This window comes from Mangifera indica, chromosome 16, assembly GCF_011075055.1.
Source record: "Mangifera indica cultivar Alphonso chromosome 16, CATAS_Mindica_2.1, whole genome shotgun sequence".
Classification (NCBI taxonomy): Eukaryota; Viridiplantae; Streptophyta; class Magnoliopsida; order Sapindales; family Anacardiaceae; genus Mangifera; species Mangifera indica.
In genome coordinates, this window is record NC_058152.1 from 2,293,238 (window position 1) to 2,436,273 (window position 143,036).

At 33.0% G+C, this 143,036-nt stretch overlaps 11 protein-coding genes, 1 long non-coding RNA gene and 2 pseudogenes across 21 annotated transcripts; 8 read left to right on the forward strand and 6 right to left on the reverse strand.

The window, feature by feature from the left end:
• The first annotated feature begins 3,189 nt into the window (after nt 1–3,189).
• Nucleotides 3,190–8,035, forward strand: LOC123199188 (upstream activation factor subunit spp27-like). 2 transcript variants are annotated; one of them, XM_044614078.1, is made up of 7 exons: nt 3,190–3,780; nt 5,526–5,640; nt 5,745–5,919; nt 6,344–6,400; nt 6,723–6,892; nt 7,665–7,797; nt 7,917–8,035. In XM_044614078.1, the coding sequence occupies exons 1-6, from the start codon at nt 3,449–3,451 to the stop codon at nt 7,782–7,784; spliced, it is 969 nt and encodes a 322-aa protein (XP_044470013.1). In that variant the 5' UTR covers nt 3,190–3,448; the 3' UTR covers nt 7,785–7,797; nt 7,917–8,035. The 2 variants fall into 2 exon arrangements, with proteins under 2 accessions (XP_044470013.1, XP_044470012.1); XM_044614077.1 differs by having other exon boundaries at nt 3,191–3,780; nt 7,665–8,035.
• Nucleotides 8,036–10,550: 2,515 nt separating this feature from the next.
• LOC123199554 (transcription factor HHO5-like) lies at nt 10,551–12,607 on the forward strand. The gene is made up of 5 exons (XM_044614587.1): nt 10,551–10,752; nt 10,851–10,934; nt 11,088–11,378; nt 12,210–12,286; nt 12,374–12,607. The coding sequence occupies exons 1-5, from the start codon at nt 10,551–10,553 to the stop codon at nt 12,524–12,526; spliced, it is 807 nt and encodes a 268-aa protein (XP_044470522.1). The 3' UTR covers nt 12,527–12,607.
• A 7,637-nt stretch (nt 12,608–20,244) lies between these two features.
• On the reverse strand, nt 20,245–22,386 carry LOC123199190 (LOB domain-containing protein 36-like). The gene is made up of 3 exons (XM_044614079.1): nt 22,280–22,386; nt 22,141–22,184; nt 20,245–21,142 (listed from the first exon to the last, which is right to left on the reverse strand). Exon 3 carries the CDS (start codon nt 21,129–21,131, stop codon nt 20,346–20,348), a length of 786 nt encoding a protein of 261 aa, XP_044470014.1. The 5' UTR covers nt 21,132–21,142; nt 22,141–22,184; nt 22,280–22,386; the 3' UTR covers nt 20,245–20,345.
• Nucleotides 22,387–24,589: 2,203 nt separating this feature from the next.
• On the reverse strand, nt 24,590–27,485 carry LOC123199191 (LOB domain-containing protein 36-like). The gene is made up of 3 exons (XM_044614080.1): nt 27,268–27,485; nt 25,658–26,627; nt 24,590–24,920 (listed from the first exon to the last, which is right to left on the reverse strand). The coding sequence occupies exon 2, from the start codon at nt 26,615–26,617 to the stop codon at nt 25,703–25,705; it is 915 nt and encodes a 304-aa protein (XP_044470015.1). The 5' UTR covers nt 26,618–26,627; nt 27,268–27,485; the 3' UTR covers nt 24,590–24,920; nt 25,658–25,702.
• Nucleotides 27,486–31,546: 4,061 nt separating this feature from the next.
• LOC123199192 lies at nt 31,547–34,453 on the forward strand (annotated as a pseudogene).
• Nucleotides 34,454–35,208: 755 nt separating this feature from the next.
• On the forward strand, nt 35,209–40,509 carry LOC123199193. Its single transcript, XR_006498225.1, has 7 exons — nt 35,209–35,618; nt 36,029–36,637; nt 36,829–36,888; nt 36,963–37,088; nt 37,741–38,110; nt 38,228–40,095; nt 40,198–40,509. It is a non-coding gene; the product is annotated as an uncharacterized LOC123199193 (long non-coding RNA).
• Nucleotides 40,510–43,166: 2,657 nt separating this feature from the next.
• LOC123199034 (peroxidase 10-like) lies at nt 43,167–45,296 on the forward strand. Its single transcript, XM_044613829.1, has 4 exons — nt 43,167–43,416; nt 43,504–43,695; nt 43,792–43,954; nt 44,647–45,296. The coding sequence occupies exons 1-4, from the start codon at nt 43,201–43,203 to the stop codon at nt 45,054–45,056; spliced, it is 981 nt and encodes a 326-aa protein (XP_044469764.1). The 5' UTR covers nt 43,167–43,200; the 3' UTR covers nt 45,057–45,296.
• A 1,482-nt stretch (nt 45,297–46,778) lies between these two features.
• Nucleotides 46,779–50,516, reverse strand: LOC123199556 (annotated as a pseudogene).
• A 217-nt stretch (nt 50,517–50,733) lies between these two features.
• Nucleotides 50,734–55,585, forward strand: LOC123199074 (phosphoglycerate mutase-like protein 4). 4 transcript variants are annotated; one of them, XM_044613903.1, is made up of 8 exons: nt 50,734–50,986; nt 51,081–51,159; nt 51,223–51,273; nt 51,348–51,458; nt 52,751–52,882; nt 54,399–54,474; nt 54,738–54,968; nt 55,351–55,585. In XM_044613903.1, the coding sequence occupies exons 1-7, from the start codon at nt 50,754–50,756 to the stop codon at nt 54,959–54,961; spliced, it is 906 nt and encodes a 301-aa protein (XP_044469838.1). In that variant the 5' UTR covers nt 50,734–50,753; the 3' UTR covers nt 54,962–54,968; nt 55,351–55,585. The 4 variants fall into 4 exon arrangements, with proteins under 4 accessions (XP_044469838.1, XP_044469837.1, XP_044469839.1 ...); XM_044613902.1 differs by lacking the exon at nt 55,351–55,585 and having other exon boundaries at nt 54,738–55,083; XM_044613904.1 differs by lacking the exon at nt 55,351–55,585 and having other exon boundaries at nt 51,081–51,114; nt 54,738–55,083.
• Nucleotides 55,586–60,408: 4,823 nt separating this feature from the next.
• On the forward strand, nt 60,409–65,819 carry LOC123199076 (CDPK-related kinase 5-like). Its single transcript, XM_044613906.1, has 11 exons — nt 60,409–61,226; nt 61,484–61,614; nt 61,712–61,753; nt 61,862–61,970; nt 62,647–62,725; nt 62,824–63,120; nt 63,192–63,304; nt 64,552–64,659; nt 64,743–64,805; nt 64,904–65,071; nt 65,339–65,819. Exons 1-11 carry the CDS (start codon nt 60,651–60,653, stop codon nt 65,477–65,479), a joined length of 1,827 nt encoding a protein of 608 aa, XP_044469841.1. The 5' UTR covers nt 60,409–60,650; the 3' UTR covers nt 65,480–65,819.
• Nucleotides 65,820–69,595: 3,776 nt separating this feature from the next.
• On the reverse strand, nt 69,596–71,794 carry LOC123198884 (NADP-dependent 3-hydroxy acid dehydrogenase YdfG-like). The gene is made up of 5 exons (XM_044613681.1): nt 71,375–71,794; nt 70,843–71,102; nt 70,676–70,769; nt 70,440–70,551; nt 69,596–69,962 (listed from the first exon to the last, which is right to left on the reverse strand). The coding sequence occupies exons 1-5, from the start codon at nt 71,508–71,510 to the stop codon at nt 69,776–69,778; spliced, it is 789 nt and encodes a 262-aa protein (XP_044469616.1). The 5' UTR covers nt 71,511–71,794; the 3' UTR covers nt 69,596–69,775.
• Nucleotides 71,795–78,152: 6,358 nt separating this feature from the next.
• Nucleotides 78,153–96,424, forward strand: LOC123199208. Of its 5 annotated transcripts, XM_044614117.1 has the most exons (26): nt 78,153–78,507; nt 78,646–78,804; nt 78,887–78,996; nt 79,115–79,280; nt 79,376–79,476; nt 80,664–80,736; nt 80,839–80,974; nt 82,245–82,405; nt 82,732–82,856; nt 82,948–83,047; nt 83,836–83,932; nt 84,096–84,147; nt 84,693–84,794; nt 84,886–85,032; nt 85,107–85,269; nt 85,374–85,586; nt 85,671–85,825; nt 87,503–87,631; nt 87,830–87,947; nt 88,084–88,279; nt 88,390–88,501; nt 88,578–88,732; nt 89,245–90,694; nt 91,400–91,594; nt 91,914–92,341; nt 96,292–96,424. In XM_044614117.1, exons 2-26 carry the CDS (start codon nt 78,669–78,671, stop codon nt 96,332–96,334), a joined length of 4,863 nt encoding a protein of 1,620 aa, XP_044470052.1. In that variant the 5' UTR covers nt 78,153–78,507; nt 78,646–78,668; the 3' UTR covers nt 96,335–96,424. The 5 variants fall into 5 exon arrangements, with proteins under 5 accessions (XP_044470052.1, XP_044470050.1, XP_044470048.1 ...); XM_044614115.1 differs by lacking the exon at nt 96,292–96,424 and having other exon boundaries at nt 78,155–78,522; nt 91,914–92,705; XM_044614113.1 differs by lacking the exon at nt 96,292–96,424 and having other exon boundaries at nt 78,155–78,507; nt 78,634–78,804; nt 91,914–92,705.
• A 25,243-nt stretch (nt 96,425–121,667) lies between these two features.
• On the reverse strand, nt 121,668–126,235 carry LOC123198645. The gene is made up of 10 exons (XM_044613381.1): nt 125,684–126,235; nt 125,212–125,316; nt 125,007–125,123; nt 124,348–124,884; nt 123,934–124,265; nt 123,747–123,846; nt 123,485–123,544; nt 123,069–123,152; nt 122,838–122,954; nt 121,668–122,099 (listed from the first exon to the last, which is right to left on the reverse strand). The coding sequence occupies exons 1-10, from the start codon at nt 125,741–125,743 to the stop codon at nt 121,797–121,799; spliced, it is 1,815 nt and encodes a 604-aa protein (XP_044469316.1). The 5' UTR covers nt 125,744–126,235; the 3' UTR covers nt 121,668–121,796.
• Nucleotides 126,236–131,320: 5,085 nt separating this feature from the next.
• On the reverse strand, nt 131,321–138,129 carry LOC123199136. Of its 2 annotated transcripts, none has more exons than XM_044613998.1 (4): nt 138,038–138,129; nt 137,869–137,956; nt 134,968–136,831; nt 131,321–133,537 (listed from the first exon to the last, which is right to left on the reverse strand). In XM_044613998.1, the coding sequence occupies exons 2-4, from the start codon at nt 137,925–137,927 to the stop codon at nt 131,345–131,347; spliced, it is 4,116 nt and encodes a 1,371-aa protein (XP_044469933.1). In that variant the 5' UTR covers nt 137,928–137,956; nt 138,038–138,129; the 3' UTR covers nt 131,321–131,344. The 2 variants fall into 2 exon arrangements, with proteins under 2 accessions (XP_044469933.1, XP_044469935.1); XM_044614000.1 differs by having other exon boundaries at nt 137,869–137,929; nt 138,038–138,099.
• Between the last annotated feature and the right edge of the window lie 4,907 nt (nt 138,130–143,036).

Sequence of the window (143,036 nt, forward strand, 5' to 3'; positions counted from 1 at the left end):
AGAGAAATATCTCTATTTTTGATATAAGATTTCTTTTAAGAAATTCAAACCAAGTAAATACAAATGTTCTCTAATATTGCAATTATCTTATTATTAATCGTGTAAATCAGTAAATTTTGTGCTAAATCACAAGGAAAAAGATATGATTCCCTATTGATTGATATCAAGTTTGTGCTAAGATCACAAAATACATTCGAAAATGTTGGCAAGGGAATCAAATGAGGTATAAGTTAGGAGCAATGAAAGGTTGGTAAAGGACTCACAACTAACACATTTGGATCGTTGGAGCAACAAGAAGAGGTTGACGAGGATAGAGGGAGATGAAAATGATAAATTGAATAAGGCATGAAAGGAAAACGAAGTGTTTGGTTGCTAAGGAATATGATAGAGAAGTTTTCGGCAATAGCAAGTCTACGAAAAACGGCTATGAGGCAAGATTTGAGAGAGGTTTTAGACTTAATTGCGCAATCTACAAGTTCAATTTACATGTACATATAGAATTACTTTAAAAATTATAAATCTAACACAAGATATATCATTTATTAGAACAAGTTAATCAAAATAAAAAATAATAATCTTAATTATTTAATAGAAAATTTATATTCAAAGTTTAATAATTCTACCACAAAAATTGTTCGAACAATCATAAATTTGAAAAAAAATAAAGTGATATTGGACTTTTTATTATAGTTTTATAATTAATCTCATTCAAAATAAAGTAAAATCATAATTCATTCTCTAAAGTCTAAACTTTGTGACTTGACAATATAAAAGAAAAAAAATCAATATAAAGCTAATGTTCATACAATTATAAAGTGAATAAAATATGACATTAGTAAACAATTTAATTAGATAGTTTATTCTCAACTTCACCCAAGAGAGGAAGATAACAAGAAATAAACTTGAAATAAATCAATTGAAAAATCGGCATACATTTATTTGAAAGTAAACAATATGACTGTTGGTGTGATTTTTTATCATCTACTAATATACGTAATTTAGAGTTTTACGTAATTTAAGTCATGAAAACAACATTTAGAATTCAAAGAGACTCTAACAAATTTGTTATAGATGTGTGAGGAGATGAATTGAGACAAGTAAAAAAGAATATATGACATCATATTTTTTACGTAATTGAATCTGATAATTAGAATGCCTACATTCACGATGTTATCATTAGTATGAGTATACTACAAAACTGATATAAAATAATATGCGTTATCTATAGCGTTCTCTCTCCTCACCCATTTCTCTCCCTTCCTTTCTATTTATATACAAGTTTTTAGAAGGTAAATTACATTTAAAACATTTTACTAAGTGATTAGTATGAAAATATTATGTCATAGAATTTGGATAGGTCATTCCTTTGATAATAGTAAGAGAACTTCTTTTTTAAATAATCACTGTATTTAGTTATTCTTTGATCAATACAATTATGTATACAATTTTATGTACAAATACTGATATGTCACGATATAACTGAGTATTATTTTATCTTTAATTTTAACTATCTAATCACATAATAATACATTTTATTTATACGTAAAATTATACACAAATATTATATACATAACATTACTTTTTTTTTTATAACTACAATATAATTTTTTTATATTATAGATTTGATGTCGCTAGCTGTTAATCACTTTTGTAATGTCTAGGTCTCAAATCTATTATAAGTTTTGATCTGAAGAATTACTTAATTGTTATCCCTTGTTAATTATTATACTTGATTATTCTTTGATCATTGACTCTAGAATACTCAATTTGGTGTACAACAATAATTTTTAAAAAATGTTTATAATTTTAACATTAAATTTATATATAATTATTTTTTATACGAATGAGGTTCCTATGCATATAAATTATTTAATAATCAAATCCAACCCATTGGGCCATAAATCATTTTGACATTCATACGTTCAAAAGAGTAAAAACAAAAATGATTTTTATTGTGGCAGATTTTGAAACTCCTTCGTAGAATTATACAAAAACAAAAATGGAAATGAGCCTGAAGCCCATATCATGGTCGACACTTGGGTACATGGAGCCCAAAGGAGTATTTCCCACTCAAGGTATGCTATATTCTCAAGTTTTTCTCCTTTAATTTTGATAATCCTAAATACCCTTCTATAAGCTGTTAAAATTAACGAAATCCTAACCTCTTGAAATTTTATCTCTTTTTGCCCCCTTAAACTTTAAAAACTAAAAGTTTTCTTTAACCTAAATTTTAAAAAATAACAGTTTCATCCTAAGGTTTCATTTTGACATCTCTGGCGTTATCTTTGGCTCTATTGCCAGTGACCTCTCTCTCTCAAAGAATCCTCTCTCCTCTCATTTGGACATCCGATCAGTGTCAGAGAAGCAGTGAAACTCTTCGTCTTTTCAGACCAAGATGAAGTTGTCGTCTTCTCAGAGGTATTCTTCTGGGAAAATGATAATCTTTTCAGACGAAGAAGATAATTTCATCTTTGCCTGAGAGAAAATTTTGGTTTATAAAGTTTAGAGAAACAAAAAGAGATTATATTTTAGTTTATTTTTAATATTATAGAGAAAATAACGATTTTATCCTTATTACTGTTAATTTTAACTATTCATGAGAGAGTATTTGAGATTATCAAAGTTAAAGAGAAAAAACTTGAAAATGCAGCATGCCTTGGGTGGGAAATAGTCCTTTGGCCCAATATTGAATTGACTTCAATACAATCTAACGTGTTTAAAGGTAAAATTTAGCCTAAACCTGTCAATTGATAAATTCAGTGGATTGAGCTAATTAGCTTGATAAAGAACCCATCACATGATCAAATATCTCTTAGATTATATATTCGTAAGCATTTGGTTTGAATTAACCCATATGTTTTTTGAATAAATCTATAAAATTATATATATTTTTAATTTTTAATTTTTAATTTTTAATAAGTTATGTCGAGTCCCATGCGAGTTTGACACGGCTCTCGATTCTAAAAATCTTACCCTTATAAGCCATGCCGAAATGGGGGGCCGAGATCCCCCTCATGTCTAGTCATAGTCAGGGGTCTTATATGTAATAATGAATTTTATGTCAACCCTTGAATGATATTGGCTCAAGGATCCTATGAATTTATCCAAAACGGAAATTAAAACGACAGATGGTAGACTTTCTTTTTCGCCTAGTTGTTGATCACGTTTTTCTTGCTTGCGAAATTTTGCCATACATCAGCACGCCATCAACCAACAGCGCCAACTTGAGCTTGCAATTTTGACAACATTTGGAGGGCAAATCAGTCAAATCATAACTTTTCGTAAAGGCCACAAGTATCGGACCTTCGCTTGCACTTTTTAACGGATGACCATAAACAGTTGAGCCAGAAACATATATTTCCACATTTGCCCTCCTCTCCTCTGCTCCAAAACAAAACCTAACTGAAAGTCTGAAACCGAAATACGGAAGCCGGCGAGAGAAAAAAAAATGGTATCGGACTTGGAACTTATCGAGCGACTACAAGAGTTTCTACGGAATTCGGACCTTAATACCACCACCACGGGTATCGTGCGAAGGCAATTGGAGCAGGATTTCGGAGTGGATTTATCGGATAGGAAAGTGTTTATTAGAGAGCAAGTCGATTTGTTCCTTCAAAGCCAATTCGAAAACGCTCAAGAAGACTGTGAAACCGTAGAAGAACATGAAGATGATGATGATGAGACGGCTAAGGTTAAGTCAGAGGGAAGCGGCGCTTCTGATGAGGAAGAGGCGGAAGATGATGAAGAAGCCAGTGAACGAAAGGGTCCCCGAAAAAGACGGTTAGCTATTGATGATTGCTTTTATTTTTTAAGTAATGAAAGAAATTTATGTTTATTAGCTAAACCATTTTAGATTTTTAATTATGATCTTTAGTTTATGGCTGTTTTTGGTTTAATTAAATAGCTCTGTTAAGTAGAGGATTAGTAATGAATTGTTCTAGTGTTTTGTTGTATTTACTGTCATAGTTTGTTTAGTTGGAGTTTTTTTGGTGAAGTTGTAAATTTTAGTTGGAAAGATATATGAAGACTAGCAGAAGTGTGATGAATTCTAGGATTATATTCAAGCAATTCAAGGATATTTTTGTACCGAATTTCATTATTTTCGTGTGTCATGAGCTTTGAAAGGTGCAAGTAGGGTTGCTTACATAATGAGTTTTATCAAGGAAAGTGTAATGGTGTTATGTTTCAGGTTCTCTTTCATATAATTCCTTAGCATCAATGTTTAGAATTAGTTGTTAGTTATGAATTAAGGGGATACTTTTTGATTTTACTTTTAAAAATGGTAAAGAGATTTTGAATAACAAAACATTGAGAGAATCTGTTTTAATTTGAACAGGTCCTCAAGTAATCGAACCCAGTTGTCAATGATTGCTGTGGAAAACATTGCTGCCGGTTGGCTATTGTTACGAAGATATTGTTCCTTTATAAAATTAACAATAAAACAAATATTCAAGTTGCTTTTTTCCAAATTGTTGCATTTTCCGATATCTTTGTGATAGAGAATAGTAGGTCTTCGTTCCTCAATTGGTTGCTAGGGAGCTGCTCCAACCACAGCTTTTTGGCAGCATTCATTTTTTTGTGGCATTTAGATGGAAAACACCCTTTTTTTAACACCTGTTTCTGGCCTATATTCTTTGCTGTCAGTTGTTTCTATGTAAAATATCATGGTGAAATCTGCAATTTTTTCCTATGCTTCTGGATTGGAAATGGGTTTACCATGAGAATATTGATTGCTCAGTAAAATGCTTAGGCAGCAATCGAGTCGGAAAATTTCACAATGTGGAGGTAAGAGGGCAAGTTGTTTAATAAAGTTATTGGGGATATAAGGTAGAAATTGTTTTATTTAAGGGGTGTATTGTGTATGTACGTTTATCAGCCAATAACTCAATAAGACAGCTGACAGGGCTCTTGGATTTTAAAGTGAAATGGCTGCTTTATAGCCTATCAATAATTTTTTTTCAAAAAAAAAAAACTAGAGTTATTGAACATGATGATGATAATTTTTAATGCATTGCCTTCAGCAAATTTACTTGCAGTGTCTTTGCATTAAATCACAACTAAGAGCAACCATGTCAATTCATGAAATTCTTGACATCGGTAAAAAAAGCATCTCCTGGTACTTGCAAAACACTTTTAAGATGGTGTGTATAATGAATACTTGCTCAAAGATATCTTTATGTAATTTAGTAACTTGTAGTGATTAATTTGTTGACATAGTTTTCTTTAGCTGGAACAATTGAGTCTGTTAAAACAGATTTAGAAATTTAACCTTGGTTTGATAGGGTTAACGGCATGGTCATCTTCGCAGTCTTGCAAAATTTTTTGTTCATCTCTTGTCAGTCAACCTGTAAGTGTACTCAAATATGATACTTCTATAAATATTGGTTCCTTTTTTTTTTTCCCAATTTATTTATTACAGCCGATAACAATTTAAGGAGTAGCTTCAATTACATTGGGATGGATGCATGAATTGATAAGAAGCTGCACCTCTGATTAAACTTATTTTTGCTTTTTCTTAAAATCAGGTCTAACAAGCTTAATAATGAGGTCAAGAAACGAGGGGGCGGTTTTAACAAATTGTGTAGTCTCTCTCCCCAACTTCGGGAATTTTTGGGGGTGCCTGAACTGGCCAGAACTGAGGTATATCCAGAAGGTTATGGAGAATATACTTTTTCATTGTTATCTTTTAATCTGATCACTCTGAATTATCATAATTGTAATGATATGTTTATCATTTTTCTAAGGTTGTCAAGCAAACATGGGCCTACATTAGAGAAAAAGATTTGCAAGACCCAAGTAATAGACGAAATATTATTTGTGATGAAAGACTACGTGCCCTTTTTGGTGTAGATTCAATCAACATGTTTCAAATGAATAAGGCCCTATCTAAACACATTTGGTCCTTGGATTCAGATGATGGTATGGATCTACAATATTGCCTTGGTTACATACATTTATACTGGTACTATTGGTGCCTTACCTATTCAAATTATAAATAAAAAAATGAACATTGGTTACAGGCACTGATTCAAATCCATGTTTTCTCTTCAATGGTTGTGTAAAAACCATTGTCAATGTGAAACTGGCTACGACCCCTGAATTTTATGGTAGCTTAAAAGCTTTGAAAGTAGAGTTTCTAAATACAATTTTTATAGTGATCCTTCTTTCATGTGAAGGGAAATGAAATTTAGCTGTCATGGTTCTCACTGTTTTACTAAGCCAAGATACAGAATCTGTTGCTTTCTGCATCTATTTTCTCCAATTGTTATTACTGCTCAGTGTCCATCTATTTCATTTTGTTTTATTGAGTAAAATACTAATTATTATGTTTTCTGTGGTATAGTTGTTCAGACCAGGACGACACCAAAGGAAAAGCAACGAAAGCAAGAGAGAGAAGAAGGTAGGACCATAAAATTCTGTTTTCAATACAATCTGATGTGTTGTTGCAGATGCTGCTTCCTGTTGAAGCCAAAACATAATCAGATTCTGATCTTGTCATCACCACATGTAACCACTCCTGTTGTTATGTCTCACCACTCAATTTTTATCATCCTTTTTAATTTGGATTAAGAATTATTCTTCTTTCCATTTGTTGCTGTATATCATATCGGTTGACTAGGTTGTTCATAGATTGTGTAAATGACATAATCTTTTGTTAGATGTTAGTGTGGAGGTAACTACTGTCTTTTGTTAATTTAACTTGTTTATTATGTCAAATTTAGATGAGCCAACTAGAAAGGAAAAGCGACAGAAGGGAGGAAAATCAGGTTTTCTTGCTCCTCTTCAACTTTCAGAGGCTCTAGTTAAGTTCCTTGGTACGGGAGAAAGTTCATTATCAAGGTCTGATGTTATAAAGAGAATGTGGGATTACATAAAAGAAAATAACCTCCAGGTATTACAATTTCGGAAAATGTTCTTTATACCATGTATTCTATAACTAGTAGTGGTATATATTCATATCTCACATCTTTGGTGCCCTATATGGATAGTCTGTTGTCCATCCATTCTATATTTTCCTTGAGTAAATTTTGGCAGCATAAGAAGTAGTACATATCACATCAAACAGCCACTTTTTGTTCAAGTGAGCTGTGAAGTTTTATACTCCACTAGATTGAGAAAGTAACAAATAATAACGAGAAAGAGGTTCATCTATAACCATGCAGAGCTTGTCTGAATTTTTTTTTTAGGTCAAATGAAGCAAAAGGAAATGTATTAATAATGAAGATTTATAAAAGTGAACAAGATGCCAAACATAGCAAAGACTTGTATGCTTTGAGTCAAAAACTGTTGGGGGCAATTAAGTAACCTGGAAAAAGAAGGGAGTATATAGACCATCAAAATGTTTTTGGTTAGTGATATTTGACTATCTGAACTTTTGAGAGGCTGATTGTCCCAAAGACTTTCCTCATAGACTGATGCAAGAGTACTCTTATCATTTGTAGCATTCTTAAAGATGACTGAATTATTTTCTGAGCTTTATTCCTTTTTTACTAAATCTTGTCATATTGAAGCTAAAAAGGCTGGTTGCAATGCTATTTTGTAAGAACCTGCTCAGTGAATGTAAAATAAATGTAGTACTTTACATTTAGATGGTCTAGCATTGTCATTGTCTTTGTAATTACTGCCAGTTTTGATAGTGAAGTGTTGTTTATTATCTTGTGAAGGATCCATCTGACAAGAGGATAATACTATGTGATGAGAAGCTGAAAGAACTTTTCGATGTGGATTCTTTCCATGGCTTCACCGTAACAAAACTTCTAGCAGTTCATTTCGTAAAGAGCTAGCATTGAGTTACTCGTATGTTCACCTTGTTTATCTCAAGAGAAATGGGAGTTTTGCACTCGACCAGAACTAGATTTAAAGTTTTGGACTCGTTCATTTTTTGTTTCTTTAACTTCTTGTGTCTTTCACAACAGGGCTACCGGAAAATCTAAAGTTCAATTAAATTCTTGTTCTATTGATCGATCTTATTGGAAATTCTAGCGAGCCTGCCATTTTTAGTAGAAATGCGAAAGGAAAAGAACAAATTTTGTGATCCCTCATGGTCATATAAGGATGTTAAATTTAATGGGGCATTTGAATTTTTTATTTTTTTGATAATTAGGACTTTGTCCGTATTTATTAGATGGATAAATCTGAGATACAGTGATAAGACTCATAATTGCTACACTAGAAAAGTAAAAGTTTTACAAAAATGGCAGAGGTTTTTATTTAGACTTTCTCTTTGAAAGTTTTAATATTTTATTAATTTTGTTAATTTTATGGGACTAGGCCTTCGAATTTTGCACCTGCTGCTTCATATAAGTTTTCTGAATTATTGGTAACATGTTCCAGCATTAAAAGTTGACAATAAATTTTAAAATTTTTTCAAAACCAAAGGGTATCCCTGAAAACTTTATAACATGATTGAAACCACAAAGTAAAAGAAATTGCATCCAAAACCAGCATGATAAGTACCGAAAGATTCAACCATATTTGAGAGTATTTTTACCATCGGTCACATTGAGTATGTTAAATTTTGAGTCAAATAACTAATTTTATCAAATTAATTATGAATTTGATTTTAATATATTATCAAAAAAGACTTAAACCCATCTTTTATATCCAGAACTACGTCTTTTATCATTCATTTTTTTTCAATTACTACTTGAAAAAGAGCTCTTTAGATAAATAAAACTAACTCTATTTAAAACCAGTATAGTAAATATAGAAAGATTCAGGGGGATTTGAAAGTTTTTTCTTTTTTAATAAAAAATCTCAGAAATAGATCACTCCTTTGAAATCAAGATCTGGTAATATATTTCATAATTATTAGATCAAATAAATAAAAAATTAAAAAAATTTAAATTTATAATTTTTTTAAAATCATTCAAACTACCTCTCAAAAACATAGCTGGTGATGTATAATAAAGACACATCTGACGGTTACAATTTAGTTGTCGTTTTGCAAGCTGTAGTTGAAGTCCTAGTCTGCGGGAATCAAATATCAATCCACCGAGATTTATTTAGTCATTGAGGTGAAGTACTGAGAGAAAATAGTGAGAATTTCTGTCAAAAGTGAAACGCCACGTTTCGATATGCTAGTGTTAGTTTTGTTTTTTAAGGTTGACAGGAGAAGAAGCAAGGACAACTCACTGTATTTAAGTCAGAATTTAATGGGGTCTGGTGCCGTGCTCTCCCACGCCTCCCTTGGAATTTAACTTTATAGAGCTACGTGTCGACCTTAGTTACTTGTGATATCTTATCAATAAAACTATTCTCAGAACTCCCAAGGCTCAACTTCAATATTGGTTTTTGAGGGAAATTGATCTTGTCCCCCATAAATTGGTGCATGGATTACTGTATCACTTCCTAGCCTTTGTACTCTCAAACCAGGAAATAGAGATTGCCTCTTGGGAATTTACAATGGCCATCGTTACACCCCTTCCCTTGAATTTGTTCAGATAAAAAATAATTTAATTTAAATTTATTAAATTTAAATTAAATTTCATTCAAATTTACTTTAAATAAAAATTAACTTAATTTGATTCTATTTAAATTTAACTCAATTTTATAGTTTAAATTAATTATCAAATTTATAACTAGAGATTTGAATATATGGTTTAGATTCATAACTTGAGTTTCAGATAAAAACTTTTAATCGTTCTTTCTTGTCCTGTATATCCAACTATGACAATCGTGTGTCATACAATTATATAAATAGGAATTAGGAACTTTTTTTTTTGTTACCCGCGGGATCCATCCGTATAAGTTATAAGGACATTTATTTTAAAGATAAAAATATAAAAAATTGGAATAATATTGTCTGTATATATATTTGTGTATCTAAAATAAATACATATAGTTTTATTGAAAGAATTAACCACTCATTGCATACTAAAAATTATATTTACCAATTTATATATAAGAATTTTAGAATCAGTCCTTTTATTGGTTGACTTTTTATACCCTATGCTCAAAGTAAGATTAGATTCGAAGTGAATTTGTTCAAACTCAATATGAGCGTTATTCAAATGAACCTGAATTTGAACTTGATATATACGAACTCAAGCTAAAATATATTAATTTTTTTTTAAATGACGTCGCACAAGTTACAAGGGTATTAAATTTGAGCAAATAAGCTCAACCTAAATTTGGTTTGTTTACACCATTTCAAGCAGAACACGAACTCTTAATTCATGAAGCAAGCCGAACACATATAAGTTATTCTCTAATCTCAACAAGCCCAAACTGAACCATAAAAACGAATTTTACCTTATTTAGACTTAATTTAATTTGAATCTACCCAAATGTCAAAGTCATTAAACCCACCTATTCAAAGCAAAGTTAGTGTACCTCTCTTAAGCGAGTTTCTGAGTTTAAGTTTATCATGCGACGGATCGAGTGCCCTCTACTGTGTTTACGTTACTAAATCTTTGCGTTTTGAATCTGACAAACAAACTATCCTCTCCCCAATATAAATAAACATACAGAGCTTGTTTCATTCTCATACTTACCTGCCTTTAAGTTATTAAAGAAGACAGAGCCAATTTGCTATATAGCAAGCACCTATGGAACTAATGAACTTTGATTTGAACTTGGTTTTTGTTCCTCAAAGTATGAATGAATTTCTTGGGGAAGTTGCAAGAGCCAGGGGGAGATCTCAGAGGTTATTCATGCTTGGTGATTATTGTAAAAGATTAGAAGATGAGGTCAAGAAGATCGAAGGTTTTGAACGTGAGCTTCCTCTCAGCATACTTATCTTAAAGGATGGTATGATCAAACGTTATTCTTCTCTTCTTGGTTTCTTCTTTGTTGATTTATTTGTTTTTTTAATTTTTTCGTGATGAATTTTACATGGGTTTGTTCAGCTGTTGAGAGGATGAAGAAGGAGTTAATGCAGTGCTCAAAATCGCATCAACGGCCCAAGACTAAAAAAATCATGGACTTTAAGGGTGATTACGAAGGAAAAGAAGAAGTTGAAAGGATAAATTTAGAGACGAATTTGGTATATAAATATTTCTTTATTTTTTAGATTTTGGGAAATTGTGTTTATGAAATTTTACTTCTTTGTTATCAGGAAAGTGAAGAAGAAGAAGAAGAAGAAGAAGAAGAAGAAGAAGAAGATCTGTCTGCTGTGGAGAACCCAACAAAGGTTGGTGATGATGACAGGAAGAGAGAGGCGGCTTTTGAGGAAGAATTTGATAGAGAAGTTGCAGTTGAAAAAGGAAAGGAGGTTTCGCTACTTCTTGCCACACCTCAGCGCAAAGTTAGTCGAGTAAAGTTTGTGTATAAGGCAGAACAACTGCAACTTGTTCCCAAGAAAGCAAGGAGGAGCTGGTCACCTGAACTTCACAGGCTCTTTCTGGATGCACTTGAACATCTTGGAGGGTGGCAAGGTTAGGCGCTTTGATAATGGTTATCAATATTTTACTATAAATGTACGTATTATAAAATATATCAAATTAATATAATATAATAAATATATCATATTATATAATATATATTATTAATATAAATTGATACATATTTTTAAAAAAAGTAATAATATGATAGAATATATACGAGAAACTTTAAATTATTAGAGATGTTTATAATATTTTTTAAAATAACGACCTGTAAATTAAACATTTTTATTATATTATTTTATTTATAAAAATTATATCATACGATACATAATATACAATATGAAACGTTAGGTTTTTGATATATAATATAATACATGATTTAACTATTATATTTTTAATATCTTGTTTAAAACATAGTAGAAGAATAGTATATCGTATCACGTATCATAACCAAATTTTTTGTATTCTGTATTATGTATCGTATCATAGGATACATTTTTTTAAATAATATAATAAAATAATAAAAAATTCTAATTAACATGTCATCATTTTAAAAAATATAATAAATATTTGTTAAAATTTTAAATTTTTTATATACACCCTATTACCTTTTTATTTTCTTTAAAAATATGTATCGATCTATATTAGTAGTATGTATCTTATTGTATGATATTTATCATATCGTATCATATGATATGTCAATTATAATGTATTAATTTAACAAACTTTATAATATATAAAATTTTTTATTTATATTATATCATATCATAAAATATATCTTGTATATTGTAAGATAAAATAAAAAGGAGTTTTGATTTACTTTGGTCTTTTTAATTTATGAGTCTTTAATTTCAGGACTTTTTTTAATTTTCTGTTTAGCAGCAGCCACTCCTAAGAAAATAAAAGAATACATGAAAGTTGAAGGGCTCACGTCTGATGAAATAAAAAGCCATCTGCAAGTAAGGGTGTAATTTTTAATGATTTTATAATTCTTGGCTTTTCTTTTCCTTAATGGATGGCTTATTTGAATATTCATTTTCCACCAGAAATACAGACTTCACGTCAGAAATTCTACAGTCACTGAAGCAAATGAAATATCGATGGCTCATGAAAAGGTACCAAACCTGAGCGTCTTCAGGGCTGGTTCTCCACATTGCCTTGCCCTTGGAAGAAGGGCCGAAGCTCATCGGCAAGGCTAATGCAAGCAAATTATATAAGCTTATTTATATAAATTGAGATGATAACTTGAAATTAGATTATATAATCGTTCACTTTTTTTTTTTTTTTCAACCAGATACTATTATATTATATTATATTATATGAATAAGTTTATATAATTTATTTGTATACTTAAAATATTTATATATGAATGTGGGAGTCATATTATAAGCAGAGGGCTTTGGATTAAAGATAGCTAGCACTTTCCAGGAAGATTTGCTGAAATTATGAAACAGCTTAGTTGTCTCCTTAATTTGTTCATATGCCATTAAAGAATAATGACAGAGGAACAAATTCAGTTTGTCCATGGATTTGTAAGCATATTTCTAAGACTTCTCTATAATGTATGTTTCATCTAGACTTTGATCTTATGAATCTGCCGTTTAAGTTCAATTTGAATCACCAGCTTGCCTAGATATTGTGGCTGAAGTTCATCTTATTCTCATATTATACTCTCTTCCTATAACAGAGATTGACTATTCTGCTTAATCAGCTAGATTTGCAGCATAAAGGAAACCAGGCATGTATTAATTAGCTACGTCTTAATAGCTTAACAAGTGAAAACTCAACATTTTATATTCCAACACCCGAGTCCAATGATTAATCTTACAATCACTGAATCAGGTAAATCAATAATTTGATCTTAATATATCGCTAAAGAAAACTTGAACTTGTACTCTCTTATATATTGAGTCTTCTCTTTTATCATTTAAGCTACATTTGGATACTTCTGCGAACACTTGTTAGTCTTAATTTGGGAATGTGTTAGACCTACAAGGAGGAGGAGATCAAATCCCAAGTACCAAGATTAAAGCCACAGTTGAAGCTCTGAAGATAAGGGATTGACTTGACTATTAGCCGTTACAAGAGATATTGATGCTGCTGTTAAGATTGCTTCATTTTAGGAATTCTAGGATATGGTAGACTTGGTTCAATTTGTTGAGAATAATTAGCATTGTTAGTTTCAATTGCTATTATAAATAGGTAGCTACTGCTCTGTTAAAAGGGCAGAGAATTAATAAGCATTGTAAGGGGTTTTGTCCACACCACAAGTTGGATAAATTTAGTGAAAATAAGTACATTCTTGTTTGATTCAGAACAAACAATCTTCGTTACATATCATAGCCAGAATAAGTTCTATCAACTTGGTATCAGAGCAGGTTGATCATGGCTACAAACAGAGATCGAATTGACCGTCTTGAGACCGAATTGCAAGAAATACGTGACCTGTTCAGAAACGCCACTTCAGAGAATGGGGAAACACGAGTTCGACTCACGGGAATGGAAGGAAAGCTGCAAGAAGTGTTAGAGTCAATCTCAAGCCTTCGAATTTCTGGAGAGAAGGCCATACCAGGACCAGCTGAACCTGGTTCCTCATCATGGAGAAATGAGCCAGAAGAAGGATTTCAGCCATCAAACCGCTTCATTAAGCTGGAATTCCCTAAGTTTGCAGGTGACAACCCAACTGAGTGGCTTAACCGTGTGGAGCAGTACTTTGAATTTCAGGAAACCAATGAAACTCGGAAGGTTCAGCTTGCAGCCTTTCATCTACAGGGGGAAGCTAACCAATGGTGGCAATGGCTTAAACGAGTCCAACGTGACGAAGGGGTGAACATTACTTGGAGAATCTTTAAAAGAGAGGTTCTAGCTCGATTTGGTCCAACTGGATACGAGTGCTTTGATGAAGCTTTATCCCGCGTCAAGCAAACTGGAAGTTTACGAGACTATCAATGTGAATTCGAGAAGTTAGCAAACAGGGTCATGGGATGGCCACAAACAGCGTTAATTGGAACTTTTTTGGGCGGATTGAAAGACGAAATTGCAGACGAAGTTCGGATGGCCAGACCGCAATCACTTCGAGATGCAATCGGTATCGCTAGAATGAAAGATGAGCAAATCACCAGAAAACGCAGGCAAGGGAGATTCGATCTGGGGAAAAGCACAACTCAAAGATCAAATAACCAGACCACTACCAATCCCAACTTTTTATCCACCACGATCACTCCCCGAAATGGGAACGGAACCAGTTTTAAAAGATTGTCTTGGGACGAGATGCAAAGGCGAAGAGAGAAGGGTCAATGTTTCAATTGCAATGAAAAGTTCACACCAGGACATAGATGCAGTGTACCGCCATTATTCATGATTGAAGGAGGTGACTTCGGAAACGAAGAAACCGAAAAAACTGCGATGGAATGGGAATCAGAAGAAAATGGTGACCTAGCCGAAATTACTCTTCATGCGTTCTCAGGATGGAAAGGCCCACGAACTCTGAAATTACAAGCCTTAATCGGAAACCAGCCTGTTACGGTGTTGGTTGACAGTGGCTCTAGTCACAATTTCGTAAGCGATAGGTTGGTTCAACTACTACATTTACCAGTCACTCCTACAGATGAATTTAAGGTGAAGATAGCTGATGGGGGGCACTTAGCATGCCAAGAAAAGCTGGACCAGGTGAAGTTACAAATACAAGGAAACATCATTACGGTAACTTTATTCGCAATTCCTCTGCAAGGGATGGATATTGTGTTAGGCGTACAATGGCTTAAGGAACTGGGTCCGGTTCTATGCGATTGGGATAAATTAGTAATGCAGTTTTATACAGAAGGGAAGATGAAGACACTGCATGGGATACAGGATCCAACCTCAACAGCAATTTCTATCCAAACTCTTGAAAAGGAGTTGAATAATGGTGGGACTCTTTTTACAGTAATCTTAGGAAACGCAGGAAATGATATTCAGACCTCTCCAGATAACTCTCCAGATATAAACCAGATATTATCCAATTATTACAAGATTTTTGAGGAGCCCAAATCATTACCATCAGCCAGGGACATCGACCACAGAATTCCATTGAAAGAAGGAGTTTCGGCTATAAATGTGAGACCTTACCGTTACGCATATTTTCAAAAAAATGAAATTGAACGACAAGTGACAGAAATGCTGCAAAATGGAATTATTAGGCCTAGCCAAAGTCCTTTTTCATCTCCGGTTTTACTGGTTAAAAAGAAGGACGGCACTTGGAGGTTTTGTACCGATTACAGAGCACTAAACGAGGCGACCATCAAAGATCGATTTCCGATTCCAACAGTGGATGACATGATCGATGAATTATATGGAGCTTACTATTTCACTAAATTGGACCTTAGAGCTGGATATCATCAGATTCGAGTTCACCCCGAGGATGTGCATAAAACAGCATTCAGGACCCACAATGGCCATTATGAATATCTAGTCATGCCATTCGGTTTGTGCAATGCCCCTTCAACATTCCAAGCCACGATGAATTCAATTTTTAAAGCCATATTACGCAAGTTCGTATTGGTTTTCTTTGATGACATCCTAATCTATAGTCAATCATGGGAGGATCACTTAAGTCATTTGCGCACAGTATTGGAAATTTTGAGCAAGGAACAATTTTTTTTAAAGTTGTCTAAATGTGCTTTCGGTCAAACTAAAATTGAATACTTGGGGCATTTTATTTCAAGAGAAGGAGTACAAGTTGATGACAGCAAAATCACAGCCATGAAGAGGTGGCCGAAACCGAAAAATGTAACTGAACTTCGAGGATTTCTGGGCTTAACAGGATATTACAGGAAATTTGTTCGAAACTATGGGACCATTGCCGCACCACTCACCCAATTATTAAAAAAGGGCCAATTTAATTGGAACGAAGAGGCAGAATCCGCGTTTCAGACTTTGAAAGAAGCCATGACAACCACACCTGTGCTGGCAATTCCCAATTTTCAGGAAACCTTTGTCATAGAAGCTGATGCATCTGATGCTGGTATAGGAGCAGTGTTGTCTCAAAAAGGGCGTCCTGTAGCTTACTTAAGCCGAGCCTTAGGACCTCAGAGAAAGGCTTGGCCCATTTATTCGAAGGAAATGTTGGCAATAATAGAGGCGGTAAAGAATTGGAGACCATATGTATTAGGAAGAAAATTCCAAATTCTGACAGATCAACAGAGCTTGCGATATTTCCTAAACCAGAGGGTGATCACGCCAGAACAACAGAAATGGGTTACCAAACTCCTGGGATATGAGTACGAAATAAAATATCGGCCTTGCAGAGAGAATAGTGCGGCAGATTCCTTGTCTAGGGAGGAGGAAGCAGCAATGTTGTGGGGAATTTCTACACCTGAATTTAAGATTTGGGATGAATTAAAAAGTGAATGTGTGAATAATTCGTGGGTCCAGCAAATCTTGTCAAAACAAGAAGGTGCAGCTGAAAAGGACCCTAATTTTGATTGGATAGATGGCTTGTTACGTTTTAAAGGAAGAGTTGTAGTGCCTCCAGATTCAAAATTGAAAGCATGTCTGCTACAAGAATTTCATGCGAACAAAACTAGTGGACATTCAGGAGTTCTACGCACTTTGAAAAGATTAATGCAAAGCTTTTTCTGGTTCGGCATGCGAAAAGATGTCAAAAATTTTGTAGCGTCTTGCGATGTCTGCCAACGTAACAAGGTAGAATCCAAAACACCTGCGGGACTGTTGCAACCTCTGCCGATACCATCTCAAGTATGGGAAGACATCTCAATGGATTTTATTGACGGACTTCCGAATTCTCATGGTAAAAGTGTGATATTCGTTGTGGTGGACAGGTTAACAAAGTACGCTCATTTTATCGCCATAAGCCATCCGTTTACTGCCAAAAGTATAGCTGAAGTGTTCGTGGATAGGGTGGCTCGATTACATGGAATCCCACGAAGTATTGTGAGTGATCGGGATGTTGTGTTTACAAGCAAATTTTGGCAAGAGTTCTTTAAATTACAAGGCACACAATTAAAGATGTCGTCAGCTTACCATCCAGAAACCGATGGACAAACTGAAGTAGTTAACCGAAGCCTTCAACAATACCTCCGTTGTATGACAAGTCAAAACCCGAAGCAGTGGAGTAGCCAATTACCATGGGCAGAATTTTGGTACAATACAACATTCAACAGTGCAATCGGCATCACTCCTTTTCAAGCTCTCTATGGCCGGCCACCCCCAAGTATGGTTCGACATCTACCAGGCAGTGCTACGGTAAATGAAGTTGATCAAGAACTGACAAATCGAGATGCGTTATTAAAATTGCTCAAACAAAACCTGGAAAAGGCACAAAATAGGATGAAACAGATGGCAGACCGACATCGACGAGATAAACAGTTTGAGGTCGGTGATCAAGTGTATTTAAAACTCCAGCACTTTCGCCAGAATTCTGTCTTCAGAAGGGCAAATCAAAAATTAGCAAGTAAATTTTTTGGCCCTTATCCCATTATCAAAAAAATCGGTGCTGTGGCTTATGAGCTAGCGCTTCCTGAAGGTTCTCGAATCCATCCGATTTTTCACATATCTTGTCTTAAAAAAAGGATTGGTGATAATTTAATTCCAATTAGTGCAGTACCACCAGCCTTGGATGATGGAAGTTTACAGGTCAGTCCCAAAGCAATTAAAATGAATCGGTGGGTCAAAGTGGGCAAACGAATACAGCCTGAAATTCTTGTTGAGTGGCAACATCTTCCTGCCGAGGAAGCAACGTGGGAGCCAGTGGATGTGTTCGAACAGCAATTTCCAGACTTTAATCATGAGGACATGATTGATCTTCCAGGGGCGGCAGATGTTAGACCTACAAGGAGGAGGAGATCAAATCCCAAGTACCAAGATTAAAGCCACAGTTGAAGCTCTGAAGATAAGGGATTGACTTGACTATTAGCCGTTACAAGAGATATTGATGCTGCTGTTAAGATTGCTTCATTTTAGGAATTCTAGGATATGGTAGACTTGGTTCAATTTGTTGAGAATAATTAGCATTGTTAGTTTCAATTGCTATTATAAATAGGTAGCTACTGCTCTGTTAAAAGGGCAGAGAATTAATAAGCATTGTAAGGGGTTTTGTCCACACCACAAGTTGGATAAATTTAGTGAAAATAAGTACATTCTTGTTTGATTCAGAACAAACAATCTTCGTTACATATCATAGCCAGAATAAGTTCTATCAGAATGCCAACCGCTTCTGGACAAAATTAAGCTTTTCCCGCTCTACTAAAAGAGCAGCACCCACAAAAACAAAAAGAGGTTAGCAATTACAGCAGTTGTGGACGACGAGCCAACGACAAAGCTATTTGCCAAAACCTTGTATGATTCTCCTTTTTTTCTTTAATGCCAAACTCATATAACGCATTTCTTTTTCATTCTGCCCACTTTCTGGGGCATTCCCTTTCCCATCTTCGCCACCAAACAATTATCACCCATAAAAAAATCTATTTATATCCTATTATTATCACTTGATTATCACTCGATAATACTACTTCATATTACTGCCAACAACATACTTGAACATCTAAGAAAGAAGGTTTCGTTAAATGTCGAATGACAATAAAATATTCAACATAAAGGAATATCGATTTCTTTGCTTATTTGTTTAATATTTGAATCTATTTGCCTTTTTTGTGTTATAGTAAAAGTATCGATTCATTTGTTTATAGTATATAGTTTATTGTTTACGGTTTCGTGCTTACATTTTGGATTTATAATTCATGTTTTATGGTTTAAGGTTTATAATTAAGGGTGTTTGATTCAGTTGAGGGTTTACGATTCATGATTTAGAGTATAAGTCACTATAAAAAACACTAGGATTAATGAGAGAAACAATAATGAGAGGATAATATTCGGTCGTTATAAATATTTTCTTATAATTTTAGCAACAAATTATTTATACTTTTATTAACGATGAGAAATTAGTTATTAAAAATCTATTTCCTATCATTAAAAAGTTTTAATGACAAAAAAAATTCTATCAGAGACGATCATTAGAGTTTTTATCATAAAAAATATTAACAACGGAAATAGAAAGAATTTTCTCTATAGTGATTTTTATAGTTTAATGTTTACAATTTTTTTTAATTGAGTTTTATAGTTTAATGTTTAAAGTTTAGGTTTATCGTTTAGTGTTTATCATTTACATTTTATGATATATTTAAGGTTTGGAGTTAACGATTTAGAGTTTAATGTCTAAAATTCACGACTTAGGATTTAGAGATTAAAATTTTGGGTTTATAATTCATGGAGTTAGGGCACACGGTTTTGAATTTATAATTCACAAACTAGGGTTTTCGAGTTTAAGATTTCTACATTACGATTTAAGATTGATAGTATATGGTTTACTGATTGTGATTTAAAATTGGATTTATGATTCACGGTTTACAATCAAATTTATGGTTCACATGCAACTATGGTAATAGCAAAATATCAAATTTCCTTATGAATATTGAGTGAAATTAAAGAATAATGATAATTTATCATTAAAGCTCAACCATTCGCATTTACCACATAAATTTTCTTCCATAATATTTTCTTCTTTTTCCCAAGTCGACAAATTAATATTCGAAACAATGTAACCAAATATATATTTCTATATTTGAATTTATTCAAATTTCGTATTTGATTTCATAGTTTTTTATTCAATAAAACTATACATATCTATTTTGAATATATAACCAAATATATATTTATTTATGTACTTAAAATAGATATACATAGTATTACTAATTTTATCAGATTCATTGACACATGAGAGTTGGAATTTATATTGTTCAAATATTAGAAATGATGGTTAATTTAATTATTTACACCTTTGATTTTTTTTTTATTATGTATACTAATAGAAATATTAATAATAAAGTGTAGAAAGTATTTATTATTAAATGAAAAAAAAAAAAAGGCTTAGAGAAATGAAAGCACCTAGAATAGAAAAAAACTTCTTCAATGAATCAGCAAAAGAGCTTCAAAACTTCACCAATGACCAGACTTTTGCTGCTGTTAAGTTTTTGCTGCTTGTTGATGCGGCTGTGACTGTGCCCGTTGTGATTGAAGCAGAATTTGCGCTTGAATAGGATGTGAATAGAGATGATAATCTGGTTGTTGCGGTTGAATCTGATATGGGTTATCGAAACTCCCCAGAGCCAAAGGTGACATAGCAGCAGGACTCATATGGTGAAACCCAGTGGCTGTTGGATCATCAAATCCACAATTAAACCTAACAACATCTTGCTGCTGCTGTTGCTCAGAACAACTCAAAATCTGTTGCTCTCTCTCAGCCACCATTTGCTGAGCCTCAAGCATCTGCTGCTGCTGATGATTTTGATGTTGCTGCTGTGATCCCATGGGTATAGCCATCATCGGCGATATGCCATGCTGTTGTATCATTTCACAAGAGTGCTGTTGTGGCATAAAGGCTTGGGGCTGTAACATGGGCATCATAGCTTGAGGGCCAATGTATGAAGCCAGCTCTTTCTTGGCGTTATAAAGATCACTCTGAATTTGTTTGAGCCTATGTTGAAGGATGGAGATGAGACCCACACAGCCATAAACTGGGTCACGAAGGCGAGCCTCGGCCTCGTAAACCAACGAGTTGGCTGCATCTTCTCGTAAGTTGGCACTCAGTTCATTAAGAAGTTTTGCGACATTGCTAGCGCCAAAGACGTTGTGCACATTAGCGTATTTTTGTGGCTGGTCTGGTGGGAAATAAGGCGCAAAAATACATTCTTGCGCACACTTTCGACGCTGAAACTTACAGGCCGCACAAGGCGAGTTTGAAGACGACATTTGTTACAAACCTGATAAAAAAATGAACAGAATCAATCCAATGAGGCAAAGTGGCAAACAGTAAGACGAATTATTTTATAAAAACTGAGGGGAGTTTGGTTGGGGGTTTTAAGATTACCTTGCTAATCTATTTTTTATTCATTTGTTTGGTTTGTCAGTAATAAAAGATTACAGTAATTTTCTATTACCAATGCTGACATGACAAGTAATATAGATGGTAATCTGATTACCACTTTCACCTTAAGTATTTAAAGATTACTGAGATAATCCTAAGTTTATTATAATTATATCATTATTTATTAATTTTTTGAGATAAAAATAAATTTATTTTTAATTAATATGATAAATAATATAAAAAATATTTAAAAATAATTATATTCAAGGTATTTAAGTAAAATAATTTACTAATAATCTTTTATTATCTTTAATCAAACACAATAATTATTTATACTTATCAAATTTTATCAAATATAATAATAATTTATACCTAATAATCTTTTAAATAATTTATTTTTAAAATAATTTTTTTTATTTTAATAATAAAATATTATCTAAATCAAACGGTAATGAGTAATTGAAAAGAGAGGCAGAGAGATAAGGCGGCCATTCAAAAGTTCTCAAAATCACCAAAAGATAAAAAAGTTCTTTAAAAGCCCGAAATGATAGAACAAATACAAAACAGTTTCTTGTAAACAAAGCCGTGCGAAAATCCAAATCAATCAAATCATCACTACACATAATCAATTCTTTCAATACTTGCTGCTCTCTCCAAGGTGAGAGAAAATAATCTGAAATCTAATAGAAATGGTGTCTATCATATTGTCATTATCCTCAAGCTCAAGCTCTAAACAATCGCACGCTTCATTGTCATAACTATCGGTTTACAGGATCAAAACGAAATGAAGAGGAAACAAATCACAGAATTTTCTTGGTCATTGTAAGTAAACAGGAAGATCAGCCCAAAACAAAACTCAGATTTTCCGAAAAAACACAAAAAAAGGTCACCTACCTTTGATTTTTGTTCAGATCAGCGTCTCTCTCCGTCCATATTACCTGCAGCGAAACCATAGAAAAATACTAAGAAGATGAAGCATCAATGCTTTGATGGCAATGATTGAACGGACTGTAAAAAAGGGAAGTAACCTGACCTGACAGAGACTGACTGAGAGAATGAGGTCTCTGGCCTAGGGTTTACGATCCAATTTTTGAAGAATTGAGAGAAAGAAATGTTAAGTTGCCGATAAAGAACTGAATATTAAAAAAATAAATAAATAAAATTAAGAGAGATCACGCACCGTTGCGATTTTGAGAAGGTGGTGATGACCGTCCGATTATAAGTTAAAACGACTCCTTATCATTATTAAAGATAATAACAATCCAAATTGAATTGATCAAAGTAAAACAAATAAACGATAATATTAATTTCAAATATTTTTCCATTGAAATTAATTAGACACGTATCCCTATACTGGATTTTGCCCTATCTTAAATTAGCTTAATCATGAAGTAACAAGTAAAAATATTAAATATTGACAGAGAAAAACAATATATATTTTTTTTAATGGGAAATATATTCATATTAAGATAAAATTAATTATATTAAATAAGATAAATTTTAAATTTAATAATTAATTTAATAATTATTAAATTAAAAGTTTAACCTTTTCTTTGCTCATTCAAACAAGGCATAGATAATTACTGTGAAAACTCACGGCAAGCTGCCATTTCTCATTAAGGAAGACAAAGCCAGTGCCTTCACTCTTCATTCCCAAACCTAAGTTGGCCTACACTTTTCATGGCAGCGGCTCTCTATTTATTACCTAACCATACATTTATTTTTCAAAAGGATTAACAATTCACATGCAATAATGAGTAGTTTGAACAGTAAAATATGTTGAATCCTTAAATAGGAGAGTAAAGGTTTGAAACTTATTAACGATATATAAAAATTAAATTCTTAATTTATTTAATAATTATAAACCGACTTTAAGGTTTCACTTATTATAATCAATTTAATCTCAAAAAAATAATTTAATTCAAATAAAATTTTCCCTTTTTTGGGTAATACAATCAATGTCTTTTGTATATCTAATGGTTTTCCCTGGGTTTAGATCTTGAAAGACATAGTAAGTGGGAACCAAAAAAATTTTATCTTTCATCCAAGGTCTTCGGTAATTTTTTGTATGAAAATGGGAATAGTGAAAGTTTAGTCTCGGTCGTGATTATTTTCTAATTTCTTAGATAAGGCTTAAGTCATACAATTTATGGCACTTGATTCTAATACCCTAGAGTTCAATCGAGTAAAACTTGATGATGCAAGAGTTCCATTTAGAAGATTTGTGTACACACTTTAGAGTATAAAATTAGATACACAAATGATGTATCATTATATAATTATATTTTTTATTTTTAATTTAAAATCACTCAATCATATTATGACACTTTATCGATGCATCCGAATGTATACACATGATTTTATTACTATATAATACAGTAAAACTATATACACATATTTTTGATACATAAATGTGTATACACATAAATATTTTATCATATGATTGAGTGATTTTGAATTCAATAAAACTATGTACACAGTTTTTATACACAACTTTATACACAAATAACGATGTGTTAATATACGATTAAGTATTGTTTTATCTTTAATTTTTAATTATCTAATCATATGATAATACATAATTATTTGTACATAAAATTGTACACATAACACTACTCTTTTGAATTAATAATAAAGTAATATCTAATCACATAATGATGTAATGACATATTTATGTGTGTAGATATTTATATATTAAAAATATTTACGCATAAGATATGTGTATAATCTATGAGAGTGAACCTATTGTAATTAAAGATAGAATTAAACTAATAATATTTACCCAATATTTAATAAGAGATGTTCCAAACAAATATATAAAAAAACATTTTTCACAATAATAAAACATATTCAATAATGCTATTATAGAGAATTTCAACAAAAAGAAATGTTAATTTCAGAGTATTCCAGTGTAATTATATTATAATGAACTTCACATGGCCATGCAAAACTACTCCATGAAATTTATGATTAAAATATTATTAAAAATTATCCAAACCCAAGACATAGGATCACCCAGTCAATAGAGTAATTAGAAAGAGATAAAATGATTAATATATAGTCAACCATTTTCCAGTTGAAAAAAAAAAAGAATAATAAAATCATTGTAGTTATTAACCAAATAACGTTATGCTTATTTATTTTAAATATATCAATAAATATATATTTATATATAATTAAATATTATTTTATATTTAATTTAAAATTAATTAATCACTTAATAATACATATTAAGTAGAACCTATAATTTTATTAAAGGATATGTCATATGCAATTAAAAATATGAACTCATATAAAATTCTGTAATTTGGGTCAGTCAAAACTAATCCTTAACCCATGCATGACATAAAATCTTTCCTTTGAGTATTTGTTTTTATACCAGTGGAAATGATAACAAAAAAGAGGCAGACCAAGGGTGAGAGCAGGTTGCAGAAAGAAACAAGACTTCCCAAATTCTGATTTACATGTTTAAAGGATGAACCAGCTCCTAAAAGGCAAAAGGAAAAGGCTGTACTCGATGATCAATGCAGATATCCTACATTTTTAATCGTTATCTCCCCAAAAAAGTCGTCTCCAAACTCAAAAAATAATGCTGACTTCAGATCTCAGATGTGAATCTTTCCATATGTCCATTTGTAGATGTCTCTGTTCAGTTCGTATACAGCAGAAAATAGCTTCACAAAAAGGAACAAAATAAAATGAAAACCCATTGTTTTCATTTACAAAGATGTATATGTTATCATCCTAAATACAAGACAATTGTTTGCTATAAACAAACTTAATGTCAACTTCGACAATAAACTAATGGCAAACAGATTACATTCTATTTGCTATTGGCCAGTCACAAGTCAAAACATTACCATACTGAAGAAAACTTATTTTTATACATAAACAAAACCGCGCAAGGTTTAGGAAAACTGTAGGAGGGGAAGTAGACATATTTTTCTGTGTCCACAGCTCATTGGCCAGTCACAGTCGAACAGTACTGATGAAGAAAAATCCCAATAAAGCTACCTCATTTTTGTCTCGTTATGGATACGCTAAACCATTAATCAAAATGCATATTTCAAACATGCATTTGACCCAACAAATTATGCAGCGAGTATGTTAATATTTAGTATAAGTAAACCTAAGGCTACCTATAATGGATGAATGGGACATCCCCCTCGGTGAAAAGACAATAATTCTCTTACCAAACCCACTGCTTTAGTCAATAAACAGTAATTTTGTCTTTCCACTGTCAAAAAATGATGTAGCCTAAATTTATGAAAACCAACGACAGATTAAATATAAGATCTTAGAAACTTAATAAATGCGGAAGCCCATCTAGTATTCAAGATCCGTCATGTACATGAACATACAACAGTGAAGCACGAACCCAAAACAAAGAAACAGAGAGAAATTAACGTACCTAGTGTGGAAAAGTGTTGCTTAAATGACTAAGAGCTTCAAAACTTCAACCAGGACCAATACTCCTACCCTCCTCACTTCCAGATTTTTGCTGTTGTTGAGCTTGTTGTGCTTGTTGTTGCGGCTGTGACTGTGCCTGTTGTGATTGAAGCAGAAGCTGTGATTGATAAGGGTGTGGATGGTTATGATGCTCTGGTTGCTGCGGTTGAATCTGATATGGGTTATCAAAAGCCCCCAGAGCCAAAGACGGTGACATAGCAGTACCACTCATATGGTTAAGCCCAGTGGCGGTGGCGGTAACCGACCCTGATGCACCTTCGAATCCACTATTAAATCTAACAAGATCTTGTTGCTGCTGTTGCTCATAGCACCTCAACATCTCTTGCTCTCTCGTAGCCAGCACCGCCGCCATTTGCTGAGCCTCAAACATCTGCTGCTGATGTTGCTGATGTTGCTGCTGTGTATCACGAATCACCAACTGCCCGGTATGAGGTGATCCCGTAGGTATGCCCATCATCGGAGGCAACATGCCATGCTGTGGTATCACTGCAGAAGAGGAGGGATTACCCAAATGCTGTTGTGGTATATAGCCTCGGGGCTGTAACATCGGCAACATAGCTTGAGGGCCAATATATGTAGACAGCTCTTTCTTGGCGTTATAAAGATCACTCTGTATTTGTTTGAGCCTGTGTTGAAGGATCGAGATGAGACCCACACACCCATAAACTGGGTCACGAAGGCGAGCCTCGGCCTCGTAAGCCAACGAGTTGACGGCATCTTCTCGCATGTTGGCACTCAGTTCATTAATAAGTTTTGCAACATTGCTAGCGCCAAAGACTTTGTGCACGTTTGCGAATTTTTGTGGCTGGTCTGGTGGGAAATAAGGAGCAAAAGCACATTCTTGCGTGCATTTTCGACGAAGAAACTTACACGCTGCACACGGCGAGCTTGAAGACGACATTTGTTCCAACCTGGTAAAAAAATAAAAGAATAGAATCAACACATTGTTGGGAGACTATATGTAAGACGAACTATTTATTTGATACGATTTAAGAGTCGTTGAAAAGAGGATCAGTGAGGCAAGGTGGCCATTAAAAAGTTCTCATAATCAAGTGAAAAATCGATATTATTGCTATTTAAAAACCGATATGATTGTATAAACTGATATGAAACAGTTACTTGTAAACACAGCTTTACTTAAAGCCCAAATCAATCAAATCATCACTACAATCGTCAGTTCTTTCAATACTTCCTCTACCAGTAGAGAGAGAAAAAAAAGTGTGAAAACTAATAGAAATGGCGTCGAACAGAGCGACTTCAAGCCCAAACTCCAACATTTCACACGCTTCATTCCATCTTCTAATGCAAGAAACTCTTGGTTTACAGGATCCTTTAAGACCCCTTTTGCAAAAAGAAAGAAAAAAAAGAAAGCTTAAAGAAGAAATGAAGAGTAAAAAATAAACACAGAATCTTCTTGATCTTTGTATCTTAACTGGAAATCTTTCCGTAACAAAACTAAGATTTTCAGAAAAAAATCGAATAAAAAAAGTCACCGATATTATGTATACTTCGATTTTTGTTCGGATCACAGTCTTTCTCCGTCCATATTACCTGCAGCGAAACCATATAAAATACTAAGTCGATGAAACGTCGACTCTTGGACGGCAATGATTGAACCGACTGCAAAGAAGGGAGCAACCGGAGCTCCGGCCTAGGGTTGACGATCTGATCTTTGAGTTTAACGATTCCAACAGAAGAAGAATGGAAAGAAAGAAAGAAAGAAATGTTAAATTTTCGATAAAGAACTGAAAATTAAAAAGAAAAGGCAATTAAGAAATAGAGTGAGAAACTGTGGAAAAAAAGGAGAACAGAAATGATAGTTTAGAAAGCAGGGAGGCAGGAGGTCATTTTTATATGTATGAATGCGGTACCGTTGATATTTTGAGAGGGCAGTGTTGACCGTCCAATTCTAAAATTTGTTATTTATTTATTTTGTTATATGAATCTGAATTTATTATGGTTTGAAAAGGGAAGACCCTTTTATTCTGAGCTAAGTATTCAATGCTCCAGTGAGTTACCTGTTTGTCCCTGTACTATCACCAGTCAATGCCAAAATTACCCCTTCTCATCCCCCCGGGAACAAGATTTTATTTTATTTTTTAAATTTATGCTACAATAATAAATAAACATCTTTATCACTAAAAGATAGTTCAAGAAAGTTTCATATATGATTGGATATAAATTTTAAATTTTAAATTACTAAATAAAAAGGTTAATTTATTCAATATGATTAATTTTATTTTAAAAAGATAATCTAATTCAGATAAAATTTGTAGTTACCAAAAAAAAAATTTTAATCAAAAGATATAATAATTATTAATTATAGAATCATATTTTCAAAAATAAAGTAAAACAAACTTATATATAACAAATAATAATATTATGTATTTAATCAGATGATGATATATTTTTATTTATATATAAAATTATTTATAAAAATTATATATATAGTATTACTTTATAACAAATATTGGTTATAACTATTTACCAAATTTTAAAGTCAAAATTTAAAAAATCATTGAACAAAATTAGGGGGCCTTTATAGTCATTTTGTTCTGCTCAATGGCACCATCACCTTGGCACGAGCCAAATATAGACAAAGAAAGGTAAACAATTAGAAGGCGCAACATTATGGCATCGATCTCTTGAAGTTAAAAAATGAACGCTGCCTTTAATTTCACTCATTAATTAGAACATATCGTTTGTTGAAGAATTGACTTCACGAAAATAAATGAGTAAATTTTAAATTAAATTAAAAAATAGTTTAAAAAATTCTAAATCAAATTAAGCTATTGTAAATTTTCAATTAAATCAAATCAAATTAAAAAAATATAATTTAATTCGATTTGAATTACAATTCAAATATATTAAAAATTATTTAGTTTATATATAATATAAAATAAATATGTAAACAAAATATAATATATATATATATATACACACACATATACTACGGTTGGATTTAAACCGAGCTTAAGCTTAAGTTGTTTCAAATGAGCTAAACTTGAATTCGAATTTTTAACTAGTTCGTTATTAAAACGATGTTGTTTTGATATATATTGATTAAAATAACATTGTTTTATATCAAAATTTTTAACTTATGAGTTTGATGAGCTAAACACTCCAAAGTTTGATATTGAGTTCAAAAATATTGAACTTTCAGATTCGAATTCAAATAAATTCGATTTGAATTTAACCTATATCCGGTTTATAATTTGGTTTAATTTCAAAACTATCTAAAACACAATCTAAACCATAAATTGTCTCAACCCAAGCTATACTTTAAATCATAATTTAAGTACAATTCAATTCAATTATACGGTATAAATGAAATTATGTATATCCCGTAATGAACAACTCCTTTGTCCTAAGTTCTAATAAAGTTTTGATACGAGGGTGTTTTGGTAATTTTATGTTCAAGGCATACTGATTGTGGGTATTATGACTTTACGTCCGCGTTACGTGCGCGTTTGAGCTTTGTAATGAGTGCTACAATTTTCTTTTATTACGCAATAATCCTCTTGACAAGAAAGGGTATTTTCGTAAAAGTGACTCGTACATTGCAGCACATCGTTTCTCGATTCACTCATTAATACTCTTCTTCTTCTTCAACCTTCCTGCGCGCAGACACGATTCACGAGACACAGCAAGCAAAAGAGATCTAAGCGTGTGACCTGCTATTCCCGGTCAGAGTCCGTACGGATATTGAGGCTTGCATCAGTCTTTTTCATTGACTTGATAGATCATCCATTCACTATTGAAATGACTAAACCTTAGCTTTCCCCTCGAAGAATACATACTGCTCCCAACGATAATCCTCAGCTACCGGGTACTTATTGCACCAGTAAATTTGAATTCTTTTTTTTGAATTTTTAATCTATTGGTGAATTTCTCATCATTTCGAGGCTTACAGAGTTGAAATATCGGAGTAAATACAAAGTCAGCACTTAAAAAGTGCGACCGACCTGTAAGTGAGTATAATAAAGTACAGGTGGATTTCCAGCACCAGTTGTGTTCCAACTGAACCAACTTGATTTTAGAAATTCCCTTTATTCGAATTTATTTTATTTAAATTTAAATCAAATTTAAATTAAAAGATTTATTTTAAATTTAAAATCAAATTAAATTTTAGTTAAGAGATATTTAATTAAATTTGATTTAAATTTATGATTCAAATGAATAATTTAAATTTATAACTAAATTTGGTTTGAATTTGAGACTTAGTTTAACTTAATTTCATGATTTAAATTAATAATTTTATTTATTATTTAGATAAAATAATATTTTTTATTAATAAACCATAAATTTGAATAAAAAATTTGAGTTTTTATATACATATACATTATGTATTAAATATACGTATCTATAGATTTATTGAATTAAAAAAGAAAAAGGGTAATTTGGGAAAATGAAGGGGATAATCGCTTTCCTTATACGGGACGCGAACAATGTACAGTGTAGTGTAGAATAGAGGGAACGTGGGGCGTAAGGGAAAACGACAGTGTATTTGTTGTCGTACATAGAGTGGGACCCATTGCGAATTTGGGAAAAGTAAGTAGAAGATACAGGCTTCAAAAGAAAGACAAAAGAAGTAGTTGATGTTTGTCCATATTAATGCTAAAAATTACACTAACTATAAATATATATATATATATATATATATATATATATATATTGAAACTTAAAGGGTTAGAAGCCAACATCCACCGTTATGTTCTTAATGATTTTTTGGTTAAAATTTGCTCACATAACAGTAAAATTGTTAAAATTTTCTTCTCATTGTTTATATACAATCCTAAATTTATAGGATAAAAAGTTAAGGTTACTATATAATTATATATGTGAATGTTAAAATCATATTGATATGAAATATAGAGAATCATGTACTTCTGATTCAGAATGACTTAAATATTTTTTAATTATGATTTGAGATAATATGAAAATTGATTATATAATAATAAGAAATTGTAGTTACATATTGAAAAGATCACATAAAATAATTGTAATAATTAAGAGTTTTCTTTTCTACACTCTGAATAGGTCTTCTCTCTATATTATACCATGGACTTTCTGCGTTGTTGTTAATTTTTTTGCAAGTTTCTCTTAGTTTTTCTAGAGTGAAGAGCACTAAAGTCTTCTTTGTCTTGCCCAATGAACGCAACACCAGAGTGTTTCCTTCATCAATTATTTAGAGGGTGAGTTTTTTTTTGGTTTCTAACTTTGTATGTTGTATTTATGTGATTGCCTCTCTTCATTTGAATGTGGCTTCTAAACATGATTTCAGAATGTAGTCTAGGGATAGGTTTTAGAGCTTTGTAACTTTTTTTAGTGTATAGACAAGTTGGTAGGGCTTTTGTTTTGCATTTTGGTTAAGGTAGACGATTGTTTCTAGACTTGTAATGGTGAGTCATTAATTGAACTTTTCAAAATTGATAATAATATTATTTTAATTTTAAATCTCTTTAAAAAGCTTGATTAATGAAGAAGTCCAAAATTATTGGCTTGGATGCTTCCTCTGATAATAATGACATCTTATTAGTGAGAACGATCATATAATTGATTGTTGTGAACCTTTTATCTAAAATTGAGTCTGAGTTTGAGTCAAACAGACTTGAACTTAGTAAAAAACCGGTGAAAGAGAATAAACACTTTCAAGTTTGCGCTTGAATTGAAAGCTCTTTTGATTTTATTTTTAGTTTTAAAATTATTTAATTATATAATAAAATATTATCTATATACCTAATTATGTATTAAAAATTATATACATAAAATACTGCCGTTTACCGTATGGTAGAACGATTTTGTTTAATCAGGCTGCAGTATCGAAAGCCTGGAAAGTTTGAAATCCAACCTAAATGTAGAGCAGGCCCTCCTCCATTTTATCTCTGACTTAGTCCAACCCAAGTCCCAATGGCTGAAGCTCCTGGCCCAACATACCTTAAACCCCTGAAATCACAAAACCCTCACCCCACACACGCCACAGCCAACGATCAAGCTAAACAGAAAGAGCCATGTCGCGATGGTGGTGCACCCTGAGAACACTGGCCTACAACCCCAACTCACAGTTTTCACAATCCACTTCATCTTATCACACGATTCAAGCGGTACCCAGAGAGTGCACCGGCAGCCGTATTGCGTCAAGGGACCGAGCCCAGGGTCGAGTCCCGGCAGTCGTTTTTGCGCAGAACTTGCTCGACAAAGGTCCTGTAAAAACAGATCACCGACTAGGAAACAACTCTTAACCACTGAAAGAAGACAAATTCAATCCATTCTTAAGTCCGTGGAACTCCCCTTCTTTTGCTCTACCACTTTCCCTCTCCAGATCCGAGCCCGTCCGGGTCATCAGTTTTGCTTGATTCCGGGCAATTGCTTCCAATTAAGGTAATAGTTGTGTGTTTTATTATTTTTCTGTCTTAATTTGTTTAGTTTATGAATGTTGAAAGTTTTCATTTTGTGCATAGGTTCATAGGAATGAGGAGACTGGGAATCTATTGAATTTGGTGTTTGTGTAGGCTGATGATGGGACCGAGTTGAAGGTGGATGTGCCAGTTGTTTTCAAAGGAGAGGAAAACTGTCCTGGTATTAAGAAAGGTAACTTGCTTTCTATTAACTATATCAACAATTTTTTTAGTGTCCTCATATTTATCTGCGATGTTGTGCATGCACATTGATGCAAGAGGAGAAAAAAATTTTGCTTCTTTTGTGAATTTGATTTCTTTGAAGGGGACGCTTTTAGTTCAATGTCCAAGTTGTCTTTGTAAACATGAACTTTAATAGTGATTTAGACATTAGTTTCTGCATGTAACATACTATTTTCTCATTCTTATGACTATACAATAGATAGTTTATGGATTAGAAATACTGAAGATACTATGGTGAACTTATTATTCAATATCTTGTTATTAATGTTTAGATTTCTTGCACCAAAATAGCGTTAATTAAGTTTTAATCTTCAGTTCAGAATTTGAGTTCTGCATTTTATTACAGTGCAAAAGTTGTTGCTCAAGAATGAAGAACATATAAAAATGGTTCCATAACCTTGAGGAATGCTTGAAAGATGTTTTCCAATATATTAAGCATGTATTTTCTGTTCAAGTTTGCTCCACATCTTTTTCTCCACTTGTTTAGGTTGCACATGTTACAATTGCTTCCAACTACTTTCTCTTCCCATTTGTTGTTATAAAATATCAGAAGAAAAGTAACCATTGCTTTTGGAAAATCCACTGCCATCCATGCCCCCTGCAAAACAAGAATCTGTTCTGTAGTGTTGGAGAAATCAACCATTTATACATGAGATGAGAATAAAATATCTCTAAGAGCCCTTTTCTCCTCTTTATCCTGATTGTTAGTGTCAAACTGCCTCTTTGAACCCAGGAGGCTCAAATTTTTGTGTTTTAGTCAAGACAACTTCGAATCTGCTCTACTAGCTTTGCCCACATTCAAAGGGCTTAGAGAGGAGAAAGTGGGAGAAGAACTATAGTAACATCAACACATTGTACCTTGGAAAATAAAAAGCACTTGGAAATATAGGTTGTGTATAGAATGGTAATGGCAAATTTTTCAGTTCAATATGGGATATATATATAGGTTTTTCTGCTATTTATTTGAACGATTTGCAAAACCTTTTCATGTTTCTGGAGCCAAATGAAAAAGAACTGGACTGCATTTTAGGAAGCACTGATGAATGTCACCTCCTCATTCTAATCCATGCTTCTGGATTCAACAAAAAGCAAAATCCTAGAGTTCTTGTTAAGTTTACTTGTCCAGATCTAGAGAGGACCAGTTTTGCAGTGACCCTTCCATAAATTTTCTATGGGGATGTAGTGAAAGTGTTTCACTTTACTGTGCTACTGTTAAGTCAAAAAGGTCAGTCTTGTAACAGGATGAGAACTAGTCTAAAGTATTTTGCCCAGCTGAATTCATTCCTCTAAAAATTGAGGTGGATGTGACTCAATGTGTTGTACTTTACCATTATTTGAGATTGATAACAATTTCATGCTGTTGCTGCTTTCTCTTTGCAAGTCCTTCATAAATATAATTTACTTTGTTACCAAAATATTATATGCTAATGCCACTTTTATGTCAAAAGGTGGTTTTCTTAACAGGATAAGAACTAGTCTAAAGTATCTTTGCCCAGCTGAGCTCATTCCTCCAAAAATTGAGGTGGATGTCGGCAATCTTGATATTGGAGATAAAATCTTCATGCATGACGATGAGGTACATCCATCGTTGAAACCTTTGCGCAAGAATGAGAACATGCCTATATGTAAGATTGTGGCAACAAACTTGGAAAATCCAGAACCTGCAGTGATGTAGGCGCTGAAGGATAATTTGTATAGGATTTGTGAATTTTGACAAGCATTACCCAAAATCAGAAGCATTTGAAAGTCTATTGTATTCCTTTGGCTTGAGGTTGTGCCTTTAGATTCTATACTGTTTAGTTGCAGGGTTACAAAAATGGTTGGTGGCAGATGGGTTTTTGAAGCATTCCAACGGGTGGTTTCTTTCTCTCTTTATTCTTTCTTAATTCTGTTTTCTTTTGTTTTTCTCCATTCAGCCCAAAAAGAAAATAGGGCAAGCAGAGGTGAACCACACCATCACTAAGGAGACATGAGAATTGGGTTTGATATTATTGACGTAGTATGAAGCTGACCAATACTTTTTGACATTTATCCTGAAATTTGATGTTGGATCTTTGAAATTATTGAGAAACTCCTCTGCGATTCGTCATTCTGTACTTGAATGTGAACAATGTTTGTGATTCCTAAATTTATTTGTGATTACAAACTCGGTTCTAGGAAACCTAAAACGAGTTTAGTTCAAACGAATTTGAACTTAAGTTCAAGTTTAAAAGTTAAATATTTTTAAGTTTGAGAAGTTTGAAAATTTTGATACAAATCGATTAAAATGATGTTGTTTTGATTAATATTTATTAAATGTTAAAATTATGTTATTTTATTTATTTTTTATTAGATTACAGTATCAAATCGAATTTAAAATTCGGTTTGAGTTTAACTTGAATTGAATTTTTCTTAAGTGAGTTCAAATTCAAGCTTAGACCGATTTGAGCCCTAAGTCCAAATTATTTATGGACATCAAGGGGTTATATATTAGTGCAATCTCGGTTTCTAAGTAAGAAGTCGAGGACGTTATGGGAAATAATACATTTTTGAAAAATTATATCGAAAAGAGGATCTCTATTCATTTTAATAACACATGTAAGCATCCAAGAGGATACACTCGATTGTTAAATTTGAGATAATGTTAGATAGACTTATTAACAGATTATTTCTTATTAAAATAATTGGTTTTGAATTATAAAATAACAATTTTCAAATAAATAAAATGGAGTTATAATTATAATACAAGAAATTAAATTAAATGTCCAAATATAATGTGTTTAAAGTGAAAATTCCTAATTTTAGAGGATTAAACAGAAATATGACCTTTGAGGTCGATCTTTTTCGATCAAAATATCAATTTTTGAGTACTATTTTAACAAAAATGAATGTATGTCTCCTCGTCTTCTTCTAGTCCACTGACAAACATTCATGTTATAAATCTCTCGCAATAAAGCCCATAAGAATCACCATATTCGCATCAATACTCAAACTAGCAACAGCAACAATGCTAATAGTTGTAACAATGATGAGAGGCCTTTGTGAGTCTCTAGATTGATGAGGTAGAGGGAGTTCATGCATTTGAGCGATTTGAAGATTGTTGGAATAGCCAAATTGCGCAAACGGATGAGATAGGCGACTCCTTTGCATTTTCCGGATCGGACAGCGGTTATGGTCGATTGTTCAACGCTTCCACAGTCAGGTCTTTGCCGGCTTCGTCAAATGCCGCCACGGCACAGCCGTTGCCATTGCCTCTGCCGTTGCCAGTACGGGATGATAACGGTGAGTCGCGGCTCTTGTCGCCCGGAGATGATGGAGGGAATGGAAGAAGCTTGGAGGAGAGAGAACGAGATGGCTTTATAGATAGAGATAGAGATAGACTAGATGGAGCTGGCGACGGAGTTTCATCAACAATTTAGAAGTCTTATTTTATTTTCTCTGTTTTTAATTCGTATTAGTTCAATTGAATGAATTTAGCATTTTATGCATTTATGGAATGATAATTAATTAATTAATTAATCAATTTATGTTTATGATGGAAACTGTTTAACAGTTAATATATGAACTCAGCTTGCATTCCCTTTTAGCTTCTGAAAATTTTTTTATTGCAGCATTAATGGAGACACATTTATTATTATTTTTAATGAGCTTTATTTGATTATTCTTCTGATTATATTGTATTCGTATATCAGCGTGTTTTCCGCCGTGTTGAGAGGAAGAAGGCTGGATATTTGGAGACAAGGCGAAGAAGGAAAATGCAGCTAGATCTTAATACAATTGAAAGCTCTAGAGAAAACTTCATGCATTATATTCCTGCTAAGAGGGCTCCTTCTATTTCATTTTCATGTCCCTCACTCAGCCCGCAGAAAATGTGCATTCATAAGATGTTTCAGAATTATTATAATGTTCCTCATGGTAATAAAGTATGGTCTGCCCCGGCTATGCTGCATTTAGATATTCCAGGCCTTCCTCCACCTGCATACTTTGATTACACAGCTTTTAGTGCTGATAATTCTCCTTATCAAAGTCTTCCTTGTATAAGCCCATGTGGAAACCCCGTTAGTCCAACTGGGCCTTCCTCACTTATTAATTCCAAATTGTCCGTGAAACTGCTAGTAATGTTGAAGTCCACCCCTTACCTCTTCCTCCAGCTTCACCCATTTCTTCACCTTTATCTTCTATTCGACATATTCCAGCTAAACCTGAGCCTCTCCCAATGAATAATCTGTGGAAAATGGGAAAGCTTATTGGACGGGGTACTTTTGGAAGTGTTTATGTTGCCAGCAATCGGCATATGAATTGTGTGTAATCTTATTGCTAGTTTCTTCTTTTGATGTAGCAAACACTAAATTTGGCTTTTCCTTTTTGAGAATATATGGTTGCGTATCAATATTGAACTCATTAATTATTGCCTTAACAATCCATAATCTGGGATTCCTTTTGTTCTCTCATGTCTGGCCTTAATAATTTTTGGGCTTCATTTGTTTCTCAGCTCACTGGACAAGCAGCTGATCTTTCTTTGAAGGGAAGCCCATACTGGATGGCTGCAGAGGTAGTTTTTTGCTGCAACACCAATTTGTGCTGGTCTATAGCTTCACAATATTGATATTATTGTTTTCCTTTCAGCTCATGATGTCAGTCATGCAGAAAGATAGCAACTGTGATCTTGCACTTGCTGTTGATATCTGGAGCTTGGGTTGTACTATAATTGAAATATTTACTGCAAAACCTCCATGGAGTGAGTTTGAAGGGGTAAGCATCTACTGTTTCTAAATGTTGCTTAACTTACGAGCTGCAATGGATATATTTGTCTTAAAAGGCCAAGTTGCTATTCATTCACCTTTTCAAGAAGTCTTAAATATTTTCAGTAGAAATTGGATTGAGTTCAAAATTTGTTTGTAAAGTTTGTTTCCTTGCATTAGTTATTCTTATTTTCCAGCATTCACTTATTGAAACCTAGAAGGTTTCCATCAATACACATCTTACATTTGTTGCAGAATGGCTTCCTTTTTTTTTTTTTTTGGTAATTAAAATTAACTTTCAGAATGGCTTCTTCTGTCCATTGATTTGAAGAGTCCTAAAGGTTTTTTTGTGATTTTCCTACCTTACCCTGTTCTTTTGGCTTTCCAGGTTTATAATTCATTAATTGATGCTGGATCAATTGATCTTTTGCATTTTTTCCTTGGTATTTCCTTTATTACCTGTCATTAATACCTAATTCTGTGTCTGATCATATTTCCTGTTTGTGAGTCCTGTTTTCTGTCTTTGGTCTTGACAATGAAAGGTATTGATAGTAAGTTGTACAAGAGATTGGCTTCGGGGGCTCTGCAATATCAAGGAATTTCAGTAACAGTTGCTTGTATTGATGCAATAAATTGTTTAAAAATCTCTTGTATTGATGCAGGCTGCAGCTATGTTTAACGTTATGAAGGATATCCCAACCATACCCGAAAATTTGTCAGCCGAGGGCAAGGATTTTTTGCAATGTTGCTTCCAGAGAAATCCTGCAGAGAGGCCAACTGCCAGCATGTTACTAGAACACCGATTATTGAAAAACTCGCAACATGCTGATGTCGCATCTTGCTCTCATTCATTCACTGGGATGAAATTGACTGTAAGCTACCAATGAAACTTGCCTTTGATTTTTCTCTTTCCAACAGGATGTTCTCTGTACCCTTTGACAGCCCCAAAGTCCCAGAGAATTGTGACGGTAAAATTGATCAGTATCCTCTATACCTAAGCTCACAAAGTCCAACAAAATTGTCTTCTCAAAGGTAGGACTTACTTTATACTTGTTTTGTCTCTGCAAATCTAGACAATTGAATTCAGTGCATTGAAGTTGGTAATTCGTTACTCTTGCATGATTGCCACGCATCATTTTTCATCTTCAGTGAGAATGATCTATGATCCTCTGTTGGAACTTCCAACTTAGAGTTTGCATTTGATAATTCTCCATGTTCATTCTACGATGATCTTCCTAGTATATGTCCTCTACGCATCAAGGACAGCACACACAGCTCATATATGGAGGAAATGGAGGTTATTCTATCATATATTGTCACTGTGTCAATTGATTCTGTAATAGAATAACTTAGGAAGATAGAGCTTGTGGGGATTGATTGATCAAGCCTCTTGAAGTCTGAACAGTTTGTAATCACATCCTTCCTTGAAGCAAAAGTATGTTTTGGTAGAGTAAAAGTAGAAGCAGGTTTTTGTGCTCCAATACTTAAAAATGGCCAAAGGACTATTTCCCACCCAAGGTATGCTTTTTCTGCAAATTCCTACCCGTTAACTTTGAAAAGCTTGTTTACCTACCCATGGGCTATTAAAAAAAACAGCAGATTGACGGATTTAGGGGCAAAATCGTCATTTTATCTATAATATTAAAAATAAACTTAAATTTAATTTATTTTTTACCCTCAAATCCCAAAAACTAACACTTTTCCCCTAACCCAAGTTTTCAACAACTACATATTCTCTCCTAGGGTTTCCAAATTCAGATCCAATTTTTTCGGCGACGATCGGCGCTCTCCAAGCACCTACGCTCTCTCCCCGACGGCCCCTCCTTCCGACTGTGTGGCCTCCGACGCTCCTAGGCATCGTCATCTACGAAGACGACGCGTCTTCGTCGAGATTCGTCTCTGATGAAGACGCGTCATCTTCATCGACAATGACGCCTAGGAGCGTCGGAGGCCGCAAGGTTGGAAGGAGATGTCGTTGGGAAGGGAGAGTAGGTGCTTGGAGAGCACCAGTCGTCACCGAAAAAATTGAATATGAAGTTTGAAAACCCTAGGGGGAAAAATGTAGTTTTTGAAAACTTAGGTTGGGGGGAAAGTGTTAGTTTTTAGGGTTTGGAGGAGGGGAAATGATATGACCAACAGACTCAGTTAAGTTTAACGGCCCATGGGTGGGTAAATAGGTTTTTCAAAGTTAACGAAAGAAACTTTGAGAATTCATCATAGTTTGGATGGAAAATAGTCCTTTGGCCATTAAAAATCTATGCATATGTATATTAATATTTTACATCTGTGTATTATACTAATATTTTCTTTTTGATATTTTACAAGATGTTATTTTTAAAAGATAAATCCATATTTTACGGTAGGAATGATCGGAGTTTTATGATATTTTATTACGTGTTAATATCTAGTGATTAATAGATATTTTTTCCTAAGCCTACGTAGGTCGCGGCAAATGTGATTTCTCAAAATTTTTTATTTGAATTAGAATTTAATGAATTTGATTTTAAATAATTGAATTTTTTTTTTTTTTTTACAAACGGTTGATTCTGGTATTATAATTTAATTTTTAATATACGTACTTTAAATAAAATATTAATAAGTTTAATTTTCTAAATTTGAAAATGATTTCTTTCCTGTATTGAAGTTTTAACCGTTAGATTGGATAGCTTCTCGCACCGTCAAACGGCTGAGCTTTGATTCAAACATGAAAAGAAATCACTTTACTTTTTACAAATGGGTATTCAAATCAATTGTTTATGGTCAAATAAAGTCTATCTGTGCATTGGCTAGGTCTTTTTATTCATATTAAAAAAAAAAGAAAAGAATATTCTTTCGCTTTACAGTGTCCTCCAGCCCAGTTAAGCCTACTGCATTCACGTGGTTACACTTGCCCTTCCGCATCTATACTTTCTTTCACTTTCCTGAACATACCATAGAGAGAAAATGGAACCGCCGGCACCACAAAGCATGAATTTCCAGGCCAAAGAAGATGAACAAGACAAAGTTATCAATGAATGGTATGTGTCCTTACTCCTTATCTTCTATCTTTTTTTTTTTACCCTTTTCTTTATTCATCCTAATCAGCGGGTAATAAGTTCAATTGATTTTTTGGGATGCAGCTGTTCTTGCTGTTTTGACTGCTCAGAGAGCTGCCTTGACTATTTGTGTTGTTACAATCTCTGTTAGATTGTTTGATGGGGTGATTAAAGACTTAATTGTAGTTGGAAATTCCATAATAACATTTGAAAAGAACAGCTTGAGCTCCCTCCTTTGTAAAATTAATTTTATGTTTTCTACTGCAGATTCTCCATATCTCTTTCTGTTTGTTCTTCAAAAGAGTCCATGTTTTTCAAATTTGTATAAGAACAAATGGATTATTAAGGTGCAATAAACTAAATGGTAAAGTTGAACCTCGACAGAGGCATCTTACTCTATATTCTAACAAACCAGTGCCATGTAATGTATAACTGCAATTGTGCATTTAACTCATGTATAGAGTGACAATTTGACCGATGGAAAGGGGATTCATGATAAAAGGGGGAATGAAAATAACTAAAATTTTCATAATAGGAATCAAAGTGGAGACAAGGATAAATATATTTGTGATCCATCTCTCTTCGGTTTGTCATATCTCTTACATTATCTCTAAACCCTTACATATTACATTATCTTTGAAAGTTTTAAATTTTTACAAATATTTCTTAACTCCTTATAAATATTGTATTATTTTTTCTAGCAGAAATGATAAGAAAAGTGTGGAGAATTTTTTCCATAAGAAAGTGGGGAGAAATTTACCCTAAGGGAAGAAGACAGGGATTTTCTGTCATCCCTGTCTTCCATACAAGGATGAGAAAGGGAATATGAACAAGGATATAGATATTTAGTCCTACCTGTCCCGTTGCCATTTCTATCGTTGTATGATATCATGTCAATCTTGGAGAAGCTATACAACTTTCTTTATCACTAACTCGAAGGTATTGCTTTATTCTTATCACGAACGTAGGCCATATTTGGGCTAACTATTCATAGACGACTCTTGGAGACCTGGAGTCGGAGGCAGAGCTGATGGGTTGTTTGTGAATTGTAATAGCACTACAGATTACTTTAACCTGGATAATCAAATCAAATTGCTGGCTGATTTTTAATACCCCAATTGGAGCCATAATGTTAAATAAATGGAAATACACTTATAAATTGACATTGTCAAAGACCACTAACCTCAAGTTGGAAAATGCATACAGAGCTTGGAATAAATGGAATATAGTCATAAAAATCTACACACAGACCCACCAGAATTTTCTTGGATTCAGTAGTGCTTTTGTATATCTTCATTCTGTTGGACCAGACTCAGAAAAACATAATTTCTTTTGAAGAATTTCAGCCAGGGTAGAGAACCTGATAGAGCATCTTATGATACCGCACACTTGAGTTTACCATCTTCACTTTTACTTCTTTTCACTTAGAACATAAACTATGAAAAAGAGTCTTTCATAATCATTGCACTAATTAAGTCAAAATTTTAATTTTGAAACATCGTCAAAGACAATTTGAATCTTTACTCTTATATTTGGAATCTCACTCTTTTGTCATTCAAGTTATTCTTAGAGGCATGTCAGCCTATTTTGACTTAAAAACAAATTAAACATGTGCATTAGGGAAATATTTTTGAATTGAGCTATTGCCTAACAGTGAATCCAAAACTATGGCAATATGAGCCACATTAGCTTAGTGGACTTGACCAACTTTGCATAAATACCAGCTGGTTCGCTGAGCCTTGCAGTGCTATACACCTTGGTATCCCAATATGAGATGTGATTGTTTGACTTCAAATAATAAAGTAGAGTCCTCCAAATCCTGGGTGGCAAAGATATATTTTTGATACTTTTTCCACTGAAATACAACAGGTGACAGCTTTAGTCCATGCCAAAATTTGCAACCAGAGTATCAACATTCTAGGTTTGCCCCACCAGAAGTTAGCAATTTTTGAGTTGAGATCTGAGCCAGCTTGTATTGAAGAGAAGAGTCATAGGACAGCTAGCTAGGTTCAGTTTGATTGGGCTGTAATACATGTAACAGCAATCTGTAACTAAAGTTTAGTGGGAAAGGCAGGGGTGAGCGTGGTTTTGAAACCGTGACGACATCAAATTTTTGACTTACGTGCAGTGTTGGATCCATGATTTCACCTGTTAAATGTGATCAGTTCAATCCCAAAAAGATGATCGGACTCAAATAAGGGTTCCTCTTTAACCTTCGGTACGGTCCAGTACTCTCCAAAGTCAAATGGCTAGGCCCATCTCCCAATTTTTGGTATTTGTATTGTGCTCTTTCTCAACAACTTTATTTATTACTCTGCTGGTATTGAAATATCTTGTATCAAAGTCTTTGATAGATTTGTCTCACCAGCCCCCATCTAATCTGCATGCGCATATTCCACTACTTAATTACAAATTAACACATTTAGGTAGGACTTTCGGCATTAAAAATATTATTTCTATCAAGAGGAGATAGTTTTTCTCATGTAAACTTTAGTTATCTCAAGGATGAATCTTCTAATGGCACAAAAGAGAGTGACAGTCGTCACTTCGAAGTGCAAATTTTCTTCCCACATGAAAATATAAGTCAAAGTTGAGAGTGTAGTTACTCGCTAGAAGTTATTATTAGTAAATTTTATTTTAGTCATACCATCTCTTTAGGGGTAAATTCGACTATATTCAACAGGTGAAACTCTAAGTCGAATGACAAATTCTATAACCAATAACTATTTTTACTACCACTATATTGTTAAAATATTACTCTTATTTTGAAATTTTTTTCTTTTATCACTCAAACTACTTTTTATGAGCAAAAGCTATCATTGTTATTCTTTAGAGGATCGTATCATCAAACCACTAAGAGAATTTCAATTGTCTTTTCATGAAGTGGGATTAGCTGAGTTCTTCCCCCATCAGCAAAATTTATGGAATTGTGCCAAACTCAATGACAGTGACAACTTAAGTGGCTTTGCCACTCTTCAGGTTCAAAAATCCTAATCAGAATTGGCAGTTGCATTTATCCTTTGGTCAAATTTTGTGTATAAATTTCCCCTACTTCTGACTGCTTGTCACTCCATTTTCTTTGAAGATATGGAGCAAAATTCTAATAAACTCCCCTTTCTTTTCTCGTTCAGCTTCTTCTTCCTTAGTCCTCTAGTGTCCTGTCAACTTGATTATAACTATTATGGCAAAACTTGTCCTGGCCTGACGACAATTGTTCAATCAGGTGTTCTGTCAGCTGTTTCGAATGAGACCCGGATGGCGGCCTCTCTTTTGCGGCTTCACTTCCATGACTGTTTTGTTAATGTAATTTTGTGAATGTAAATATAACATTTTAGTATCTGCATAAGCTCACTGCAGATAGCATTCATTTTCCCGGTTTTTGCCATGCAGGGATGTGATGGATCTATATTACTGGATGATACAAGCTCGACTAAGGGGGAGAAAAATGCAGGACCCAATCGAAATTCGGCCAGAGGTTACGAGGTCATCGATGCTATTAAGGCTAATGTAGAGAAATCTTGTCCAGCCACTGTTTCTTGTGCTGATATATTAACTCTTGCAGCAAGAGATGCTGTTTTTCTAGTAAGAAAGCCCTTCCAATATTTCATGAGAAGTAAGCTTTTATCATATTGTTATTTTAAGTACTCATAATTTGCTTTTTCTTGTATCTTTTCTCAGGCTGGAGGCCCCTATTGGGCTGTGCCTTTAGGCCGCCGAGATGGCCTAACTGCAAATGAGACTGCAGCTAACGAATTGCCCTCACCTTTTGAATCTTTAGACAGCATCATTGGAAAATTTTCCGCCAAGGGACTTGGCTTGAGGGATGTGGTTGTGCTCTCAGGTTTACCTCTTAACTCAGTGGCATGAACGTCTTTACGGTGAACTTAGATTTTATATAGCACGAAAACAAAAACACAGAAACACGGATGCAAAAACATTGAGATGTATTTTCTCAAAAGTATATGAAACAAAAATATAGAAAATGTATAAATATAAAAATATATATATAAAGGCTTTTTTAAAATACCAAACTTTGTAAGAAAATACAACAAATATGTATTTCTTTAAAAAAATACATCAACTTTTTAATAATAATATGGTCTATATTCAACCAGTTTGATTTATCAATCGATAATACTAAATAAGCAATGTATATTAAATCTGACAGAATCAATTTTTTGGGCATTTACTTATAGTTGTTGAAATCAGAGATAGAAAGAGGATGAGTATTAACATGTCAACAAGGAAAGAAGACGAAATTAAAGTTAGAATTCGAAATTGTGAAAGAAAGTGAAATATAAAATTAATTTTTAATTGATTTAAAAAAAAAGAAAAAAATTCATTTCTTTTTCTGAAACTCATTTAGAATTTTTTTATATTTTCGAAATTTTTTGAAACGGTTCATACTAGTTTTAGAGTATTTTGGAAACGGAAAAGTTTAGAAAATGCAAAAACGCCGTGCTTCCTAGCTTGCATTCTGGGAAATTATCTATGATTCACTTGATAAATCAACTTGCTTATGTATTATAACAGGTGCCCACACTATTGGGTTTGCTCAATGCTTCACGTTCAAGCAAAGGCTATTCAACTTCGATGGCAATGGCAATCCTGATCCAGCACTTGATGCATCATTTAGACAAAGTTTGCAAATCATGTGTCCAAATCAGAATAATTCCGATACCCGATTGGTAGGCTTGGATGCCAATACAGCCAACAAGTTCGACAACAGTTACTACAGAAACCTGGTGAACAACTCTGGATTGCTGCAGTCAGATCAAGATCTTATGACTGACAATAGAACTTCTTCAATGGTTCAAAACTACAGCAAGTACCCTTATTTATTCTCCAAAGATTTTGCAGCATCAATGAGGCAGATGGCCAGCATAGGTGTGCTAACAGGCCAAAATGGAGAGATAAGGAAGAATTGCAGGGTGGTGAATTAGAAACAGCAGCGTTTGCAGAATAAATGTGTTAATTAAGTTGAAATGCATGTTTGTATGTATCCAGTTAATTAGCTTCAGCAGCAAGCAACATGAAGCTAATGCTTGATTACTAGTGTTAATTTCATGGTTTAGTATCCTACTATATATGACTTGAACGTGTAAAATCTCTACAATATATAACTAATTAGCATGTGCATGTATCGCACAATGGATCTTCAATGAAGCCGCTTCAATTCATCATGTTTGTGGCCGCTTTGTAGTTGTGTCTTCATCTGGGAGGTGGGAGGGAGCGTCGATAGATGAAAAGCCAGTTGGAGAATGGTTATTGGAGAAAGAAAGGGAATGAATAAAACCCTAAGAAAGAAAATATAACTTTTTAAATTTTGAGATGAAGGACATCGTTAACTTTTTAAACTAAGAGAATGAAATAAGATAAAATTTTAGTTTTTTAATATTATTAGTTAAATAACGTTTTTACCCTTATAATTAGCAATAAGTTTTAACAAAAATTGAACAACAGATGAATGTTTAAATTTTTAAAATTTTGTAAATAAGAGTTTGAAAATTGACCAAACTTTGGGTGGGAATAAGTCTTTTGGCCTCTGTAAATTGCATAATAAATCAAATTTGCAAAGTGAACAAGTTCTTCACGTTTAAAAAAGAAAAAACAAAATTTTAATGAAAACAAACATGCCCTTTATGCGTCAATTCAAAACAAAGGTAACACAAAACATCTCATGTCCGCTTTCATTAGAGTAGTATTATTAGTATAAATAATAAACATAAATTTAAATATAAATAATGATATATTTATATATGATTAAATATTATTTTATCTCTAATTTAAAATAACTCAATTATATAATAACATGTTATTATATATACTTAAATTTGTATATATTATTGTGCACATACTCTTTTGGAGTAGCCACATTAACATCGCCTTGTAGCCTTCTCGTTTATCATATTGGGTACATGGTGCTCACATCATTGATCATACCCTGTACAAGAAATGAGTTTATGGATGGATGGTTTTCAAGTGCATTTAGTTTAGATAATTTCTTATTACAAAAATAAAAAATTATCACAAAAAATATTACTATATTTAACAAAATTTAAATATCTTAAAAATTATAGAGTATAATTATTTTATACTATTATTTATATTACTTTTATATTAATTAAAAATAAAAATATTTCTGTATAAAAAAAGTATAAAATTGTAACAAAATTAACTTAAGATAAAGATGATAATCAGATTACCTTTATACATTATTACATCACTTAGAAGTATGGCTAGATTTTCAGTGAGTTTGCTTGAGTTCGAAATGAGTTTTGCTTAAACAAAATTAAATAGAAAATAAGGTAAATAAACACAAATCCGAGTACTAGTTAGGAAGTAGTAGAGAAAACAAACCTAAACAAAGATTGTGCTTGAGTTAGGTGCGAACCAATCATGAACTCTTGAATTGCGAAATGAGCTAAACACAAACTAGTGTTTTTTCATACCCAACAAGCCCACCTAAAAATAAACTTTATTTTATTTGGATTTGATTTTATTCGAATCCAACTCTACATAAAAGATTATTTTGATATTTTATTAATAATATGTTACCTTGAACCAAACCCAGGTTAACTGAAAGTGAGGCTCCAATCAAAGAGGATTATTCTTTTAACTAAATTAAGGATTTATAACAATACAGCCACAACTGTTTCATTTCTTTCAAACAAAAACACACGTAATTACGTTGGAAATTCAATGCTTCAAACGGGAGTTTCAATGGACTTGTCGGAGCCTGAGCTTTCGTTGCTCTGAGAGCAGTTTGGCAAAACTTTCAGGAGCTTCTTCATTGGTACCCGCTCCCTCAATTTTCTCAAACCTGCCTGTCTCCAAGTTCTCTTTTGAAACTTGCTCCTTCAACAAATTACTTCCAATCTCTAAAAGCTTTTCCATGTCCTCCGTAGTCGAAATATCAACCGATGCCACATCACCAGTTAGTGTGTCAACCTGTACAAGCATGAAACCACCACCAGAATCACGATGAGCAAGTAGAAAATTAACAATGAAAATAAGTGATGTTTCCACCTGAATTCGAAGGTAGTTGTTATAAGAACCAGAGCACTGAAAAAGTGTGGAGACATGGAAATCAACCATATCAGAGCTTGCATCCCTGAAAATATCGAGTAACGTTGTTCTGCCGAAGTCATAGACCCACTGGAGCAAGCCCCATCTGGAGGCCATGGCTGCGTCGTATTTTTGCTCTTCCTTGGCTGTTCCAGTGCCAAGTGAAAGCACTAGCATCTGTGCGCTCACCGTTGGATTTATGCCTGAAAACTCTAATGGCTTTTGCTTGAAGATCTCCTTTGAAATATGGCTTATTGGTATCATCGTCTACAATATTAAATCCAGGCGTTACATGGTTTCGGTCAGTCCTAAAACCGGGGCAGATCAGCCGATTTCGATTAATTTAACAATAAACTAGTATACCATGGTTTAGGTTATATATAAATATTAACTAATTTGAAATTTGATAAACTTAATAAATCAGTTGAATCAAAAAAATAGTTTAATTCAATTAAGGAGCAATGCTATCTATACATATTTTGAATACATAAATAAGTATATACATAATATGTTATTATATGATTAGATATTATTTTATTTTTAACTTAAGATCTTTCAATTATATGATAACATATTATATGTATATTCATTTATGTATTCAAAAGTGTATATATATAATTTTATTATTTTGAAAATGAGATGAATATTTAATATTATTCAAGAAATACAAAATAGTTTGGAAATACATTGAATTGATTGGTTGAATCGATTGAAACATAAATCAACGAGACAACTAATTCAACCATCAATATGGTTAAAAACATTGTCTTGAGCGCGTACTGCAACATGATAAAAGCATCATATTATATAATTTGCCAATGCATGCTACTTACAGGATTTTTCGCAGCAACTTCTCCATCAACAAGATCAAAACTACGGGTTTCTTGGGTCTCATCCCTAATCTCAAAGTAGTGTGCTGGGAAATAAGTGGGAGCTGCAGAGGTACTGATGCATATATCAGCCAACCGAGCATTCTTCAAAGCATTTTCTTTCGCCTATACATAATTTTCAATATCACTGGTGATTAATACGGGATTTCTCATATCCTGGTAATTTAATTGTTAAAATTTTCCATTCCTGAGTTAACATTAATTACAAATAGTAGTACACAATTGTGTACATATTTATATATATTATCATATGATTGTGTATTATTTTATTGTTAATACAAAATCACCGAATTATATAATAATATATATAAGTGTATACGTATTTATGTATCCAAAGTTGGTATACATAGTTTAATTGTTACAAATATGGGTTAACAAAATTATGTAATTGAATAATTTAATAATAGTTTACAGATGAACTTAACGGATTAATAAAGATACGTCTAATACATTTAGAAGTTATGATCTAAGCAAATAGTATTAGTGTGGACATTCAACCTTTGACAAAGTTTAATACCCTATTATATATTGGTTAGAGTATCTCTCTGAAACCAATATAATACAACTTTATTTATTAAAAGTTATATTTTCGCGAGATTAATTTCTGGAGTTTTACAGATTCAGATTGTATACACTGTGTGTATATTTTGTGAAACCAGGATTGCATTATTCCCTCGTTGGTTGAGAAGATAACAGGCTGAAGTAGCTTGATGTCGAAAGCTAGTGTGAACGCATTAGCTAGGGTTTGTTTCACAGTTGTGTCTCCAAGCAGCTGACTTCTGAGTGAGTGGAGATACTTCCCATCATACTTTGGCCCAATCATCGTCACCACTCAGCTTGCAATAGAATTTATGAAATCCCAACTACTGATTTCACAGAAAATAAATTAAAAATCCATACATCAGAGTAAACCTTTAGTTTTCTTGAATTCTTAATCACAAATCACATATTTACGTAGATTGAGGACAATTCTTAGGGCAGTGCTCACGATAGAAGTTATTTATATCCTTAGCGGCATACAGAGGTCTTCCATCGCCGTTAGGAGCTGTAAGCATGGTGGTTATCAGCCCGCTGGTGCTTGTTCCGGCAACACTATTGAAATAATCTGCGAGTCTTGCATTTGGCCCATCCAATTCTTCGTTAAAGTTTGGGGCCGTCGTCTTCGTCTGGAAAGACAAAGAGCTTTGTCTCTTTAACTTTTCAGACTAGATCTCAACCAACCGGAGTTCCAGAGGAGAGAAGAGAGACTATCAGAGCATGGTGATGCCTCTACAGAGTTTTGTCGTCGGCAATGGTGCTGGATTTGACATCGGGGATTGAAAACTAAACCCTAGGGGGGAGAATGCTATTTTTTAAAATTTGACCTAGGGGGAAATTGTTAGTTTTTGAAGGTTAAGGGGAAAAGAAGAGATGAAATTTTAATTTATTTTTAATATTATAGATAAAATAACGATTTTACTTTTTAAACAGTTATTTTTAACTACTCATGAGTGGGTAAATAAGATTTTCAAAATTAACGGATGAAAACTTGGGATAACAACATAATTTGGGTGGAAAATAGTGCTTTGACCTTTTTTTTTTGGTGAACAAAAGTAAAAATGAAATATTAAAAAAAAAACCATCATTTGGGCTCAGGTATACATTTTTATTACAATATTTCACTGACTAAACATTTATACCACAAAATTTAGTATAATACCTAAGTACCCTTGTTTTCGATCTTAAAAGCACAAATCTCAGTCAATCTTTAAACACTAAATAATATATATTTTACAAAAAACTTATCCTAATTCAGATCAGTATTGATCTATACCCCTTATTTCAGTATTGATTTGGATTAATATTGTATAAAACTTTATTATTTAAGCTTGGGCAAAAGGCTTATTCCCATTTAAGATTTAGTTTGTTGTCAAACTGATATTGATAACTTTTCAAATATATAAATACTCGTTTATTATTATTTTTTGCTAAAATTTATTGTTAGTTTAAATATATAAACATTATTTAATAAATAATATTAAAAAAATTAAAATTTTATTTTTTTAACCTTTATTTTAAAAAAATGATAATTCCTCTCCTGATCTTATTTTTTCTAATTTTGGAAAGTGTTTTCCTCTCCACCCCAAGCTCTAGGTTCCATATTTTTCAAGTTTATCCGTTACAATCATCCTTCAAACTTTTTGAAAACTTTTGTTTCAAACACCCCCCTCCCCCCTCCCCCCTCTTTTATAGTTTTTGCTTATTGTCCTTCTTTGTACGACCTCCTCCCTCCATCTCTGGCTATCTATCTGCTAGAGATCAAACTACCATCAGCCCAACATCCGTCTCTAGTAATTTTGCTCCTTTCCAGCACGATGGCAATGCGGGGCCAAAAGACTGAATTAATAAAATTTTATTTTTTATTTATTTTACCGTTAGAAATGATCCCAAAAGGCCAAAACCCATTCTCCATTGGATCAGGGTCTTCGGTATGGACCAAGGTTGAAATCTTGAGGAACATTAGAATGGATGGATGGACTTTGTTCCAAACAAAATTTGCAATCCAAGTTTTGCGGGGAGTTCTTTAGGATTTTGGTTGTGAACTAAGTTTTTTTTGGGTCCAAAGTTTAGCCATCGACGGCCTACGTAGCTAGGCCCAACTAGATTTATAAAACAGGCTGCTTGGCGCCCAAGTCTCCAGAAATGAGCGTGCTGCACACTTGTAGCGGCGTAAAGCCACCCCGCCATTCTTCGCTTTCGTCGTCAGAGTCAGTTAATATTCCCCTGGGCATAAGCTTCCCAACGACTAAAATTATTCTTCTGCATAACGGAAAAACAGCGTCAACAACGCACAACTTAATTTCCACTCGCTTCCTGACTCGCCGGGTCAAAATGGCCGAGTCGTTGCCACTAGTAATAAGCCCCTCAGGTTCGAGGTCTGATTTCGCACTTTTTCATCCGAATGTTGAGACTTACTGCTTTCCTTTTTTTTTTTTGATGGAAGCTGGCTAATATGATTTGTTAATACAGCTCTGTGGATCCTGCTTACTGCGAGATCATTGTGGTGCGTCACGGGGAAACGGGGTGGAATGTCGACGGAAGACTTCAGGTTTATTTTTTAGGGATTTTTAATTGCTTGATTCAATTCGAACTGATTTTTTTTTTTTAATAGGGGCATTTAGATGTTGAGTTGAATGACGTTGGGAGAGAGCAAGCAGTTGCAGTAAGTTGTAGAGGAATTCACGGTTATAGTTTTATGTTTTGATTAATGGCTGATGATTTATTAATTGGATGAAGGTGGCTGATCGACTAGCAAAGGAATTTAAAATCTCTGTTGTATATTCTTCTGACTTAAACCGAGCTCTTGAGACTGCACGGACTATTGCAAAAACTTGTGGCGGGTTGGAGGTATTAATATTGGTATCAGATGCATTATGTGGAAGTTGCGACATTTAATTTCATTAGGATGATCGTTGCTTATTCTGTTAATTGTTTTAGATAGTCTATTTAACTTGGTGATTTCTGCAATATCACTTGGCTGATCACGTTGTTTTATTTCCTGTTGAGCTTCTGTGTATGCTATATTTTCTTCTGTAGAAAACAAGATTACTGTTGGTATTAGGTATGAAAGGGTGAGATTGGCTGGTAATGATTATTTTAGGTATTGGACCATCTAGATTTTATGATGTTTTTAGTGTAATTTTTTATTCTTTGTATTTTTGGATTTTTAATATACTGTGAAATCACTTTAAAATATAAGGAGGTCAAAGGTATTGTTATGGGGGACTGTATTGGTTTCATGATCATCTCATCCGTGTCTAAACACAAAGGATTCTTATTCAAATCCAAGAGTCTACAATACCCAATGTTTTCCTGCATGGTAGAAATTACCTTTACTGGATCACATATTAGTATTACTCATTATGAAGAATATGCCTCCGTGCAATAATAGTAATGAGTAATGATAGGACATTACGCCATAAGCTCACATTTCTCTTGGATTGTTGTTTCTCTCTGAACATATGGACAAAATTCTGTAGATAATGGATTTTTTCAGTCTTTTAAGAGCCTCATACTAGTTGGTTCTTGCATAAAGTGCCATAAAATTGTTTCAAGCTAATATGTTTGTAAACCAAATTAATTCTGACAAATTGCAGAAGATACACAAACTAGATTGATCATATTTTGGCAATCAACTATATTCTGAGTATTTTATCCACTTCAGTTTGATTGTTTTACGCAATTTTGTCTGTTTTATGTAGAGCCATGTTTTCTTTCTTTTTGCTTTTCCTTGCCCTCCTGGTGAAAATTAGCACTAAATTATAACTTCAGCAATCATTTTCTTCGACCCTTATGCTTTTTTGTCATGAATAATGAAACAATCTTAGCTACTTTATTATTTTGTTACATGATTGCTGGTCATATCAAATTCTGGGAGTGACAAAAATAAAAATTTAATTGGGGCATTTTGAAGCAATCACTTTGCTTTTACCTGGCACCTCAATATAGTATTTGCATAGAGTACTTTCTTAGCATGGGGAAAGCCTCATTTTTATACAATATAATGTGAGATTTTCATATTCATTTTGTGGGTCTTAATCTTAAAATGTCTTGGTGTGCTAGTTACATTAAAGGCCACAGCATGTTAGTAAATTCAATTCATTACTATTTGTTTTATTCCTGGTTGTTTTAAATTTTAGGTCATTGAAGATCAAGACCTACGGGAGAGACATCTAGGAGATCTTCAAGGCCTTGTTTTTAGTGAAGCAGCCAAAATTTGTCCTGATGCACACAAGGCACTTGCATCTCAGAGGACGGATATGGAGATCCCTGTGAGTCATATCTTGCTTTGAACTTTCTTTGTTATTTTCACGAGTAAAACATTTTGAAACCTCGTAGAAAACAATTTTTAAGGGGTTAAGCTACCATAACTCGTATCATGTAGTCTTAACTTTTGTTGAACCGGGCTTTTGCTTAGTACTAGGGAATCTGTTGTTTAAATGTGTAAGCACAAGGATCATCAACTGAATTTCACATAAGTAAAGTTGACTTAGATGGTTGAGGGCATTTTTGTTTTGTCATAAATTACTAGGCTGCCATATTTTAGATAAGAGGCTGTCAATTGTTTCGATAGTCCATTTAACTTGGTGATTTCTACAATATTACTAGGCTGCCATAACTCGCATTATTTAGCCTTTGAACCCGGCTTTGCTTAGTACTAGGGACTCTGTTGTTTAAATGTGTAAGCACAGGGATCATCAACTGAATTTCACATTAATGAAGTTGACTTAGATGGTTCAGGGCATTTTTGTATTGTCATAAATTCTGGTTTGCTCTGAAACCATACTGCACTATGATGGCATTCGAATTTATGGTGATGGCTTACCATAGACTTCTGTTCAAGGATTGTGAGTTGATTATTACAATAAAGTGTTTGGGTTGGACCAGCCAAACTGGAGGTTTGTACATAGCTTACATCGGCCTTGACTGAAGCCTTAAGCTGTATATTTTTCTTCAAACTTAGCTTGCAGTACCTGTCTCACACCAAAATTCAGCTGATACAGTTTAAAGTAATATCATTGGCAAGCTGATGTTCGGTCCTTTCAAGAAAGCTTATAGACGGTGAGATTAGTAACATCAGTAGAGCCAGTAGGGTTTGGACTCGGGTGACACAACTGTCCCTTGGGTGATTATTTGTGGTGAAACAACTTTAGCCTTCCAAAATGTCAAAAACAAACTTAGGTTCTAACCTAAACTTTCAGTTTACTCTTTGGCCCTATGAGTTGTTATTAATGACCTTAGCAAATAACTTTGGCTAGCCCTCCTGACTATAGCTGAGTTTTGGGTCTATTTGCTTGAATTTTATTTGTAGAGAGTTTCTAAAAGATGTTCAATGGGTTCTTCTCCTGAAGAGTTGCTTATCTTTGATAAAGTGGCCTCTGACAATGCATCCAATGGTTCCTTGATTTGAGATTGCTCATTTGGCCAAGCTCATTGTCTCGAGAAGAAATATACTTGTATGCCAACAAATTTGATTACGTAAAAAATTGATAGTTACGAGAGACATAGAAAGAAAAAGCTAGCAAATCTATTGTTTTGGTACATGGTCCTTCTAAATATATGTGGTACCTTATTTTATTTTATTTTATTTTATTTTTGGTAAGTATATGTGGTACCTTATTTATTGCCTCTTCATATTTATTAACCTCATAGGCTAAACAATTATGTACTTAAGCTTATTAAATAAGCGTAGATAATGCCTCAAGTAATAAAATTAATTGTGATATTTGTTTTTTGGACACTTATTAATAATTTTTCTTTTTGACATGCTATGCGGATTATCTCAAGGGTGGTGGAGAAAGTCTTGATCAACTTTACAAACGCTGCACAACTGCATTGCAAAGAATTGGTAGGAAGCATAAAGGTATAGTGCTGTTTTCCTGTAACCGCTAGTAAAGCTTTACTTTATCACATTGCATAGCTTTAATCCACCAGACCCCCTACATGCTTATGCTAAGGTCGCATACTGCATACTAGAATATTGTTTATAAAATAATATCACATTGTTGAACGACATAGTTTTCATTTCACATTATCTTTTGTCATAATTCAATGATGTTACATTTTTCTCCGGAAAATGGATAGTTGCAATCTTCATTTCTGTATTTTCGTTTGATCCAATTGCAGGACAGCGAGTCGCAGTGGTCACTCATGGAGGTGTGATCAGAGCACTCTACAAGCGGGCGTGCCCAAATGACAAGTCCGGAGGGAAAGTACTAAATACATCTGTCAACATATTTCAACTGTCGGATGCAAAGAAATGGATCCTAAAAACCTGGGGTGATGTTAGCCATCTCAGCCAAACAGGGGTCCTGCTGACTGGTTTCGGTGGCAACAGAACTTCTGGTTAGCTGTTAGGTAATCTATCTACCTTTCTCAATTCACTTATTTCAGCCATTGGCATGCAGTAATTATAATGGTGGGAGGACCTAATGTCTCATTTTTTATTAGTTGTGATTGTCATCTCATTCAATATGGCTGGCTATAAGATTTCTTACATTTTTCTTTTTTTTTTGGGGGGTAAGAGTATATTAAGAAAATGCCAAACGGCGAAACAAACAACCTAAGCTCATTTTATTAAACTATCTTCCCACGCATGAGATATGACACAAGATCATGCTATAATGATCAATATTTAAGCAATTTAAACACCAAGGATCTAATTCAAAGGCACCCCTTGTACCAACTAGCATGTTTATTAATTGTGAGAAACAATTTGCTGAGAAAGAAACTGTATTAGGTATGAAGCCTAAATGCTGTCATAATTGGTTGAAGCGATGAACATCGACCCATTAACTGCATCACATGGCATTGAAGAATGGAAATTTTCCAAGCATCAGATACGACCAAAAACTGAAACTTCTCGTAATAAAGAAATGAAATAGTACAAGCTCCTTGCTAAGGGTGGATCAAGCCAAATCTGAGTCTGAACACTCTAGTTCAAATTTGGTTTGAATAAAAATAATTTAACTCAAGTTTAGTTCGAATTTGTTGAATTAAAATTAAAAATAATTTAAATTTAGTTCGAATAAAAAATTATTTGACTCATACTTAGTTGAAGTTTTTAGTTCGAATGTATCATTTAAATTTATAATTTTGATTTATTGTTTGAGTTTATAGATTATTGATAATATAATGTGGATTTACTTAATAATAGATAAAATAAAGTTGTTTTGATACCGGCTTAAGCCCAAGTGGTCTAGCCCTTGCAATACTCTACACCTACTGAAAGTGACAAGCAGTTATAATTATCACACATGCATTCCGACTCCTGTAACTTTCATTATGGTTTTTATTGCAATTCAAAACCATAAAGTGGATGCAAGATAACTGTCATTCAGATCATTTCAGTGTTTAGTCTCATTCACCAATTGACAACAATTGCAAGGGCTACATTGACCTCATAATGCACCCAGGATTATCAAGATTTTTCATCAGATAATTATAGTGATTAGCTTTATTTTTGGTACGAGAAACTTCACCCAAGTTGGACTATTACATTAAGACTGGATCAATCATATCAAACAGAGAAAATCTGAGTCTAATAATCAATCTTATAATTATTTAACCAATAAGTTAAGAGTTTGATTATAATATATTATCAAAAGAAACTTGAATTTAAGCTCTATTATCTATTGAATTTTTTATTTTGCCATTCAGGGTATCCTTTGGGGGTTCTTTTTTTTTTTAATAATGAAAAATCTCATTTGAATTAAATCACATTAGGTTAAAACTGATCATATCAAACAAGGCAAGTTTTAGATTCAATGACTGATCTTACAGCCACTGAAACAAGTGAATTAAGAATTTGATTTTAATATATCATTAGAGAAGAGTTGAATTTATGCTTTTTTATATATGGGGTTTCTTCTTTTGCTACTCAAATTATCTAGGGTCATTTTGCCAAGGATTATGGAGCAAGAACAACAGTAACCGTTTGCTGATAAATTTATTACGTAATGGACCACAATTTTTAGTGCGCAGAAGAGCATGCGCATCAGTTGTGGGACTTGGCCGAATGAAATTCAATGCAGAGGAAGTTGTCATGAAATCCACAACTTTACTTTTGTTGGTTGGATTGTTCATGTTCAATGAGCCTTATTTTTTTTAAATCCTTTTTCAAAGATTTCATTTTTTTCATTGCACTCTGCTCTGGCTTGCCTTTTGACTTTGCAAATCTTTGAAATAATTTGATGATGGACTTTTGAGTGGTCAAATCAATTGTTCTGTATTGACTTTCATGAATTCAATCTTATTTTTATAAAAAATGAACTTATGTTTCGAAGTAGAAGGATCCTGTTGTCAAATAAATGCTAATTATTTTGATTTCCTCGGATTACAAAACTGCAAAGTAAATTATCACACCAAATTATAATTGTTTGGTAGGGCCAAAACACTTTTTCCCACCTACAGTTTGCTGAAATGACAAAGTTTTATATGATAAATATAAAAAATTTAAATATTCATATTTTCATTAAAATTTATTATTAAAATTAAAGGTAAAAATATTATTTAATTATAAATATTTAAAAAAACTAAAAACTTATTACATTTTCCCCTTTAGTTTAAAAATGTAATAATTTTTTCTCATCTAATATTTAAAAAATGACAATTTCCCTATTAAATTTTGAAACTGTCATCACTTTTGGTAGCCATTGCCGTCTCTAACCTCATCCTCTCTCCCTTTTGACTTTTCTTTCTCTCCTAGTCTCTTTTCCTCCATCACCGATTGTTTTCATTTTTTACGAAGACGAGTTTGGAGGGAGAGATAAAAATCGATAACTTCGTCAGAAAGGGAGATAGAGAGAGAGAGAGAGACCATGGCTGAAGACACTCGAAGACAAGAAAATTCGCCTTTTTTAGTGACAGTTTCAAAACCTTAGAGGGCATACAATCACTTTTCAAACTTTAGATGTGAAAATTATTATATTTTTAAACTAAGGGAGGGATGTGATAAGTTTTTAGATTTTAAATATTTTTATCAAAATAAAATTTTTATTCTTAACTTTAACAATTAATTTTAACATTATGATATGTATTTAAGTATTTTAAACTTAACAAGTAAAACTTTATTATTTCAACAAACCTTAGTTGTGCATAAGTCTTTTGGTCTTTTGATAAGGCCAAATGACTATTTTCCACTCAAAGTATGTTGTTTTTTCAAGTTTTCTCCTATTAACTTTAAAAATCTCATTTACCTATTCGTGAGCGATTAAAATTAACGGTTTTAAGGGTGAAATCATCATTTTGTCTGTAATATTAAAAATAAACTTAAATTTGATTTTATTTTCTATCATAAACCCTAAAATCTAACAATTTCTTTCAACTTAAATTTTCAAAAATAGTATTTTGCCCCTAGGGTTTCCAATTTTTCAAATTAATTTTTTTAGCAACGTTTCTTTCTCTCCGATGACCTCTAAATGACATCTCTTTCTCTTCGATGCGATGTCCTTTTGGCAATTCTCCTCAACATCACTATCGATAAAGACAACTCATCTTCGTCAAGATGAGGTGAGAAAGACTCTTCGTCAATGATGAGGTTGAAGAGAACCGTCGAAAATAGGTTGCATTGAAGAGGAAGAGATGTCGTCTAGAGGTCGTTGGAGAGAAAGAAACATCATCGAAAAATTGAATTTAAAAATTAGAAATCTTATAAAGGAAAATACTATTTTTGAAAACTTAGATTAAGAAAAAATGGTTAGTTTTTAGGGTTTAAAAAAAAATAATATAGCTAATAGACTCAATTAATTTTAATTATTTATAAATAGATAAATAAAATTTTTAAAATTAACAAAAAAAAAAAAAAACATATTTTGAGTGGGAAATAATCCATTGGCCTTTTGATAATAAGAAAATCTTTCATGAATGAGATAATTTTTTCGAAACTGATTTAATCACATTAAAAATATTAAATTTAATAACACAGAGTCGAGGGACCCATAACAACCTTTTGATTTGGCGCCAAAATCAAACCGATTAATCATGATAATTATCATAATCATTGCAAAACACAAGTCAACCGCAACTCGAGTGTGCAGCCCAAAACCTCCGAAAAATCATACCGGACAAAAGTATGAACTAAAATTTCAATCGAACCCCATTAAAGGTGCATTTTGACATAACAGGGATAATTATTTATGATGGTGAGTGGAGTGCAGTGCAGTGCAGTGCAGTGCAGTCCGGGGCAGTGCAGAGCGGCCAATAAGAGTCCAGTCCTGTGCATGTTTCGTTATAGAGAAGAGATTGGTCATTTTCTTATTGTCTTTGGAGTCTCCAAGAATCAAGATTGGAAGTAGCGTAAGTTTGTATCAAATAAAAAGGAAAAGAGTGGGGGCAAAGGCCACCCCTGTGAGATGCCTATCTTGCATTACTTTATTAAACAAGACGTAAAAATGGACATTTCCCAGTTCAACGACAAAACTAAACTACATCATACTTTTACCTAACACATTTATGATTATGACATTTGAGTGGGCTGCAAGATAATCCACATGGCTTTTGAATTGCAAATCTTGGAATTATGTTCCTCAACCATGAGCCTCCCTCCCACTTTCCCCTTTTCTACCTTTTTATCTCCAATCGGTCAAGAGTTGAATTAGAGGAAGGGGCATTTGATTCACTTTTTAAAAGATTATTCTGGTAATTTATTTTTTATCGATGATGTTAATTTATTTGGTTTGTTATATAAAAATGTTTAAAATTGATTAATCGAACAGATTTAATAATTTTTTAAACTAAACTAAATTTTCAATTTAGAATAAAATATAAATCAAAAATCAAAATGATTGAAAAATTAACCAATTTTGAATTAATTTAAAAATACTAATTAATCAAATCAAGTTTTTGAAAAGATTAAATACCATTTTAGAGAATTTGTAGACCAAGGACTTATTCCCACTCAAAGAATACTCTTTTATCAAGTTCCCTTTTTAATTTTAAAAAATTCAAAGACCCACTCATTTGTTAAATTTTAGAGTTACTATCAAAGATAAAATCGTCATTTAGTAAAAAATTTATCATATTTTATTCCCTAGGTTTAAAAATATAACAATTTTATCTCACCTAAAGTTTGAAAAATGACTAGTTCCCCTTAAGTTTTTTTCTCCTCTCTTTGATGAACCTTTCTTTTCTGGTCATCGAAGTTCTTTCTCCCTTCAATCTCATCGTCGTTCTCCCTTAGTTCGACGAAGATGATTGTGTCTTTTTCAGACAAAGAGAAGATGACGACGAGACCAAAAGAGAGAAAGAAGTTGACTGAGAGGGAGAACGTTGATAGTTGGGAAGGAGTGGTTTGTCAAAAAGAGAGAAGAAAAAACCTACTGAGAAATTGTCACTTTTTAAATCTTTTATGAGAAAAAATTTAAAATTTTAAAACTAAAAAAAAATATGATAAATTTTTTGTTTTTAATATATTTAACTAAAAAATAGTTTTATTTTTAATAAAAACTTTAAAATTTAATAAATGGGTTAATATTTGAGTTTTTTAAAATTAAAGGAGAAACTTATAAATAGAGTATCCTTTGGGTAGGTGTTAGTTCTTTGGCCGAATTTGTAAGGATAAAATAAAGGCAGTTGTTAGAGAAAGCCAACAGACGGCACAGTTTCGTCTTTTGGATCCAATTGTCAGTAAGGAAATTTCATTCTCAACTTCACGCAAATTTGGCAACACCCATTAAGCAACCTAAATCCATGCTAATTAAATGAACAATCATCCAGATGTTCGCCACGTGTGCAATCATCCTACTGACCCTCCACTAACCAACCCAACAAAAAAAGCAAACCCTTTCTCTTTTCACTAATTACTACTAATTAATTATCATTTAGTTCCAAAAGTGAACGCACCGTCGTTTTCCTTTTTTGTCGCCCCCTAATCCTCTCTATCTTCTCTTTCAATCAACACTAACACTGCCAAGCACCAGCGACAAAATTTATATAACCATTTAAATCTGAAACCCTAGGATTTCATTTCGAATTTGTGTTTTGTTCTGTTCTTTGTCTTCGCCATGATTTAACCTTACGATTTTGAATTTGAATTTCTAAATGGGTCTCTGTATCTCCAAAGCCTCCGGGGACCTGAACTCTCCTAAATCTGATCCTGTTTCGGCCAAGGGAACCCCTGTTCCAGCTGAGAATAAGCCTGTTTCCACTTCTGCTTCAGTGAACGGTGAAGTTGATAACCCTAGTAATGTCGATGCGCAGAATGGCACTGTTAGTGAAGGGAAAAAGTCTCCGTTTTTCCCGTTTTACAGTCCCAGTCCAGCTCATTACTTCTTCTCTAAGAAGTCTTCGCCTGGGAGGTCTTCGGCTAATTCCACGCCGAAGAGGTTTTTCAAGCGGCCTTTCCCTCCGCCGTCGCCTGCTAAACATATAAAAGCTGTGTTGGCACGACGGCACGGCTCGGTTAAGCCGAATGAAGCGTCAATTCCGGAAGGTACTGAAGACGAAGCTGCTGCGGGGCTCGATAAAAGTTTCGGATTCGCTAAGAATTTTATGAATAAGTATGAACTTGGAGATGAAGTTGGCCGTGGACACTTCGGGTACACATGTGCTGCTAAGTTTAAGAAGGGCGAGCTTAAAGGACAGCAAGTTGCTGTCAAGGTTATACCTAAAGCCAAGGTCTGTATATGGTTCTTCAATTATTTCATTTAATTAGTTGTTTATTTTGCGCTACTTTGCATTGTGGAGCTAGATCTGCAGGTTCATGTGCGTATTTAGTTTCTTAATTTTAAGTGCTGGGCAATGCAATTATTCTATTGTGAGATTAATTTCTTTGTTATCAGAACTGAGGTGTATATTCATTTCTACTTAGTTTTGGAAGTCGAGCAAGTTTGTCTTAATTCATTGTTCATTGTTCTCTCTATTTTTGTTGGTAGATGACGACTGAAATTGCAATTGAAGATGTGAGAAGGGAGGTGAAAATATTGAGAGCTTTGACTGGACATAACAATCTTGTTAAATTCTATGATGCATATGAAGACACTGATAACGTCTACATTGTGATGGAGTAAGTTCTGATTGCTGCTCTTTCAACTGCCAATGGCATGCTCACGTGCTCTGGGTTTCTTTTGCCATGTCTTGATAAAATGTAATTCATCTTTCAGGCTATGTGAAGGCGGAGAGCTATTAGATAGAATACTTTCGAGGTAATTCTTTGATGCTAACTGCATCTTAATTCAGTATTTATTTTTTAATTTTATTATTTTGTTTAGAGGCTTACAGCTTATGAGCTAGATGTTGATACTTTTCTTCAGGGGTGGAAAATACACAGAGGATGATGCGAAGGCAGTCATGATACAAATATTAAATGTTGTTGCATTTTGCCACCTTCAGGGTGTGGTGCACCGGGATCTTAAACCTGAGGTGAAAAATAAATTCATTTATTCTCTTGCTATTTTTTTTTCATGGTTATAATAGTCAGTTGAATTCTTTCATTAGATTATTCATTCTGTATTTAAGTCATTTGATTGGTGATTAAGACAGTTATCTGTTTGTGAGGCCTCTTGGGAAAGTATTTTATTGATTGTCACTGTTGAAACCTGAAAGTGTCTTGAGCTTCAAGCGAGAATCAAATATGCTGGTTGAGTCAGTAGATTTGAGATTTAAGCAACTGCATCTAGTTGACTAAGATAGACTGTTTTTTCATTCCTACTTCTTATAAATGCTAACTAGACAGACTAGTTTATTTATTTATTTTTGTGTGTATATATATATATATTTATTTATTGTTGATTAGAGCATGACATGGATCCGTGGTATGCTTATTCTTGTGAATTCCTCTAGTCAGGTTCACCAATGGCAAATTAATGACTATGGTCCAATAGATGGCAACAATTGTCATGGTTTATATCATATTTTAGTTGGAAATGGCTTTTGTTTATTATTTTCTGGGATGCAAAAGTTTCAACAATCAAATGAAAATATTTATATCTGTATGTATGTATAAATTAACTGCTTATTTTCATATGCGCATGGCATTTGCTACTGATTTTGGTTTTATTATAAATTCTAATTTAAGTGTAGTTACTTGCTGGATCAGAATTTCTTGTTTACATCGAAGGATGAAAACTCGGTGCTGAAGGCCATAGATTTTGGCTTGTCAGATTTTGTGAAGCCAGGTTTGTCCTCATTTCTTTACCTTGGTTGTACTGTTGGTTTTTTTTGGGGAAGTTCCATGTATTTGGTTACAGTTTTTGATGTTTTTATTGGTTTGCAGATGAAAGACTTAATGACATTGTTGGTAGTGCCTACTATGTGGCACCTGAAGTTCTGCATAGATCTTACAGTACAGAAGCTGATGTGTGGAGTATAGGTGTGATTGCCTATATTTTGTTGTGTGGCAGCCGTCCTTTTTGGGCTCGAACTGAGTCAGGGATCTTTCGGGCTGTTCTGAAAGCTGATCCAAGTTTTGATGAAACACCTTGGCCTTCTCTATCTTCTGAGGCTAGAGATTTTGTTAAACGCCTTCTAAATAAAGACCCACGAAAAAGATTAACTGCTGCTCAAGCTCTTAGTGAGTGCCTCATCTGCCAGATATTTCTGTGTTGAGAAAGTTGATATGCTCTTAACAGTTCATTTTTGCAGGTCATCCCTGGATAAAGAACTCCAATGATGTAAAAGTGCCTTTGGATACACTAATATTCAAGCTGATGAAGGCTTACATGCGTTCATCAACTCTTAGAAAAGCTGCTTTAAGGGTATGTATATGAGATTCTCTTTTGTATATTCTCCTGCCAGTCCGTCCATAGTATGTAGGATTTTTTTGAAGTCACTTTGCAAATCTTCGAGTTTAGCAGTTTTGAAGATGTATTTTGCCATGTGATCAATGCAACCTGTATGATCTGATGTTTCTAACTAAGTGCATTTTGTTGAAGACTTAATGGGTAATTACTGTGAACCTCAACTGGTTTGACCAATTTGTGATGGACTTTAGTTGGTGTTGAAAATAGGAACTTTACCCCGAACTTGTTAATTTCAGTCTGTTAAAGTTAATATATGAAAGGATATTTTAAATATTTTCAGACATTAATGAGGTATTATTGACTTTTCTCTCTTCAGAAAAGCCATATTCAACTCTTTTTTCTTAAATGGGGATGCATCCAAGTGTAAATAAAAAAATTCAATTCAGACACATAATAAGAAATTGAAAAATTATATTTTTATTTTTCTCTTCTTTCTTCTTCCTCATGCAGCAGCCAATCCTCAAACAGCCATGAAATTTGGCTGGCGTGTGGGCCAAGTGGCCGCCTAATCTGGCCAGTTGCAAGGGCTGTGCAGTGGCCCAATGTGGCTCAACTGGCGGCCTGGTTTGGCCGAGTTTTTGTCTCTTGTCTCCTGCATTTGTTGGCAAGTTTTGATACTATGTTGCCCATGATGCACCACATTTGTTTTCCATGTTTAGAGGAAAAAGGAATCTGTACTTGTCTATTTTCTTCAATTTGGCGGCGGATATGGTGAGAATGATGTGTAGATGAGAGCGACTCTTTAACTTGATTTGAGAAGCTATAGAAACAATCTAGGCTGAATTTCAAGATCCAATGTTAGGAGAGTACTTTTAATTAGCAATATAGTTCAGTTGTAAGCTCATGACTATTGATGTGACAAGTTGTCACTGATTCACTTGGGACCTGATCTTAACTTTTTTTGGTAAGTGGGAGTGACTTGACATTATTTTAAAAGGAATAAACGTTGAAGGTTGTATTAATATTACTTAAAAATTGTGTGGTAGTATTTGAACATAACAAAATAGTTGAAACACACTGTTGATAAAGAATATGCTACTTGAGAAGAAAGTGCCCCACATTCTTTATGAAAACTTTATTTTATGATTTTTTGTCCAGTCACTCTATGTATCTTATCCATCTCCACATTGTAGCATTTTTTATCGTCTTTTGAGCTCTCAATTTTTGTAGGTTACTTATTAAATGTATTTGCGATGTTGCAGGCTCTCTCTAAAACATTGACTATGGATGAACTATTTTATTTGAAGGAGCAGTTTGCATTACTGGAACCAAACAAAAATGGCGCTATAAGCTTTGAATCTATTAGAGCGGTTAGCTGCTTTTAGAATGACTAAAATTTTTTAATGTTCATTTTAATTTGATCAATTCTCTTAACACCTTTTGCTTTGATCAGGCTTTAATGAAAAATTCTACAGATGCAATGAAGGAGTCACGAATTCCTGAGTTTATGACATCCGTATGTCCTTTGACTTTCCTCTTGGAGGTTGTAAGTAGTGAAGTTTTATTCCTCTAAAATATTAATTTTAAACTTCAGTTCCTTTTTCTCTGTGGCAGCTTAATGCTCTTCAATACAGAAGGATGGACTTCGAGGAATTTTGTGCAGCTGCGTTAAGTGTTCATCAGCTAGAGGCTCTTGATCGATGGGAACAACATTCTCGCTGTGCTTATGAACTTTTTGAAAAAGATGGAAACAGGGCAATTGTCATCGAGGAATTACCTTCGGTATGTCAGTTTTGCGATCTTTTGACCATAGAAAAGTTTACGTGCTCCTGCTTGTTTGGTTAATTTCTGTCAATTGGCTTATATGCAATGAGATGAACCTCTTATATGTATCCAGAAAAGCTTATCTCTACTTTTCACGTTTACAGCTTTAGTTGTTAGGAATAGTTTATATTGTTGTCTTCACATTTTTACTCTTCAATTGGGTTTGTTGGAGCAGCAGACTAGACTAATATTGTGCATTTTGTTATTTTCACGAAAAACTTTCAGGAACTTGGCCTTGGGCCTTCAGTCCCTGTTCATGCTGTTCTCCATGACTGGATTAGGCACACTGATGGAAAGCTGAGCTTCATGGGGTTCGTCAAGTTGCTGCATGGAGTGTCAAGCCGATCCCTTGCAAAAGCTCAATAGAAGTGTTGCACCCAACATAGAAGCTAGAAGAAGCACTTTTTGCTGAAAAGCTGTATTGGCCAATAAAAAGAAATAGTGAGCGGCCACAATATGCCTGAAATGTGAAAAGTCTTAGTAGGCCTGAAATTAAATTTGAAGGGATTTTCGTCAACAGCAATCATGGGCGAGTAGATTTGGGTTGTGACTAATATGATCTCATCTCTATCAGAGAGCTGTGCTGCAAACTTCAACGATTGTAGCGAGGGCGGTGGCTACTTCATGCTGTGAAGGTAGGCAATTATGTTTTCCACTGTAAAGCTGTAGTTAAAGTTTTCAATTGCAGGTGAGAATATTTCTCAAACTGATTATCAGACATTTGATGTTCTGACATATTCTACTGTCTTGACAAAATTCAAGATTGCAATGAATTGATCTTTTGTGCTCTAAAAAACTGTCCAAAACCTAACTTTACTATTGTAGATTTTCAAAACTAGTTGATTTGATTCAAAAAATGGCCAAACAATTCCTGGTTTTGGTACCGGAGGACTGCTATAGCCACAGATGTCTTTCATAGATTTAGTTTCTTCTTAGAAAAGGCCTCACTGTACATGTGGTGTGGTTGTGGTCTTCAAGTCGCCAGAGCATACAGATTGGGATTGTTAACGGGTTTCTGTAGGCATGTAACACAGTCGAGACTCTTTTGAACACAACCCATGAAGGTATGGCCCCATGGGTCATGTGAGCCATGTTGTGGGTCTAGGAGTACAACCCAGAGGTCAGCTAAATAAAAATAATAAAAAATAATGAAAATTATAAACTAATGAAAAATTAGTAAAAATATGAATCAAACATAATATGACAAATTAATGTGCAAAGAGCTCGTGTAGCCTTCTTGTCATATTTGTGGGCTAATCCAGTTTGCAAAACCTGTTAACGGACAAGCTTTGCCATAGCATAACCCACTGCTATATCCAGGCTTTAGGCTTGATACATTCTGTTGGTTTGTATAAACGGTTTATTCATATTTTTCATACATATATATTTATATATTTTCCCTCCTTCTCATTCTTGGTTTTCAAAGAACACTTACAGGGAGCTGGTGGATTTTAAAGTTGAGACGTGAGTTGTGGGTTAGAGAGTGTGCTGGAATGTGGCAAAACCAACACTACACAGGCAATGTGGCCAATCCAGACAACACTCTTTAACATCTTGTGAAGAAAACCAACACTAAAATTTTCTTATTCCAAACCACAATCAATCATCCAAACAAATCCAACAATAATCAAACAAAAACGAATGACTAATAAACCCCACAACAAAACAACAACAAACCATTTGTCCAATGAACCCAACACCAACAAACTTGTGAGAGACTGAAGGCGTAGACGTGTAGGCGAAAGTAGACAATAAAGGTTGAGTAAGGTTGATGTAGCCAAGCAATGGTGGCGTAAGCACCAATGAGAGTGACGATTGTGAAAAGTGGTGGGACGCAAACTACAGAAGGGAGGCACAGTGTGTGTCTGAAAAGACATGGAAAACCAAAAAAGTCAGAAATACAGTCGACAGGTGAAAAAAAAAAATGTAATGGCTGACAATTGGCATCGAACATTTAAGCTCTTTTGGGGTTTTCTCGTTCTTATTTAAGTTAAAGAAAACCTTTATAATTAGATAATTAATCCTTTCATGCTGTTTCTGAATATTACTAAATTTAACACAAATGAATTTTGTCTGAAGTAAAATAGTCTTGAAAAGTTACTGTGATTTTTGTGAGTTGTTTTGGTTCATGATAGAATTGAGAGAAATGAGATTCCACTGTTGGTGACTTCCGGGCAGATTGAAATTTCATAATTTTTTGGAGGTAAATTGTTATTTAATTTTGTAAAAAAATAAGAATATTTTTTTCCTTTCATCAGTTTAAAAAAATTAATCAATTTTATTAATAAATTTAAGAGATAAATAAAAAATATACTTGTTAAACTTTAATTGTGAAAATCATCTTATCATCAATATTTGGGTGAAAAATAGAAATTCCCCTTTGGTGTAGTATATTCTTAAATTTTTATTTGCAAAATTTTAAAAACTCAAATATTTATTATTTTATTAAAATTATCGGTTAGAATTAAAGGTAAATATATTATTTAACAAAAAAAATATTTAAAAATTTAAAAATATATTATAATTTCCCCTTTTAATTTAAAATTTTAACAAAATTTTTTCACCGAAAGTTTGAAAAGTGACTATTTTCTTCTTAACAGTTTTTTCTTCTCTCTAGCGACCATTCACCATCTTTACCCATTGACCGTCTTCCCACTTGGTCTCTCTTCTTTCCCTCTTTGACCGTCCTTGTCTGTCAAACGAAGATACATCATCTTTGTCTCAGACGAAATTGTTCGTCTTTGTTTGAGACTAATACAACTAGAGAAAGAAGGAAAAGAACTAAGAGGAAAGACAATTGATGGTTGAAGACGGTGAATGATCCCCAAAAAAGAGGAGAAAAAAACCATTAAAAAAATGATCAATTTTTAAACTTTTGACAGAAGAAAATGATTAGATCTTTAAATTATGAAAGAAAAATATGATAAAATTTTAATTTTTAAATATTTTTAATTAAATAATATTTTTAATTTTAATTATAATTAAAAATTTTAATCAAGGAGTGAATTTTAGAGTTTTACAATTTTACAGAATAAAATTTGAAAATATACTAAACCTTAGGGCTGGATTCGAGCCGAGCCGAGCTCGGCTCGCAGTTAGCTCGGGCTCGGCTCGGCTTTTTGAGGGCCGGCTCGAGTTCGGCTCGAGCTCGACTCGAGCCGAATTCGGCTCGGCTCGAGTTCGGCTCGTTTTCAGTTCGGCTCAGTAACGGCTCGGCTCGGCTCGTTTTTTATATCAAAACGACACCGTTTTGTATATATATAAAAATCAAAACGACGCCGTTTTGTATAAAAAAATTTTTAAAAAAATATATCGAGCCAACCCGAGCCAGCTCGGGCTCAGCTCGAGCTCGATCGAGCCGAGCTGAGCCCGGCTCGTTTCGGGCTCGAATCGAGCCGAACCGAGCTCGAGCCCGAGCTGGCTCGGCTCGAATCCAGCCCTACTAAACCTTGGGTGTGAATAAATCTTTTGACCTTTAGAAATTTATGAACTTAGCGGACCAATGATTGAAATTATTACTTGTATTTTGTATGTTTGTGAGCAGCCAGCAAAATCAAACTGAGAAAACTTCATATTTGATTATTAATCAATCAATAAAATTTTACATATATATATATATGTTTATATATATTATTATATAATTAAATAATTTTAAATTAATAATAAAATAATATTTAATTATAAAATAACAAATATAAATAGGTATAACTATTTAAATAAATATATAATATTATTTTTAATCTAAAATCATTATATCAAATAAATTAAAATTTTGATTTTAATATTTCATAAATAAATTTCAAACTCGCATTTTTTTATTTGTACATGTCACACAGACTAATCCACAGGGCTCCAGAACACTCTGTTCTCCTTTCATACGTGTTAACTGGTTAATGTGTAACTTTTGTGATAGGAAAGGTGACTGCGATTGCATGACAGGATTGACGAGGGAGAGTAGTAGAGCATGGAAGATGGCGTAACCCAAGTGCATCACTCAGTACCCAACACATGACATGAGGATTGACGCTCACTAGTCCCTACCAAATGACGGCTCCTCAGAGAGGAAAAAAAAAAAAAATAAGAAATATCATCCCCCACTTTGCTGCACCTTCTCCTTCTCAGTACTATTATCACGCTTACTAGATCAGCATCAAAAGTTGCTGTCATTTTCATTTTTCAAAGGAAAATTTGGCACCCAGCTCTTGTGTGACTTGTATTAAAACACGAAGTCCTTTTATCATCCATGCAAATATTGTCCCCATTTCCCTCCTCGGATTGGCCCTCAAACCAACCAATATCACACCGGAAACCGACAGGCTTTCAGCCTGTAGGCTTTCTGCTTCTCGGTTAATTTTCTGGTTTTCGCTGACTCAAAGTTATCTTTTACTTTTGATTCGGATAATTTTTTATTAAAGATAGATGGTCTGAAAGATTATTTATCCCCTTAATGTTGGAGAATACTGTAAACATTCATAACCAGACTGAGCCTTCAATCATACAATAATATCACATATAACGCAAGCAACAACGACCCTTTAGTTTGAGCAGTGTGGTAACTGGCAAGGGTCCAACCAGAGTGAACAATATGTATATGCAATGCATTGTAAAGAGAAAGTACTTTAGTAAAGTAATGTATAAAAGGGAAGAGTGGAAACTGGGGAATCAGAACTGGTGGAATCCAGGAGAAGGACGAAGATCCATCTCTTGGGTCCAAGCGGTTCGATCTTGAACATGCAAATGCCAGTAGGTCTGAGCCAGCGAGTCGGGGTCCATCGTTATCATGGTCCCCTCTCCTCTTCCGCCCTGTTGTTGCTCCCCAACCACCGATCTCTGCGATGTCGTCGGTCCCCTGCATTCAATTTTATCCTTTTTCACCTACCTTAAACAACTTTATTTAACAGCGGAAGAAAAGGAGGAAATTGCATTCCGAAAAACCAGTATTATATTTATCTATTTTAAATCTATTTTAAGTTTATAAATAAATATATTTATATTTATTTTGTTTAGTTAAAAAGACAAAAATGATATGAAATAGTCTTCGTATTTATCCAATAAAAGTGGCCAAAGATCAACATACTTTGATGGAAGAAGAGGAGACCTGAGGAGTCGGCCAATAAAAGAATAGAGATATTACCGGATAAGAGAAAAAAGTCTTTAAAAAAATATCACTTTCTAAATTTTAGGCAAGGAAACCATTAAATTTTTAAATAAAAAATTAAATAAAATTTTAATTTTTTTAATATTTTCGTGGAAATAACATTCTTACAAGAACGGAGAAAAGATTCCGCATGAAAAAAATGAAAACAGTGGATGATAAGTGATTTACCTGGGTGGGCCAATGACACCATCGACGATGACGTGGGCGACGTGAATGCCACAGGGCTGGAACTCTCTTGCCAGGCATTGCGACAGTGCTCTCAAGGCGAACTTCCCACAGCCTGCCTCACACCAAATTATTAAACTAATTTTCGACAGAAAGTAAATGAATCTGATGATTCTTCAGCTGAATCTATCAGCAGATTCGTCAACAAAAGTGAGATTGTACAGTTAATTAATTATTACATAGTTCAGAGAAACCCGCCATGCCACTGAGGGAAGCTGAGCACCCAGTAAACAGAATTGTCCCCTTTCCCCTTTCCACCATGCCAGGAAGAACCTAAAGTAAAATTAAAAACTGTAAATACATGTTGATATAGCTTCTTGAAAGTGGATGGTGATGCTATTGGTACCTGTTGAGCACAAAGAAAAGCGCCAATGGAGGAGACGAAGACAGATTTTTCAAAAGAATCAATGCGGATATCAGTTAAGTTGGCGGGGTGCAAAGAGACTGGGTGGTAAGCATTGTATATCAGCACTTCAACAAATCCAAGTGACAGCACTCCTTCAAATGCCTCCTTCACGCTTCTTGATTCTGAACAGTCAATTCTGATCGCAAACACTTGTGCTTTCTCCTCCCTTGCTATCTCGTCTGCAAATACTGATAATCGCCCTGAAATCAAAACATAAATTGCTTCAAACCCCTTTTTGGGCTTTACAACCAGACGGAATCTAAATTATCCGGTATAATAGTTTGTAGGTCTAATCACTATACTCTCAAGTTTATGTTTGCGGAGTTGAGCAGTTTCCCTAAAAAAAATCCTTTTCAAACTTTCATTTATTCTTTGAAGGAATGGAAATCTCGAACCAAACCAAAGACAAAAAGAAAACAAGTTCAAATAGAGAGGATGCATCCTGGTCACGGGTAGAGAGAGTAAGAAATACCTAAGTCACGGGCGAGGATGGCGACGGTGTAGCCTTCATGGGCGAACTTTCGGGCGATGGATAGACCCAGTTTGGGTCCGACGCCAACAATGGCAGCGATGCCTCTGCAAGAGCCCGAGCTGGACATGCTACGCATCTTTGCTAGCTACCTGTGCTTTGCCCACAAAAGATATCGATATGTCAGTGACCAAACTTATAACTCTACTCTTTATGGTACTTCTCTGTTGCTGAAGTTCGGTTCTTCTTCTTTCAAATCAAACAATTTATGTAGAAAAGAAAAGGAGAGATGATAAATAAGATTAGATGAGATTATGGGCATTTCTAGCATTGAAAATTGCTTTCCCTTGCCTTTCTTTATATACCACTTCCCTCTCTCTTTCTAATCACTGTTTAATCTGTCTGATAATCATAATCTCCTAAGTTTAGGGGTTAACAGTTGTGATAAATAATTTTTCATGCAATCAGCGAAGTCCAGGTAGGTAAGAAGTCCTTTCTCTTTTTGTTTTCAAAGGACTATATAATTGTGACAGTTCCTACTAGAGCCTACCTAAGTGTCCCAGTACCAATTATTAGCCAAATCTATGCAGTCTTCTTAAACGTTGAAACATTTAGTACCTCAACTCAATTTTTTCTGCTTTAACTTGTTCAGTGTGGCAGATTTCACAATTTTATAGGGGCGATGGATACAAATTGTCAACAATTGCTGGTCAACTTACTTGGTCAGAGTATTTTTTTGGGGTTAATTGACTGATGTCATAATTATTATTATATAAGTACATTAATGATTTAATTTTAATATGTTATTGAAGACTTGAACGCATGCTTTTATAGGTATAACACTCATTTGTTACTTAAACTATTCTTTAAGACTGCTGCATTCACTTTACTAGCATAGAGAAGTCCAAATCTAATAACTCTCTTAGTGAAAAAGCGGTGGTAGTTTAATTATGTCGGGGCTACAAACTCTAAATCTAATTATACAAATTAATTAAGTCGATTAATCACATAAAATATCAATTGCAAGCCGAAAATATAATAAATATGATTAGATTTGAACCGAATCGAGCTCAAACTCGGCTCGATTCATATATAGTTGACTCAAGTTCGAGCTCGAGCTCGGCTAAAGCCGGCTCGTTTCTGACTTGAATTCGGCTCGGTTATTTTTTTGTTATAAAAACGATATCGTTTTAATATATATTGGTCAAAACGACGTCGTTTTGTATCAAAAATTTTAATTGAAAAATCTGACGAGTAACTTGAGCTCGACTAAGGCCGGCTCATTTCGGGTTCTACCGAGCCGAGCTCGAGCTCGAGCTCGGCTAAGGTCGGCTTGTTTTCGACTCGATTGAGCCAAGCTTGAGTTGGTTCAGTTCAAATCTAGCCCTAATAACAAATCAACCACAAACAAGAACACAAGATTTATATGAAAAATCCTCTAGTGTAGGGGAAAAAGGCCAGGAATCAAATTTCGAATAAAATCCATTATTAAGAGCAACCAGGTACAAACACTTTTAAGTTAATTATAAACCTGAGACTAACTTTCAAAAAATACCCAAATTAATCTCTATCCAAAATCTTGCAATACTCTATAGTTATAAATTAATACAAGAGAAATAATTCTTCCAATAATATTTGAAATAAACTTTAATGGTTTTGATAATACCCAATGGTAAACCAAAGACCAAGAAAAATTTTAACATTTTCCATCCTGATCTGGAAAAAAAGAAAAAACAAAATTTCTTATATGTAATCTTTGTTTTGTCTTTATATCACATTAATATGAAAAAAAAATATTTATTTATTTTTATAATAAAGATGTTAATATAAATTTATTATTATTATTATTATGGGCAAAGGACTATTTTTCACTCAATTTTTAGCTCAATATTAAAAATATACTCATGATAGATGAAAACTCCAAACACTTATCTATTCTTAAATTGTCATTAAATTTTTCATTAAATACAAGAATAAAATCGTTATTTAATAATAATATTAAAAAATATATAATTTTATCTTATTTTCTCTCCCAGGTTTTAAAAATTAATATTGAACCCCCATACCTAAACTTTAAAAAGTGACTCCCCTCCTCAAATCCCTAATTTTTTCTTCACTTCTCCTTCCGACCACAGGCTACTGACGTGGCTAGAGGTAAACGACTAGCGTCGTCTATTCTTTGGATGACGAAGCATCATCTAGTGAGGATGATGCTTGTTGTCCAATCTAGATAACTCTCCGTCATCCAAAGTTCTGGACGATGAAGCGTTGTCCCTGTCTGGATACATTTGTTATACTTGGACAATGATCATCGTCTAGAGGATGACCTCTGGATGACGACTCCTCTGCCATTGACCAATCGTTGTTGGAGAAAGTGACTAAATTTCAAGAAGAAAAATGAATTTTTTTAAAACTTAATTTAAGAGAAAAATATTAGTTTTCTAAATAAAAAGAACAAAATGAAATATAATTCTAATTATTTTAATATTACTGATAAAATAACTAATTTATCTTTTAATCCTAACAAAAATATGTAAATATATCCTAACAAATTGAAATTTAATTGAATATTTTAATTTTTTATTTATTATAAATATAAAATTTGGTAAAAAGTTCTCCTTTTCCCCTTGCTATTATTTAACGATGTGACTTGGACCATCTTCGAGCCCATTAACCTACAAATTAGTGAATACTGATAATACTGTTTAAGAAGTGTACTAGCATAGCTCTCGAGGCCCCTTTTACTTCTGTTTGGTGTACGTACAATAATGAAAATACTGTTACAAGCCTGTAGGTCGTAAAGTTGCCTCCCTCGCCTACTCTTTGGTAGATATGCAGTGACATGAGATCACATGTGCCTAGCCCTAGGGCTTGTTCAGCCTATAAACATGGTTAGATGGCTGGGCTTGCAGTTTGAACCCAAATGTATTGGTTGCATGCATGGAAGGGAGGGAGTAGAAGATAAACAATAGTAGAAACTGGAAAGAATAATGGGTGGGGTTGGGCAATGCGGGGTCCTACTGCATAGCTTCAGGGCTTTATCTTCACATGTAATGGTCAACCTTTTGTGCCAACTTGCCACATTAATTCTTCACCTTGTCTTTCTTTTGATGAGGTAATTAAGGTCACTATGGAGAATATTTTGTCACCACCAAGATTGATGGGCGTGAGAGGGGCCTGAACAGATGCAGTTGATGGCCTGCTTAGGTGTGAGTGTGCATGGTTGTTAGTTTCATGAGTATGTTATTGCTTATTGTACAATGAAAAGGAATTGAGTTATCTTTACACAAATTGGTTAAAAACTAAAATGACTCTTTGATAAGTCTAAAACATAATGAAACTAGTAATCCTGGGTCATAACATAAACGCATCCACTTTTAGCATGGTTCGATTTGTCTTTACAATCCCACTTCAAAGTTTGTTTCTCCACTTAAGTTTGATCAATTCACCAAGCCTTCTAAGTGACTGTCAATTGCAATGGGAATATACATACGAGCTGTTGATGGTGATTGAGGAGGGGTCATCCATAGCTTTTAGATTTCTGGTGGCTTTCACTTCACCTAATTGAGAGAGAGAGATTGAAAGAATTGACCTAATTTTAACCTTAATCTTAGGATTAAAGTTAATGTTTTCGTCAACCACAAGAATTGTGGATTTTACATTCAATCATCTTCGCTGTAAATCGAGTTGATAAGAAAAAATAAGACTGGAAATAATGGAGGAAAGGAAGGACAGAAAACAAGTTGCAGAAGGTATATAATAGGATCATTGAAGGGTTATCCAGGATCCTCCATCACTACTTTCTGTCTTACTAATTTAGGCTAAATCCTACTTTCAACTTCCAGACTGGGCTACCTTGTTATTGACGACTGTCATTCAATTTCCCACTTGCGATGCACTGCTGACTCCTCTGTTTATTAGATTCGTTTTGCACCACTGCTGTTTTTTTTTTCCTGCTTACGCGTAAACATGCACAGCTCTTATTTTTCCACTTGCACCCCTTGCTCCACAATTGTCTCAGTGGGTATTGTGCATGGGAGCAAGAGTTCAAATCTCATCTAATAATCTTTTAGGATAATATTATAATTAGGAAACTAATCATTAAATCTAGAGTTTCACTTGTGGATAATTTCAATATCGAAAAAATGACTTAACTCAAATAAGATTTTTTGGTTTTGTTTTCAATAAATGAGCCACATACAAAGAAGCTTATGAGACTGATTTTAGTTCGATGAACCAAGCAACCATGAGTGGTAAGGCACAAACAACAAAAGTACAATAATGAGGAAATTAAAACTATACGATTGAAATTCTCGATTCATGTGACTTCTTCACATGTCTTCACGCCCATCTCCCTGCCTCTGCTTGTTTGCTTTTCTCAGAAGAAGGATCCCTTTTACTTAAATGATGCAATCTGTTGAATGACCAATTGAAGGATAAGAGGCACAGAAGATTGGAGACGAAAATGTAAATGAAGTTCAGGATTTTTTTTTTCTTTTATAAGTAAAAGATTATATTAACAAGAAACTACAAGTCCTAATAGAGGATTTGGAAACACCCTAAGTTCGTCCTACCTGAAAGAAAGGATAATGAACGAACTAAAAAAGACCTGGCCTGCGTACTAAAATGTCTTATGCCTTCAAATACATGTTAGCTCCTTCAAATTTCCTTGCCATTCCCACTCATTTGGTTCCTTTGAAAAAAAGAAAACCAAAGTAATTTTGTGTTTTGAGTAGATTAATTTGATTTGAATAGGTTCGAATAAATTAATTCTATTATTGGCCAATAAATAAAAGTTGGACGTATACATTAAATTTCAAAGAAAATTTTATAGACAAAATGGGATTTATTATATACACAAAAATTAAGCAGTTTTATGATAATTACCATGTGACGGTAGAATGTATAAATTAAGAGTTTATGTGTAGATTTTGTTTAAGAGTTATGGGTCAAACTTAAAATGTTCAAAATTATCCAATAATTAAATTAAATTAAATTTTAAATAAAAAATAAATTATTTAAAAAATCGGTTTGAATTTTAATTTAAAAATCTTGAAAAATAAGTTTTTTGGTTTGATTATTGGTCTATGTAATTTTTAAAACTTGTTAACTTAATCAAATCAATTTTAAAAAAAATTGAATATATTTTCAAAAAGCTAAAAAAAATAATAAAATAGGAGAATTTTTTAAATTCGGTTCAAAACCAATTAATCAAAAATTCAAATAAGTTAATTAGTATTTAGTTTGATTCTTTTAAAAAATTGACAAACCAATTTCATTAACCAGTTTTAAATACCTCTAGCCAAACTTAGCACCATCAAGGCGACCCACATAAAATTTCTAGCTCAGGCTTTTTCTCTTTTCTTTTCGCATAATTTAACTAAAACCAACTATACCAAGATAAACTTTAACTCGAAGCAACAAGGGTTTCTTTTCCTAAAGTAAATATTGATCTTCATCGTTGATTGAAAGAAGCCCTCAACCAGACAGATTAATGCTAGAAGGTTTAAATATTTGATGAAAATTATATATATATTTTTGATAATCAGAGAACTAGGCCTAGCTTTTCGGACTGATATGGTAACTATCCGATTCAAAAAATTATAATTAATTGGTTGCTTAATTACCACTAACCACTGTAGTATTCTTCAGACACACTTAATTTTTGCACTTTAATTATTTTATAAGGCGAATGGTCATTTTCACCTCGTGCTACCAATATTCTTCTTCAGGAAATGCCATACCAGTTACATGAATGGAGCCTAGCCACCCGTGGACATAAATAGGCCGAAGGACTTTCTCCCACCAAAAGTATGCTACTTTTTATATTCCTACCCTTTAATCTTAAAAAATCTATTTACTCATTTATGAACAATTAAAATTAATAAAATATTATCCTTTTAAGATTTTTTTTCTTAAAGCATAAAAATTAATAATTTTTTTTATATCAAATTTTAAAAAATAATATTTTCTCTTAGGGTTTAATTTTCAATTGTCAACAACATTTTTGGCACTATTGCCGACAATCTCTCTCTCCTCAACACTTCCTCCTTCGTCGATGGTGTCTCTCTTAGCATCTCTCCCTCCTCCGTCGGCTATTTAAGTTGAGAAGACGAAATTCTTTATCTTCCCCATTAAAGAGATCCTTCGTCTTTGTTGAGGAAGATAAAGAATTTTGACTTCTTGATTTGAATAGTCGATTGGAGGAGAGAAAGATATTGAGAGATATATCGCTGGAAGAAGAAAAAGCATTGGAAGGGAGAAACTATCAATGATGATATCGAAGGTATTGCTAAGAATTAAAAACTAAACTCTAAGAGGGAAAATATTTTTTTTTTAAATTTAGCCTATAGGGAAATTGTTTGGTTTTAGTGTTTTAGGGGAAAAAAAGATTAAATTTATTTATTTTTAATATTATAAGTAAAATAACAATTTTATTTTAAAATTGATAGACTTATACTAATAAATGAGCTTTTAAAGTTAAGAGAATTTTCTAAAATAGCATACTTTGAGTGGGATAAATACTTTGGCCTAATAAATAAGATAGGATTTATTGAATCTGAAAATTTTAACATAATCACCCAGAAAAGAAATTAAAATTCGATTTGAAGAATCTGGGGCAACTGAATCCTTGATGGGTCCTCCATAAGATCCATCTTCAATTATTGAATTCTGTTTCTTAAATTGTTTTCACTTATCTTTTGGCATGCCAATTTCCAAGGACCACTTTGACAGGATCCTAATTTCTCTAAGTAAAATGACAAATGCATTAAAATTAGCTGAGTTTATGAACGCGGTTGCTTTCCGATGCCCGTGGCCGTGAGTAGAGTTAACAATTTCTATTCCGTTAATTCGGTACTATACCAAACGAACAAATCAGATCAGCTTGAGGTACCGGACCGAAATGTTCCGATACTAGTCAATCAAAGTCCACAATTAACTCAACTGGGCTGGGCTCGTAGTTGCCTCAACTCTTCATTAAAAAAATAAAAAATAAATGGGGACTCAATCAATTACGCAAGTTCCAGTATTTCTTTCTCCATGCAGCTCTGCTTTCTGTTCGGTGTTCGTGATCTGTCTCATTGTTCTTGCCATCAATCTTCTTCTCTTTACGATTCAATAAGCTGCATTTTCACGTAGGATATCAATCAGTTAGCATAAACAACTTAAATTTCATTATATCAAGTTAGATCAGATTCATTTCTGTTTCTCTCTGATCTGAATTAGCTTTCTTTTTAAGTTCTTGTATTTACATTGTGTAGTAATGTTTTAAGGTGAAACAGAAGAGAACGGTAAAATGGAGTGGTCCACAGTTCAGCACCTAGATCTACGCCACGTCGGTCGCGGCGATAACAAACCGTTGCAGCCACATGCCGCTGCGTTTCACCATAATCAGGCGCTCATCTCCGTGGCTATCGGAACCTACATCACTGGTAATTTCATTTAATTTATCGATTTCTAGAGTTCCAATTCATATTGAATTCGAATTTGATGTTTGATTTTTCGTGTGAGCAGAATTTGATACTTTAACTGGATGCAAGATTGCTTCTATTGACATTGGTTCACCTCCTGTTCGCATGGCTTATTGTCCTACCAGCAGCCATGCTGTTGTCGCTGTTCTTGAGGTTTCGGCCTTGTATTTAAATTTGAGTTCTTTGTTGATGTCACGATTTGTGAAAGTTCTCTGTTGTTTATTCTAAAACAAATATCAGTAACTTTTGTTGTAATTTTTGGTTACCGTAGGATTGTACAATTAGGTCCTGCGATTTTGACACTGAGCAAACTTTTGTGCTGCATTCACCTGAAAAGAAATCGGAAAAAATTTCCATTGATACAGAAGTTCATCTTGCATTGACACCTCTCCAACCGGTTGCATTTTTTGGTTTTCACAGGAGGATGAGTGTAACTGGTCAGTATGCTTTTAGGCTTTACTCTTTTAATTTGTCTCTAGTCTTCCATAGATGTCATTATATCAATTTTTAATTTTTAATTTTTTGTTTAAAGTTGTTGGAACTGTTGAAGGAGGAAGGGCTCCTACAAAAATAAAGACAGACTTGAAGAAGCCAATTGTTAATCTAGCTTGCCATCCCCGTCTACCAGTACTGGTAATATATTTGTTTCTTTGTGATTTTGGTCACGGGTAGAGCAGTAAATGCATCAAGATAATCCTGATCCATTCAATAAGATGTATATATATTTGGTGGATCAATAAAGATTTTGACTTATTGAATTTTCAATATATTAATATAATTATTTCATTCTGTTATAAATTGAGTTTTTTTCCTATATCATTATCAAGCTTTAAGTTTAGTATAGTTTTTTCCAAGCTACTAATAGGAGACATGGGGACTAATTTCTTGTTTAAGATATTTAGCGTGTAACTTATTTGCATTTATCAAATGAGATGAATCAAAATCTTTCAATTTTATTGCTTTTCATCATCAAACATAATTATTAGGAGAATTCTTGATCGAATGTCTATTTGAATTACTAGGAGTTAAGATGCTCATGGATAATCTGCAACTTCTGCTAGACTATTGGTGCCCCTTTCTCTTAATTTTATGCGAAATTTAAAGTTCTTTATGTGCATGGTCTTTTGAGACTTGGGAGTGGAGCTAAATGTTAGGTTTGAGATTTTTTAATATTATTATGAGTGTGAAAATTCCATTATGTGACATTTGTTGATGGTGTAGCTTCTTTTAAGAAGAAAAGAAAGAACTGTTTGCTCTTTTAAAATGGTTCTTGCATTTACAAAGTCGTATTAAGAGTACCTTAAGTTGAAAGAGATCTCCTATAGTCTCAAGATTGTAATGAATGTTAAATTATTTAAAACTTATATTTCCAGTATCTTTTGTTATCATCAAAACTTTTACATAGAAGGGAAATTTTGGAGTTATGAATTCCGCCAAGATATGAATTGTTTTTAAAACCTTACTGTAGAAGATCGTCAAAATTTTAAAATTGTTGGTGAGTCAACCTCAAATGTTAAGACTTCTGTATGTATTGTGTAATATATTGTTATATTATTCTTCAGACTGACAATGACAGATTATTTTCAGATTACTTTGATTTGTAATGATTGAAACAGTTAGATGGGATCTTAAACAGAACAATCAATTGAATCGTAATTTCAGTTATCAGATAATTGGGTTTGAACCGATTCACGATGCTATGCATTTTGTCCTAGTCAGTGGACATGTATCACAACTTAATAATAGATTCAATTTTCTTGCCATTCTTAGTTAGGGGACTTTCTTCTAATTGTTTGTTTGACTTCTTTATCTGTTCCCAGTATGTAGCTTATGCAGATGGTTTGATCCGAGCATACAACATTCATACATATGCCGTTCATTACACATTACAATGTGAGATGAGATGCTTGCTTCCTTTTATAGGCTCTTGGATATGTATCAGTTTCTTGCTGAACAGCAGATGACCTTTTTTGCTTTGTTTTGTTTTCATTGCAGTTGATAATACAATTAAACTTATTGGTGCTGGTGCATTTGCTTTTCACCCAACATTGGAATGGATTTTTATTGGTGATAGGCGAGGTCTGCTTTTAGCATGGGATGTATCAACAGAGAGACCTACTATGATTGGAATGTAAGTAATTAGTGGTTTGTTGTTTTTGGGTTAACCAATAGTTTAGTGAACATGATTTCTTCCACTGTTCTCTCTCCTTTTCTTTTCATCTTGCTTGTTTTGCATCTTGATAGAAAGTTATTGTAGGCTTGAATGAATTGTGAAGTGTTAATAAAGGAAAAAAAAAAAAGAGATATAGCTATATACAATAAAATTTACCTGGTGGAGTATTTTAGCTCCTCTACTTATTCTTTTAGAATTCATTGAATTTTACCGTTTCATGTTGCTTCCTTTCTTTCTTCATTTTTGTTCAACGGTGTTCCATTTTATATTTCTTTATATACTTGGGTTATGTTCTCTTCGCATTCTTTTAATGAATTATATATCAATGCAGCAAAGAAAATCAGTATAATTAGTACATCTACTAGTTAGAACTTGCTACTTTTAAATATGATAATAATTTAACAAAGGTCTGGATTCTTGTTGGAGCTTACCTAGTAATCAATTGGGTTTCTTATTTTTCTAATTCCCATATTAATTAACTTGGAAATTGACTGTTTTGTTAACTCTCTAAAAAAGGAATTTTGAAGCCATCTTCATGGCTTATGTTTTGCTACCAAGAGTTTGAGAGCATTTCAGAATTGAACCAACTTTATTATTAGTGTAGAGATACTAACATGCTTTATGTAAATTGAACTAACTTTATTTTTAGTGGATGCGAGGCCTTTATAATTGCTGCATAATGAGTTTTAAATGTGTTAGCTTGAATCACTACTAGATGTCACTACTGTACAGGGGAAAAATTTGAAACTACTGTATTATATAGCAATTTTTTAATCAGGTTGACGTCACAAATGTAGCAGTGAGTTTAGTTTGCTATATCTAGAGCTATTATGTAGTTTTGGCCTAACATATTGTGAGTTAAATTGCCTATATTACAATTGACATGCATCTATGCTTTTTTCCGATTTTGATAATGCCGCCAGGTTTGCAACAAACATTTTTCTTAGTGCTTGGGGTCATTTTATTTGGATGTGTTAATAACTACAGTGATGGGTAGACAGGCAATTTTAGTAGACATGCTTGAAAGGATTGTGTCAAGTTTATGTGATGTGTATATATATGTATATTGAAACTTATAAAAGTTGTGCTAATTTTGTTTAGATATATGATGTCAACCTGTGTAAATTAGTTACTGTTTTTCTTTCTTGCTCCGGCAATCTCTTTTGTTGTTATTGCTTCTGTTGTCATGGACTTAACATCAAGTGGTTTATTCTTTGAGTAATTGCAGTACACAAGTGGGTTCCCAACCAATAATCTCAGTTGATTGGCTTCCTTTGTTGCATTTAGTTCTCACGCTTTCCAAGGATGGTTCTCTTCAAGTTTGGAAAACAAGAGTGATGCTTAATCCTAATAGACCTCCTATGCAAGCAAATTTTTTTGAGCTTGCCTGTAAGCTAATTTCTACTTTTACCCTAAAAGAATTTCTGTCACAATCCTGAGAATGTTGGCTCTGTGTTTGAGCATGACTTGGCATTCTATATTTTTATTTTTTAAAATTTGCCTCTTATGAAATCTTTTTGTACTATGTAAAAATTACTATGCATGATATGTTGTGAATGACATAAGTGAATGTGCAAACCTACAAATGTGTACATGAATGAGAATGTACCTGTATGATATGGTCCCTTTGGTTGTATCCATTTTTCACATATTCTTGTAATATAAAGGTAATGGTTGCTGCACTGGTTGACATATTTCTTAATTTTTTTTTGCAGCAATTGAATCAATAGATATCCCTCGAATTCTATCCCAGCAAGGTGGAGAAGCAGTTTATCCCTTACCACGAGTTAGAGCTATAGAAGTTCACCCAAAATTAAATTTAGCAGCTCTATTGTTTGCGGTTATGAGCACTTCCTCCATGATATTTACTTATATACTATCAGTTAGATGTCTGAACTGAGAGACTGGCTTTCTTTTTTTTGGTAATTCAGAATTTGACGGTTGGTGACAATATTAAGAATAGGGCTGCATACGCTAGGGAAGGAAGGAAACAGCTCTTTGCTGTCTTGCAAAGTGCAAGGGGATCTTCAGGTGAATTTTTATTTGAATCTGGATTTTAATGTTTCATAGCATTTTATGTAACCAGTCATTTTCATTATTTTGTGATTTTTTTCATCTTCTTGACATATCTGGATATCATTATTCTTGTCTGCTCTTTATGTGGTTGATGATCCATTCTGATTATCAAGTTTACTAATTTATTGCATTTTGGGATTACTAAAGATTAGCATTTTCACTTCCAGTACTCTATATTATGTGTTGAAACATTAACTTGGTCAACTTTCATGAGAGTTTATAATTTGGACAATGCAATTCATCAAGGTTATGCTATCTAAGTCTTTCAACTGCAGTATAACATTTGCTCCTATACCACTGCTTTGTCTCTCTCTTCTCTTTCCTGATGGTTTAAACTCTAGGATCTAGATGATAAAAATAATAGCCAATGGATGCAACAACTAACGCTGTTAGCACTATGAAATTTGAGCGACACCAAAATGAAGCATCATGAGTCATAAAATTGATTATCTACAGTGGGATTTGTGGAAATCTGTCTGGTTAATATTGATATCTTATACTCTGCTTGGACCAGAATCTGGACTTATTTTTTTCAAATATCTTTTGCCATTCCTTTCATTAATTGCATGTTGTGCTATTTGTTAAATACTCTGAATGGAAGAAGAGAATCCCTTTAGCCTTTTGTGGTGTTTTGCCTCCATGTTCCTATTCTGTTTTATTTTTTTTTTTTATTATCATACAATTTTTAGTTGTGTCATCGTCCTCTGTTATATGATTATGCTGATAGCAGACGTGATTTGCAGCATCTTTTTTAAAGGAAAAGCTGTCATCCATGGGCTCATCTGGAATTTTAGCTGATCATCAACTTCAAGCACAATTGCAAGAGCATCATCTGAAGGGGTGAGTTCAAAACTATTGTTTCGATGACTGTTGTTTGAATAAAATAATTGAATAATGGAACTTAATCATTATGAAGATTGGATTTTTTACTATTCCTTCAGTACTAACTATAAACTTGCTATCATTGACTACTCTGGTAGTTGACTATTTTCTGATCTTACAGCCACAATCACTTGACGATTGCAGATATTGCAAGGAAGGCCTTTCTTTATAGTGTATGCCGCTTTCTTATTCATCATTGTCATAAATGTTTATAGTGCTAGGATCAATGGTTTTTACTTCTGCAGAAATTTTGACACAAGCCGTGGACTTTTCAATTAAAAAAACTTTAAATTGTGGTGATCAATGATGAATCATTCTCAGAGCACGTTAATAATGCCCGTCAAATGTAATATTAGCTGTTGGAAATGTATTAAGTCAATAGAAAAAAATGAGTAAGAGGTGACTGATCTCCATAATTTTCTTTAGGCCAAGTTTACATTTATTTGCTTAATTTAACATTTCAGTTTGTGGCTCATTTATAATGAAAATAATTAATATTCTTGATTTGTATTTCAAGTGATATAAAATTAATTTGGGATTGCCAATTTGCCACATGAACGAGGCAGTGAGATGAAGAATCATTAAATAGTATGACATTGCTTGGGATACGAAAGTTATACTATATAGCTGCAACTCAATCAAGAATGCACTTCAAACCTTTACCCTTTGGGATCTTAACTCTTGTATTTATCTTTCCTTTTTGATGTGTTTGTTATAGCATTTCATGGAAGGTCATGCCAAAAGTGCTCCAATATCTCGGCTGCCTCTCATCACTATTCTGGACACTAAACATCCACTGAAAGACATTCCTGTTTGTCAGGTAGCTCAGTTTTGAAGATTTAAACTTATTGTTATATAAGTGGTTACATTGTGTAAGGTTGTGTACGATGATGGCTTTGGTTCATTGGCAGCCATTTCATTTGGAGCTCAATTTCTTCAATAGAGAGAACCGGGTTCTTCATTATCCTGTCAGGGCCTTTTATTTAGATGGCTTAAATATAATGGCATATAATCTCTGTTCTGGAGTTGATAGTATCTACAAGAAACTTTACACTTCGGTAATGTTGAACTGGATTCTTTTTTACTTGAAATTGGGTGCTGCACTGTCCCTCATGATAAATTCTGGTTTCAGATTCCAAGCAATGTGGAATATTATCCAAAGTACATGGTTTACAGTAAAAAACAACAGCTTTTTCTAGTTGTTTATGAGTTCAGTGGTGCTACAAATGAGGTTGTCCTCTATCGAGAAAATGTTGATTCCCAGTTAGCCAACAGTAAAAGTAGCACTGTCAAAGGTACTTCTGCTTCTTAAACATGTCCTTCAATTGTTGTGCATGTGCATATCAGAGCTAAAGAATTACTTGGGCATGAGGCTGATGACAAGTACGGAGTTTTGCAGGACGAGATGCAGCATTTATCGGGCCCAATGAAAATCAATTTGCAATTCTTGATGAAGACAAGACTGGATTGGCTTTATACATTCTTCTGGGGGTGGGCTCACAAGAAGATGATGAAAGGAACCCATCAGCAGATTCCAATGTTGGTTCTGTTCGAGGTCCTGTGCAGTTTATGTTTGAAAGTGAAGTTGATCGCATCTTTTCCTCTCCAATAGGTGCTTGTGAAAATAAGATCCTATAAATAAATAGCAATAGCAATGGTAATACATCTTGCTGATCAGCTTTTCCTGTTGTTGTAGATTCAACTTTGATTTTTGCATGTAATGGTAATCAAATTGGGTCAGCAAAGTTGATTCAAGGATACCGCCTTTCAACTTCAGATGGTCATTATATACCAACAAAAACCAAAGGGAAAAAGTCTATCAAGTTGAAAGTTAATGAAACTGTGCTTCAGGTAATTAGTTCAACTCTTCAATAGTTAGGACTAAGTTCACAAATTGAAGGATAATGGTGAAGGCATAGAGTCTCCTATATTCTTTTCTTAGTGCATGATTTTTGAATGTCTGGAGTAATTTTAAATATAGTTGGGTCCTCTTTTTGGTTCTCTGGAGATCCATTAGGTCCATGAGCTTCACAGTTAGATGCAACTGCTATTCTTGGCATGCTCTGCAAATTCTTAATCCTCCTGCCTTAGTGTCAGAACAATTTAGCCTCATGTCATTTTTGTGTTAACAACTGCCTTTTTAACTAAACTAGCTTGCTCTACTGCAGATGTGGAAAAGTGTTATTTGCCTACGAAATTTTGTATCACTACACATTAGGTGTTTGACACAGTAACCTGTCCAGTCCATCATTTTGCTTCTGGTGCACATTTGTTGATAAATGTTAATGTAACATGAAGCAAATTATGCTAACTAATTAAGGTTTTCTTGAAGGATTTTCTTAATCCCTCTGCCTTGGTGTTAGAACAATTCAGCCTCATGTCATTTTGTGTGTTAACAACTGACTTTATCAACTAAACCAGCTTGCTCTACTGCAGATCTAGGAAACTATTATTTGCCTATGAAATTTTGTAGTGCTACAAGTTAGGTGTTTGACACAGTAACCTGTCCAGTCCATCATTTTGCTTCTGGTACACATTTGTTGATAAATGTTAATGTAAATGAAGCAAATTATGCTAACTAATTAAGGTTTTACTTGAAGGATTCTTTTAATCCCCAGAACCCAGTCATTAAAATACCCCTTTCAATATCGGAGTGGAGCTGGGGAAAATTCTGGACTAGTTGGAAAGAATTGAGTTAAAATTTTGGGTGATATCATTAAGCAATATCATGCCAGTATGCAATGGTTCTGTGTTATGCATAATGGCATGTGCATTCATAGAAATATGTTGAATGTGAATAACAAAGAATTGTATATCTTATGCTATTTCTGTTCATATTGAACTAGGATGAAGGAATAAAAAGATAAGGGCTTCAAGTGAAACACTAAAGCAACAGGAGATTAAGGCCTACTTTGAGAAGCATTTATGTATAAAAACATGTAGCCAACATAATAAAATTTAGCATTTTCTCTTGTTAGTCATATATTTCATCACAATCAATTTATCTAGAATGAACCTTGGTATGCCATAATAGCGACAGCTGAACTTTCAATTTATAACAGAATCTGCAAAACTATGATTTATCTCGATTATATTTAACTGACTTTTGAATGGAAAAACAAAAGAGAGCAAGGGAACAGAGATTAAAGCCTTTCTCTGAGGCCCTTTTAACCCTCTTCAATGTATGCAGAAACATGAGTATCTAGTGGATTGTCTCACCTAAATTTTTGAAGCAAAATGTTATATCCTGATTCTCAACTAACCCCTGGTAACATATGTAAAATCGTCTTGTCCTGTGAATGAGATATGTTTTTTCTCAGTAACCTTTTGAGTTAAAATCTGAGAGTCGGATTAATGGCATTTTATGATATTTTAGTCAATTCATTATCTTATTTGTAGAGTTATTATATATGTATGCATTCTTCATCATTTGTGGATCTGTTTTATGTGATACTTGTACCCTTGAATAAATTGTGCAGATGATCTATATTTGTCTTATGAAACCTTGGAATTTTTCAACTTCAACAGGTACATTGGCAAGAGACTCAGAGAGGCTATGTTGCAGGAATTTTAACTACTCAAAGAGTACTTATAGTTTCGGCTGATCTTGACATTTTGGCAAGCAGTTCCACAAAATTTGATAAAGGACTTCCTTCAATATCCTTAATCGGAATAATTTTTTTGCTAGACCTTATTGATGATATATATTTACATATATGTACAGAAGATTCAGAGTAACTTAGCATGAAAATTTGTCTCCTTACTCTCTTTAACCCTGCCTTTTCTTCTCTGTTTTGCACATATACTTGTATGACAAGATCATATGTTTTATTTGAGCACTTAACTTATGTGCACTATAGATCCCTCTTGTGGGTTGGGCCAGCGCTTCTATTTTCTACAGCTACTGCAATTAGTGTGCTAGGCTGGGATGGGAAAGTTAGGACCATTCTCTCAATCAGTATGCCAAATTCAGGTATAGCTTGTCTTGTATTGTATGCTTGAACAGCCTGGTGTCATCTATAGTGTGACTGTGATATATAAAGAACATCAGTTGCAACTTTTCATTGCATTATTATGCTGAGATGCTGAGTTGAAATTCCTCCTTGCAGTTTTGGCTGGTGCTCTAAATGATCGCTTATTGATCGTAAACCCAACAGATATCAGTCCCAAACAAAAGAAAGGTTTTGAGGTTAAGAGTTGTCTTGTTGGGCTTCTTGAACCTCTTCTTATTGGGTTTGCGACAATGCAACAATATTTTGAGCAGAAGCTTGATCTATCTGAAATATTGTATCAAATAACATCAAGGTTTTCTTTTCTCTTTCTCTTGGACATGATAAGTTTTTGTAAAACGCATTTTATTATATCAAATAGATCTATAGAATACCTGACATCACTGGCATTTTTTTCTGATAAAGATTTGACAGCTTGCGTATAACTCCCCGGTCTCTTGATATTCTTGCCAAAGGTCCTCCTGTCTGTGGAGACCTTGCTGTATCATTATCTCAAGCTGGACCACAGTTCACTCAGGTGAGAAATGATGATGCCTTATGTTTTATGTTTTACAAATCAAGTGTAGTTTCTCACCCGTGGAGAAATAATTTAGGTGTTGCGGGGCATATATGCAATTAAAGCTCTCCGGTTTTCTACTGCACTATCTGTTCTGAAAGATGAGTTTTTGCGCTCTAGGGATTATCCAAAATGTCCTCCAACCTCGCATTTATTCCATCGCTTTCGGCAATTGGGATATGCCTGTATAAAGTAAGCATATTCTTGTTGATGCTTCAGATGTTTTACCACACTGAGAAAGTTGGATATTCATGTTCAGGCTTAAGAACTAAATATTATATATGTAAATTTTTAAGAACCTGCGATCTTTCATTTTCTACCTCATTTCTAAACCCAAATTTTCATCTCATGAGAAAATAATTGGCTTTTATCATTCTCTTTTGTTCCCGATGTCCTGCTTAAAAATATGTTTTTGTTACCAAGTTCAATGGAGTATTTGAATGTTCGGTTGTATGTATAATTTATCATTTAGACAAATTTGGACATATAGCTTTTGAAAATTTTAAATTAAATGCCGAAATCTGAACCTGTGTTTTCTCTGTGCATATTTCACTACATATGTACTAAAATATATTATGATGTTTTAGCAGAATATAATTATTTTATGCTCGGTGTTTGATGTTCATCTTTTTAACCAGCTTACTCGTAGCAATATAGTCTTCATCCTGTTTTTTCGTTGATGACCTTGAATTTTGAAACTGAAGGTATGGGCAGTTTGACAGTGCCAAAGAAACTTTTGAAGTTATAGCAGACTATGAAAGCGTGCTTGATATGTTCATATGCCACCTTAATCCGAGTGCAATGCGCCGTCTTGCTGAAAGAATGGAAGAAGAGGGAGCTAATTCAGAGTTAAGGCGATATTGTGAAAGGATTTTGAGAGTCCGCTCTACTGGATGGACACAAGGCATTTTTGCCAACTTTGCTGCGGAGAGTATGGTTCCAAAAGGACCTGAATGGGGTGGTGGGAACTGGGAAATCAAAACTCCTACTAACTTGAAGAGTATACCTCAGTGGGAGCTGGCTGCAGAAGTGGTGCCGTATATGAGGAATGATGATGGTCCCATACCATCTATTATTTCTGATCATATTGGTGTTTACCTGGGTTCAATCAAGGGAAGAGGCAATATTGTCGAAGTGACAGAAACAAGCTTGGTTAAACCTTTCATGCCTGCAGGAGCTGACAATAAACCTAATGGACTTCACACTCCTTTAGCTAATTCTGTGTCTATTAAATCAAAGGGAGCACCTGATGGTGATTCCAAGGTCAGTTCATTGATGGGTCTGGAAACACTTACCGGTCAATATGCTGGTTCCACTGCTGCTGATGAACAGGCTAAAGCTGAAGAAGAATTTAAGAAAACAATGTATGGTGCGACTGCTGATGGTAGCAGCAGTGACGAGGAGGGAGCATCAAAAGCCAAAAAATTACAAATTAGAATACGAGATAAGCCTATTGAGTCTGCTACAGTAGATGTCAATAGGATTAAAGAAGCTACGAAGCAGTTTAAACTTGGTGATGGGTTGGGCCCACCTATGAGGTCTAAGTCAGTAAGTATTGGATCTCAGGACCTTGGTCAGATTTTATTCCAACCTTCTCCTGTTACCAGTGGAAGTGCAGCCGCACCTACAGTTTCTGCTGCTGTTGACCCATTTGGTACTGAATCTTGGGCACAACCTCCATCAGTATCACAGCCAGCTCCTATGGCTGCAGGTACAGGAGCTCCATCTCAACCTATTCCCGAAGATTTTTTCCAGAATACAATTTCGTCACTTCAAGTTGCTGCCTCTCTGCCTCTTCCTGGAACTTCTTATCTTGCAAAATATGAACAAGCTGCTAGAGGCATTGAAAGTGGCAAGGTAACACCTAACCAGGCAAGTTCATCTCCCACTGATATCAGTCTCGCTGGTGGTGTTGTTCCCCCACAAGCTCTTCAACAACATGCTATTCCAGTTGAGTCCATTGGACTTCCAGATGGTGGTGTTCCACCACAATCTTCTGGGCAGGCTCCTTTCCTTTCTCAACCTCAGTTTCAAGCTACTCAGGTCCCACCTTCCGCGCAGCCTCTTGATCTCAGTGCCCTTGGAGTTCCTGATTCTGGAAAACCCACCACTACCCGTCCAGTTTCTCCACCAGCATCAGTACGCCCTGGACAGGTGAGTATATTTGTCGTCTGTCTAGTTTCATGCTTTACTTTTCCTTTATCCCTCTTTTGGCAGGGAAATTTCTTGTGCTGGTCGTTGCAATATTAATGTTGCATCTAGTTTTAAAAAGATCAGCACCATTTTATGTTTGCATATCTTATTTCGATTTTGAGCTTCACCGTATGCTTATTTTCTTCATTACTGTAATCCAGTTTTTTATGGAAGAGTTGACATGTGTTGGGTGAATACAACTCGGTTATAAAATTTGGTAGTAAAGGTCCTTAGTTTGGTTTATGTTGTGTAGCATAGCAAAATGGGGAAGGTAGGTTAAAGTAGGAAGGATATCTAAAATTTTCACAATGAAGTTTTCTAAATACTCTTTATACTTCATGTGGAATAGTGTCTGTAAACTTCAAATTCGCTTCATCACCCGCTATTTTGAGATGAAAATTGATTAGAAGAAGACAGAAGAAACATGTGGGCAATGGTTGTACAATAATCCGATGTTCAAGTTCTATTTCATTTTTTAAATCTCTTTATTCCTTTGTATAAGTAGCAACTATGGGGAGAAGGTTTGAGAAGTTTGCCTTTTACCCCCAATTGACATTTTCCAATCTATCTGTCTAGTCTAGTGACTGCTTTCAATATCTCTTGTCTGGTAAACTTATTTAATATTTATTTTCCTAGTCCCGTTCATGACGGCTTATTCTCATACAGGTTCCTCACGGGGCCGCTGCTCCAGTATGTTTCAAGAGTGGTCTTGCTCACCTTGAGCAGAATCAACTTCCAGATGCACTATCCTGTTTTGACGAAGCTTTCCTTGCATTAGCTAAGGATCAGTCTCGAGGTGCTGATGTAAAAGCTCAAGCAAACATCTGTGCACAGTACAAGATAGCTGTCACTCTTCTGCAGGTACTTATTTTTTATTATATTTTCAAAAGAATTCAGTAGAATGAATTGTATCTCCCAAAGCCTAGTATCTGCAGAAAAGCACTTTGCTGGTGTTTAATTCTTTTTGTTGGATCTATTAGTTCACGAAACTAATAAAATAAATTCTCTAAATTTTTAATGAACCAAAATAGAATCTCCAGCCCTTTACAATAGATGTTTGAGCAAAAATATTACTTCTATGATATAGATATAGTGCCTTTTATTGTTTTGTACTCTGTAGATTTTCTCATGTGATGTGGACATGATATAGTGGCATGACTATCACTTGGTTACACTTCAGGAAATTGCACGGCTGCAGAAAGTTCAAGGGCCTAGTGCAATCAGTGCAAAAGAAGAAATGGCGAGATTATCGCGTCATTTAGGCTCTCTATCTCTCCAGACAAAGCACCGGATAAATTGCATTCGAACTGCCATCAAACGGAACATGGATGTTCAGAATTTTGGATATGCCAAACAGATGCTCGAGCTCCTTCTGTCCAAAGCTCCTCCAAGTAAACGGGATGAGTTGAGGAGTTTGATCGACATGTGTGTTGAGAGGGGCTTGACCAACAATTCTATCGATCCATTGGAAGATCCCTCTCAATTTTGTGCCGCCACACTTAGCCGTCTATCTACCATTGGATACGACGTATGTGATCTTTGTGGGGCCAAGTTTTCTGCGCTCTCAACACCGGGATGCATTATCTGCGGTATGGGAAGTATTAAAAGATCAGATGCAGTTGCAGGGCCTGTTACTTCACCATTTGGCTGAGATTGAAGATCTGCAAATTTTGCTTCATCGTCCGATTAGGGCTTCTTACTTTCACCCTCCCATACCATACCACTGATTTCGGAAATAATTATTCGAAGAATGAGCCATGTAGTCTATAGAAAGGTAGACAGCATTGCTAATTGGTGTATAGTGCAAGCTTAATTTGTTTGTAAATCATTCTTTTCTCCTTTCACATAGTTTACCACTGTAAAGTACATAAAAAATATATTTTATGTTATTTTATAAACATTAATTTTGTTCATTTTACAATACCTTTCATCGAATTTAGAATCAATCTAGTTGTTTTGTGTTAAAATATTATATTCAAGTGTGTTAATTTAATTGTTTGATTTCGGTCTCCTTATTTTAATTATTCTCTTCCCAATAATTGTATGTTATTTTTTAAAACTTGACCAAAAAAAATTATTTTTTAAGATTTAAAAAAAAATGATATAAAATTTAAAATTAATGAATTTGGTTAATTTTAATAATTCGGATGTACCTTAAAAGTTAATAAAATTAGTAGAATATTAGAATTTTTATGGTAAAAATTTGAGTTTAAGTCTCTATCATACTTATAAAATTTTGACTCATCTAGTACAGTGGTTATGAGTTGAATTATTACGTCTTGGGTTTACCTGTTCAACAAATACGAATAAAGTCTCTAATTAAAATACAAAAGTTTCTCAAGTTTGCCCCCGAGTTGACCTGTCCAATACAGATAGACTCTCCAATTGAAAAAAAAAAATGTTTACTTAAGTTTATCTTTAAGTTTATCAGTCCAACAAATATGGATTAGATTTTCGGTTTAAAAAAAATGTTTAAAAGAAAACATTATCGGTAAGTATTTGAGTTATCCGGATTGAAAAAAAAAAGTTTCCTAAGTTTATCTCTAAATTTATTTATCCAATAAATATGGACGAGATCTTTGACTTAAAAAATAATTAAAAAAAATTTTAATGGGAGAGAATTAAATTTTTGAAAGACCATACGAGAGAATTAAAAAAAAAAAAAGTAAAATTTAAATGGGAGTAAGCCAGTTGTCGGCCAACTGTTAGAGATCAACAATCAAAGACCCCAAAGTCTTACAGTTGAATATGCTAATAATACAGATTTTAAGGGCTTTATCCAGCACTCTCAAGACTTTGATATTGGGTGTCATATCATATCTATGAACTTCTGAAGGCAAGTGAAGCGCTTGGTTCTTGATGGATAAGTAATGTATTTAAGCTAGAAGTACTTATTCATAGTTTTACATCTATTCTTACTTTCTGTGCATTGTCAAATGTTTGCTTCCATTCTCCTTGCCTTTTGGACATTAGTCTTCATAACGCAAGCTTCCCTGATTCCAATCTATGCTCCAAAAATAAAATACTGTCCTTGCCAGATATGTTTCAACTTTGGAAACCACGAAACCGAAAGCAGAAGAAATACAGTAGAAAAAAATATAATAAATTGGACAGTTGGAATTTAAAGCATGATAGCAGATCTTTGTCGACCAACAAAAGTCACTATGATGCAGATAGCATAAACAAAACAAGAACCCACACTGTAAGTAGTAGATCTCTGTTGTCAAGTCTCTTATGGGATTCGGTTTCACTTAATTGGGCGACATGCACACCTGATTTTAATTAATGAATGGGCAACTTGGATGATCATGGTAACATAAGTGTTAAATTCAAGTCCCCATCCACTTGTTTTATCTTTGTTGCTTGCTCTAGTAGCCAGCCAACCCATTCTTTCGGCTGAAGGAAGGTAGCTAAAGTGCACGGAGAAAGAAGAAACAGCAGAGCCCTGCAGCAAAAGCATTGATTTACAAAGGAATGCTGTAGGGATTAAAGAAGATTTTCAGTCAGCAATATTCCCACCCTCGAGTTTTGGTGATTCTGCAACAGTGTACGAAGACGGTTTTCGACCAACAACACCAGGTAACAATCCTCCCTACTTTCTTGACCGTGTACGTAGCACTCAGTTATTAACGCTTATTTCCAACGTTTCTCTCTATGGCTCAAATTAAGCTAACCTTTCCTTATTTTGTCCTCGTTTTAATTTTTCTGCCAAAAACTCGAAGTTTATCAGGGGAAGACATTTAAAGTTAGAGAGACAAAATAAATTCCAAAAGGTTCAAAGTAACTTGCACGGTGACGAGAACACCACTGTTGCAGTTCCAAACGCTGATGTGTCTCGGCCTCCTACAACTCCGAGGTTACTGGTTGGGGAATTCACAAGTCCACCTCCAAAACACGCAGATGGCTTCAGGCCTGCAGCTCCAGGTCACAGCCTCCGTGTTGGGCATGTCATTTAAAACTAGAGCTACTTTTCATTTATTAATTAATCTGAAACCATATTTGCACACTTCATGAAACTGTCTAATTACAAGTCAATTGTTTAGCTAACCAGTTTAAAACAGAAAGGAAATCTATTTTTTGTTATTAAACCATGTAGATTTTATTTCGTAATTCATGAGTCATGAGTCTCATGACACCTATTCCTTTTCCCTTTTCATTTTGATTAATCTTCATAACAATCTTCCCAGATTCCAATATATGCTATATTCCACATTAACAGACCGCGACTGGGCAGAAAAGGAGTGCATGTGTGCACTTCACCTACGACTAAACAAAAGGCTGTAGAAATATAGAAAAATTATAATATTTTGGACAGTCGGGATTAGAGATGCCCGGCCTAGCTTCGGTGCCGTAGGCCTATGGGCTATGTTGAGCCCAAGGCTTATACAGTTGCAGGCCGTCGGGCCAACCTACAAAAAAACTAAAATCCACAACACAGTCCTACATAAAGGGTCCTGTCGGCACGGTCCTAAGAAGTTTGAGCAACACCAAAATGAAGCATCATGAGCCGTAAAATTGATTATCTACAGTGGGATTAGTGGAAATCTGTCTGGTTAATCTTGATATCTTACACTCTGCTTGCACCAGATTCTGGACTTATTTTTTTCAAATATCTTTTGCCATTTCTTTCATTAATCGCATGTTGTGCTATTTGTTAAATGCTCTAAATGGAAGAAGAGAATCCCTTTAGCCTTTTGTGATGCTTTGCCTCCATTATCCTCGCCTGTTTTCTTTTTTTTTTAATAATTATCATACACTTTTTAGCCGTGTCATCGTGCTCTGTTGTATGATTATGCTGATAGTAGAAGTGATTTGCAGCATCTTTTTTAAAGGAAAAGCTGTCATCCTTGGGCTCATCTGGAATTTTAGCTTATCATCAACGTCAAGCACAAATGCAGGAGCATTTCATGGAACGTCATGCCCTAATTACTACCTTAAATACCCATCTCAACTCTCGCCGTACAATAGGCTTTAGCCTATCTCTTAAACCCTTATACTACGGAAGTAGAAGATCAAAGTTCTCTAATTTAACCCATCTCTTAAACTTTAATGTCAGCCATCCAATGTCGTTTTCTACGTTGTAGATTTTCTTACGTGATGTGGACATGATATATTGGCATGACCATCACTTGGTTACACTGCAGGAAATTTCGCCACTGCAGAAAGTTCAAGGGCCTAGTGCAATCACGCAAAAGAACAAATGGCGAGATTGTCGCGTCATTTGGGTTCTCTATCTCTCCAGACAAAGCACCGAATAAATTGCATTCGAACTGCCATTAAACGGAACATGGATGTTCAGAATTTTTGATATGCCAAACAGATGCTTGAGCTGCTTCTGTCCAAAGCTCCTCCAAGTAAGCGGGATGCATTGACGAGTCTGATCGACATGTGTGTCGAGAGGGGTTTGACCAACAACTCCATTGATCCATTGGAAGATCCCTCTCAATTCTGTGCTGCCACACTTAGCCGTCTGTCTACCATTGGATACGAAGAATGTGATCGTTGTGGGGCCAAGTTTTCTGCCCATGCATTATCTGCGGTATGGGAAGTATTAAAAGATCAGATGCAGTTGCAGGGCCTGTTCCTTCACCATTTGGCTGAGATTAAAGATCTGCAAATTTTGCTTCGCCGTCCGATTAGGGCTTCTTACTTTCACCCTCCCTTATCACACCACTGATTCGGAAATAATTATTCGAAGAATGAGCCATTTAGTACATAGAAAGGTAGATAGCATTGCCAATTGGTATTTAGTGCAAGCTTAATTTGTTTGTAAATGACTCATTTCTGCTTTCACATAATTTACCACCGTCAAGAACACACACACACACACACACACACACACACACACACATATATATGATCTATAATTTAGTCTGACTTAGAAATTATTTTAAAAGGCAACCAAACCAAAGCATTTTCAAACCCAAGGAAAATTGTAAAATTTTGAATCCAAACCTCTCAAATCCCGGTCTTGTTCATTGGATTATAACTAAATAATGAGATACTTGCAAAGATCACATGTTGATGGTTGTAAAGATGAAATGAAATCCACTCTTATATATTATTATGCTTGCCAAAGAAGAGATCATAGCTTAGACAAACATTAAGTAGTCATTTGTAGTATTTTCAACCATGTACATTGAATTATAGTTTGCTGTGAGACAGCTTCCTAGATAGTGTGAAGGATTACATTTCCAAACTACCTATTATCAACTTTATTTTTAGACATATTATGATCAACTATGATTGCAATACATCTATGTTTTTCATTAAAAACAACAAGACCACTAGTAATCGAATTAGAGAAATAAAATATCTTAAGTCAGAAATCTCATAAACAATAGAGATATTATAATGAAGTGCATAAATATATAATTGATATAAGATAATCTTCTAATCAAAGGATTAAAGTTTATAGCTTTTAAGATCATATTAAAAATGCGAGGTTGTTTTGTGTCTTTAGATATTAAAAGTTAGTAGGAGTTTTATATTATAAGTAATAGAATTAATTAAACAATTCACACTCAATTATACAAATAAGAAAATAATACACAAATTTATACGTAAATATTAGACATAAATTTATACACAAATAGTAACATATTATTATGTAATTAAATATTATTTTATTTTTAATTTAAAATCATTCAATTATATTATAATATATTATTATATATGTATAAGTTTGTATATATAATTTTAATTCATCATTTATGTATTAATTTTCATATATAATTTTAATTTTAAAATATGATAGATGAGAACGACAAATACATTTTTTTATATATATATATATATATATATATATATATTATAAAAGACAAAATTGACAAAAGGACAAAATTGTTAAAAACATTAAAAAAACAAATGTTAGATTCAAGAGAGAGATGATTGGGCATTCGCTAACCACGTGAAATTGGAGGCCTTTTGGTCTATCGTTGGAACTTTAAAAACTAAAAAAATGCAAAAGTCAGTCAAATCCGGTTTAATTTACTTGATTGGTTTGTAGGATTTGATCGGATTTAATCAAATTATAAATTAATTAATTGATTTATGATAATCGAATTGAACTGTAAATCTCTTTCTCGTTAATTTGATTGAATCAATTAATTTAACTTAATTTTTAAAATAATAAAAAAATAATAACTATAATATAAATAAATTTTAATAATCTCTGTTGTATTTGTAAAATTTTAATTTAAATTATTTTATAAAAAATAAAAAATAAAAAAACAGAACATTCCAAAGAAAAATACTTTAAAAAGTGTTTTGTGGGGAGACTAAATTCACACTGTATTTCAGTCATGCAGTAGCAAAATACTTCATGTTTCCAATTAAGATATCTACAACATCAAAATTAAAATGTTAATTTTTTATCATAAATTATTTACAACAATAAATTCCACATTTATCATAAAATGGATGAAATTAGGTCAAACAAAGTCTAATTGAAAAATCTTTGTGCCAATTAAATTAAAGGAAGCAACAGCCTTTCTCAAATCCCAAAAATAATCATAAGAACGAAGAAAAAGAGAAAAAAGCAGGGTGCAATTTGGTTTCGGTTGGTTGACTAAGAGCCGACTTCGGCCTTTTCTTAGTAGGATCCACGTAAGGGCCACTTATGTAATCTTTCGTTGCGTAAGGTTGGATGTAACCCTAAATTTATATTTATTAATATTTAATAATTTAAAACTTTATTAATAATATAATTTTTATTAAAGTATTAAAAAACAAAATTATTATTTTAATAATAATTAAAATATATATAATTTATTAATTTCTCTCTTAGATTTTAAAAGTTAATAATTTTACTTTTAATTAAAAGTTTTTTAATTTTGAAAATATACAATTACCCCTCAAACCTAGGTTTTTATTTTCATCTCTTCAGCTATCGGTCTTCACCTCTTTAGCCATTGATCTAGACCTCTCTAACCGCTTAATGATCATGTATCCAAATCGATGTTAATCTAAACCAATTTGGAGAAAGATTGATAACAAACGTGTAAGATTTTTGTCTAAATTGGTGAAGGTTGTCTAGATCTTTGTTCATGAAGATGCGTCTTTCTCATGATATATTTATATCCTGCAGGTTCTGTTAATGATATTTCTTGTTATTTTATCATCACAAATTTTGTTATTTTGTGTTAAAATAACATATAAATGAAACTTCGCAAAAAGCCCGTGTGCTCTGCAGATAGTGGAATTCAGAACCTTTTCCTCGTAGTACTTGAAAAATATCAGAACAAATGTAAATGAATCATCAGTATCAACAGCTGAATTTATTTATTTATTTTTTGTTGTTCAAAATAATTGAATTATAGTATGAATTTGTGCCCATTAATAGAAACCCTCCCTAGTTCCTTCACCGTGTACGTAGCACTCAAAACATATAATTTATTAACTATATCATAAAGTTGTATATCATAATAAAAGCAGCAGGATATATATGATCCTATAAATTCAAATTACATAATGCAGAGAGTGCATGTCAACGAAAATATAAGATGCTTTGTGCATGCATGGAAGCATCTAAGCATGGCATGTATGACATATAAGTCATGTATCTTGATTATTTTTTTATAACAAAAAGTGTCTCCACTAGTTAGGACCTGTAAATTGTGATACTCATGTCATGTGGCTACTTCAGCACTATAAATACAAGGAGAGGCCAAAGGGTTTAGGCATGCAATTTGCTGAGTGTAGCTCTACAATAAGGAACTTGATTCAAGTTTTCAGCTTTTTGTCTCTTTTAAGTCTTTCTCAGTTAAAGTTTATTTCTAAGGCTTCTCTTTATGGCTCAAATTAAGACAACCTTTGTTTGTCTTGTCCTCGTTTTGATTTTCTGTCAAGAAATTCAAAGTATCGAGGGAAGACGTTTAGAGTTAGGGAACACCACCGTTACAGCTGCAAATGCTAATGTGTCTCCCCCTAAAGCCTCGAGTGCGCCAGTTGAGGAATCCGCACCTGCACGCCCAAAACATGCAGATGACTTCAGCCCTACAATGTCAGGTCCGAGTAATGGTGGTATTGGGCATGCCATTCAAAACTAGGGCTACTTTTCATTTGTTACGTTGTCCTGCATGCTATTAGATGTATTTGTACTAAATAAACATTATGTATTGTGCTGACTGAGACTATCATTGATTGCATCGTATAAACTACCGTACTTGAGGTACAATAGTTCATGCATAAAGATGTACTGATGCTCAGTAAGGCAATGTAATTTGGGGTTTCTTACTACTTGTTTATCTTCTAAATTGTTGGTTTCTTGTTCTCTCTCTTTCCGACGTTATTATGCATGCCTTTCTCCACCCAGTTGATTTTCGGCATCTTGCACCAGTTGTTTTCATAGGATCCTCACTCTTCACTATTAACTTTCAATTCTACAATGGAATCACAATACACCCATAAAGACAAGCTATACCTCGCCAAACCTTGACTACACGTGCGAGATTTATGGTCAGTTCCTCAAGTGCTTAATCTTGATGGAGACTTTGCTAAGACACTAGTGTACTTTTTAACACCTTGAGAAAACATTGGATTTTTCATATAAGAGTTCTGATACTTATAAGTAACAGCTTTCTATTAATCAATCTGAAATCATATTTGCACACTTGTTCAACTGTTTAATTGCAAATGAATTGTTGTTTGCCTAATCAGTTTAAAACAGAAAGGAAATCTATTTTCTGTTTATTATTGCAGTCAAGATTCAAGATAGATTCCATTGTTGGCATGCACAATATCATCGGAAAGAAAAAAAAAACATCTAAATTACTACCAAATTGCAATTAATTAAATGAACTGTACTTGAAAAGCAGGTTACGTAAAGGAATTAACGATTATCTCATTTAACCCAACACATGAAGTTTATTTAAGAGCAGAAGAGAGATTTGTGAATAATACTGGAAGACTCAAAAGCAGAAGACTTCCTCAAATTAATTTAGACCTAAAATGCGGAGTAATAAAATAAGTTATCCAGTTGACCAACAGTCACTATCAAACGAATAGCAGAAGCAAACTAACTTTGGTTTGTAGCCATGAAATATAAATCAATATTGAGAATCCAACTTTTCCTTTCTATTTTTGTACTCTATATGTCTAATTAATTAAGCTATTGTTTATAGGAGTAGTGGAACTGTGGGAGTGAGGCGCTGGGGTTCCCAAACTCGAGGAGCCAACCATGACCACACACACACGAGAACCTTTTTGCAAGATTCTTAATACGTTTTCAATTCTATTGTGATTGGTGGGATAAGATGAATTGCAGTTGAGGCAAGTCACTTAATATTTATCTTGTCCTTCTAATTATGTTATTAAATATTATTTTATTTTTTATTTAAAATTAAATACATACTCATTTATATATCTTCAAAATAAGTATATGTAATTTTATGATATTTTTAATATGAAATTGTCTTCTTTTTAGCCTTTTTTTAAAGCTATGCTTGCTATACATATATATTCAAAATAAGTATCTATAATTTTATTATATTTTTAATATGAAATTGTCTTTTTTTAGCCGTTTTTTAAAGCTATGCTTTGTATATGATGATAATTGCTAAATAGAAATGAAACAACTGAATTTAGTGATGAAGGTATACATATGTGTGTGTGTGTGTGTGTGTGTGTGTGTGGTGTGTGTGGTGTGTGTGTCAAATTGATACAATTTCAAAACTTTAAAAAATGCATGATTCATATTAATATATCATTACTTTGAGTCAAAATTTTATACAAACCATACATTACTGTCAAAAGGTGTATCCATTTGGGCGATGAAAAGAAAAACTTCTTTCTTTTTAAAGTGTATTTTTGCACAAAGTCTATAGTGCTTTTATTTTTACGTAAAATATTGAGTAGATTGAATTTCTAGAACCAAGCAATAGGGAAAGAATGAAGAATAGCTCAAAGAATATTCAAACAAGATGCTGCACGGTAACAAAGGAGATTCAATAGAGTAATATGGATTTATTTTTACGAAAAATATTGAGTAGATTGAATTTCTAGAAGAAAGCAATAGCGAAAGAATGAAGAATAGCTTAAAAGAATATTCAAACAAAATGCTACACGGTAACAAAGGAGATTCAATAGAATAACAGCACAAATAATTTTTTAAAAAATTGGATTAATTGGTTATGAATGTTACCTACAGACTCTACTAGTGATTATTGAGAACTGTTGGCACACGATTGCCATTTAGCTGGTGTAACCAACACCAATTTGTACATTAGAAGGCTGAAAAAAACCTAATCAGGCTACCAAAAAACTCATCAATGAACATGCTCATCGGGATTTGGAGTACTTTAATGTTTAGTTCTTGAAATCCCACTCACACGTTTATAATGCTAACAAAAACCACGAACTTATTCAAAGGAAAGGCGATTCAAAAAAAAGATGGTCAACAGAAAATAAAACTGATATTTCCCTTTCAGGTGGAAACACTTTCACTTGCTAAATAAATAAAGCAAACTTCATATCCAAAAATAAAAAAGAAGTTTAAGCTACATTAACGCAGTAAGCTATTTAGTGCAGAAGAATTAATAAATTTTCGGTTAAAATTTTTAATAAAATTATGTATACTTAAAAAATAATATCAAATTGAGTATTAATGATGATATTTTATTATATAATTGAACAATTTTGAATTAAAACTAAAGTACTACCCAAATGTTGAAATTTTATCATTTGTCACAGTTTCAATTCGATTTGTACTCAGTTCAGTTTATTTGAATTAAAAATAGGTAAATTTGGTCATACAATTATGCTAGTCAAATTTCATAGTCATTCATCAAAAATTTAATTTTCTATATTTTGTATATAATTTTAAAAAATTAAAGAATAAAGGTAATAACATCAACTTCAAAAATATCACAAAAATCCCAAAAATTTTAAAATTTGTCAGGTGCATTCTTATCACATCATTACTTTTGAAAATGTTTATCAATTTGTATCATTAAAACTATTTATACAAATCAACAAGTATATTATTATAGCAATTTTTTAGACAACCTAAAATATGTATTATTTTTCACTTATATCGTATTATATAATTATATAATGCTAATCTTAAGATATCACTATAAAAATAATTGGCATTAGCAAGAGAAAAATAATTTATTTGGTCAGTATAAATACTATTTTCATAATTTTCATAACCAATTATATATATTTTCATTAAAACTAGATAAATTTATGAGTTCAATAAGAGAAAATAGTTATTAAAAGTTTATTTTTATCATTAAAAAATTTGAACGACTAAAAAAATTTTATTATTATCAATTATTATAAACTTTTCTGTAAAAAGTGTTACTGTTTTCAATACTTTTAACAAAAAAGTTATAATAATAAACAATAATTGAATTTTTCTTGTCATTATAAATTTTTAACCATAAAAAATGAATTTTTAATAACCATATTTTTTATTAAAGTTCTAAATATATTTAATTTAATTGAGAATATAGATAATTAGTTATTAAAACTATAAAAACAATACTGAACAATTAAATATTTATCTACAAGTTATCAATTTTTTTTTTTTTTTAAGTTATAATGTGTGCATACAATAAAAACAACATTCACTGATAAGCAATACTTAGCATTTTTTTTTTTTTTAGTCAACAGCCCCTTGGAGAACAATCATTAGCAATTATATAATATAAATGCAAAGCTATTTTTTTTAGTAATTAATTCAAGAATGAGGTTGAAAGATTATTTATAATTATCACTTGAAAGGAATCTGTTCCTTTAAGCAGCAAGTAATCATTCAGCCCATAGTTTTGCAACAGACCGTAAGCTGAAAGAATTCGAAGGAAAGACTGAGGACAAACGTGTTTCACTTGAGTTCGTGGTCCAAATTAAAGAATTCTGCGGCTTGCGGACGAACAATCTACATAAAATAATATTCATTTGCGAGTGGATAGTCAGGACCGAAAGATTTATTCGCACCCAAGGAGCAGTATATTCGCAAATTTTCATCCACTAAGTTTTAAAATTTTAAACATTTATATATCAATTATAAAGTTGATAAAATATATTAGTTTAAAGGATATAATTATTATTTAATATTTAATATTAAAAAATAAAATTTTATCTTTCTTTTCTTCTAAACTTTAAATATTAATAAATGATGACCATCATCATTTGTCTTCATTAACTCCTGATCCATGAAAGTCCATCTTCGTCTAAAGTATTCATCAGTTTGTCTATATCAAAGCTCAAATTTTGTACTAAGCTACGTTAATCCTTTGGCACGGAGTAGATTTGACATTGTGAATAAACAAATAGTTGGATTTGCCTAGAATGTGTCTAAAAGGAGAGTTATATTAAAGTCACGTATCAAAATCAATTTTTAATTTATCTAATATAATTATTGTGAGATAGATCATTAAATTTAGAGTTTCATCAATTTAACCTAATCGGTTTAACTCTAAAAAACTAATCTAATTTAAATAACATTTCTGCTTTTCTAAAAAATTAAAAATTAGGCTCGAAAAAAGTGAACTAGGAATCTAGTCGTGTAAAAGTCGGGTACCTATTCTCTTTTCAGTCTCACACTTACTATTCAAAGTTACAATAGCTTTTAACTCCATGTCCACTCTCGCTAAAAGAAAAAGCTAAAAATGCTTGAAATTGGTGGCATAGTAGTCAAGGAATGGGCCACCAGCTAATGACTTGAATAATAAACATGAGATAAGTTGTCAAAATATAGCACTCGAATTAATCATAATACCATGGCCGCCTGCCTTCATTCATTGCATGGTGAAAATTGATAAGAATGGAAAGACCTCTCCATTACTGCCATGCTTCCAACAATAGTTTTTGGCACCATTTTTGTTTTTCGTAAACAGAGCACTAGTGGACTGAAGTGATTAACTGGGGCCCAATATTTTTGTCTGGGATATAAAAAGTACAAAGAAACTCCCCAACATGAGGAGGAGGATGGCCATTTGATTCTGTTGTTGGGTCTTGCCATTAACTGCCAGGGAATCTCGAGCTTTTCTGGAAGCTAATGGTCGATGTTAAAGCTAGCTATAGCAAATTCTTTTTATATTTTTAAATTGGACCTCTGGTTGTAAAGTTAGGTCTGCCTATATTAGATTAAGAATAAAAATTAAGGAAGCCTAAACACCAAGGAACCCTACCCAAATAAACAGCGTTGTTGTGAGCTTAATTGTTAGTGGGAAGATGCAGGTGGAATAGTGGGGATCAGGAGACGACACTCCCTTTCATTTTTAAAAACTCAATGGTGACAGTGTGCAAACCCTTTGATTCACCAAAAGGTTTATAAGACGGATTGGCCAGGTCAAGAATTATTTGATTAATCAGCCAATTGCTTTTATCATTTGCACTTAGATCATTTGTCTAAGTTTAAATTAAACAAGCAATTCACTATTATAAAAGAATGTTGGTTTTAACTGATTAGCAAAGATAAATTTAACATATCTAAAAACTATAATTTAGATAAGCAATATTAGTGTGAAGCTAAAGTTTATTAGATTTTTAATTGATGTTCAATAACCTATCTATTGAAAACTATCGTTTATAGAGGTTTTAAAAGCAGATTACTATTTCGATGCAAGTTATCTCGGTGACATAATAAATTCAAATTTTCAGATTGTATAATGTTTCAAATAAATATATAATCCTAAAGTTTTTAATTCAATATTTTATATCCTGTACATAAATCTTATGAATTAAGATTGCAAAATAAATTTACATCACATTGATATTACTTAAGATATTCAAATGCTTGAATAAATGTAGAGGACTATATGTGTATAAGCATAGATTACACGAAATAACTAGTTGCAGCAAGTGCGGGGCGGCAAATCGAATTATGTTACAATTATCAGGAGGCAAGATATGTAGTTTGCACTTTTCCACTAGAATACAGGTCAGGTTTAAACCTTAATGTAAGCCATCCAATGTCTCTTTAATTTGAATAATTTCCTGGGAGGAATAATCTTCCCACTGATGAGGTACCTGCACATGCACTTGCCCTAATTACTATTTTAACTACCCATTTCAACTCCTCCCCAAAAATAGGCTTTAACTGCACTTCTTCTAAGCCCTCAGAAATCTTAAAGTCTCTCTCTCTCTCTCTCTCTCTCTCTCTCTCTCTCTCTCTCTCTCTATTCTCCTACTTGCACACTCCCTCTTAAGTATGGCAAAGAATAGAAGAATAGTTGCTTATTTTTTCATTTTTTTTTTAATTTTATCCCATGAATTTATTTGCGTCGAAGGAGAGCATCGAAAGTAGCAAAATATGTAGTTCAAGCTACTGAGTAGCGGCCAGAGCAGACAAGTAAGGTGGAATATTGTAGTTGTTGTCGACCCACAACTCCAGGTCACAGTCCAGGAGTTGGCCACTCCATCAACAATTGAAGCTTCCCTTTGTCTTTTATTCAATTAATTCAACTAGCAAAGGCTCTAATCTGGGACTAATTTGTTTAGCTTTAATGCAATGATTAATCAACATTGTAATTACTCGTTTCTTGCAACATTTAAGTAGAAAATAATGCATGCAATATTAAAACTGTTTATGATAAGCCTGTCTCTCTCTCTGTCTTCCCTTTCCATTCCTCTCTTTTATGATTGAAAGATGGATGTTAATCATGCAGTATCAATAAGTCAAAAAGAAAAATATCTACACCCAAGAGGATTTCTCTTGCTGATTTGATAGTTAGAGAGAATATGTCCCTATTTAAACTTAAAAATGTTTACATGAAAGCTTGAATGGTTTGGTAGTTTATACGGAAAGGCAATTAAATTGAAAACACGTTTAGCACTCAATCTAAGTTAAATTTTAGAAGAAGTTTGGAAATATGCTCTTCAAATCTGAAGTTACAAATGCACTTCTAGAGAAGTCTCTCTAGCTAGAAGTAAAACTATTAGCAATGATTTGAAGTCATGCACGCTGTAAAATGTTTAACTTGCTCCACTCAAGGTACAAATCTGTGGTGAATTATGACAATATCCAAAGAATAAAAGGATTCAGCTTATATATAAATTATAGGAGAAGGATCTCTATTATGTGGGAGAATGTGAAAAGTCAAACCCATATAACAATAGCAAGTTTAAAAGTTTAGAAAAATATTATATTCATATATAGGAATCAAAATGGTTCAAATTCAGAACTATGAAAAATGCAATATTCATAATATATATCATTAGTTTGAGTCAAGACCATTGATAATCAATCAAATTACGGCTGCTATACAAAACATACGTTACTGCCAAAAAGTCAGGTGTATCCATTAGGGCGGCGAATAAAATACCTTTCTTTATTTCAAGTGTATTTTTGCACTAAGTCTATAGAACTATAGTGCTTTTATTGTTACGTAAAATATTGTGTAGATTAAATTACTAGAAGCAAGCAATAGGGAAAGAATGAAGAACAGCTCGAAGGAATATTCAAACAAGAAGCCACACTTTAAGCAGTAGATTTTAATAGAGAAATATAGATCTCGGTTTTCAATTCTCTTATGGGATTCGGTTTCACTTAATTGGACGACATGCACACCTGATTTTAATTAATGAATAGGCAACTTGGATGATGATGGTAACACAAGTGTTAAATTTAAGTCCCCATCTAGCGAAAGGCTACTGGGATATGCTCATTTTTAATGTTGCAAAATCTTTCCATAGAAATACTTTCAGCAAAATCTTTTGCAAAAGGAATATACAAGTAACATTTTTTTAATTTTTTAAAACATTTCTAATATATTTTGCTTCAGAAAATGAAAAAGAAATGAAGAGTTTCTATCAGTATTAATTGAGCTCTAAAAAATATTGAAAAAAGTTGGTACTTAAACGCACTTAGACAGATTTCTGGCATCATTATAATTAACAAATCAAAAAGCTTGTACGGTGCAGTTATGCAATATTTTTAAAGAAAAAAATTTGGAAGAGCTTTAACTAAATTAGGTTTTGGGTCCTGAAACCTCCTATTAATCTAATGTGATATCGACTCGATAAAAAATAAGAAATGCTCTCAAACAACACTAGTACATAATTTCTTTTGAGACCAAATGAATCAAATAGCTCAGTATAACAGCACAAATATTTTTATTTTAAAAAGTGGATCAATCGGTTTAGAATGTTACCTGCAGACTACAGACTCTACTAGTGATTATTGAGAGTGTTGGCACACATTCACCATTTAGCTAGTGTAATCAACACCAATTTGAACATTAGAAGGCTGACAAAACCTAATCAAGCGACCAAAAACACTCATCAGTGAACATGCTAATGGGGATTTGGAGTCCTTTAATGTTAAGTTCTTGAAATTCCACTCAAACATTTATAATGCTAACAAAAACCACGAAATTATTCAAAGGAATTTTCATTGAGGTGATTCAACAAAAAGTTAGCATACCTCACAAATCCAATTTTTCCCCTCTTTAGTCAACAGAAAATAAAAGTGATAGTTCCGTTCAATAAGGAAACTCTTTCACTTGCTAAATAAATGAACCAATTTCATATCCATAAACCGAAAAGAAGTTTGAGCTACATTAAGGCAATGTGCTATTTTATAGTGCAGAAGAATTAATGATGATTTGGGTTAAAATTCTATAGGACAGTGGAATTTTTATATAAGATATTGTTAACACTAAGTTGACTTTAATGGATGGATGAAAAAAAATGAATGAGATATAGTCATTTGAAAAGAGTGAATACTTTTCGTTTCATCAAATGAGATATAGTCATTTGACCTTCCTTTGACCAATTAATATGTGGTGTGCCACTTCTTTGAAATGGATTGATGATTATAGTGTTATCTTAGGACAAATTTGCTTTTCTTAAAATAGTAGTTATTTTAAAGTCGAAATGTTGGTTATCCAGAGTCAAAAAATTATATTTTTTTCTTTAAAATAAAATAAAATAGTTAATATTGCCTAAATAGGAAAATGTTAAAAAAATTTTGATTCAAGGTAACAATAAATACTAATTTTGGTTTAATATGATCGAGTAATTAAATAATTTAATGATTGTTTATGAATATACTTCATGTAAATAATAAAGATAAACCCAATATATTTTGTATGATATAATTTAGGTAAAAAGATCATTGTGAACTTTAAGATTTATTAGATTTTAGATGATGTTCAATAACCTATTATATTTTAGTTATGTTTTCTCTTTGAAATTCTAACATGACAGTTTTACATATTAAAAATCGTTATTTAGGAAGATTTCAAGAGTGCAAATTATTCACTGTAATACAAGTAATTTCAATAAATTATGGATTCAGAAAACATGATTATTAAATATTTTTGTAACCATAAACTAATTTGATTTAGCACTTTATAACCTATACGAGATCTTACATGTTAATTATATTATGTTTGATATAAATTTATCTTATAAGTTGAACACTTTCAAATATATATATTTTTTAACAAAAGCAGAGAAGAGCAACAGAATATTCAAGAAAAATCCTTTATAAAGTGCGTTGTTAAAAAATGCTTTGTGCATGCATGTAAGCATCTAATCATGGCATGCATGATATCAAAGTCATGTATCTTGATTAATTTTTTAGAACAAAAAGTAATACCCCACTGGTTAGGACCTTCTATAAATACCAAGGAGAGGAAAGGGTTTAGCCATGCAATTCGCTAAGTGTAGCCTATTTGTTTTGATCAAATAGCTCTACAATAAGCAAGTTGATTCAAATTTTCTGTTTTTTGTCTCTTTCAAGTTACTTGCTTAGTTGTGAAAGGTTGTTTCTAAGGCTGCTCTCTATGGCTCAAGTTAAGCTTACCTTTGCTTGTCTTGTCCTCGTTTTGATTTTCTGCGGAGAAATTCAAAATATCGAGGGAAGACATTTAAAGTTAGAGAGACACAATGAATTCCAAAAGATTCAAAATAACTTGAATGGTGAGGAGAACACCAACGTTTCAACTGCAAACGCTAATGTGTCTCGGGCCCCTACAACTCCGAGGTTGCCAATTGGGGGATTCCCAAGTCCACCCCACGATGACTTCAGGCCTACAGCCCCAGGTCACAGCCCCCGTGTTGAGCATGCCATTAACAGCCCTGTTGTTGGGCAAGGTGACGAGAACACCAGCGTTACAGTTGCAAACGATAATGTGTCTGGGGCCCCTACAACTCCGAGGTTGCCAATTGGGGGAATCGCAAGTCCACTCCGGGATGACTTCAGGCCTACAGCTCCAGGTCACAGCCCCGGTGTTGGGCATGCCATTCAAAACTAGGGCTACTTTTCATTTGTTAAGTAGTCTTGCATGCTGTTATCTGCATTTTTGCTACTAGAATGTTCCTGAATTTTTCGAGTCCTCGTCTTCTGTGAAAACTAAAATAAACATTATGTATCGTGGTAACTAAGATTATCATTGATTGCATTAAATAAACTATCGTACTACAGGTACAGTTTATGTAATTTAATTGCTACTCTGTAGGATGTTTGTTTGTAAAAGATGTACTGATGCTCAGTAAGGCAATGTAATTTGGGGTTCTTTATTACTTAAAATCTTCCAAAATATTGGCATCTTCTTCTCTCTCTTTCTGACGATATTATGCATACCTTAATCTCGAGCCAGTGGATTTTCGGCATCTTGCACCAATTGGTTTAATAGGATCCTCACTCTTCACTGATAACTTTCAATTCTACAATGAAATTACAATGCACCCCTATTTACATAAAGACAAGCTATACCTCGCCAAACCTTAATTGACTACACGTACGAGATTTATAGCCAGTTCAACAAGTGCTTAAGTTTGATGGAGATTTACAGTCACTTCTTCAACTGTCTAATTGCAAGTTAATCGTTTACCCAGCCAATTGAAAACAGAAAGGAAATCTATTTTCTGTTTATAACCGTAGTCAAGATTCAAGATGGACTGTATTGTTGGCATGCATAATATCATTGCAGAGAAAGAAAACATCTTAAACAGTACGGAATTACAATTTAAATTAAATGATTTGCTTATGCAATTAAATTTATAATACATTAATGCTGCTGGAAAAAAAATTGCACATTTTTCAATATGAAGGATTCCATTAACCATTTCATTTCATTGGGCAGCCGAAAGAGAGATTTGTGAATACGAATGAAAGATTCAAGAGCAGAAGAATACCTCAAATTAATTTACACCTAAAATGGGGAGTAATAATAAGTTATCCAGTTGAAAAAAATATAGGTTAGTGTTTACTATATGCTAGTTGAATCGCATATTATATCGTGAATCAAATACTTAATTTTTTATATCGTATATCAGGTATCGTATTGTATCATAAATACAAATTTTAAAAAATAAAATAATAAAATATTTAATATTAATAAAATAATTAAAAATCTAATTGATATATCATTATTTTGTAAAATATCACGAACACCTTTAAAAATTTAAAATTTTTTATAAAACCTCTACCATATCATTATTTTTTTTTAAAAGTATATCGATTCATATCAATAATACATATCATATTATATGATATATTCACTGTATTATATTAATTTAATATATTTCATTATACATATCGTTTTACACTTATATTATATTATATTATAAGATATTAATAACTATATTTACTAGTCGCTCATCTACAATATTTTATGGTAGGGACAAAAGAACTACTTGATTGATTTTATTATAGATAACTCCATCACCATCATTGATCATATATATAACACACTTGGTTAATAAATCACGTAAAATTTATTTTGTAGATCAAGAGTCATGACATATTTCTTTTCCTTTTCATCTTTGATTATTCTTCTTAACAATCTTAATTACCAGAACTCCTCATATTTTGCCAATTTATGTTATATTTCAAATTAATAATATGGACTCCTAAAGTAAAATATTATAATTGCAAGACCGCGATTGGACTGTAAATGCAGAAGAAATACAGTAGAAAAATTATAATATTCTGGACAGTTGAAATCGAAAGCATAATGGCAGATCTTTGTCGATCAACAAAAGTCACAATCAAACAAATAGCATAAGCAAACTAACTTTAGTTTATAATCATTAAATGTAAACCAACCTCGTGCACTACAGCCTAGCACGTCGACAATGAGAATCCAAACTAATTTTTGCACTCTGTATCTAATGAATTGATTTATTGTTTATAAGATGAGTGGGAGGGTGGCGCTGGGGTTCCAAACCGCGAGGAGCCAACCATGGAGGACCTTTTGCAAGATTCTTAATTCATTTTCTATTGTGATTGTTGGGAGAAGATGAATGGCAGTTGAGGCGAGCCACTAACATTTACCTCATCATTGGTTTGAATTGTTCCACCAAAACAAACAAGGAAAACATCATTGGTTTGACTTGTTCCATTAAAACAAACAAGGAAAACATAAATCTTGTGAATGTGAGTGGCATAGTGGACCTATGGACCTACTGGTCCCCATGGGGATTGATGACTTTAGTTCTTTTGACTTGATTACTTTATTACTCTACAAAAACATATTTTACGTCGAGACTTTATTTTTTATCGTTTAATTGTGGGAAATAATCTAGTTGCTTGTTTTCTCAAATATAATTATAGGGAATAATCAACTACTTAATTTTTATTCCTGTTGCTATTACAATTAATTGTAATTATGGAATATTAAGACTTAGATTTCTATGTAAATTGTACAAATCGTAATACTCATTGTAAGTAAAATTCATTTATTGAGACAATTTTTTTCTATTAAAATATTTTATTTTCTACTTAGTATCATAGTGGCAAATCTCTTCTGAGTCCCTTAACTCTAAAAGTTGACACTTTCAACCCTAGATTTAGGGTTACTTTTTTTTCACTTCTTGGGCTCACCTGCTTGCAAGTTGGAGATATGACAATTTCACCCATGAGTTGTTCAGCTGAAGTTTCCAATGACACCATCACTAAGGCTTCATCGTTGATCTTTGTATGGTTTGCTATCGGTTATTTTCTTCTCACTTTTTTGGTGACGACATCATTGTGATCCTTGTGTGATTTACAACCAATTATTTTCCTCAATTTTGGTTGCCACTTATCACGATTCTTTGTTTTCATCCTGATGGTTACTCTCCGATTATTTTCTTGATCTCAGTTGCAATTCTTCTTTGTTGTCTTCAAGTTTGTCTGCAGTCAATTTGTTGATTGTTTTCTTTTCTAATTTTTTCACCGATCTTTATGATTTTGGTTGTCGTTTTGATCGGCTTTAGTTTTCATGTGTCTGGTTTTCTTCAATTTTTCGTGTGTGTGTTAGTGATTTTTTACCAAAGTTTATTCTTTCATGATTGATTCGGCTCTCACCACCACTGTTTTGATTGCCATTGACTTTGGCATTCCAAATTCTTCAGTTAATATCATGGAAAGAAAAAAATACGGAGTTGAAAGGCTATGCCTTTACTCTTTGCATCCATCCTACCATCTCAACCTGATTTTTGTGATGTATTCTCGAAGTGAGACTAGATATAATTGTTTTTTCATGGAGGCATAGTTTTCTGAACGCACTCCAAAAAAAAGCAGGATTTGTAGATGGAATGATAGAAAAACTAGATGCATGTTCCTCGAATTTGTAGTCGTGGATACAATGTAATGTGGTGGTTGTTGTCACACTTGCAAATGCGCTCTCTAAGGAAATTCAAAGCAGCACTACTCATGTCGAAATCGCGGAGAAATATGGGAGGATAAGAAAGACTTACATAAGGAAAACAAGCGGAGTTTATGAATTAAAGCTTACCATAGCTTTTTTACCATGGTGATATGGCAAACATACAAAAATTAAGGTAATTTTTTATTAGTGTAGTGATACAATAGGTAATATAAAATATATTCTGATTATCATTTTCATCTTCATTAAAAGATTACTATAATAATCTTAATATTATTATAATCTTATTCTTACTATTTTTATATTTATTAGGACAAAAATATTGTCATTTTCAATTAAAATAACAAATAAAATATTTTAGAAAAAAAGTATATATTGGTAATATAATGACTTCTTGAAGTAAATAATTTAATTAATGAATTTTATAATTTGATAATGGGAAAATTTCTTAATATATTATTAATATTGAAAGTATTTTTAAAATATACAAAGAAAACAATGTAGCATAAGATAAGTTAGTTTAACCAAACATAACATTTAATATAATAATTTCTTAGTAATTTTTAGTACTATCAACTAGTTAGACATATTACTTTTACCAAATATAATAATAATTTATATCAAATAATCTTTAATATAATTTATTTTTATGATAATCTTTAATATTTGATTAAAAAAAATCCAATCCAAAGGTACTTCGAATTGTTTATTAAATTTCTTTCTACAAACAATTGCATTTGATGTATACCTCTCAAAACTGTGAAGTCACCACTTATTAAATTTTTTTTTTCTAGATTGATCTACATTTGATGTAAAGCTCTCTAAACTGTTAAATTATTTAGTTTTTATATATAGATAATATATTATCATTTGACCTAAAATTTTAAACTAATAAAAATAAAGGTTCAACGTTAATATTTAGTCTTATATAAATTACAACGTAAGATCTATTACAAAGTAGTTATTTTTATAATAAAACCATATGCATAATTTTGTATATAAATAATAACATATTACTATGTGATTGGGTATTATTTTATCTTTAATTTAAAATTATTCTATTACATAATGATATGTCATTATTTGTGTATAAAGTCGTGAATATAACACTATTAAATTGCTTTCTATTTGGCCATTTTTTAAAGTTATGCTTTGTACATATATAATGATAATCGTTAAATGAACATGAAGCAAGTGAGTTTAGTGATGAAGGAAATATTTACATCCAATATAGTAGTGTTTCATGCAGGAATGTAGTTGTTATGGATTGTTCGTCAAATACAGATATTTCAATGGGGAATTCAGTCATTAAATGACAATCATCACTTGCGAATTCTACCATATTTATGCAGTAAGCGTCAATAATAAAGTAAAATTAGATATTCTATGCCTACAAGAGAAATCTTCTAGTAAAGCCTCTCTAGAAGTAAAACTACTAGTAATGATTTGCAGTCATGCACGCTGTAGAAATGTTTAACTTATTGCTCCACTCAATCTGTGCAGAAATATGATAATATCTAAAGAATAAAAAGATACAGCTTGCATATAAATTGTAGGAGAAGGATCTTTATGATCTGGGAGAATCTGACAAGTCAAACCCATAGGTTATAAGTTTAGAAAAAATTATGTATATGTATAGTAGTCAAAACGTTTCAAATTGGAAAATTTTAAAAATGCATGACACATAATATATACCATTACTTTGAGTAATGACAATTGATATACATGTTAATTATAACATGATGGCTTTCCACATTGTGAAGGAAGCCAATGTATTTCACTTGAGTTTGTCTACCAAATTAAATAAAATCTGCATAAAATAATATACATTTGCAAGTGGATAGTTTCGGTGGCTGCGGCGGCGGCCCTACCTTCTCTTAACTTTGGAGAGAGATCTATAAACCGTCGAAATAGAATCTAAGGCGTGTCCACTTATGCTTAGTTTTTTATATTTTTAAATGATTGTTACTGTCAGCGCAAACTCAGTTTGGTTTTAAATACCTGAAGATACCTCCTTACAGCTGCTATCTCACCAAATCTTTTATGGTTTGAACGATATTCCTTCAGCAACCTCTCATTCTATCATTTAAGTAATTCGCTCCGTTTCTAAAGATGGTTGAAAGCCGGTCCATGAACAAATGTGTTATCTTTGTTGCTCTAATAGCCTGCCATGCCATTCTTTTGGCTGACGGAAGTCAGCTAAAGTACAAGGAGAGAGAAGAAACAGCAGAGCCCGGCAGCAAAAGCATCAATTTGCAACAGAATGATGCAGGGATCAAAGAAGATTTTCAATCAGCAAAACCTAGTGCTGAAATATTCCCACCCTCGAGTTTTGATGATTCTGCAACAGTGGACGAAGATGGTTTTCGACCAACAACACCAGGTAATAGTCCTGGGGTTGACCATAAACTTGCTAAAGAGGAAGAAGTTGTCAAAGGTGATGATAGCCATGATGGTGGCCATTCTGTTACAGCATATAAGGATGATTACCCAAAGACAGCATCCGGGCCGAGCCGTGGCGTTGGCCATGTTCTTTCTAACAAAAAACCTGAACCAAAAGCATAAAATGCGCATATATGCATAAATAATAAGTATAAATTTCTGTATAAACAATTATATCTCGTTATATGATTAAATATTATTTTATTTTTAATTTAAAATCATCTAATCATATAATAACATATCTTTGTTAGTGTATAAATAAGTGTCTATTGTTTGTGTATAGTAAATCCATGTGCTACTCATTTAGGTTTCTTAGCCCGGTACATATAGATATAATTTCTATGCTGAAGATAGTTCAGTTATGTATGTTTGAATCAGCTGCCATGCTATATATTAAGTTCCGTGAAAAAAAAATCCAAAAGCCGCAACGCAAAATCAGTGAGGAAAAATAATTAAGATCTAATTTAGCTTTATTAATAAAATTCGACATCCATAAATGGAAAAGGAAAATAATAAAATCATAGAATAAGTATTCATGTGTGCCGTCTTATTTTGAAAGAATATTCATTGACTGTTGCAAGTATTTTATTAAAAATATTAACACTATTAAAAGTATGAAATTTTATTTGTTTCACTGAATTACAGGATGTAACTGTGTATATATGATTGTGAACAAAATGCTTTGATATAACAAAAAATATATTTGTTTCTCTCTGATGTTTGAATACAGCATTAGTAAAGAATACCATTTTTAATCATGACCAAGGCTGATCCCAACTGAGTATCCACGGCTTGGTTGGGTGCTCAGCTTAATTCAAACCCAAGTCAAATTAAAAATTTAGCTCGGTAATTTAGTTTGAGATAGGTTAGAATATTTTTTCGATGATATTTTTTATCTTAGTAGAAACACTTTTTATCTAATATATAATACTATTTATCTTATCGTAATCCTTCGAAGACATTTTTGTTAGCTTGAATGAGCTAAAACTAATTATTATAAATTTAAATTAAACTTAAGTTTGAAATCATATTTAAAGTTAGTTTAGTTCAAATCTAACTCTAATAATCGAATTAAGGTATAGGTGTTGACTTAATGATTATTTTGGTAGTCAATTAAGCACTATAATAAAATTGTTAAATTATATGTTTCTGATTTCAAATAAATACGCAACACAACTCATAAAAGAATTTACAATTCTTTTGGGTCTTTTTGCTGTTAATATATAAAATTTCACAAATTTCCACCCTTTCAGCAGAGAAATTTTAGTTGTTTCCTCAAAGAGATTAGTAGGTGATTTTTTTTTTTTTAAAAAAAATATATATGTCCATACATGGGAAGAAAACATACACGTGTATGTACAAAATTTTTTGGATACGGATGCCCTAATTGTTAAACAAAAGAATTTAAAAAAAATAAAAGCAAGAGACCATGGGAATTAACATTGACTAATTATTACAGGACAAAATTCGATGAATTTCTTAAAAAAAAAAAAAAAAGGACACAATTTTTGTATTTAAAGATGAACCAACGTAATTATGAATACATGTCTATCAGTATATGTGCATATCCATATGAGCTTATGATTTATGTATATTGATACATGAGTACATGAATGTATGTATATAAACTAAAAAGTTGATCAATACATATAAAACCTTTATAAAAGGATATCAATATTTAATTAAGATATAGAAAAGAATTAAGAAAGCTTACCACTTGAGGTAGTTTTTCTCCAACTTTCTGCACATCTTTATTATAATAAAAAGATCGAAATACTAGAGAGCATCAAAGTATCTTAGAAGCATAAAAGCATAAACGGTTAATAAAATTGCTCCAGGTCCTAGCCTGAAGAAAGTCGTTCAAACACATTTTACAATTATAAAAGTAGGATGGAGATTTGATTAAATATATGAATTATGAATCGAACCTGCACAAAAGAAACAGAGATGGCACATGAAATGAAAGTCGGCCGCAACCACCAACTCCAGTTTTTTTTTTTTTTTCTCTCTTTCTCTTCAACCCTTTTCAAATTTCACTGTCCTGATTGGTATGATTAAATAAGTTCAAACTTAGACTTTCAACTTAAAAGTTTTAATATTTCACTAATTTTATTAAATTTGAGATTAAAAAAAAAGGTTTCAGTTATAATATAACAGCACACTGCTTGCCAAAACTAACGTCACAGTGGCATTGTTACATAAAACTTTCTTCCTTCAACTTCTGTAACTTCTACATTACCAGAACAAGAGCACCCACATCTGCTACACAACAGAACTTTATTATGATATTCTTCACTAGGGCTATTTTCGTGAGTTTGACTAGTCACCCTAAATTTTCTAACAAGGGAAGCGTTTCATTAAAAAATTTAAGGCCCTTAAGCCATCTTAACAAAAATGAAAGTTGACCACCGACTGTGTGAAGCATCTTTAAACAAACCGATTTGTTAATAGAGAATCCAAATATAAAGAGATTATCACATTGATAGAAGTGCACTAGTGGACTGAAGTAATTAACTGGGGTCCAATTTTTTTTGTCTGGGATATAAAAAGTACAAAGAAACTCCCCAACATGAGGATATTATATAATTACAACACTTGGCATATTATATAATTATTTATATAATTGTTAAGATTGATTTATATTCATGAAGTTTTCATTTCCACAATATTTTTAGGAGCTCCTATTCGCCACCTCTAGTAGTAACTTAGCCATGTCAATTTTATACAGGAAATGTTTGGAAATCAGCCAACATGATAGTGAATATGATCACTGAGCATCAATACGAGGTATTGCGCGAGTGGCTGGAAGATTGGGTTGATGGATTTAGTGGTGCATACATATTCGTTCACAAAATTTTAGCTATCACAACTATCATGTATCCATGTTACTGTAATTGCAAGGGTGATAAATTTTTCGGACTGCTATAAGTGGGTTCAACCTTACTATAGTAATGTAATGCACTATACAATTTACGTTGAAAATATTAACCCATTGCAAGATCCAGTATGAATGGATTCATCCAAAGGATGTTCGCATTATTCCTTCTCCCATCTTGGATCCTAAAAGAGTTGGGCAACGGTCAATTCATTAAAGTGTTCCTTCGAGTGGGAAGAAGTTCAACTATGATACTACAATCATTGCCAAGTCATACCAAACTTAATTGTATATAATCTTAAACTTTTTGTCATCTAGATACCCTACAAAGACACCTTATCAAATGTAGAGTCTTATTTATTTGACGTCAATTTTTTTTTATATAAATGTCATAATCCCAACTCTTTAAGTTATATTGAATATTCATTTAGTCTATAATTCATATGAAGTTTTATCCACATAATTTGATATATTTTAAATAAATATATTATTTTTTTATTGAGGTAATTTAATAGAATTTAAAAATATTTTTAAGATTTTCTTGATACAAATTGAATTTGTTGGTTATAGCTTTTCAATGGTTGATACAAATTGAATTAGAATTTATTTAATCATGTATTTTCTTCTGAGGACATTTAATTATTATATTGTATTAAGGTTAGAAACTTTTGTATTTATACCTTTATTTGTTCAAGTAACTTCTAAATTTTTTAGTATTTCTGTTGTATTATGGTTTTGGGTGTTACAACGTTTTACCTTAGTAAGCTTAAGACGATCATTCCCAAGATCATCCAACTTAATCAAACATGAAACGGATATTTTGGACTTTGAAATGCCCGTTCAACCTTTTTTTTCTTATATAATAACATAATTCTAACTCTAACGTATCACATACATTACATAAATTAATTTTAATAAAAAATTAACATAAAATGACCAAAATTATCTTAATAGTCACACGTTAGGTAACAATAACTCTTATAAAAACTATATATAAGTCAAAGGATTATTTCTCACTTAAGTTTTAATACAAAAATAAATATATATTTACAGAATTTGAAAACTTAAATATCCATCTATAAACTAATTTAGATTAAAATTTTTAGTAAGAGTGAAGGGTAAAATCGTTATTTTAATAATATTATTAAAAATATGTATAATTTATTATATTTTTCTCTCTAAGTTTAAAAAACTAACGATTTTATCTCTGCTTAAAGTTTTTTTAATTTAAAAAAATCATATTTTTTCCTCCAAATTTAAGGTTTCTATCTTTTTTTCTATTTTAGTCATCCTCCAAACTTTTGAAAACCTCAGTTTAACCCCCCTTCTCAAATTCAGATCATTCAAAATCCAACGATCTCTCTCCATCGACCGTTGTTTCTCTCCAATGCTTAAGCAACGACGCGACGCAAGTTCTCTGGTGCGATGTCCCAGAGATCTCTTCGTCGAGACAAAGAGATCTCCACTTGTGTCCTTTCATCGTATTCCATGCACTGACCAACCATTTCAACGGTAAGAGACAGCCAACCGAACAAAGGGAAAAAGAGGAGTTGCCAAAGACAAGTGGTGGCTGGAGAGAGGAGAAAAAAAAACTAGTGGTAGGGGGAAATAAACACTTTTCAAAACTAGAAATGTTTAGACAATGATAAAGTTGTTAGCCTCTAAAATCTTGAGGGAGGGAAAAGAATAAAATAAAATTATATATGTTTTAATATTATTATTAAAATAACGATTTTACCCTTTATTCTAACTAAAAATTTTAATAAAACTTGGTTTATAAATAAGAGTTTAAGTTTTTTAAACTCTATAAATATGTATTTATCTTTGTATTAAAATTAGGTGAAAAATAGTCCATTTGGCGGGATATTAATTAAAATAGGCAAAATTTTTTCTCTTAAACCGTTTTAGGCAAACGTACAGTCATTTTACCTTTATAAGCAAATTTATTTGTAATTCTAAAAATACTCTCTCAGCCCTGTAAGTGTTATACAAGGTGCATAGGCGCAGGAAGAAATGTTTGAGTGCGTGCGGAATGCGCGAGATACGAGGTGCATACGGAATGCGCGTGGTGCGTGAACTGCATAACTAAAAAATTGATTATTTTTAATCAACTACAAACATATTTAAAAATAAAAATTGATTATAATATAATATATTTAATATTTAATATAATATATATAAATAATAATAATAATAATTTTTAAATATATATTATATATTATATATATTTATTATATTTTTTAAATATTATATTATATTATTTAATTATATATATAATTAAATAATATAATATATATATAATAATATAATATATATTTAATATTATTATTATTTATATATATTATATTACAATCAATTTTTATTTTTAAATATGTTTGTAGTTGATTAGAAATAATCAACTTTTTAGTTATGCAGTTCATGCACTGCGCACTCCGCACACTATATATATGAGGGTGTGTATGCATCTGCACACACTCACGCACTCAGACATCCTGCACGTACCCACATACTCTGTACGCACCCACATGCACCCTGCGCACACCCACGCACTCTGCACTCATCCTGTACGACCCTTGACATCCCACACATGAAATGATTGAAAATGACGTGTAATAAACCAAAAGGTATTTTTGGAGTTACAAAAAAATTTACTTATAAAAGTAAAATTACTATACATTTATCTAAAAATATTTATGTAAAAAAAATTTTATCGATTTTAATTAATATCCCCTTTTTTGCTTTGTATTTAATATACGCCAGTTAATGCTAATATTAGCGGTGAGTCAGCAAATAAAGTCAACTGGAGAGTCCATTTCACAAGGTTAAGTTGAAATGGCCACCAGCCGTGGAGGTGGGCCAAATAAAATCGTTCGACAAGACAAGACTACAGCGGCCTGTATTCCACCCTTATAAAAGAGACCAACGTCTACACCTCCTTTGTCCTTTTTTTATCCTAGATCAACAGCAGAACAATTTTACAGACAATGACACAGAAGTCCAAGGACCCAGTGAACCATCTTAAAGAGATCTTATTCTTCATATACTCTCCCAAAAACACACCAAAAAATGTGGAAAAAAAAAACAAAAAATTTATTTCTTCCCCTCAATTGTTTACAAAAGCTACCTATATATGTATTGGCACTGTGTCCACTATACCAGTATATGAAGTAGGCCACAGAATTAAAGAGACAAAGAATTACCGGTGTAAAAGCAACCTGAAACTGAAGTCATATGGCATTATTTGCACCAAGTGGGAAATGGGCTCTCTGTTCTTTCTCTCAAGGCATTTAAGTGCAGCACTTCTGATTTCATCTGGTAGCTGCAGGCAAATCCAATCCAGTAATGAGTCTAAGTCCTTTGCAAAGTCAAGAAGATACCAATCCAGCAGCTTGGGGATTATCAACTTGTTTGTGCTTGAAATGCCAACAGCTGCATGTAGATAGTCCCTCTTGGCACTTTCCAACTCTTCTGCAACTTGAGATGAAGTGTACACCCTCACCTTCATTTCACAACATTAATGTACATGTAGTTGTCAATTGTCTTTCATAGTAGTACACAACAAGAAGCAGTTTCTGGGATATTTGGTGCATGAAATGGTTGACAACTATGGAAGGTTGGTTTCCAATTTTATTTCAAGTCACATAAAAAGAACAATATTTAAAATGGGAATTTCATAAAAATATTTGACAATGTGTTAGGATTCCAAATACAAAGTATAGAGTTTGGATCTCATATTCAAAAGTATAGGTTTCTAATATGAGATTTATACAATTTTAAACTTTCTAATCTCAATAGTTAGTTTTTAAGGTATAGTTCTCCTAAAGTTCATATCATTTGGTATTATATTTATCATCATATCTCCAAGTCATTGTAGTGTTCATTTGACGCTAATACAGAGCTAGTACACAACCAACCCGTGCGGATACAAAGGTTACAGATTGTGGTGGCATATTAGGATCCAATGAGAAAGATCATATCACAATGACTTTTCCAAGAACCTCTGCTTAAATGTTACTGAAAACAAAAAACCTTCTGGACAATTTTAGATCCAGATATGATCTTTTGCCATGACCATCAGCGATGTTTCCAACATGGGATTTAAGATTCTGATAGGCACGAAAATAGCATTATTCTAGCATGAAATAGAAAGCAATCAAGTCATCTGCTAGCAAATTGTAAAGGAAAGTGACTTTGCCTAAATAACTTAACAATCATAAACAAGTTAAAGCCAACTTACAGCAGGGGAGGACCAGCTCCCACAGCAGAGTGCAAATGTAACCAAGGGCTCAGGCCATTCCAATCCGAATATACTGCGCACTTTCATCTCATCATTTTTAGCAGCTTTGGGATATGTCTTTCAGAGAGAGAAAAGAGGATTTAGTACTTCTTTTACTAGAGATTGAAGAACTTCTAAGAAGATTTGATCTAATGCAGGGCATTATAAAGTGGTAGAGATGAATGTACTTACAAATTTTAAGTGATATGGCAATCTCAAGATGAAGTGCTCAATTGTTATTGCATTGAGCAAGTGTCCCCCCACAACTATAGTTGCCTGGAGCAAGCACAACAGAATTTCAGTTAGATGAACAATCATAGTCTAATTGGACCACTGTCAGGAGGAGGACACTTCAAAGCCACAGCAATAATCATGTTCTAAGCGATTCGATACATGTTTTGTCCGTGACAATTTACTTGAACTGCAAACTGAACTGTTTTAAACATGAAAGCGAGTACATCAAATTCAAGTTTAGTAGATAGAAGAATACTATCAATGGCGACCAAATTATCCCTTGAGGTAAATGTAGTTTGTTGGGTGGTAAATAATATCGCAGGAATCATTAATTAATAATGCAATACATAATAACAATAGCGAACAGATCTCACCTTCTGCATAATTGCCACAACAATTTCAGGAGTGTCTGGGATCCCATGTTCTAGAAATGCCTGAAAGATTCATACTTTAACAGCATAAGTTGCATTCGGTTTTGCTTGACAGAATGACTAAGAGCCAAAAAACTTTCACTAAGCCATATAATGTGCCTATGCATGTGTGCGTGTGTGTGTGAGGTAAATCAAAACTGAAAACTCCAGCAAGATCGACTTTCCACTATATTTTTAAATTTTAAACATCACAGAGAAATCTTACATTCATAATGCATGAATTGTAAGTGTTAATCCAGAATGCAAGCTTTTGTTGATGAGTAAGATCTTCTAAATTGACAACAGCAAGCTTCCCAAACAGGAACCTGAAAAAATCATCTAGACTGGTGAACTGAATTTTCAGCAGTAGAACAAAAAAGCAAGAGAAAATTATTTAAAAAAAAAAAACATACTTCAGCCTATGAATCAGAAACAATGCATTTGTGGTTCGGTTGAGATCAAGTGAGCTTGCTTCAATTGCACAGAGATTCTTATATGGACCAATATCACCTTGGCTGACTTCAGAGTGGGCACCAAAAGGAGCCCAAGTACTTCCTCCATTGCTTTCACAAAAATCCACTGCTTTGTCCTTCAGTGTGCTAATCCTTACAAAAATTCTACACAAGCATCGAAGAATATCCTCAGATAATTTGTTTGGTGAGATGTCAACTTCTGATAATCTATCATTGGATGAACCAGAACAGCTCTCTTGTGCTTTTTCCTGGTCCTCTAATCTACATTCAAGCTGAACAATTGAAACCATTATTGAATTACAATGGAAGTAAACTTGAATCTAGTTCTCATTTAAAGTCAAAGTTAAGGAGTACCTGCAACTTCAAACGATCAACACCCTTGGGATCATGTGATTCATTCTTGATTGGAAGTCTCTTAACTGGGGTAACAACTTTGGCAATTTTCTTTTTTGGAGATTGCTTATCCTTCATAGAGTTGGAACATGAACGGTTCTCTTTTCCTTGCCTATCTTCAGAATGAAATGAAGAGGAATTGGGTTTAACTGAAGATTGTTTTCCATTCAATGTCCTAATAAAACAGTGTGATGTCGTTCGATCATTGATGGCATCTGTGGACGATATCTTTCTGCTTGAAGTACTTCGGCCAAGAGAAGGTTGAGGCCTGGCTGGCGTTGATGCCGAATTGATCTCATTACAGGAGAAAGATTTAGACCGCTGGTGTTTATGACTTCTAAGAGACAATTGATCAGAATCATTTGAATTCTCAGCATTCCCCTTAGAGGAAATGTAAACTGCTTCCTGATACAGACCTTGCCTAAAATTCACAACTTGTTCTTCAAGCCTAACAACCTCCTCTTCCAAAACAGCTACTTCAGCAAGTAGTTCCAATGTCTACAACAATGAATACAATCATCAACATTCTACATATCAAACCTTAAACAAAGTAAATAAAATTATCAAAAGCTAAGAGAGAGAGATCTAATCTAACAAAGAGAAAAGAGAATTATACTAACATATGGAGGGAGATAAGGAGGAAGACGGGGAAGAGACCCCAAAGGCCTAGTAAATGCCCTTTCCAAAGCTCTATGAACATTCTCTTCATGTCTGAGCTTCCTCTTTAGCTTATCAACCTGAAAATTTACAATGTGAAACCATAATAACAATCAAAGTAAATTAAAGAAGCAAATTGGATAAATTTCCAGAGAGAATTTCACAAACATCTTGTAATAAGGCCATTTTCCTTTCCCCATAGGATCGACGCCGGTTGGAGACAGCTTTGCCGGCACCAAGTCCTTTGCTCCCCTGAGTCTCCATTTCTTCCTTCTTTGTTAATTAAAAACCAAAAACTATAAGTAAATACAGAGCAGTCTATGAAAAAAGAAAGAAACTTGAAGGACAAATCATTCCTTTCTTGAGACAATTGAAAGAACCCAACTCAGAAATGTGTTAAAAGTGCATATTTCTGCCTATAGGACCCAAGCAAATTTCACAAGAACAGCAATTTCCAAACTTCTGAAAAATCATGAAATAAACAAACTATAGGTTTCACTCAAAATATACTAATTTGTCAGAAAAATAAAGAAAAAGGAAATCCCCTTCCAGATATTCTTGCAGTTGCAGATTAAATAGAAAAATTATATATAAAAAAACAAAGAAAAGCTGAGAAAAATCAGTGAGATAGAGAAGTTACTTTTTCATGCTTTAAAGGGGACCCCATAGACTGAAGAGCAGTGCGAACTCTTGTATTCATCTTTATTGCTTTGCTTTTTCTAGAGGAAAACGAGTAAAAGTTACACCTCAGAAAGATAAACAAGGCAGAAACCACGCTGAAGCAAGTAGCAAGAATAGGATTGAGTAGTAACAGAGGTTTTTGCTCCTTGTATATCTACTGTGTAAGAGTTTTTGTGAAAGAAAAAAATCTGTTCTACTTTGTTTAAGCTTCAGAGCGGGAAAGTTGAAAGCAAAGAGAGGAAAAGAAAAGAAAAGAAATTGCAGGGAAATGCATGCGTTTTGATATATAATATAATAGACCCGATTAAACAAGCATCAGCAGCATGAGTATCTCGAACAGAGCAACAAAAGCTTATTCAGGAGATGAAGAAGAAGAAAACGACGAGAATTCTAGTTTGAAAGCGTCATCCAAGAATAGAAAACAGATGGACAAGAACAAACTGCAAATAAGTTAAACGTTTAAAAAACAATTGAAAGAACAGTGAAGACAAGTAAAGATAAGAAACCAACAAAACACAAACTTTACTGAAAAAAATAAATAAATGGGTAAAGTAGAAGTAGTTTAAAGTTGAAGCAAGTATAAAAAACTGTCGCTTTATATTATAAATGTGCATGCAGTGCAGAAGTGTGTTCAAGGTTGAGAGTTGAGACAGAAACACGAGTGTGAACTGGCAAAGAAAGCTATCGGTGATCGTCTTCAAGTGCACTTTTTTTTTTTAACTAAGAATTTTTTTTTTTAATTGAAGATCCGGTTTGGACTATTAAAAAAGTTAAAATTTTACAAAGACTCAAACATAAATTTTTTTTTTTTAAGTTATAATGTTTTACCTATTTTGTTAACTCTTAAGATTTTTATTAAAAAATTTTATACAGACTGCTCTGTAAATGCCAAAATCTACTCTTTATATACGGACTGGCCACGGATTTGCATTAAACAGGAAGAAATGGAAAATCAAAATCATTTTCAGGGGGGACATAATTAAACAGGCAAAAAGAGTAGAAATTGATGGGCAGCAAATGTGATAGCAACGGGGTTTGTGTGCATGTATGTGTACAAATATTACAATAATAATTATTATTATTATGATGATGGATGAGTTAGATTAATTAGTTAGTGTAAAATGATAAAAATGTAATTAATTAAGAGTTGATGATAATGATAATGGGATGATTAACAGAGGTGTCACTTGCCTTGCCAACCCACTTGCTTTATCGAGTGTCTCTCTCTGCCCAAAAGCTAAATTGCTTTCTTCGTAAGCAAAGTTAAAGTGCCGATTCAATTAATGATGGATAAAACTAGTGTACATAGGCTTCTATTCTAGTGTACATAGACTTCACTTATTTATTTTTCATCACTTTTGATACGAAGAACAATGATCCAAATTCACAGAACTTCGATCAGATATATAAATTTGATCCTACATTTAACGTACAACAAAGTGTAAATCGGTGTAAATGATTCAATAAAAAAAAGACTCTTTCACAAGTTTAAAATAAAAAATATTAGAAACGACAAGCATGAAGTAACTTAATAATTCAACAATTAATTAATCAATGAATTGGCAACATCAACGTATAATTATTAACTACGTGGCAGCTCTAATGCTGTGATTTGGACTATAATTAAAAAAAAAAAAAAAAAAAAAAGGAAACCCTTCAATTGGCCGATAAAAAGATTGAAAATGACCACAAAATCAAATGGACAAGGAATCAGAAAATATGAATATATTAATTAATAATTATATAAATAAATAAATATTTAAAATAAAAATATGGAATATTATTCATTGGTTAATATAAAGAAATGAAGACTGGGTAGAAGGGATTTTGCATAAGCACGTGACGTTATCTCTGTGTTGAGGAGCTTTTTGTGGGGGCAAAAAAGCAACCATTTACAAAACCTTAATCTTAATTTACTTTGAAACCTGAAGTTTCAGTTTCACGTTGTGGGCAGTTAAGCTTTTGATCATCTGGAATGTTAGTGGGGAACAGCTAGCAGCTGCCAGTTATCCTTTCTGCTCATATAATTCCATTTTGGAAATTGTTCTGGCTGTGGGATGATGATGATGATGATGATGAAATGTAGGTCATGCGTCATGCCACTCTAATCATTCTTCCCGTACCTTACTGTATTTTATAATTTTGGCCATTATCATAAGAGGAGAATTATAAATTTTTAGCATATGCTATGTTTATGTTGATAGCATTAACAAAAATGATATCACTATTCTTTTACCAACCAATTTAGTGACTTATATAAACGAAAAGCATGAAAGATCGAATAAGTGATCTCACGCGAGAGGATGAAAATGAATGAGATTGATAATATAATCGTATACAAGTAAAATAAAAAACAAAAAATGTTTTTAAAGTGATTTGAATTGATAAACGAAATGTTCAATAGTATAGAGTTTTTTTGCCAAAGTTCGACAAAAATTGTAAAATAGTATAAATGAACAATCAGGAGAGTTTTTGGGAAGCATCCACTTCAGCTCTATTGCATCTTTCATTTTGTTCCTTTGTAATCAAGGACTTTCCTACATTTTGTTAAGAATCATCGGAACAGCTTTGGCACCTAGTTGTGTTAGAGCACTCTCAAGGTAGGTTTCTGGAATTTGCCTCTCACCTTTATAGAATCCTTCATTTATAAGATCAAGAAGTTGGATTAATTGAAGAAATTAGAAGTATTTTACATACTATTACATTAAATCAAGTTATCTAAAAGAAATTTAGTAATTAAATTGTATCGGGGGAAACGAAAAATAATAATATTATGATCGTTATCCTTTAAATGTATCATAAAATTATTAAAATTCATCGTTTTTACTATTTTTAAGTGAAGAAGTTTTTATTCGTAATTTAAGTTAATCATAAGATAAATGATATAACTTACTATTTATTATGTCATTCATATAACTAATCACATTTTTTATATCGTTTTCCTGATTTTGATTAAAGGGAAATTTGAACCCCACAACAATAATGGTGTTATACCCACTGAACAAGTATATTTGTTAGAAGTCACAACATTATCATAATTGAATGACGGATGTAGGAACGAAATGTCTGGCCGTGTAGTGTTAATTACGCACATGTGCATGTTACAATAACACTATGGACAGAATATCATGTTTTCTATTTATTCAACAAAAACAATAACTTTACAGTCCATAAATAATAAAGGAGAAATAAAATTATGTATATTTATTTTATGTATATAAATAAATAAATATTTGATATATATATTATTAAATAACTGAGTAATTTTGAATTAAGGATAAAGTTATATTTAATCACATAATAATATATTATATATATTTAAAAATAAGTATATATAGTATTACTCATAAAAAAAAAAGTCTGGAAATTTCAGTTAATAATTCACAAAATGGTCCCCAAGTTAACAGTTTACACATTTTTCTTTTATAATGGTCCCAAGCATGAAGATTGAAGAGACAGTGACCCACCATGGAATTTTGAGCACAAGGCAATGTGACTTGTGAAGGTGAGGCCAAAAGTAAAAAGTTGAAACATATACTGAAATCTGAGGCAACCGTGAAAAGGGCAAAAGCAGATCCACATGCAAAAAAAGAAAGCCTCTCTTACCATCCTATACTTTGATTCTTGGTTTCAATCCAATGGGTTTGTGTTTATGAGGCTAAGTTTAGTTCCATTCTTAAAATATCTCATATATATGACATGTATGGCATTGCTTTTTATTAAATAAATCACAAAATATTTGCCATGCTAACCCTTTTTGAATACCCATTTGCAACTTTTTGGGGGCAGCAGCTCACATGACAAAGATTAATAATATAACAACATTGGAAACTTAACCAAACATGGTTACACTTTCGAAATTTTTCATTGCCACCTTTTGGCAATTGCATTTTTTAAAGAAAGAAAAAACAAAAAAAATTGTTATTGGCTTTGCTAGATTTTGCTACAAGGACCAAATAACATGCACTGAGCTTAGGAAAACAGTTCGGATTGTTGTTAGACTGATTTTGATATGATACAAACAAATCTTAAATCCAAACCTTATTATTTAGAGAGTATACTCTCTTGTCATTCAAACTACTTTTCGAAAGCAAGTTTACAGATTTGTCTAGTTTTAGTGTAGAATTTGATAGGGAGAAGCTATGGACATTGATAAACCATTGATGTGATGAGTCGATGTGGATGCTTTCTGTAGATGTGGTCCAATATATAGGCAACTGGACCACCTTAATCTCTCTCAATTTCTTTCCAAAATGAACTAAAAGACTCAACTGTAAACAGGTGATTTTACTTGAGAAATAGATTATGGCTTTAACACCTAGTATGGCAACTGAAAGCAAGTGCAGAAATGGTCCCCTGAAGAACCCACAAATTTGTAACTGTTCCTCTTCTCTATCCTTATTTCCTGTCTAACTCAATTACTGGATTACAACAACACTTGCATGGAAACCCACTCATCTCGACCACACCACTCCCATCAATCCTAACATAGTCAATGATCAATCTCATAAATACGGTACCAATTAAATTAAGAATTTAATTTTAAAATATTGTTGGAAATGATTGAACTTTACTTTTATATTTAAAATCCTACTCCTTTATCACTCAAACCACCCTGAGGTTTGTATATCATCTTAATTGAAAAACAAATCACCGGCAAACTGCATTATGATATGATGTCCATCGCATTTTGTCAGTCCAAGGCTACCATCACAGAATTGATAGATCAAGAAGGGAAACAGATTGAAACAATTGCTGACCCTTTTGTTTAAGCATTAAGTTCAAAGACAGGCTCAGTAGTGGTTTCACAAAGGGTTTTTAAACACTGCCTCACTTGGCATAAAGCACAGGATCCACCTCACTGTTTCAGCTGCCTCAACACACCAAAAACCGAGGAAAAATCTAAGATGTAAGTAATAGTACAAATAGATAAGATTTGATTAGCACGTTTATTATAATATTTCATTCTTTGAGCCATCATGTTTTGATCTATGTGAAGAAATTAATGCAGCAAACCCAAGCATCTCGCTCCCCCACCAAAAGAAACTACCATTTTCAGCATCGTTAGTAAAATGAAAATTCATTATTTCTCTTCAAAATTTATCTCTCACTATTAATTCAAATGTTAGTCTGCAATGCCCTATTCCATTTATCTGGAATAGGTAACAAGAATTTAGCTCCAGTAATGAAATGAGAAGTTAGATAAACTATTTTGCTTGCTTACTGCCCATGAATTAGAAGATTTACAGCGAGCCTAGAAAAATTCAACACGATTCAACTAAAATAATGTTATCTTAATCAATACGCATCAAAATAACATTATTTTAATCAATTCTTTTGCTCAGTTCGATTCAAACTCGAGTTTGGTTCCTCTCGAGCGAGCCGAACTTGAACAACTTTAACGGAAGCTCAATGCGCTCAAGCTCGGCACCCTTGAAACCAAGCCGAGCTCAAGTTTAGGCGGGCTTAGCTTGGCTTGTGTATAGCAATTATATGAATAATATAACTACTAACCTCCAGCAGTAATGGATTGCTTAGAAGAAGTCTTGTGAGTTGGAAATGATCAAAACCAAAAAGAAAAGCTTGGACGAGGAAGTTCAATAATTATTTAGTTATATCATTAACCCTCATCATTGGAACAACTTACAGATCTTGATTGTGAATCTGTCCTAAGGTCCTGTGGTCCACTTACAAAGAAGCTATCAGAGTGGCTTACCATTGCACTAGAATTCACAGCAGTTGCATCTTTGGAGCTGCCCATCAAACCAAGTCCAGAAAAATGATCACCCCATATATCATATGTATATTCATCTCTAAGCCCTGCTGGCTCTCCTTTAACAGTTTTCTGGTCGTAAATTTTTGATCCAGGAGCTCGTGCATGAGATGCAACAGTGGATGTTGAAGTCAATGGAGATGTAGAGCACACTGCACTTCGAACAGCTTTACCAGCGCAAGGGAAAGTGGCAGAAGGCAATAAAACAGGTTTACTAGCAACTCTGCTTTGTGCTGGAGTAGAAATATACCAGTTGTTATTACGGTACCTCCCAGGAAGATGAGGATCCAATACTTCAGCCTGAGAAAGATGGGGCTCCAATACCTTTGGCTGTGAAAGTTGGGGCTCCAATACTTTTGCCTGAGAAAGCGGGGGCTCAATCGATTTTACTGGAGAAAGCTGGGGCTTCAATTTTTTTGCCTGAGACATTGGTTCAGGAACTTGAACCTTCTGACAGTGTTGGTCAGCGATATGAGTAACTGGATTTCTGGACTCAGTGGATTGGTCGAAATCAGGAGATGCCACCCCGGTCCGGGTAGAAGTGAGAGGTGTGATTGGAGACAATGGAGATGAAGGTGTAGAATTTCCACTTTGACTACTTGAAACTTCAAGTAGTCCTGTTACTCCTGTGCAAGCACCCTTCTTCTTCCTTCGCCTTCGTGCCTTCTCTTTTCCAGTCCGAACCGTTAGGTTATCAGTTTGAGATGCTTCCACTGTATCAGAATCCTCTGCCACAGGTTTTGGAGGCAGAGATTGCAATCCTCTTTTGCCTAGCGTATCAGAGAAACCATTGGCATGTGTATGATTTTCCAAAGTTTTCTCTGCAGGCTGAGCATTCACATTCTGCTCCTGGGATTCCTTTTTACTTTCACAATACCCATCAACAGATGCTTGCTTAGATGTTTTGCCTTTCCCAACTGAACTCAACAAACAATGCGTTTCACTAGGTACAGAACTTTTGCCGTTTCTCTGGTAACAATGTACATGAGAAGACTTCCCAGCACTCCTCGTAGTATTAATAGAATGTTTCTCGTCTGTATAGATGCAATCCGGGGAGCCAGTGGCCATCACTTGGGGATAAAGGAAATAAAAGACCAAAATGATTACACATGCAGCAAAAATAATTGCTATGGAGAATTTCCTCAATCGCCAGAAGACTGATTTCTTACAGACATTAAGCATTATAACAGGAAGGTTTGCCTTAATGGGTATTACAAAAATACCAGTAGCCAAGGTCAATTCAAGATCCCTATGCACCATGGCTGCAGAAAAGTCAGTCTGGTATGATATCAGAAGCGTGGTTGACTCCCCAGGTTCAAGAAGAAAACCTCTACAGGTGTGGACCCTAAACCCATCCAGACCACATTCAGTCCCAGAAATTCTAATACTTCTTACCTCCAGTGGCAAATCTCCTGTGTTCTTGACATAGAGTTCTTTTGACAATGGCTGCGAACAAGCATACCTAGTATCCTCCACTTGAAATAGCATGTCTGGAGTGACATTATGAGTAACTGGCAAATCAAGGCTGAACTCTACACTTTCAATGGGCTCAGACCCCTCCAACAACACTAGTGAAAGTAAACCTCCACATCCCCTCAAAGGCACCCACTCTACACCGGAAAGGTTGTTCCTTATCAGGGCAGAACTTCTCCAAGCACATCGATCTGAAGGAGTAAATAATATTGGCCCAAAAGATGCTGAACTGTGAGGATGAACAAAAGCCTCTGTTACTGCACTCTCTGCAATTGAGAAGCCATATCTTGTTGGTCTAGTAAATTCCAAACTACCAGATGATGGTGGCTGTATCAAGCCATCTGTGCCCCTGCATCCATCAATGATTTCACCAGAATTGAGAATAAGCTGCATCACGACTGGGTGGTGACTGGGATTCTTAACAGTGATCCATTTGGAGTGGTGATTGCCAACCTGAACCATGGGGAACAGTACTTCATGATCATCAAGCACAGACATACCAATTGTTAAACCTTGAGATTTCCAGTTTGTGAGCACCAATTCATCAGCTTCCGCGGTCTCCAGTGCCTTCAAATATAAGTTCACTAAAGCTTAGTTATTTTAAACACATATCAAGACATAGAAGCGTCCCAGTCATTGAGACATTCAAGCAACACCACAAAAGAAAAAAAATAAAGAAAATCCTCTACAACTTTAAAACACAATATACTACCATCATATGAATGTAATTAATCTTTCTTTCTTTTAAAGGAATGCAGAGATGGTGGTTTTATAATTAACGGTAAATCATGAGCAAAAATATGATAAAGATACTTGATCAGTAACTGCTGCCAACAAGCTTCACTATCTTTCTTTTTCTTTCATTCTCTTATTGTTTTCTTTTTCCTCCAACCTTCTCCTTAATGCCACCTTTCAGAGACCAACCAAGCTTGCACAACAAATTAATGGACTTCTTTAACTTATCACTCATTTGCTAAGAGGATGACATTCATAACTGGGTGTTTCCAACCCTGGCATTGTGCCCTTCATAGGATGGACATTAATACCAAGCATTTAGGCAATGGAAGCTTTAATGAGCCTTGAGACTTCAACTACTCAGATATCTATGATATATGATCAGATATAAAAATAAAATTAAAAACAAATACAATCGTTGATTAGCAATCCACTGCTCACTATTACTTCCCACAAAATTAGAGAACATGTTTCACTTGAACTGAAAACCAGAAAATTACAAAAACCTAAAGTGAAAATGCAAATTTTACAATGCAGCTTCACACTCAGCATTTTACTCATCTTGGCGGACAAGGAATAAAATTAATGAATATCACACAGACAAGGAGACAATCTCTTAGACAGAGCATACACCAAGGACTTTTATTAGATATTCTCAGCAAGAACTTTAGCCATTCATACTGACAACTTAAGAGTCTATACTGAATGAAGCAAGAACAATACCGAATAGGCATATCTTACCCAACTGAAACTATTGTTGGCAGGTATGAAAAACATAACAAGATCTTTAGCCATGCATGTTATTGGGAAAAGAACTTCATGTCAATATGCAAATATGTGTCAACTAGACAAACAATTTTCAATTGATTTGTTTGTTTGATTGTTTGTCTTCAGGCTTAAAACAGTCAGCTGGTTTGATTGCCATTCTACACGCCCATGCACTCACAACAGTTAACCTCTCAACAATGTATCTCTACATAAAACTACTACAGATGTCAGATTGTAAAGGTATAGCATCACAACAACATGGGCCCAGCACACCAAATGGACTGAAATTCAACCTTACATGAGAGAACAAATAAATATTAAAAAAGAAAAAAATAGCTTCCTTAATAGTTAACAGGCTTACAGTCAGCTTCCAAGAAGGAGGATTAAGAATACAAGACTATCGATAGCATAATTTGATCAAACAAAAAACCAACACATGGATCAAACACCAACCAACACGCAAAAATTGGACACTGAAACTGAAATCAGCATACCTCAATCTCTGAGGGCAATTTCACACCATCACCTAAGGACCCTGTCCTAGCATTCCCAGATTTGACACTTCCAGCCTTGTATTCGTATCCAATGGTTGAATCCTTTTGATGTCTTGAACAAACACGGATTATATCCTGGCAAGGAATTTCAATCTGAGGACTGCTTGAGTCATTTATCAGTAGAAACAGTTTACAATTTCTGTTCATATTAGAAACTTCAGGAAAAGAATTATGTAATTCAACAGGCAATTGAGTACAAGAAATAACAGCAACTTCTGTGACTGTTCCTGGAAAAAGTAGCAAGCCTTCCATATACTTGATCTGGAAAAGCTTTGTGTCTGCAACTTCACTAATGCTGACAAGATTCAACATGTAAGAAGCTCTATTTCTGAGAGAAATGGAAACAACAGTCCCACCAGTATCCTGTGCCACCAGTGACTGAAGCGAAACTAAAACAGGACCACTAAGATCTCCATAGGCTGCTCTCCTATCTAGATCAACTTCAAGAGGAACTATAACTGTATCAGATATGTTCTGTGAAGACCTTATCAACTGCAAACAAAATGCACCCAGAATTTTTCCTTCTAATCCTAATGAGAAATCTATCTCTACAATCGACTCACTACTGCGCGAACCAATCCCCCAGTTTGTATGGGGTCTCATAGCCATCAGCAGAGAACCAACTTGACCACTGTCCACAACCAACCAATCTTTAACACTAAGCAAGTTGGTCTCATCAGAATTCAGAAAATGTCCTACGCCACAATTTGCTTCAGTTTGATAGGTGGTATTCCCTAGAGAAACTGATACCCATGCAGTTACTTCCTTCACCTGGAGGGTTTCATCAAATGGATTAAATAAGGATAAATTCTTACTGAGCCGCCCACTAGAGGGAACATCCAAGTCCATTAAAGGCTGAATCTTGTAAGGAGACTCAATACCAAAGCCTTTAGCAGAAACCAGAAAACCACCAGAACTTGTCTGCAAGATCAACTGAGATTCTGACAACCCTAACCATCTAGGTAAAAACACAAAACATATTGAAGCCACTTCCCGAGGTTCAAGTAAAATTTCACTAAAGTTGCATGGATAGAACTGTGCGTTGGTACTAAAAGGTTCATATACATGTAAGATGCTGTCATTACAGGAATTCGCTACTGTTAGAAAAGCTACCGAAGGGAAAAATAAATTCTTATGTCCCCAATCCAAGACAGGAGGGCTTATCTCTACATTAGGTGAAGAAGATGTATCAAATGAACCTGGTTTGCTCATCTCAGACTTCATGTTCAACCTGCCATTAGTACTATGCTGATTTAGTGAAGTTCCTCTACATGAAGAAAAATCACTTTGATCACCACAATCAGTTTGAATGGATGACAGTTCATGGATTCTCTCCTTGAAGTTCAAGGAACATGAAACAGTCTTTCCATTTAATAATCCAAATGTTCCATAGTCTGATGACCAGGTTTTGTTACTTGCTATCTTCCGAGTCTCAGTTGATCCTACTGGTAATGAATCATCAGACTGAATCCTAGAAACCTCTAAAGAATTTTCCCTGGGTTTATGGTCTTCTGAAAAAAGACCAGGCAATGTTGAAGGAAAGCAGAATGAATTGGAACTAGTACAGATATTCTCAATATTTAGATGAGTAACTGAAGTTCGTATAACATAGCCCATATTAGTATCACCAACAATAACATCGTGAAGACCCGCCCCCTGATAACCTCCATAAGACCTGCATGCATCATACTCGGCTGATTTCTTCATCCCATCGATCGAACAGGGTCCACATGTAGCAAGCACAAAAAAGGTGCATGACAGTACCAACATAAAATGAAATGAATTAGCTGGCCAAAACAATCCCCTGCATAGACAACATTTGCCAACTATTATACATACAAGATAAGAATGGATAGTAAGTAAATAGACCATTGGCAACGTAAAAAGGAAACAACCTTGAAATATTTTTTTAAATAAAAAAACAATGAAATTTTACTAAAATTCACTTCAACCACAAATAGGGTCCAACACTATTTGACCTAGAAGATATCTGTAAGGTTAGCACAGAGAACCAAAAACTCAACTTTTCATTGAGGTAAGCTGACCGTTTATTTTCTGAGAAAGAAAAGAAACATAAAAACTGCATAAGGGCCTCCACTTTCTGGTCTACCGTTTTCTCAGAAACCAAACACAACCAAAATGGTAAAACCATTATAGGACCAAAAAGAAAGAACATAACCCCAACAGGAAAGAAACATAAAATGCGTAGGTCAAGATAGCTGCAATATCATATGATGACTAAATATATTTCCTCCATTAATAGTTCCAAATAGTAAGCAATGACCCACCTAATTTGCCACTTGAATCCTCCGCATTACCATGTTAAAAATAAACCCAAATAGCACTAACACAACTTTTAAGCGAAGAAGCAGCTTTACTTAAAACTTTCCTGGAAAGTTGGAAATCATTCTTGCGATATTGAAATCATTATTAGCTTAACCTTCATATCAATATTTAGACTGAACTTCAACAATCCAAAACAGTGCTTTACTAGAAACAGCACTGATTATGTGTTATTAGCTACTTTAATAACACTATCCCAAAGTCCAACAAACCTTGAAATAAATTTTTAAAAAGAGATCGTAAAAGCACGAGAAAGAATAATTTTTGCAAGTAATAGAAGCAAGATAAATTTAAAAAAAAAAAAAACACACGACTCATAAAAGCGGCGATGCTACGGTATTCAAAGTTCTAAAAAGGGAGAAACAAGTAGCTGAATAACTGCAATGACAGAAAGCAAAATAGGGAAAAAGAAAATTATAAAAAAACATGTTTTTAAAAGCATCGAAACAGAAATATAAAGCGAAGAAGGCGAGAGAATGTAGAGAAGATAAGAGTTACCGGTTGTAAAGCATGGTAAGTAGCAGTGGAGCAGTAATCGTTAGGGTTTGTAACTCCATGTTTGAGAAAATGAAAATGATCAGACCATCTGATTCACAATTTTTTAAGAAATTTTTAGGGTTTTGATTTTCAGACAGAAAAGAGAAAAATGCTTGGAACTCAAGCACACCTGATAATAGCGAATGAATGGCCTTCAAGAACCAACGAGCCTAGTGAGAGAAGAAAAAGAGAAATGGCAGCATATCCCAATTGACCAAATTATCCCCACTCTAATTATATGAATAATTTAGTTAACCGCAAATATATAATATAGTAACCATCAAAAAAAGGTAAAAAATTCACTTTTTTTTTATTGTCAATATAATATTGGATACATTATACACGCTAGCATCGAGTCTATGATAATCCAATCGTATATCGCTAGATATGGTAATTTTGGTTCAAATTTAAGGTTATTAATTCTAATAAAAAAGAGATTATTTAATAAAAATGAGAATAAAAACAAAAACGGTGATAAAAAATATCTCGTAATTAAGAAGAGGGATACATGTGTATCTTCATGTCTCCGTCCTTACCCTGCCACCATTTTTATCCCCATCATCGATCATTTATATTAATATTTTTACTTAAAATACTAATATATCATTATAATTTATATCTCCTCTCCGCTCCTCTCTGTTGTCGTTCATATGTATTCTCTCTTATATTAAAAATCAAATTTTATCATATCATAAGATATATTTTTTAAAAAATAATATTATAAAATAATTGACACATCATTATTTTATAAAATATTAAAAATACTTTTTAAAAAATATAAAATTTTTAATATAATATCACTATTATATTTTCATTTTTTTAATTTATTAATTCATATTGATAATATATATTATATTATATAATATATTTATTATATTTTATTGATATGAAATATTATATAATATATATATTTTTTTTTTTTTTATACATCATATCATACTATAAAATATATATAGTATATCTTCGAATAATGATAAGTGTGATTGAGTATAATACTAGAAACAAAAAACATATAACTTTTCTTTCGTTATATTTAGAGAAATTATGGTCTTTGAATTTTCCAAATTTAATCCCCGATTTAGTATTATTTTGTTTCAAAGAAGGTTGATGGGATTGAATTGTTTATCTCGTTATACGCATGTCTTTAATCTAAAGCATATTAAATTTTATGTATACCCATTTATACAAGAACGTGGGGACAAGAGGGTAATTTAAAGAGGAGATACGACCGTGGCACTGGGCGCTGTGTAGGAAGACTTTGAATTAGTATTTTAAATTAAAGGTTTATAATGTGACGGGGACGAATCCCCTGTATGCATTTAGTAATTGGTGCATGATTCACAGTTTTAATCACAGCAGTGAAATACCGGTTTTGTCCCTAATTGGTAGTACTGTATTCGTGGCAGAAACATGTGTTGACAGTAAGTAAGAGCGTATGGTAGGGCGCCAAATTAGAACGACCAATATTATTTATAGTTATTTTTAATACATAATTATATTTATTTATATGCATTATTATATAATTAAATATTATTTTAATTTTAATTTATTTAATTATATAATATATATATATATATATATATATATGTTTACATATCTAAAATAAATAATTAGTTTTATTAAATTGGAAACACATTGGCGCTTTGCGGTCCGAGCCTGACCGCACCGCTTCAACAGCCTGCTCAGCCTTTTAACACGTGTCAAGTCTGTCTTGGTCGGTGACCGAAACGACGAGGGTAGTTTGGAAATTAGTGTAAGATTATTGATTCTAGTTGGAGCGCCAAAAACAGTGAAACACAAGAATAATAAATCACGATAATCGAGGAACCCTAGCTACAAAGGGCAAGGCCTCCATCATCACCCACGATCACATGCGGCATTTAACTTGGAAATTCAACCACTGTACTAGATAGAAGTGAATATAAATTAGATCGAGATTAAATATTTTTTTGAATAAAAAATTATTTAATTCAATTTTCATATAAATTTATTAAGTTAAAATTAAGATGAATTAAGTTTGATTCAAATAAAAAATATTTGATTTAATTTAATTTGAATCAATTATTTGAATTGATAACTTGATTCAATTCAAATTTATTGTTTGAATTAATAATTTGAATTTGTGACTCATTAATAAAATAATATCATTTTACGTTGATAATATACAAAATTACTTATTTAAGTCATCAATTTGAATCAAACTGAATTTTAAATTCAAAATATGAATTAGGGTCGAACCAAGCCAACAACCTCATAGTTGAAGTTCGGCCCAATTTCAAGAACGACTTAAATTTTTTTACTTAGATTCAACTTGAATTCAAATCAAACCAAATTGAATTGGATAGACCCAACTTTCGATATCAAGTTAATTCATAACAATTTTAATCATAATACTAGGCAAAATTTAAACTCTTGTTTCTTATGTTTGGAATTCTCTCCTTTACCAGACAAATTAGTGTTTGAAAGGCAATATCTAATTATTATACCCCTAAGGGAGTGTTTGGTTTAGATAATATTTTATTATTAAAATTAAAAAATTATTTTCAAAATATATTACTTAAAAGATTATTGAGTATAAATGATTACTATATTTGATAAAATTTGATAAGTATAAATAATTATTGTATTTAGTTAGAGGTAATAAAAAAATACTAATAATTTTTTTTACTTAAATATCTTTGGGATAATTATTTTAAAATATTTTTTATATTACTTGTTATATTAATTTAAAATTGAAATTATTTTTATTCTAAAAATTAATAAATAATAATATAATTATAATAAAATCAAGATTGTATTAATAATATTTTAATACTTAAAATAGGAATGGTAATCAAATTACTATCTATTTTATTTATTATATCATTGTTAATAATAAAAAATTATCATAATTTTTTATTATTAATAAATTAAATAAAATAATATAAAAAATAAAAAATAAATTATCAAAATAACCTTCTTAAACCGAAAACAAGATAATACATGCCAATGTTACTTTCACTTGACTCCGTAAAAGTGAAAGATATTGAGATCATAACTCACTTAAGGTCAAGAGTGGGTAGGCCATTAGGTGAGTTCCTTTTAACCGCAACCACTCACGCTCTAATCAATATACGTAATTAACCCTCCTCGAGTATTGACTTGTCTTTATGTGTGACCTAGTCGACAAGTTATTTTTTTAAAACAACATTTGCTTTAAACTACTAAAGTAACCTAATGGCAAAGTCACGGAGAATCACTGTATGGGCGTTAATATAACGTCAAACGTCGAGTAACAGAGAGAAGACAACTTGGCGGCGCTGTCACAATCTATCCAGATTTCTATGCATGGGTTGCCGAATCAACACCGTTGATTGGGAAAGTGGGCATGATCACCGTTGGATTTAAAGGGCATGCAATAAACGGTTGGCAAGAGGAGTCCTTTCATCGGACGATTGAGAATAAAAGTGGACCCCTTTATTGAAAACCTTGCTGAGGAGGACGTCACCTTTGGGTTTTGTCTTTGTCGTGCCTAATCGAAGATGAGGATTTTTTGAAAATTTTATATAAATAATTTAAAGAATAATTAATAAAATTATTTTTTATTCAACCACATTAGAAGTGAGATCCGTTACAGGAGTTTTATACCAATAAAAATTGGGATAGATTTACCAACCAACAAATTTTGGAATAAAATAACACATCAAAGGATTTGGGAAGTGTTCTTGCGACTTCTTGTCACTTTCTTGTTTGCCTAACTTTTGGTCTTATGCATATTTAAACCACTTCAATACTTTATATTATTGAATTGTATTTATATCATATTAATTTAGGTTTTATATTAAAATTTTTTAATCTTAATTTGAATTAAATTAAATTTATATTAAAATCTATAAATCATAACTTAATCTAAATTACGATTAGATTGACCATATATAACCTAAATTAATATTAAATTATTTTTTATTTTCACTCTCTTGAATGTGTTTAGTGTTTAAAGAACGTTTGATTCAAGTAATATTTTATACAAAGATAAATTATCTTGAAGATTATTATATATAAATTATGACTATATCTGATAAAAATTAATAAATATAAATAATTATTATATTTTATTAGAGATAATAAATTAATATTAAGACATTATTTTATCTAATTATATTTGGATATTATTATTTTAAAATATATTTCTTATTATTTGTTATATTAATTAAAAATTAGAGTATTTTAGTCCTAAAAAAGGATAATTGTAATAAAGTCAAAATTATCTTGGTAATTTTTTAATACACAAGATGAAAATAGTAATTAGATTATCACATATATTATCTGTCACATCACTATTGATAATAAAAAATTATTGTAAACTTTTATTATAAGGTAATATAAGTAATAAAAAATAAATTTCTAAAGTAATTTTCTTTTACTATGAATCAAACGAACCCTTAAGTTTATCCTAAATTATCATAATTTACTATTAATAAAACACATAATATAATATTTTGTATTATTACAAATAGCCTAAAAAATTGTATACCAAAACCTTTTAGAACAAATCATTAATCTTTGTAATTAAATTTTGTCTTATCATTTTGTTCTTTTATTTTAAATATTTCCCATTAATGTACATAAATTCTATCACGTAATACCCAATAAAAGAAAAATAAAGTTAGAAGGGAGATATCATTGCGCCGAGACCACTCTGTGCATGAAAAATTGGATGGCTATAGATTCTAAGTTTCGAAATTGAGTAATTAAAGATATAATTAAGGAAACATTTGGTTCAAATTATTGAAGATTATCTTGGAAATCTATCTTTTATTTTTTTGTTTGGTTTGTCAATAATAAAATATTACAGTAATCTTTTATTACCAATGCTGACGTGACAGGTAATATAGGTGATAATCTAATTACCACATTCACCTTAGGTATTTAAAGATTACCAAGGTAATCTTGATTTTATTATAATTATATTATTATTTATTAATTTTTTGAGATAAAAATAAATTTATTTTTAATTAATATGAAAAATAATATAAGATATATTTAAAAATAATTATATTCAATGACATTTAAGTAAAATAATTTACTAGTAATTTTTTATTACCTTTAACCAAACACAATAATTATTTATACCAACCAAATTTTATCAA

What these genes read in the sequence shown, in the direction of transcription:
- LOC123198884 (XM_044613681.1), bottom strand. Translation starts at nt 71,510, where the DNA reads ATGCGTAGCATGTCCAGCTCGGGCTCTTGCAGAGGCATCGCTGCCATT. An exon ending in CTTTTCTTTGTGCTCAACAG is followed by an intron (nt 70,770 to 70,842) that starts GTACCAATAGCA and finishes ATTTTACTTTAG; the next exon opens with GTTCTTCCTGGCATGGTGGA. An exon ending in GGTGTCATTGGCCCACCCAG is followed by an intron (nt 69,963 to 70,439) that starts GTAAATCACTTA and finishes AATTGAATGCAG; the next exon opens with GGGACCGACGACATCGCAGA.
- LOC123199554 (XM_044614587.1), top strand. Translation starts at nt 10,551, where the DNA reads ATGGAACTAATGAACTTTGATTTGAACTTGGTTTTTGTTCCTCAAAGT. An exon ending in CATACTTATCTTAAAGGATG is followed by an intron (nt 10,753 to 10,850) that starts GTATGATCAAAC and finishes GGGTTTGTTCAG; the next exon opens with CTGTTGAGAGGATGAAGAAG. An exon ending in ACATCTTGGAGGGTGGCAAG is followed by an intron (nt 11,379 to 12,209) that starts GTTAGGCGCTTT and finishes TCTGTTTAGCAG; the next exon opens with CAGCCACTCCTAAGAAAATA.
- LOC123199136 (XM_044613998.1), bottom strand. Translation starts at nt 137,927, where the DNA reads ATGGAGTTACAAACCCTAACGATTACTGCTCCACTGCTACTTACCATG. An exon ending in CTTACCATGCTTTACAACCG is followed by an intron (nt 136,832 to 137,868) that starts GTAACTCTTATC and finishes TTGTCTATGCAG; the next exon opens with GGGATTGTTTTGGCCAGCTA. An exon ending in AATTGCCCTCAGAGATTGAG is followed by an intron (nt 133,538 to 134,967) that starts GTATGCTGATTT and finishes TTATATTTGAAG; the next exon opens with GCACTGGAGACCGCGGAAGC.
- LOC123199188 (XM_044614078.1), top strand. Translation starts at nt 3,449, where the DNA reads ATGGTATCGGACTTGGAACTTATCGAGCGACTACAAGAGTTTCTACGG. An exon ending in GTCCTTGGATTCAGATGATG is followed by an intron (nt 5,920 to 6,343) that starts GTATGGATCTAC and finishes TCTGTGGTATAG; the next exon opens with TTGTTCAGACCAGGACGACA. An exon ending in AAAGCAAGAGAGAGAAGAAG is followed by an intron (nt 6,401 to 6,722) that starts GTAGGACCATAA and finishes TGTCAAATTTAG; the next exon opens with ATGAGCCAACTAGAAAGGAA.
- LOC123199191 (XM_044614080.1), bottom strand. Translation starts at nt 26,617, where the DNA reads ATGTCGTCTTCAAGCTCGCCGTGTGCAGCGTGTAAGTTTCTTCGTCGA.
- LOC123199190 (XM_044614079.1), bottom strand. Translation starts at nt 21,131, where the DNA reads ATGTCGTCTTCAAACTCGCCTTGTGCGGCCTGTAAGTTTCAGCGTCGA.
- LOC123199034 (XM_044613829.1), top strand. Translation starts at nt 43,201, where the DNA reads ATGGAGCAAAATTCTAATAAACTCCCCTTTCTTTTCTCGTTCAGCTTC. An exon ending in TCCATGACTGTTTTGTTAAT is followed by an intron (nt 43,417 to 43,503) that starts GTAATTTTGTGA and finishes TTTGCCATGCAG; the next exon opens with GGATGTGATGGATCTATATT. An exon ending in CAAGAGATGCTGTTTTTCTA is followed by an intron (nt 43,696 to 43,791) that starts GTAAGAAAGCCC and finishes ATCTTTTCTCAG; the next exon opens with GCTGGAGGCCCCTATTGGGC.
- LOC123198645 (XM_044613381.1), bottom strand. Translation starts at nt 125,743, where the DNA reads ATGAATACAAGAGTTCGCACTGCTCTTCAGTCTATGGGGTCCCCTTTA. An exon ending in CCCCTTTAAAGCATGAAAAA is followed by an intron (nt 125,317 to 125,683) that starts GTAACTTCTCTA and finishes TAATTAACAAAG; the next exon opens with AAGGAAGAAATGGAGACTCA. An exon ending in TTGATCGTTTGAAGTTGCAG is followed by an intron (nt 124,266 to 124,347) that starts GTACTCCTTAAC and finishes TCAATTGTTCAG; the next exon opens with CTTGAATGTAGATTAGAGGA.
- LOC123199208 (XM_044614117.1), top strand. Translation starts at nt 78,669, where the DNA reads ATGGAGTGGTCCACAGTTCAGCACCTAGATCTACGCCACGTCGGTCGC. An exon ending in AGACCTACTATGATTGGAAT is followed by an intron (nt 80,975 to 82,244) that starts GTAAGTAATTAG and finishes GAGTAATTGCAG; the next exon opens with TACACAAGTGGGTTCCCAAC. An exon ending in AAGACATTCCTGTTTGTCAG is followed by an intron (nt 84,795 to 84,885) that starts GTAGCTCAGTTT and finishes GTTCATTGGCAG; the next exon opens with CCATTTCATTTGGAGCTCAA.
- LOC123199074 (XM_044613903.1), top strand. Translation starts at nt 50,754, where the DNA reads ATGAGCGTGCTGCACACTTGTAGCGGCGTAAAGCCACCCCGCCATTCT. An exon ending in GGAGAGAGCAAGCAGTTGCA is followed by an intron (nt 51,274 to 51,347) that starts GTAAGTTGTAGA and finishes AATTGGATGAAG; the next exon opens with GTGGCTGATCGACTAGCAAA. An exon ending in GGACGGATATGGAGATCCCT is followed by an intron (nt 52,883 to 54,398) that starts GTGAGTCATATC and finishes GATTATCTCAAG; the next exon opens with GGTGGTGGAGAAAGTCTTGA.
- LOC123199076 (XM_044613906.1), top strand. Translation starts at nt 60,651, where the DNA reads ATGGGTCTCTGTATCTCCAAAGCCTCCGGGGACCTGAACTCTCCTAAA. An exon ending in GTCAGATTTTGTGAAGCCAG is followed by an intron (nt 62,726 to 62,823) that starts GTTTGTCCTCAT and finishes ATTGGTTTGCAG; the next exon opens with ATGAAAGACTTAATGACATT. An exon ending in GCTTTGAATCTATTAGAGCG is followed by an intron (nt 64,660 to 64,742) that starts GTTAGCTGCTTT and finishes TGCTTTGATCAG; the next exon opens with GCTTTAATGAAAAATTCTAC.